Genomic DNA, 143,469 nt, shown 5'->3' on the forward strand with positions numbered 1-143,469 from the left:
TCTCTGAGAGCCTTGAGCTCAGCCTCTGCTCTGTCATCTCTGAGAACCTTGAGCTCAGCCTCTGCTCTCTGTCATCTCTGAGAGCCTTGAGCTCAGCCTCTGCTCCGTCATCTCTGAGAACCTTGAGCTCAGCCTATGCTCTCTGTCATCTCTGAGAGCCTTGAGCTCAGCCTCTGCTCTCTGTCATCTCTGAGAACCTTGAGCTCAGCCTCCGCTCTCTGTCATCTCTGAGAGCCTTGAGCTCAGCCTCCGCTCTCTGTCATCTCTGAGAGCCTTGAGCTCAGCCTCTGCTCTCTGTCATCTCTGAGAGCCTTGAGTTCAGCCTCTGCTCTCCGTCATCTCTGAGAGCCTTGAGCTCAGCCTCTGCTCTCTGTCATCTCTGAGAGCCTTGAGTTCAGCCTCTGCTCTCCGTCATCTCTGAGAGCCTTGAGCTCAGCCTCTGCTCTCTGTCATCTCTCAGAGCCTTGAGCTCAGCCTCTGCTCTGTCATCTCTGAGAGCCTTGAGCTCAGCCTCTGCTCTCCGTCATCTCTGAGAGCCTTGAGCTCAGCCTCTGCTCTCTGTCATGTCTGAGCCTTGAGCTCAGCCTCCGCTCTCTGTCATCTCTGAGAGCCTTGAGCTCAGCCTCTGCTCTCTGTCATGTCTGAGCCTTGAGCTCAGCCTCCGCTCTCTGTCATCTCTGAGAGCCTTGAGCTCAGCCTCTGCTCTGTCATCACTGAGAGCCTTGAGCTCAGCCTCTGCTCTCTGTCGTCTCTGAGCGCCTTGAGCTCAGCCTCTGCTCTCTGTCATGTCTGAGCGCCTTGAGCTCAGCCTCTGCTCTCTGTCATGTCTGAGCCTTGAGCTCAGCCTCCACTCTGTCGTCTCTGAGCGCCTTGAGCTCAGCCTCCACTCTCTGTCGTCTCTGAGCGCCTTGAGCTCAGCCTCTGCTCTCTGTCATCTCCGAGATCCTTGAGCTCAGCCTCTGCTCTCTGTCATCTCGGAGAGCCTCGAGCTCAGCCTCTGCTCTCTGTCGTCTCTGAGAGTCTTGAGCTCAGCCTCTGCTCTCTGTCATCTCTCAGAGCCTTGAGCTCAGCCTCTGCTCTCGGTCATCTCCGAGAGCCTTGAGCTCAGCCTCCGCTCTCTGTCATCTCTGAGAGTCTTGAGCTCAGCCTCTGCTCTCTGTCGTCTCCGAGAGCCTTGAGCTCAGCCTCCGCTCTCTGTCATCTCTGAGAGCTTGAGCTCCGCCTCTGCTCTCTGTCATCTCTGAGAGCCTTGAGCTCAGCCTCTGCTCTCTGTCATCTCTGAGAGCCTTGAGCTCAGCCTCCGCTCTCTGTCATCTCTGAGAGCCTTGAGCTCAGCCTCTGCTCTGTCATCACTGACAGCCTTGAGCTCAGCCTCTGCTCTCTGTCATTTCTGAGAGCCTTGAGCTCAGACTCTGCTCTGTCATCTCTGAGAGCCTTGAGCTCAGCCTCCGCTCCCTGAGAGCCTTGAGCTCAGCCTCTGCTCTCTGTCATCTCTGAGAGGCTTGAGCTCAGCCTCTGCTCTCTGAGAGCCTTGAGCTCAGCCTCTGCTCTCTGTCGTCTCTGAGAGGCTTGAGCTTAGCCTCTGCTCTCCGTCATCTCCGAGAGCCTTGAGCTCAGCCTCTGCTCTCCGTCATCTCTAAGAGCCTTGAGCTCAGCCTCTGCTCTCTGTCATCTCTGAGAGCCTTGAGCTCAGCCTCTGCTCTCTGAGAGCCTTGAGCTCAGCCTCTGCTCTCTGTCATCTCTGAGAGCCTTGAGCTCAGCCTCTGCTCTCTCTCATCTCTGGGAGCCTTGAGCTCAGCCTCTGCTCTCTGTCATCTCTGAGAGCCTTGAGCTCAACCTCTGCTCTCTGTCATCTCTGAGAGCCTTGAGCTCAACCTCTGCTCTCTGTCATCTCTGAGAGCCTTGAGCTCAGCCTCCGCTCTCTGTCATCTCTGAGAACCTTGAGCTCAGCCTCTGCTCTCTGTCATCTCTGAGAGCCTTGAGCTCAGCCTCCGCTCTCTGTCATCTCTGAGAGCCTTGAGCTCAGCCTCTGCTCTCTGAGAGCCTTGAGCTCAGCCTCTGCTCTCTGAGAGCCTTGAGCTCAGCCTCTGCTCTGCGTCATCACTGAGAGCCTTGAGCTCAGCCTCCGCTCTCTGTCATCTCTGAGAGCCTTGAGCTCAGCCTCTGCTCTCTGTCATCTCTGAGAGCCTTGAGCTCAGCCTCCGCTCTCTGTCATCACTGAGAGCCTTGAGCTCAGCCTCCGCTCTCCGTCATCTCTGAGAGCCTTGAGCTCAGCCTCTGCTCTCTGTCATCTCTGAGAGCCCTGAGCTCAGCCTCTGCTCTCTGTCATCTCTGAGAGCCCTGAGCTCAGCCTCTGCTCTCTGTCATCTCTGAGAGCCTTGAGCTCAGCCTCTGCTCTCTGTCATCTCTGAGAGCCTTGAGCTCAGCCTCTGCTCTCTCATCTCTGAGAGCCTTGAGCTCAGCCTCTGCTCTCTGTCATCTCTGAGAGCCTTGAGCTCAGCCTCTGCTCTCTGTCATCTCTGAGAGCCTTGAGCTCAGCCTCTGCTCTCTGTCGTCTCTGAGAGCCTTGAGCTCAGCCTCTGCTCTCTGTCATCTCTGAGAGCCTTGAGCTCAGCCTCCGCTCTGTCATCTCTGAGAGCCTTGAGCTCAGCCTCTGCTCTCTGTCATTTCTGAGAGCCTTGAGCTCAGCCTCTGCTCTGTCATCACTGACAGCCTTGAGCTCAGCCTCCGCTCTCTCATCTCTGAGAGCCTTGCGCTCAGCCTCCGCTCTCTGTCATCTCTGAGAGCCTTGAGCTCTGCCTCTGCTCTCCGCTCTCTGAGAGCCTTGAGCTCAGCCTCTGCTCTCTCATCTCTGAGAGCCTTGAACTCAGCCTCTGCTCTCTGTCATCACTGACAGCCTTGAGCTCAGTCTCTGCTCTCTGTCATCTCTGAGAGCCTTGAGCTCAGCCTCCGCTCTCTGTCATCACTGACAGCCTTGAGCTCAGCCTCCGCTCTCTGTCATCACTGACAGCCTTGAGCTCAGCCTCCGCTCTCTCATCTCTGAGAGCCTTGAGCTCAGTCTCTGCTCTCTGTCATCACTGACAGCCTTGAGCTCAGCCTCTGCTCTCTGTCATCTCTGAGAGCCTTGAGCTCAGCCTCTGCTCTCTCTCATCTCTGGGAGCCTTGAGCTCAGCCTCTGCTCTCTGTCATCTCTGAGAGCCTTGAGCTCAACCTCTGCTCTCTGTCATCTCTGAGAGCCTTGAGCTCAACCTCTGCTCTCTGTCATCTCTGAGAGCCTTGAGCTCAGCCTCCGCTCTCTGTCATCTCTGAGAGCCTTGAGCTCAGCCTCTGCTCTCTGAGAGCCTTGAGCTCAGCCTCTGCTCTCTGAGAGCCTTGAGCTCAGCCTCTGCTCTCCGTCATCACTGAGAGCCTTGAGCTCAGCCTCCGCTCTCTGTCATCTCTGAGAGCCTTGAGCTCAGCCTCTGCTCTCTGTCATCTCTGAGAGCCTTGAGCTCAGCCTCCGCTCTCTGTCATCACTGAGAGCCTTGAGCTCAGCCTCCGCTCTCCGTCATCTCTGAGAGCCTTGAGCTCAGCCTCTGCTCTCTGTCATCTCTGAGAGCCCTGAGCTCAGCCTCTGCTCTCTGTCATCTCTGAGAGCCCTGAGCTCAGCCTCTGCTCTCTGTCATCTCTGAGAGCCTTGAGCTCAGCCTCTGCTCTCTGTCATCTCTGAGAGCCTTGAGCTCAGTCTCTGCTCTCTGTCATCACTGACAGCCTTGAGCTCAGCCTCTGCTCTCTCATCTCTGAGAGCCTTGAGCTCAGCCTCTGCTCTCTGTCATCTCTGAGAGCCTTGAGCTCAGCCTCTGCTCTCTGTCATCTCTGAGAGCCTTGAGCTCAGCCTCTGCTCTCTGTCGTCTCTGAGAGCCTTGAGCTCAGCCTCTGCTCTGTCATCACTGACAGCCTTGAGCTCAGCCTCCGCTCTCTCATCTCTGAGAGCCTTGCGCTCAGCCTCCGCTCTCTGTCATCTCTGAGAGCCTTGAGCTCTGCCTCTGCTCTCCGCTCTCTGAGAGCCTTGAGCTCAGCCTCTGCTCTCTCATCTCTGAGAGCCTTGAACTCAGCCTCTGCTCTCTGTCATCACTGACAGCCTTGAGCTCAGTCTCTGCTCTCTGTCATCTCTGAGAGCCTTGAGCTCAGCCTCCGCTCTCTGTCATCACTGACAGCCTTGAGCTCAGCCTCCGCTCTCTGTCATCACTGACAGCCTTGAGCTCAGCCTCCGCTCTCTCATCTCTGAGAGCCTTGAGCTCAGTCTCTGCTCTCTGTCATCACTGACAGCCTTGAGCTCAGTCTCTGCTCTCTGTCATCTCTGAGAGCCTTGAGCTCAGCCTCCGCTCTCTGTCATCTCTGAGAGCCTTGAGCTCAGCCTCCGCTCTCTGTCATCTCTGAGAGCCTTGAGCTCAGCCTTTGCTCTCTGTCATCTCTGAGAGCCTTGAGCTCAGCCTCCGCTCTCTGTCATCTCTGAGAGCCTTGAGCTCAGCCTCTGCTCTCTGTCATCTCTGAGAGCCTTGAGCTCAGCCTCTCCTCTCTGTCGTCTCTGAGAGCCTTGAGCTCAGCCTCCGCTCTCTGTCTCATCTCTGAGAGCCTTGAGCTCGGCCTCTGCTCTGTCATCTCTGAGAGCCTTGAGCTGAGCCTCTGCTCTGTCGTCTCTGAGAGCCTTGAGCTGAGCCTCTGCTCTCTGTCGTCTGAGAGCCTTGAGCTCAGCCTCCGCTCTCAGTCATCTCTGAGAGCCTTGAGCTCAGCCTCTGCTCTCTGTCATCTCTGAGAGCCTTGAGCTCAGCCTCTGCTCTCTAAGAGCCTTGAGCTCAGCCTCCGCTCTCTGTCATCACTGACAGCCTTGAGCTCAGCCTCCGCTCTCTCATCTCTGAGAGCCTTGAGCTCAGCCTCTGCTCTGTCATCACTGACAGCCTTGAGCTCAGCCTCCGCTCTCTCATCTCTGAGAGCCTTGCGCTCAGCCTCCGCTCTCTGTCATCTCTGAGAGCCTTGAGCTCTGCCTCTGCTCTCCGCTCTCTGAGAGCCTTGAGCTCAGCCTCTGCTCTCTCATCTCTGAGAGCCTTGAACTCAGCCTCTGCTCTCTGTCATCACTGACAGCCTTGAGCTCAGTCTCTGCTCTCTGTCATCTCTGAGAGCCTTGAGCTCAGCCTCCGCTCTCTGTCATCACTGACAGCCTTGAGCTCAGCCTCCGCTCTCTCATCTCTGAGAGCCTTGAGCTCAGTCTCTGCTCTCTGTCATCACTGACAGCCTTGAGCTCAGTCTCTGCTCTCTGTCATCTCTGAGAGCCTTGAGCTCAGCCTCCGCTCTCTGTCATCTCTGAGAGCCTTGAGCTCAGCCTCCGCTCTCTGTCATCTCTGAGAGCCTTGAGCTCAGCCTTTGCTCTCTGTCATCTCTGAGAGCCTTGAGCTCAGCCTCCGCTCTCTGTCATCTCTGAGAGCCTTGAGCTCAGCCTCTGCTCTCTGTCATCTCTGAGAGCCTTGAGCTCAGCCTCTGCTCTCTGTCGTCTCTGAGAGCCTTGAGCTCAGCCTCCGCTCTCTGTCTCATCTCTGAGAGCCTTGAGCTCGGCCTCTGCTCTGTCATCTCTGAGAGCCTTGAGCTGAGCCTCTGCTCTGTCGTCTCTGAGAGCCTTGAGCTGAGCCTCTGCTCTCTGTCGTCTGAGAGCCTTGAGCTCAGCCTCCGCTCTCAGTCATCTCTGAGAGCCTTGAGCTCAGCCTCTGCTCTGTCATCTCTGAGAACCTTGAGCTCAGCCTCTGCTCTCTGTCATCTCTGAGAGCCTTGAGCTCAGCCTCTGCTCTGTCATCTCTGAAAACCTTGAGCTCAGCCTCTGCTCTCTGTCATCTCTGAGAGCCTTGAGCTCAGCCTCTGCTCTCTGTCATTTCTGAGAACCTTGAGCTCAGCCTCTGCTCTCTGTCATCTCTGAGAGCCTTGAGCTCAGCCTCCGCTCTCTGACATCTCTGAGAGCCTTGAGCTCAGCCTCTGTCATCGGAGAGCCTTGAGCTCAGCCTCTGTCATCGGAGAGCCTTGAGCTCAGCCTCTGCTCTCTGTCATCTCTGAGAACCTTGAGCTCAGCCTCTGCTCTCTGTCATCTCTGAGAGCCTTGAGCTCAGCCTCTGCTCTCTCATCTCTGAGAGCCTTGAGCTCAGCCTCTGCTCTGTCATCTCTGAGAACCTTGAGCTCAGCCTCTGCTCTCTGTCATCTCTGAGAGCCTTGAGCTCAGCCTCTGCTCTGTCATCTCTGAGAACCTTGAGCTCAGCCTCTGCTCTCTCATCTCTGAGAGCCTTGCGCTCAGCCTCCGCTCTCTGTCATCTCTGAGAGCCTTGAGCTCTGCCTCTGCTCTCCGCTCTCTGAGAGCCTTGAGCTCAGCCTCTGCTCTCTCATCTCTGAGAGCCTTGAACTCAGCCTCTGCTCTCTGTCATCACTGACAGCCTTGAGCTCAGTCTCTGCTCTCTGTCATCTCTGAGAGCCTTGAGCTCAGCCTCCGCTCTCTGTCATCACTGACAGCCTTGAGCTCAGCCTCCGCTCTCTCATCTCTGAGAGCCTTGAGCTCAGTCTCTGCTCTCTGTCATCACTGACAGCCTTGAGCTCAGTCTCTGCTCTCTGTCATCTCTGAGAGCCTTGAGCTCAGCCTCCGCTCTCTGTCATCTCTGAGAGCCTTGAGCTCAGCCTCCGCTCTCTGTCATCTCTGAGAGCCTTGAGCTCAGCCTTTGCTCTCTGTCATCTCTGAGAGCCTTGAGCTCAGCCTCCGCTCTCTGTCATCTCTGAGAGCCTTGAGCTCAGCCTCTGCTCTCTGTCATCTCTGAGAGCCTTGAGCTCAGCCTCTGCTCTCTGTCGTCTCTGAGAGCCTTGAGCTCAGCCTCCGCTCTCTGTCTCATCTCTGAGAGCCTTGAGCTCGGCCTCTGCTCTGTCATCTCTGAGAGCCTTGAGCTGAGCCTCTGCTCTGTCGTCTCTGAAAGCCTTGAGCTGAGCCTCTGCTCTCTGTCGTCTGAGAGCCTTGAGCTCAGCCTCGGCTCTCCGTCATCTCTGAGAGCCTTGAGCTCAGCCTCTGCTCTCTGTCATCTCTGAGAGCCTTGAGCTCAGACTCTGCTCTCTGTCATCTCTGAGAGCCTTGAGCTCAGCCTCCGCTCTCTGTCATCTCTGAGAGCCTTGAGCTCAGCCTATGCTCTCTGTCATCTCTGAGAGCCTTGAGCTCAGCCTCTGCTCTCTAAGAGCCTTGAGCTCAGCCTCTGCTCTCTCTCATCTCTGAGAGTCTTGAGCTCAGCCTCCGCTCTCTGTCATCTCTGAGAGCCTTGAGCTCAGCCTCTGCTCTCTGTCATCTCTGAGAGCCTTGAGCTCAGCCTTTGCTCTCTGTCATCTCTGAGAGCCTTGAGCTCAGCCTCCGCTCTCTGTCGTCTCTGAGAGCCTTGAGCTCAGCCTCTGCTCTCTGTCGTCTCTGAGAGCCTTGAGCTCAGCCTCTGCTCTCCGTCATCTCTGAGAGCCTTGAGCTCAGCCTTTGCTCTCTGTCATCTCTGAGAGCCTTGAGCTCAGCCTCTGCTCTCTGTCATCTCTGAGAGCCTTGAGCTCAGCCTCTGCTCTCTGTCGTCTCTGAGAGCCTTGAGCTCAGCCTCCGCTCTCCGTCATCTCTGAGAGCCTTGAGCTCAGCCTTTGCTCTCTGTCATCTCTGAGAGCCTTGAGCTCAGCCTCTGCTCTCTGTCATCTCCGTGAGCCTTGAGCTCAGCCTCTGTCATCTCTGAGAGCCTTGAGCTCTGCCTCTGCTCTCTGTCGTCTCTGAGAGCCTTGAGCTCAGCCTCCACTCTCCGTCATCTCCGAGAGCCTTGAGCTCAGCCTCTGTCATCGGAGAGCCTTGAGCTCAGCCTCTGTCATCGGAGAGCCTTGAGCTCAGCCTCTGCTCTCTGAGAGCCTTGAGCTCAGCCTCTGCTCTGTCATCTCTGAGAACCTTGAGCTCAGCCTCTGCTCTCTGTCATCTCTGAGAGCCTTGAGCTCAGCCTCTGCTCTCTGTCATCTCTGAGAACCTTGAGCTCAGCCTCTGCTCTCTGTCATCTCTGAGAGCCTTGAGCTCAGCCTCTGCTCTGTCATCTCTGAAAACCTTGAGCTCAGCCTCTGCTCTCTGTCATCTCTGAGAGCCTTGAGCTCAGCCTCTGCTCTCTGTCATCTCTGAGAACCTTGAGCTCAGCCTCTGCTCTCTGTCATCTCTGAGAGCCTTGAGCTCAGCCTCCGCTCTCTGTCATATCTGAGAGCCTTGAGCTCAGCCTCTGTCATCGGAGAGCCTTGAGCTCAGCCTCTGTCATCGGAGAGCCTTGAGCTCAGCCTCTGCTCTCTGTCATCTCTGAGAACCTTGAGCTCAGCCTCTGCTCTCTGTCATCTCTGAGAGCCTTGAGCTCAGCCTCTGCTCTCTCATCTCTGAGAGCCTTGAGCTCAGCCTCTGCTCTCTGAGAGCCTTGAGCTCAGCCTCTGCTCTGTCATCTCTGAGAACCTTGAGCTCAGCCTCTGCTCTCTGTCATCTCTGAGAGCCTTGAGCTCAGCCTCTGCTCCGTCATCTCTGAGAACCTTGAGCTCAGCCTATGCTCTCTGTCATCTCTGAGAGCCTTGAGCTCAGCCTCTGCTCTCTGTCATCTCTGAGAACCTTGAGCTCAGCCTCTGCTCTCTGTCATCTCTGAGAGCCTTGAGCTCAGCCTCCGCTCTCTGTCATCTCTGAGAGCCTTGAGCTCAGCCTCTGCTCTCTGTCATCTCTGAGAGCCTTGAGTTCAGCCTCTGCTCTCCGTCATCTCTGAGAGCCTTGAGCTCAGCCTCTGCTCTCTGTCATCTCTGAGAGCCTTGAGTTCAGCCTCTGCTCTCCGTCATCTCTGAGAGCCTTGAGCTCAGCCTCTGCTCTCTGTCATCTCTCAGAGCCTTGAGCTCAGCCTCTGCTCTGTCATCTCTGAGAGCCTTGAGCTCAGCCTCTGCTCTCCGTCATCTCTGAGAGCCTTGAGCTCAGCCTCTGCTCTCTGTCATGTCTGAGCCTTGAGCTCAGCCTCCGCTCTCTGTCATCTCTGAGAGCCTTGAGCTCAGCCTCTGCTCTCTGTCATGTCTGAGCCTTGAGCTCAGCCTCCGCTCTCTGTCATCTCTGAGAGCCTTGAGCTCAGCCTCTGCTCTGTCATCACTGAGAGCCTTGAGCTCAGCCTCTGCTCTCTGTCGTCTCTGAGCGCCTTGAGCTCAGCCTCTGCTCTCTGTCATGTCTGAGCGCCTTGAGCTCAGCCTCTGCTCTCTGTCATGTCTGAGCCTTGAGCTCAGCCTCCACTCTGTCGTCTCTGAGCGCCTTGAGCTCAGCCTCCACTCTCTGTCGTCTCTGAGCGCCTTGAGCTCAGCCTCTGCTCTCTGTCATCTCCGAGATCCTTGAGCTCAGCCTCTGCTCTCTGTCATCTCGGAGAGCCTCGAGCTCAGCCTCTGCTCTCTGTCGTCTCTGAGAGTCTTGAGCTCAGCCTCTGCTCTCTGTCATCTCTCAGAGCCTTGAGCTCAGCCTCTGCTCTCGGTCATCTCCGAGAGCCTTGAGCTCAGCCTCCGCTCTCTGTCATCTCTGAGAGTCTTGAGCTCAGCCTCTGCTCTCTGTCGTCTCCGAGAGCCTTGAGCTCAGCCTCCGCTCTCTGTCATCTCTGAGAGCCTTGAGCTCAGCCTCCGCTCTCTGTCATCTCTGAGAGCCTTGAGCTCCGCCTCTGCTCTCTGTCATCTCTGAGAGCCTTGAGCTCAGCCTCTGCTCTCTGTCATCTCTGAGAGCCTTGAGCTCAGCCTCCGCTCTCTGTCATCTCTGAGAGCCTTGAGCTCAGCCTCTGCTCTGTCATCACTGACAGCCTTGAGCTCAGCCTCTGCTCTCTGTCATTTCTGAGAGCCTTGAGCTCAGACTCTGCTCTGTCATCTCTGAGAGCCTTGAGCTCAGCCTCCGCTCTCTGAGAGCCTTGAGCTCAGCCTCTGCTCTCTGTCATCTCTGAGAGGCTTGAGCTCAGCCTCTGCTCTCTGAGAGCCTTGAGCTCAGCCTCTGCTCTCTGTCGTCTCTGAGAGGCTTGAGCTTAGCCTCTGCTCTCCGTCATCTCCGAGAGCCTTGAGCTCAGCCTCTGCTCTCCGTCATCTCTAAGAGCCTTGAGCTCAGCCTCTGCTCTCTGTCATCTCTGAGAGCCTTGAGCTCAGCCTCTGCTCTCTGAGAGCCTTGAGCTCAGCCTCTGCTCTCTGTCATCTCTGAGAGCCTTGAGCTCAGCCTCTGCTCTCTCTCATCTCTGGGAGCCTTGAGCTCAGCCTCTGCTCTCTGTCATCTCTGAGAGCCTTGAGCTCAACCTCTGCTCTCTGTCATCTCTGAGAGCCTTGAGCTCAACCTCTGCTCTCTGTCATCTCTGAGAGCCTTGAGCTCAGCCTCCGCTCTCTGTCATCTCTGAGAGCCTTGAGCTCAGCCTCTGCTCTCTGAGAGCCTTGAGCTCAGCCTCTGCTCTCTGAGAGCCTTGAGCTCAGCCTCTGCTCTCCGTCATCACTGAGAGCCTTGAGCTCAGCCTCCGCTCTCTGTCATCTCTGAGAGCCTTGAGCTCAGCCTCTGCTCTCTGTCATCTCTGAGAGCCTTGAGCTCAGCCTCCGCTCTCTGTCATCACTGAGAGCCTTGAGCTCAGCCTCCGCTCTCCGTCATCTCTGAGAGCCTTGAGCTCAGCCTCTGCTCTCTGTCATCTCTGAGAGCCCTGAGCTCAGCCTCTGCTCTCTGTCATCTCTGAGAGCCCTGAGCTCAGCCTCTGCTCTCTGTCATCTCTGAGAGCCCTGAGCTCAGCCTCTGCTCTCTGTCATCTCTGAGAGCCCTGAGCTCAGCCTCTGCTCTCTGTCATCTCTGAGAGCCTTGAGCTCAGCCTCTGCTCTCTGTCATCTCGGAGAGCCTTGAGCTCAGCCTCTGCTCTCTCATCTCTGAGAGCCTTGAGCTCAGCCTCTGCTCTCTGTCATCTCTGAGAGCCTTGAGCTCAGCCTCTGCTCTCTGTCATCTCTGAGAGCCTTGAGCTCAGCCTCTGCTCTCTGTCGTCTCTGAGAGCCTTGAGCTCAGCCTCTGCTCTGTCATCACTGACAGCCTTGAGCTCAGCCTCCGCTCTCTCATCTCTGAGAGCCTTGCGCTCAGCCTCCGCTCTCTGTCATCTCTGAGAGCCTTGAGCTCTGCCTCTGCTCTCCGCTCTCTGAGAGCCTTGAGCTCAGCCTCTGCTCTCTCATCTCTGAGAGCCTTGAACTCAGCCTCTGCTCTCTGTCATCACTGACAGCCTTGAGCTCAGTCTCTGCTCTCTGTCATCTCTGAGAGCCTTGAGCTCAGCCTCCGCTCTCTGTCATCACTGACAGCCTTGAGCTCAGCCTCCGCTCTCTGTCATCACTGACAGCCTTGAGCTCAGCCTCCGCTCTCTCATCTCTGAGAGCCTTGAGCTCAGTCTCTGCTCTCTGTCATCACTGACAGCCTTGAGCTCAGTCTCTGCTCTCTGTCATCTCTGAGAGCCTTGAGCTCAGCCTCCGCTCTCTGTCATCTCTGAGAGCCTTGAGCTCAGCCTCCGCTCTCTGTCATCTCTGAGAGCCTTGAGCTCAGCCTTTGCTCTCTGTCATCTCTGAGAGCCTTGAGCTCAGCCTCCGCTCTCTGTCATCTCTGAGAGCCTTGAGCTCAGCCTCTGCTCTCTGTCATCTCTGAGAGCCTTGAGCTCAGCCTCTCCTCTCTGTCGTCTCTGAGAGCCTTGAGCTCAGCCTCCGCTCTCTGTCTCATCTCTGAGAGCCTTGAGCTCGGCCTCTGCTCTGTCATCTCTGAGAGCCTTGAGCTGAGCCTCTGCTCTGTCGTCTCTGAGAGCCTTGAGCTGAGCCTCTGCTCTCTGTCGTCTGAGAGCCTTGAGCTCAGCCTCCGCTCTCAGTCATCTCTGAGAGCCTTGAGCTCAGCCTCTGCTCTCTGTCATCTCTGAGAGCCTTGAGCTCAGCCTCTGCTCTCTAAGAGCCTTGAGCTCAGCCTCCGCTCTCTGTCATCACTGACAGCCTTGAGCTCAGCCTCCGCTCTCTCATCTCTGAGAGCCTTGAGCTCAGCCTCTGCTCTGTCATCACTGACAGCCTTGAGCTCAGCCTCCGCTCTCTCATCTCTGAGAGCCTTGCGCTCAGCCTCCGCTCTCTGTCATCTCTGAGAGCCTTGAGCTCTGCCTCTGCTCTCCGCTCTCTGAGAGCCTTGAGCTCAGCCTCTGCTCTCTCATCTCTGAGAGCCTTGAACTCAGCCTCTGCTCTCTGTCATCACTGACAGCCTTGAGCTCAGTCTCTGCTCTCTGTCATCTCTGAGAGCCTTGAGCTCAGCCTCCGCTCTCTGTCATCACTGACAGCCTTGAGCTCAGCCTCCGCTCTCTCATCTCTGAGAGCCTTGAGCTCAGTCTCTGCTCTCTGTCATCACTGACAGCCTTGAGCTCAGTCTCTGCTCTCTGTCATCTCTGAGAGCCTTGAGCTCAGCCTCCGCTCTCTGTCATCTCTGAGAGCCTTGAGCTCAGCCTCCGCTCTCTGTCATCTCTGAGAGCCTTGAGCTCAGCCTTTGCTCTCTGTCATCTCTGAGAGCCTTGAGCTCAGCCTCCGCTCTCTGTCATCTCTGAGAGCCTTGAGCTCAGCCTCTGCTCTCTGTCATCTCTGAGAGCCTTGAGCTCAGCCTCTGCTCTCTGTCGTCTCTGAGAGCCTTGAGCTCAGCCTCCGCTCTCTGTCTCATCTCTGAGAGCCTTGAGCTCGGCCTCTGCTCTGTCATCTCTGAGAGCCTTGAGCTGAGCCTCTGCTCTGTCGTCTCTGAGAGCCTTGAGCTGAGCCTCTGCTCTCTGTCGTCTGAGAGCCTTGAGCTCAGCCTCCGCTCTCAGTCATCTCTGAGAGCCTTGAGCTCAGCCTCTGCTCTCTGTCATCTCTGAGAGCCTTGAGCTCAGCCTCTGCTCTCTGTCATCTCTGAGAGCCTTGAGCTCAGCCTCCGCTCTCTGTCATCTCTGAGAGCCTTGAGCTCAGCCTCTGCTCTCTGTCATCTCTGAGAGCCTTGAGCTCAGCCTCTGCTCTCTAAGAGCCTTGAGCTCTGCCTCTGCTCTCTCTCATCTCTGAGAGTCTTGAGCTCAGCCTCCGCTCTCTGTCATCTCTGAGAGCCTTGAGCTCAGCCTCTGCTCTCTGTCATCTCTGAGAGCCTTTAGCTCAGCCTCCGCTCTCCGTCATCTCTGAGAGCCTTGAGCTCAGCCTCTGCTCTCTGTCATCTCTGAGAGCCTTGAGCTCAGCCTCTGCTCTCTGTCATCTCTGAGAGTCTTGAGCTCAGTCTCTGCTCTCTGTCGTCTCTGAGAGCCTTGAGCTCGGCCTCTGCTCTCTGTCATCTCTGAGAGCCTTGAGCTCAGCCTCCGCTCTCTGTCATCTCCGTGAGCCTTGAGCTCAGCCTCTGTCATCTCTGAGAGCCTTGAGCTCTGCCTCTGCTCTGTCGTCTCTGAGAGCCTTGAGCTCAGCCTCCACTCTCCGTCATCTCCGAGAGCCTTGAGCTCAGCCTCTGTCATCGGAGAGCCTTGAGCTCAGCCTCTGTCATCGGAGAGCCTTGAGCTCAGCCTCTGCTCTCTGTCATCTCTGAGAACCTTGAGCTCAGCCTCTGCTCTCTGTCATCTCTGAGAGCCTTGAGCTCAGCCTCTGCTCTCTCATCTCTGAGAGCCTTGAGCTCAGCCTCTGCTCTCTGAGAGCCTTGAGCTCAGCCTCTGCTCTGTCATCTCTGAGAACCTTGAGCTCAGCCTCTGCTCTCTGTCATCTCTGAGAGCCTTGAGCTCAGCCTCTGCTCTGTCATCTCTGAAAACCTTGAGCTCAGCCTCTGCTCTCTGTCATCTCTGAGAGCCTTGAGCTCAGCCTCTGCTCTCTGTCATTTCTGAGAACCTTGAGCTCAGCCTCTGCTCTCTGTCATCTCTGAGAGCCTTGAGCTCAGCCTCCGCTCTCTGACATCTCTGAGAGCCTTGAGCTCAGCCTCTGTCATCGGAGAGCCTTGAGCTCAGCCTCTGTCATCGGAGAGCCTTGAGCTCAGCCTTTGCTCTCTGTCATCTCTGAGAACCTTGAGCTCAGCCTCTGCTCTCTGTCATCTCTGAGAGCCTTGAGCTCAGCCTCTGCTCTCTCATCTCTGAGAGCCTTGAGCTCAGCCTCTGCTCTGTCATCTCTGAGAACCTTGAGCTCAGCCTCTGCTCTCTGTCATCTCTGAGAGCCTTGAGCTCAGCCTCTGCTCTGTCATCTCTGAGAACCTTGAGCTCAGCCTCTGCTCTCTCATCTCTGAGAGCCTTGCGCTCAGCCTCCGCTCTCTGTCATCTCTGAGAGCCTTGAGCTCTGCCTCTGCTCTCCGCTCTCTGAGAGCCTTGAGCTCAGCCTCTGCTCTCTCATCTCTGAGAGCCTTGAACTCAGCCTCTGCTCTCTGTCATCACTGACAGCCTTGAGCTCAGTCTCTGCTCTCTGTCATCTCTGAGAGCCTTGAGCTCAGCCTCCGCTCTCTGTCATCACTGACAGCCTTGAGCTCAGCCTCCGCTCTCTCATCTCTGAGAGCCTTGAGCTCAGTCTCTGCTCTCTGTCATCACTGACAGCCTTGAGCTCAGTCTCTGCTCTCTATCATCTCTGAGAGCCTTGAGCTCAGCCTCCGCTCTCTGTCATCTCTGAGAGCCTTGAGCTCAGCCTCCGCTCTCTGTCATCTCTGAGAGCCTTGAGCTCAGCCTTTGCTCTCTGTCATCTCTGAGAGCCTTGAGCTCAGCCTCCGCTCTCTGTCATCTCTGAGAGCCTTGAGCTCAGCCTCTGCTCTCTGTCATCTCTGAGAGCCTTGAGCTCAGCCTCTGCTCTCTGTCGTCTCTGAGAGCCTTGAGCTCAGCCTCCGCTCTCTGTCTCATCTCTGAGAGCCTTGAGCTCGGCCTCTGCTCTGTCATCTCTGAGAGCCTTGAGCTGAGCCTCTGCTCTGTCGTCTCTGAGAGCCTTGAGCTGAGCCTCTGCTCTCTGTCGTCTGAGAGCCTTGAGCTCAGCCTCGGCTCTCCGTCATCTCTGAGAGCCTTGAGCTCAGCCTCTGCTCTCTGTCATCTCTGAGAGCCTTGAGCTCAGACTCTGCTCTCTGTCATCTCTGAGAGCCTTGAGCTCAGCCTCCGCTCTCTGTCATCTCTGAGAGCCTTGAGCTCAGCCTATGCTGTCTGTCATCTCTGAGAGCCTTGAGCTCAGCCTCTGCTCTCTAAGAGCCTTGAGCTCAGCCTCTGCTCTCTCTCATCTCTGAGAGTCTTGAGCTCAGCCTCCGCTCTCTCTCATCTCTGAGAGTCTTGAGCTCAGCCTCCGCTCTCTGTCATCTCTGAGAGCCTTGAGCTCAGCCTCTGCTCTCTGTCATCTCTGAGAGCCTTGAGCTCAGCCTCTGCTCTCTCATCTCTGAGAGCCTTGAGCTCAGCCTCTGCTCTCTGAGAGCCTTGAGCTCAGCCTCTGCTCTGTCATCTCTGAGAGCCTTGAGCTCAGCCTCTGCTCTCTGTCGTCTCTGAGAGCCTTGAGCTCAGCCTCTGCTCTCCGTCATCTCTGAGAGCCTTGAGCTCAGCCTTTGCTCTCTGTCATCTCTGAGAGCCTTGAGCTCAGCCTCTGCTCTCTGTCATCTCTGAGAGCCTTGAGCTCAGCCTCTGCTCTCTGTCGTCTCTGAGAGCCTTGAGCTCAGCCTCCGCTCTCCGTCATCTCTGAGAGCCTTGAGCTCATCCTCTGCTCTCTGTCATCTCCGTGAGCCTTGAGCTCAGCCTCTGTCATCTCTGAGAGCCTTGAGCTCTGCCTCTGCTCTCTGTCGTCTCTGAGAGCCTTGAGCTCAGCCTCCACTCTCCGTCATCTCCGAGAGCCTTGAGCTCAGCCTCTGTCATCGGAGAGCCTTGAGCTCAGCCTCTGTCATCGGAGAGCCTTGAGCTCAGCCTCTGCTCTCTGTCATCTCTGAGAACCTTGAGCTCAGCCTCTGCTCTCTGTCATCTCTGAGAGCCTTGAGCTCAGCCTCTGCTCTCTCATCTCTGAGAGCCTTGAGCTCAGCCTCTGCTCTCTGAGAGCCTTGAGCTCAGCCTCTGCTCTGTCATCTCTGAGAACCTTGAGCTCAGCCTCTGCTCTCTGTCATCTCTGAGAGCCTTGAGCTCAGCCTCTGCTCTCTGTCATCTCTGAGAGCCTTGAGCTCAGCCTCTGCTCTCTGTCATCTCTGAGAGCCTTGAGCTCAGCCTCTGCTCTGTCATCTCTGAAAACCTTGAGCTCAGCCTCTGCTCTCTGTCATCTCTGAGAGCCTTGAGCTCAGCCTCTGCTCTCTGTCATCTCTGAGAACCTTGAGCTCAGCCTCTGCTCTCTGTCATCTCTGAGAGCCTTGAGCTCAGCCTCCGCTCTCTGTCATCTCTGAGAGCCTTGAGCTCAGCCTCTGTCATCGGAGAGCCTTGAGCTCAGCCTCTGTCATCGGAGAGCCTTGAGCTCAGCCTCTGCTCTCTGTCATCTCTGAGAACCTTGAGCTCAGCCTCTGCTCTCTGTCATCTCTGAGAGCCTTGAGCTCAGCCTCTGCTCTCTCATCTCTGAGAGCCTTGAGCTCAGCCTCTGCTCTCTGAGAGCCTTGAGCTCAGCCTCTGCTCTGTCATCTCTGAGAACCTTGAGCTCAGCCTCTGCTCTCTGTCATCTCTGAGAGCCTTGAGCTCAGCCTCTGCTCCGTCATCTCTGAGAACCTTGAGCTCAGCCTATGCTCTCTGTCATCTCTGAGAGCCTTGAGCTCAGCCTCTGCTCTCTGTCATCTCTGAGAGCCTTGAGCTCAGCCTCCGCTCTCTGTCATCTCTGAGAGCCTTGAGCTCAGCCTCTGCTCTCTGTCATCTCTGAGAGCCTTGAGTTCAGCCTCTGCTCTTCGTCATCTCTGAGAGCCTTGAGCTCAGCCTCTGCTCTCTGTCATCTCTCAGAGCCTTGAGCTCAGCCTCTGCTCTGTCATCTCTGAGAGCCTTGAGCTCAGCCTCTGCTCTCCGTCATCTCTGAGAGCCTTGAGCTCATCCTCTGCTCTCTGTCATCTCCGTGAGCCTTGAGCTCAGCCTCTGTCATCTCTGAGAGCCTTGAGCTCTGCCTCTGCTCTCTGTCGTCTCTGAGAGCCTTGAGCTCAGCCTCCACTCTCCGTCATCTCCGAGAGCCTTGAGCTCAGCCTCTGTCATCGGAGAGCCTTGAGCTCAGCCTCTGTCATCGGAGAGCCTTGAGCTCAGCCTCTGCTCTCTGTCATCTCTGAGAACCTTGAGCTCAGCCTCTGCTCTCTGTCATCTCTGAGAGCCTTGAGCTCAGCCTCTGCTCTCTCATCTCTGAGAGCCTTGAGCTCAGCCTCTGCTCTCTGAGAGCCTTGAGCTCAGCCTCTGCTCTGTCATCTCTGAGAACCTTGAGCTCAGCCTCTGCTCTCTGTCATCTCTGAGAGCCTTGAGCTCAGCCTCTGCTCTCTGTCATCTCTGAGAGCCTTGAGCTCAGCCTCTGCTCTGTCATCTCTGAAAACCTTGAGCTCACCCTCTGCTCTCTGTCATCTCTGAGAGCCTTGAGCTCAGCCTCTGCTCTCTGTCATCTCTGAGAACCTTGAGCTCAGCCTCTGCTCTCTGTCATCTCTGAGAGCCTTGAGCTCAGCCTCCGCTCTCTGTCATCTCTGAGAGCCTTGAGCTCAGCCTCTGTCATCGGAGAGCCTTAAGCTCAGCCTCTGTCATCGGAGAGCCTTGAGCTCAGCCTCTGCTCTCTGTCATCTCTGAGAACCTTGAGCTCAGCCTCTGCTCTCTGTCATCTCTGAGAGCCTTGAGCTCAGCCTCTGCTCTCTCATCTCTGAGAGCCTTGAGCTCAGCCTCTGCTCTCTGAGAGCCTTGAGCTCAGCCTCTGCTCTGTCATCTCTGAGAACCTTGAGCTCAGCCTCTGCTCTCTGTCATCTCTGAGAGCCTTGAGCTCAGCCTCTGCTCCGTCATCTCTGAGAACCTTGAGCTCAGCCTATGCTCTCTGTCATCTCTGAGAGCCTTGAGCTCAGCCTCTGCTCTCTGTCATCTCTGAGAGCCTTGAGCTCAGCCTCCGCTCTCTGTCATCTCTGAGAGCCTTGAGCTCAGCCTCTGCTCTCTGTCATCTCTGAGAGCCTTGAGTTCAGCCTCTGCTCTTCGTCATCTCTGAGAGCCTTGAGCTCAGCCTCTGCTCTCTGTCATCTCTCAGAGCCTTGAGCTCAGCCTCTGCTCTGTCATCTCTGAGAGCCTTGAGCTCAGCCTCTGCTCTCCGTCATCTCTGAGAGCCTTGAGCTCAGCCTCTGCTCTCTGTCATGTCTGAGCCTTGAGCTCAGCCTCCGCTCTCTGTCATCTCTGAGAGCCTTGAGCTCAGCCTCTGCTCTCTGTCATGTCTGAGCCTTGAGCTCAGCCTCCGCTCTCTGTCATCTCTGAGAGCCTTGAGCTCAGCCTCTGCTCTGTCATCACTGAGAGCCTTGAGCTCAGCCTCTGCTCTCTGTCGTCTCTGAGCGCCTTGAGCTCAGCCTCTGCTCTCTGTCATGTCTGAGCGCCTTGAGCTCAGCCTCTGCTCTCTGTCATCTCTGAGAGCCTTGAGCTCAGCCTCTGCTCTCTGTCATGTCTGAGCCTTGAGCTCAGCCTCCACTCTGTCGTCTCTGAGCGCCTTGAGCTCAGCCTCCACTCTCTGTCATGTCTGAGCCTTGAGCTCAGCCTCCGCTCTCTGTCATCTCTGAGAGCCTTGAGCTCAGCCTCTGCTCTCTGTCATGTCTGAGCCTTGAGCTCAGCCTCCGCTCTCTGTCATCTCTGAGAGCCTTGAGCTCAGCCTCTGCTCTGTCATCACTGAGAGCCTTGAGCTCAGCCTCTGCTCTCTGTCGTCTCTGAGCGCCTTGAGCTCAGCCTCTGCTCTCTGTCATGTCTGAGCGCCTTGAGCTCAGCCTCTGCTCTCCGTCATCTCTGAGAGCCTTGAGCTCAGCCTCTGCTCTCTGTCATGTCTGAGCCTTGAGCTCAGCCTCCGCTCTCTGTCATCTCTGAGAGCCTTGAGCTCAGCCTCTGCTCTCTGTCATGTCTGAGCCTTGAGCTCAGCCTCCGCTCTCTGTCATCTCTGAGAGCCTTGAGCTCAGCCTCTGCTCTGTCATCACTGAGAGCCTTGAGCTCAGCCTCTGCTCTCTGTCGTCTCTGAGCGCCTTGAGCTCAGCCTCTGCTCTCTGTCATCTCTGAGAACCTTGAGCTCAGCCTCTGCTCTCTGTCATCTCTGAGAGCCTTGAGCTCAGCCTCTGCTCTCTGTCATCTCTGAGAGCCTTGAGCTCAGCCTCTGCTCTCTGTCATCTCTGAGAGCCTTGAGCTCAGCCTCTGCTCTGTCATCTCTGAAAACCTTGAGCTCACCCTCTGCTCTCTGTCATCTCTGAGAGCCTTGAGCTCAGCCTCTGCTCTCTGTCATCTCTGAGAACCTTGAGCTCAGCCTCTGCTCTCTGTCATCTCTGAGAGCCTTGAGCTCAGCCTCCGCTCTCTGTCATCTCTGAGAGCCTTGAGCTCAGCCTCTGTCATCGGAGAGCCTTAAGCTCAGCCTCTGTCATCGGAGAGCCTTGAGCTCAGCCTCTGCTCTCTGTCATCTCTGAGAACCTTGAGCTCAGCCTCTGCTCTCTGTCATCTCTGAGAGCCTTGAGCTCAGCCTCTGCTCTCTCATCTCTGAGAGCCTTGAGCTCAGCCTCTGCTCTCTGAGAGCCTTGAGCTCAGCCTCTGCTCTGTCATCTCTGAGAACCTTGAGCTCAGCCTCTGCTCTCTGTCATCTCTGAGAGCCTTGAGCTCAGCCTCTGCTCCGTCATCTCTGAGAACCTTGAGCTCAGCCTATGCTCTCTGTCATCTCTGAGAGCCTTGAGCTCAGCCTCTGCTCTCTGTCATCTCTGAGAGCCTTGAGCTCAGCCTCCGCTCTCTGTCATCTCTGAGAGCCTTGAGCTCAGCCTCTGCTCTCTGTCATCTCTGAGAGCCTTGAGTTCAGCCTCTGCTCTTCGTCATCTCTGAGAGCCTTGAGCTCAGCCTCTGCTCTCTGTCATCTCTCAGAGCCTTGAGCTCAGCCTCTGCTCTGTCATCTCTGAGAGCCTTGAGCTCAGCCTCTGCTCTCCGTCATCTCTGAGAGCCTTGAGCTCAGCCTCTGCTCTCTGTCATGTCTGAGCCTTGAGCTCAGCCTCCGCTCTCTGTCATCTCTGAGAGCCTTGAGCTCAGCCTCTGCTCTCTGTCATGTCTGAGCCTTGAGCTCAGCCTCCGCTCTCTGTCATCTCTGAGAGCCTTGAGCTCAGCCTCTGCTCTGTCATCACTGAGAGCCTTGAGCTCAGCCTCTGCTCTCTGTCGTCTCTGAGCGCCTTGAGCTCAGCCTCTGCTCTCTGTCATGTCTGAGCGCCTTGAGCTCAGCCTCTGCTCTCTGTCATCTCTGAGAGCCTTGAGCTCAGCCTCTGCTCTCTGTCATGTCTGAGCCTTGAGCTCAGCCTCCACTCTGTCGTCTCTGAGCGCCTTGAGCTCAGCCTCCACTCTCTGTCATCTCTGAGCGCCTTGAGCTCAGCCTCTGCTCTCTGTCATCTCCGAGATCCTTGAGCTCAGCCTCTGCTCTCTGTCATCTCGGAGAGCCTCGAGCTCAGCCTCCGCTCTCTGTCATCTCTGAGAGTCTTGAGCTCAGCCTCTGCTCTCTGTCGTCTCCGAGAGCCTTGAGCTCAGCCTCCGCTCTCTGTCATCTCTGAGAGCCTTGAGCTCAGCCTCTGCTCTCTGTCATCTCTGAGAGCCTTGAGCTCAGCCTCTGCTCTCTGTCATCTCTGAGAGCCTTGAGCTCAGCCTCCGCTCTCTGTCATCTCTGAGAGCCTTGAGCTCAGCCTCTGCTCTGTCATCACTGACAGCCTTGAGCTCAGCCTCTGCTCTCTGTCATTTCTGAGAGCCTTGAGCTCAGACTCTGCTCTGTCATCTCTGAGAGCCTTGAGCTCAGCCTCCGCTCTCTGAGAGCCTTGAGCTCAGCCTCTGCTCTGTAATCTCTGAGAACCTTGAGCTCAGCCTCTGCTCTCTGTCATCTCTGAGAGCCTTGAGCTCAGCCTCTGCTCTCTGTCATCTCTGAGAGCCTTGAGCTCAGCCTCTGCTCTGTCATCTCTGAGAGCCTTGAGCTCAGCCTCTGCTCTCTGTCATCTCTGAGAGTCTTGACTCAGTCTCTGCTCTCTGAGAGCCTTGAGCTCAGCCTCTGCTCTCTGAGAGCCTTGAGCTCAGCCTCCGCTCTCTGTCATCTCTGAGATCCTTGAGCTCAACCTCTGCTCTCTGTCATCTCTGAGAGCCTTGAGCTCAGCCTCCGCTCTCTGTCATCTCTGAGAGTCTTGAGCTCAGCCTCTGCTCTCTCATCTCTGAGAGCCTTGAGCTCAGCCTCTGCTCTCTGTCATCTCCGAGAGCCTTGAGTTCAGCCTCTGCTCTCTCTCATCTCTGAGAGCCTTGAGCTCAGCCTCTGCTCTCTGTCTCATCTCTGAGAGCCTTGAGCTCAGCCTCTGCTCTCTGTCATCTCCGAGAGCCTTGAGCTCAGCCTCTGCTCTCTGTCATCTCCGAGAGCCTTGAGCTCAGCCTCTGCTCTCTGTCATCTCTGGGAGCCTTGAGCTCAGCCTCTGCTCTCTGTCATTCATGAGAGCCTTGAGCTCAGCCTCCACTCTGTCATCTCTGAGAGCCTTGAGCTCAGCCTCTGCTCTCTGTCATCTCTGAGAGCCTTGAGCTCAGCCTCCGCTCTCTGTTATCTCTGAGAGCCTTGAGCTCAGCCTCTGCTCTCTGTCATCTCTGAGAGCCTCGAGCTCAGCCTCTGCTCTCTGTCATCTCTAAGAGCCTCGAGCTCAGCCTCTGCTCTCTGTCATCTCTGAGAGCCTTGAGCTCAGTCTCCGCTCTCTGTTATCTCTGAGAGCCTTGAGCTCAGCCTCTGCTCTCTGTCATCTCTGAGAGCCTCGAGCTCAGCCTCTGCTCTCTGTCATCTCTGAGAGCCTTGAGCTCAGCCTCTGCTCTCTGTCATCTCTGAGAGCCTCGAGCTCAGCCTCTGCTCTGTCGTCTCCGAGAGCCTTGACTCAGCCTCTTCTCTCTGTCATCACTGAGAGCCTTGAGCTCAGCCTCCGCTCTCTGAGAGCCTTGAGCTCAGCCTCCGCTCTCTGAGAGCCTTGAGCTCAGCCTCCGCTCTCTCATCTCTGAGAGCCTTGAGCTCAGTCTCCGCTCTCTCATCTCTGAGAGCCTTGAGCTCAGCCTCTGCTCTCTGTCATCTCTGAGAGCCTTGAGCTCAGCCTCTGCTCTCTGGGAGCCTTGAGCTCAGCCTCCGCTCTCTGTCGTCACTGAGAGTCTTGAGCTCAGCCTCTGCTCTCCGCCATCTCTGAGAGCCTTGACTCAGCCTCCGCTCTCTGTCATCTCTGAGAGCCTTGAGCTCAGCCTCCGCTCTCTGTCATCTCTGAGAGCCTTGAGCTCAGCCTCCGCTCCGTCATCTCTGAGAGCCCTGAGCTCAGCCTCTGCTCTCTCATCTCTGAGAGCCTTGAGCTCAGCCTCTGCTCTCTGTCATCTCTGAGAGCCTTGAGCTCAGCCTCTGCTCTCTCATCTCTGAGAGCCTTGAGCTCAGACTCTGCTCTGTCATCTCTGAGAGCCTTGAGCTCAGCCTCTGTTCTCTGAGAGCCTTGAGCTCAGCCTCTGCTCTCTGTCATTTCTGAGAGCCTTGAGCTGAGCCTCCTCTCTATGTCATCTGGGAGCCTTTAGCTGAGCCTCTGCTCTCTGTCATCTCTGAGAGCCTTGAGCTCAGCCTCTGCTCTCTGTCATCTCTGAGAGCCTTGAGCTCAGCCTCTGCTCTCTGAGAGCCTTGAGCTCAGCCTCTGCTCTCTGTCATCTCTGAGAGCCTTGAGCTCAGCGTCTGCTCTCTGTCATCTCTGAGAGCCTTGAGCTCAGCGTCTGCTCTCTGTCATCTCTGAGAGCCTTGAGCTCAGCCTCTGCTCTCTGTCATCTCTGAGAGCCTTGAGCTCAGCCTTTGCTCTCTGTCGTCTCTGAAAGCCTTGAGCTCAGCCTCTGCTCTCTGTCATCTCTGAGAGCCTTGAGCTAAGCCTCTGCTCTCTGTCATCTCTGAGAGCCTTGAGCTCAGCCTCTGCTCTCTGTCATCACTGAGAGCCTTGAGCTCAGCCTCTGCTCTCTGTCGTCTCTGAGCGCCTTGAGCTCAGCCTCTGCTCTCTGTCATGTCTGAGCGCCTTGAGCTCAGCCTCTGCTCTCTGTCATCTCTGAGAGCCTTGAGCTCAGCCTCTGCTCTCTGTCATGTCTGAGCCTTGAGCTCAGCCTCCACTCTGTCGTCTCTGAGCGCCTTGAGCTCAGCCTCCACTCTCTGTCATCTCTGAGCGCCTTGAGCTCAGCCTCTGCTCTCTGTCATCTCCGAGATCCTTGAGCTCAGCCTCTGCTCTCTGTCATCTCGGAGAGCCTCGAGCTCAGCCTCCGCTCTCTGTCATCTCTGAGAGTCTTGAGCTCAGCCTCTGCTCTCTGTCGTCTCCGAGAGCCTTGAGCTCAGCCTCCGCTCTCTGTCATCTCTGAGAGCCTTGAGCTCCGCCTCTGCTCTCTGTCATCTCTGAGAGCCTTGAGCTCAGCCTCTGCTCTCTGTCATCTCTGAGAGCCTTGAGCTCAGCCTCCGCTCTCTGTCATCTCTGAGAGCCTTGAGCTCAGCCTCTGCTCTGTCATCACTGACAGCCTTGAGCTCAGCCTCTGCTCTCTGTCATTTCTGAGAGCCTTGAGCTCAGACTCTGCTCTGTCATCTCTGAGAGCCTTGAGCTCAGCCTCCGCTCTCTGAGAGCCTTGAGCTCAGCCTCTGCTCTGTAATCTCTGAGAACCTTGAGCTCAGCCTCTGCTCTCTGTCATCTCTGAGAGCCTTGAGCTCAGCCTCTGCTCTCTGTCATCTCTGAGAGCCTTGAGCTCAGCCTCTGCTCTGTCATCTCTGAGAGCCTTGAGCTCAGCCTCTGCTCTCTGTCATCTCTGAGAGTCTTGACTCAGTCTCTGCTCTCTGAGAGCCTTGAGCTCAGCCTCTGCTCTCTGAGAGCCTTGAGCTCAGCCTCCGCTCTCTGTCATCTCTGAGATCCTTGAGCTCAACCTCTGCTCTCTGTCATCTCTGAGAGCCTTGAGCTCAGCCTCCGCTCTCTGTCATCTCTGAGAGTCTTGAGCTCAGCCTCTGCTCTCTCATCTCTGAGAGCCTTGAGCTCAGCCTCTGCTCTCTGTCATCTCCGAGAGCCTTGAGTTCAGCCTCTGCTCTCTCTCATCTCTGAGAGCCTTGAGCTCAGCCTCTGCTCTCTGTCTCATCTCTGAGAGCCTTGAGCTCAGCCTCTGCTCTCTGTCATCTCCGAGAGCCTTGAGCTCAGCCTCTGCTCTCTGTCATCTCCGAGAGCCTTGAGCTCAGCCTCTGCTCTCTGTCATCTCTGGGAGCCTTGAGCTCAGCCTCTGCTCTCTGTCATTCATGAGAGCCTTGAGCTCAGCCTCCACTCTGTCATCTCTGAGAGCCTTGAGCTCAGCCTCTGCTCTCTGTCATCTCTGAGAGCCTTGAGCTCAGCCTCCGCTCTCTGTTATCTCTGAGAGCCTTGAGCTCAGCCTCTGCTCTCTGTCATCTCTGAGAGCCTCGAGCTCAGCCTCTGCTCTCTGTCATCTCTAAGAGCCTCGAGCTCAGCCTCTGCTCTCTGTCATCTCTGAGAGCCTTGAGCTCAGTCTCCGCTCTCTGTTATCTCTGAGAGCCTTGAGCTCAGCCTCTGCTCTCTGTCATCTCTGAGAGCCTCGAGCTCAGCCTCTGCTCTCTGTCATCTCTGAGAGCCTTGAGCTCAGCCTCTGCTCTCGGTCATCTCTGAGAGCCTCGAGCTCAGCCTCTGCTCTGTCGTCTCCGAGAGCCTTGACTCAGCCTCTTCTCTCTGTCATCACTGAGAGCCTTGAGCTCAGCCTCCGCTCTCTGAGAGCCTTGAGCTCAGCCTCCGCTCTCTGAGAGCCTTGAGCTCAGTCTCCGCTCTCTCATCTCTGAGAGCCTTGAGCTCAGCCTCTGCTCTCTGTCATCTCTGAGAGCCTTGAGCTCAGCCTCTGCTCTCTGGGAGCCTTGAGCTCAGCCTCCGCTCTCTGTCGTCACTGAGAGTCTTGAGCTCAGCCTCTGCTCTCCGCCATCTCTGAGAGCCTTGACTCAGCCTCCGCTCTCTGTCATCTCTGAGAGCCTTGAGCTCAGCCTCCGCTCTCTGTCATCTCTGAGAGCCTTGAGCTCAGCCTCCGCTCCGTCATCTCTGAGAGCCCTGAGCTCAGCCTCTGCTCTCTCATCTCTGAGAGCCTTGAGCTCAGCCTCTGCTCTCTGTCATCTCTGAGAGCCTTGAGCTCAGCCTCTGCTCTCTCATCTCTGAGAGCCTTGAGCTCAGACTCTGCTCTGTCATCTCTGAGAGCCTTGAGCTCAGCCTCTGTTCTCTGAGAGCCTTGAGCTCAGCCTCTGCTCTCTGTCATTTCTGAGAGCCTTGAGCTGAGCCTCCTCTCTATGTCATCTGGGAGCCTTTAGCTGAGCCTCTGCTCTCTGTCATCTCTGAGAGCCTTGAGCTCAGCCTCTGCTCTCTGTCATCTCCGAGAGCCTTGAGCTCAGCCTCTGCTCTCTGAGAGCCTTGAGCTCAGCCTCTGCTCTCTGTCATCTCTGAGAGCCTTGAGCTCAGCGTCTGCTCTCTGTCATCTCTGAGAGCCTTGAGCTCAGCGTCTGCTCTCTGTCATCTCTGAGAGCCTTGAGCTCAGCCTCTGCTCTCTGTCATCTCTGAGAGCCTTGAGCTCAGCCTTTGCTCTCTGTCGTCTCTGAAAGCCTTGAGCTCAGCCTCTGCTCTCTGTCATCTCTGAGAGCCTTGAGCTAAGCCTCTGCTCTCTGTCATCTCTGAGAGCCTTGAGCTCAGCCTCTGCTCTCTGTCATCTCTGAGAGCCTTGAGCTCAGCCTCTGGTCTCTGTCCTCTCCGAGAGCCTTGAGCTCAGCCTCCGCTCTCTGTCATCTCTGAGAGCCTTGAGCTCAGCCTCCACTCTCTGTCATCTCTGAGAGCCTTGAGCTCAGCCTCCACTCTCTGTCATCTCTGAGAGCCTTGAGCTCAGCCTCTGCTCTCCATCCTCTCTGAGAGCCTTGAGCTCAGCCTCTGCTCTCTGTCATCTCCGAGAGCCTTGAGCTCAGCCTCTGCTCTATGTCATCTCTGAGACCCGTGAGCTCAGCCTCCACTCTCTGTCATCTCTGAGAGCCTTGAGCTCAGCCTCTGCTCTCCATCATCTGAGAGCCTTGAGCTCAGCCTCTGCTCTCTGTCATCTCTGAGAGCCTTGAGCTCAGCCTCTGCTCTCTGTCATCTCTAAGAGCCTTGAGCTCAGCCTCTGCTCTCTGTCATCTCTGAACCTTGAGCTCAGCCTCTGCTCTCTGTCATCTGAGAGCCTTGAGCTCAGCCTCTGCTCTCTCTCATCTCTGAGAGCCTTGAGCTCAGCCTCTGCTCTCTGTCATCTCAGAGCCTTGAGCTCAGCCTCTGCTCTCTCATCTCTGAGAGCCTTGAGCTCAGCCTCTGCTCTCTCATCTCTGAGAGCCTTGAGCTCAGCCTCTGCTCTCTGTCATCTGAGAGCCTTGAGCTCAGCCTCTGCTCTGTCATCTCCGAGAGCCTTGAGCTCAGCCTCCGCTCTCTGTCATCTCTGAGAGCCTTGAGCTCAGCCTCCGCTCTCTGTCATCTCCGAGAGCCTTGAGCTCAGCCTCCGCTCTCTGTCGTCTCTGAGAGTCTTGAGCTCAGCCTCTGCTCTGTCATCTCCGAGAGCCTTGAGCTCAGCCTCCGCTCTCTGTCATCTCTGAGAGCCTTGAGCTTAGCCTCTGCTCTCTCATCTCTGAGAGCCTTGAGCTCAGCCTCCGCTATCTGTCATCTCTGAGAGCCTTGAGCTCAGCCTCTGCTCTCTGTCGTCTCCGAGAGCCTTGAGCTCAGCCTCCGCTCTCTGTCATCTCTGAGAGCCTTGAGCTCAGCCTCTGCTCTCGGTCGTCTCTGAGAGCCTTGAGCTCAGCCTCTGCTCTGTCATCTCTGGGAGCCTTGAGCTCAGCCTCTGTTCTGTCATCTCTGAGTCTTGAGCTCAGCCTCTGCTCTCTGTCATCTCTGAGAGCCTTGAGCTCAGCCTCCACTCTCCGTCATCTCCGAGAGCCTTGAGCTCAGCCTCTGCTCTCTAAGAGCCTTGAGCTCAGCCTCTGCTCTCTGTCGTCTCTGAGAGCCTTGATCTCAGCCTCCGCTCTCCGGTCTCCGCAAGCCTTGATCTCAGCCTCTGCTCTTGCTCTCTGTTCCTTCTCAGGTAGTGAAGGATGTTGGAGTTTGGCCGGATTGAAAGCTCACTAAGGACCATCCAATGAGTAAGGAGTCTGACGGTTGTTTTGGCCTGCTTAGAGTGCTGAGAAAACTCCTACGACTTGCTTCCTGCCCATTTGTACCGAAAGGACGATTGTTCAGGCCTTGAAAGTCTTTCGCCCGGTGTATGGTGATGTACTTTTCCAGGGAGACACAAATCACCTTTGAAAAAGCATCAGGTCATTCCCACGCTGCGGCACACTTTCTGTGTCCCTTCCCGAAGCACGTCTCGGTTTCCTCTCAGCTTTGATATCTTCCCTGACTTAATATAAACGAGCGAATGAAGTTCAAACCTTTCTGTTACATGCATAAAGCCATGACGCGGTCAGGACCTAACTTTTTAAGGATGCTGGTTTCCCAACCATTCTCTACACTCAATCCAATCATTCAGCATTTGTGTAGCGCCGCACTGTCATCCCTGGGGGCATCTAGGCGCCAAGGGTGCCATGAGGGTACGCGGTGAACTTGGCCACACAAGAAGGGCGTACTTGTGCATATTTGAACATCTTTCATCCTTTTATGAGACTTGTTCTGTAAACAATTGAACACTTGGTTATTTAATCTCTCTCAGTATGCCGCAGCTGTTCCACTTCCGGGAAGCCCCTCGGAGCGCCATTTCAAAGCCAGCTTGACAAACAAGAACAACATAACATAATATGCCCAGGGGCATATTTGCCCTCCACGTACCTAAATTGTAAATTGATACTTGTATAGCACACTAGGCACCCGCAAGGGTCTCAAGGCGCTTGTACGAATACCGCTGTGGAACCCATCCTGGCTTTCCCTGTGAGGTGTCCACTCCTGGGCACCCCCAAGGTGGAGGCCAGGCATCCTTAGCGTTGTGGGGGCCGTTGTGGCGATTAAGCAAGCTATTGCCCAGAGTTGCAGAGTGGGACTCCATGATTCTACTAGGCACCGAGGCGAGAATTATCAGGTCCGTGGAATTTTTTGAGCCCAAGACCCGCCGAGGCGGGGAATTGAACCCTGGTCCCGGGATAGACCTCTGCATCAGGGTCTGCCGCTCTATCCATTGAGCCACATTTCTCCACTAATCAGAGAGAAGACGGGGTCTTGTCATCCACACATGACATCAAGATCTTCTCTGGAGCACAGGATACGATGACTGACCTGGAGATACCTTGCCTACTCTGAGGAAGGCTGGAGTGCAGCTGGGGACGTCATCAGCGAAAGGCACAATGAGATGGTGCCAGAGAGTCTTCTCTGTACCTCTCCCTGAGGGATTTAGCAGGAACCCCTAGGGGGGCGCGTCACTGCAAGTGTAACAGTGGAGAAGTGTGGCTCAGGGGTTAGAGGCAGCAGACCCGGAAGCTGAGATCGGTCCTGGACCAGGGTTCAATTCCCCGCCTCGGCGGGTCTTGGGCTAAAAATTCCACGGACTCGATAATTCTCGCCCCGGTGCCTCCTCGACTCACGGGTTCACACTCTGCGACTCTGGGCAATAGCTTGCTTAATCTCCACAACGGCCCCTCGCGGCGGGATGCCTGACTTTCACCTTGTGGTTACCCTGCTATCTCACAGGGGAATACCAGGACGGGTTCCCTAAGCAAGCGCCGGGACACCCACTGCGGGTAGCTGTGCGCTATATAAGCTCAACTACATTTACATTTACATTTACAGTGCGCCATCATCTTCTCTCTCGACACGTGAGCATCTGTGGAGGCATCTGATGTCACTTCTGTGCTAAGTGCTCAGGTGATACTATTCCCATTCAACCCCTTGTCCTCCATCTGACTGAGAATCTCTGGCTGCCTCTCAGTTTTTAATCAGTAAATGACTCTCTCTCTCTGGAGTTAAACACCTCATCCTCTTGCTCTCTACTGCTGTTGCTCCCCCAACACTGACATGAGGAGGTGCCACTGTCACCATCAATTCCTGCCCACTAGCCCGGCGTGCAATTCTACCCTGGACTAGAATAATTCACTCTCTCAAAGGGTAAATGAGGCAGAGGTCAGATTCCTGCTTCTGGACACCAGGGAACAAGTTCTCCTCTCCCTGTACAGTCACCAAATCACTGATCACATTATGGTTTCTGCCACATCCTCTGGTCTGTACTCCGTCAGCGACTCTCCTCCCTCTTACAACATAATACGTTTTGTCAAACACAAAAGGACTGATTCATTTTTTTGTTATTCAAACTACAAGTTAGTACTAAGTTCATGACTGCGGCGACTCAGCAGCTGGGGTGGATCAGTCCATAAACAGAAGTATAGGTAAAACTTGCATCTTGTAGTACATTTTATTTTGTGTTTACATTTTGTAGTACTACAAAAAGAACTAGAAAGAGCAGTTTGTGAATCAAGTCCATGGTCTTTAAAGTGCATAGACTCACCACTACTTCTCCCTAGAGGCGGCAAGATGGCCGTCATAAGAACCATGCAAACTCCTAACTACTACAAGGCAGCGCTTGGCACAGCTCCTGTCTGCCTCTTGCTGCTATCTCTCTGTTGGACTTGGCCCTCTTGGCAGGGTCATCTCTGAACTTTTTGCCTTCCTCCAATATTCTCTCGGACCTGTTTTTGTTGGTTTAATGACTCTGGGCACTTTACCACTGCTGTCCAGTGCTAAAGTGCATATGCTCTCCGTATGAAAATGTAAATGTGATTGATTCCCATGATTGGTTCATTGTATTTACCCCAGTAAAGTGCACCAGGAGTGGCAGGGCTTGTAAATGCCAATACTGCTAGTGGGCCTGCAGCACTGGTTGTACCACCCACAGAAGCATCCCTTTAAAATGTGTCTAAGGTCTGCCATTGCAGAACCTGCGTGCAGTCTGGTACTGTCATGCTGGCTGGGCAAGTGCACACACTTGCCAGCCCCTAAACCTTCCCTTTTCTTCATGTGAGTCACCCCTATGGTAGGCCCAAGGGCAGGGTGCATTGTAAGTGTAAGGTAGGACAAGCCCTGATGTGTGTGGCATATTTTAATAGTGAATTACAGCCATTTTCTCTTTTCACTATTGTAAGGCTACCTGTTCTCATAGGCCAGAACGGGCTGCTGGAATTATTACACTCCATAATCCCAGCAGGCTCAGGGAGCATGATAGAAAGTCAAGTTTAGTATAACTTAACTCAGAATAATATAAATACTTCTTTTAGTAAAGTTTATTTTAAAACCCTGTGTTTGCAAATGCTACTTTTAGAAAGTTAGCATTTGCTTGCCTAACCATTTCAGCCCGCCTCTGCCAGGATGTGTATCTGCTGTCTGGGTTGTGTGAGTGACAGGGCTGGGGATGACAGGTGGTGAATGGAGGGATTTCACCAGAGTGGGTGGTGGGAGTGCCCCTTGACTCTGAATAGGGCTGTGCTCTCCCACCACAATGCTGGCTCCACCTCCTGGGGAGCAACTGATGACTCTGCCCGACACCTAGCCCAGGAAGAGGGAAGACTGTCAAGAAAATGCTCCTGGCTGTACTTGTCATCTCAATGCTGGCTCCACCTCCTGCGGAGCGTCTTCTGTCCCTGCCCCACACACTGAAAGGAGAAGGCAGAGTCTGCACAACAAAGTGCTCCAGTGCTAAAAAGGACTATGCAAAGGCCCCCCTGGCCTGGAAAGACAAAGAAACTGACTATAAATGTAGGAGCCCTGCTCCTAACAAATCAGATCCAGTTTTACCACAACGAACCTCTGCCCAACTAGAAGGACCAAAGAAGAAGCTGAAGGACTGACCTGCAGTGTAGCCTTGCTGAGGAAGGAGAGGAGAAGACCCCAAAAGGACTTTGCTTTGCTGTGCTCTAAACTATCTCCAAGGGCTTGTCTGAGCTTGCCCCCTGAACTGAACCCCAGGACCAGGGTTCATTGTGCCTTGGCTCGTCTGCAACGTGAGCCGTGTGTTTCCTCCCACCGGAGCTGAGATTGTGCCCCCTCCTAGGGCCGTGGCACTCGGGAGCTTGGCCGCCTTTCCGCCCTCTGAGAGCCCCGCTCGTGTAGAGCCGCTCTCTCCTTGTTGGGCTAGGCCGCCTTCTCCTCTGCCACCCCGCCCGCTATTGGAGCGCGCAGAATGCTCTCTTCCCCCCTCCCGCCGGAATCCGGGTCAGGGCGCATCCCTATGCCTCGGAAGGCCGCCCGTACGTGAATCGTACCCGGCCGCCCAGCATTGCCCTCTGACCCGGGAAAGGGGCCGCGCCGCACCTCAAAGGACCCCTCCAGTACGGACCGTATTGGAGGCCCCGGTGCCGCGCCTGCCCTGTGGAAGCCGCCCGCTACAAGAGACCCCAAGGTACGCTCTCCACCACCGGCGCATACTCAGCAAGTACGACGCATCCCCCTGACATAGCCGTGTGGCCCGGAGCGCACCAGACACTTCCCCCACCTTTCAGCACATTCCTTGTCACGGGCTCGGGGCCCGCAACGTTCTTATTTCCCCGTAGGCCCTGTGCGCTTTGATTTGTCCAGTATGCCCCTGCCTGCCAGCATTGTCCGCCGCAGGCGTGAGGCGCGTACCTGGAGTAGAGCTCTCCGTTCGTCCGGGAATGCGAGTCGCACAAGAGTTGTACGAATCGTACCCCACAGCCGATTCGACCGCGCCGTACTCGGCGCACCGCGAGAATCGGCAGGGCCTGTTCTCTCCGCCCGAACGGCGCGTGCCGAATCGCTGCAAAGCAAACAGACCTAACAGATCTTGCCCCAGAACCCCGACATAGTGCTCTGAGAGTGGTGGAACTATTTTTAAAGGTGATTAGAACCCGATGCGAGCAGCCTAAATATTTTTCTGAACCCTAAAGAAACACTTGCCATTTTTAAATCTTGTGGCCCCAATTTTGAACCGTTAAAGAAGGTCTTGTGATAATTTGCCAGCATATATATAATTTTACATACAGTCTACGTATTTTTATAGAAATACCGCCTGGTGTCCATTTGTGGGGGGAATCAGTGGATTTACTGTGTATGACTACAAATGCTTAACTGACTTATCACTCCTGTGTTTGGCCTTGACTGCTCGCGCCGCGCAAACTAAAGGGTGAGCAGGGGTTATTCTTAAGGGGTAGTTCCCTGGCCCTGACTTAGAGGAGAGGGTCCCTGCTTGTCACAAGTCCATACCTGTGCCAACCAGAGACCCTCAATTCTAACACTCTTCCTTTGCCCAAGCTCACTCACTGCTACTGGGCATCCAGAGCCACCCGTCTATTCCCAAACCAACCAGTACTCGCGTCAAGAAGATCCGGCAACCTACTTGGACTCCTCCAAAGGAGCACCCTTGCCTGCAAACTTGGGGTGGAAACTTTCTGCTTGCAAGTCTGCCCTTACTTCCGATGCTGGAGTAGCAATACTGATGACACCCCCATACAACGCACCCCATGCCTGCTAGCCTCTGTATTTCAATGTAAACATGTGACATTATCTATGCATTATGTCTGTACTCGTTAACTAAACGATAGTATCTTTTCTACATGTAACCTTCTATATTTCTTTGTTCCACCATTTACAAATTCATTGCTTTTTTTTAAAGTGCTTTGCTGGAATAAACACAATAAAATACATAAAAACAGTTGTACAGATGGGCAGGCAAGACTTTGAAAATACTTTTTATTCTCATTTTCCTCCCATGAGCTCAGAGTTTGATCAGATCCTTTCATTGGATGGAGCTGTTCCTGGTGAGGAGGTCGAGAGCTTTGATGAGGTGGCCGATGGCACATTGGTTGATGGTCCGACTACAGCTGCCTAGAAGGGTGGAAGCATAGGGGCCTTGTGTTTATCCGACTGCAGGAAGACCTTGAGTTTCGGGCGAGATTCCATCTTTTCCTGAAAGGCCTTCAGATGGGGGAAGCTGTTAAGGCAGTCCGGGGCAACCGCCTGGAGATTTTGGATGACATCCAGAAGATTGTAATCGGCAAAGGAGATCTGTGAAGAGTAAAAGACATCCAAGTTATGAATCGATCACTCAAGGGATAAGAGAGAGTAAGAGGGGATCAGCAAAAGCAACGTTTACAGAGAAGATGGAGAAGAGAAGGAATCCCCCTGTGTGACCAGAGTGAACGACAAGAAGAAAAGCAAAGGAGGTCTGTTTATTTGTTAACATTGCCCTCAAAACAATCCCTGGGTAAGCAACCACTCTGGGGCTCAAGGACGGTGGAGAACATGATCAGAAAGGCCAGGCCTTGTAAGTCAAGCTTGTTGATTTAAAAGGAGACATACGTTCTTGTATATAATTCTTAGTTTGCAGTGAAGTCCCTGTGCACAGTGACTGCTTTACATTCTGAAAATACATTGTACCTGTGACAGATGTACATTTTGAGAATCACAGTCTTTTAAATCGCATATAAAAGGTTTTTTAAATTAATCGGATAGTCTTTTTAAAAGAAAAAAACAGGCCTAAAATGCCCCAAAAATAGTCAGAGGTTACAGATCCCCGCCTTGGTTGAGGCCTGCATAGAAAGGGAACTAGAGTGACTGGAACCGGTGCCTTTATATAGGGTTGGTGCATCACTTCCGGTGAGGTCTCAAGATGTCGCAGATGATGCTGGACAGCGCCTCCTGGTGCTGGTGACTGAATATGAAACAAGTACTTATGCACATGTCAAAACATACAAAGACAAACGTACTCATACAGACTCGTACTCTAAGACTTACACACTTAACCATGGGCAAACACAAGCATAGACGCGTACACAGGCACAAATACACACAGACTCACAGGCACACAGACTCATAGATCCAGACACACCAACAAACACACTGATCCACACGGCACGCACATACAATCACACACGCACATACACACAGACTCACAGATGCAGACACGCAGACGCAGACACACTCACAGATCCAGACACGCCATCAAACAAACACACATAGACCCACAAATGTTCACACACAAATACAGATCCTGACACACAATCAGACAGGCCCACACACACACACAAGTGCATACACGAACGCGTGCACACATGTAATCACGCACACACTAAGATGCAGAGAAGAGAGCCAGGATGAAGTGTGCAGATTGGAGGGGGATAGGCACAACCTCTTCCCACCCTCACCCAGTCCCTATAAATCATTCAAACATCGACCGACTCTCAGGGCTGAGACCCCGGTTGATCCCATAAAAGGAGCAGCAGGAGCATAGACGCGTACACAGGCACAAATACACACAGACTCATAGATCCAGACACACCATCCAACACACTGATCCCCACGGCACGCACATGCAATCCAACACGCACACACTCACAGATCCAGGCACACGCCATCAAACAAACACACATAGACAGACATGTGTACACACAAATACAGATGCAGACACAAAATCAGACAGGCCCACGCACGCACACAAGTGCATACACGAACGAGCGCACACATGTTATCACGCACACACTAAGATGCAGAGAAGAGAGCCAGGATGAAGTGGGCAGATTGGAGGGGGATAGGCACAACCTCTTCCCACCCTCGCCCAGTCCCTATCAGCAGACGCCGAGACTCGAAGCTGGTTCACCAGCTCCAAAGTGGGCAGCTCTGACCGTCACTCCACATAAATTTGAAGCATCAAAACACGAAATTAAAACACACAAAAAAATGATAATGCAGTCTGGACTATTCTTACGTTTTTTAAAGAAATAAAGACAGGACAGCTGTGTTAAAAAAAATAATACAATAGATTTTACACAATCCACTTGGTGTAGCATGCTGCCCACGCGGACAAGCGCTCCAGCGCCCACCTAAGGGTAGTAGGCGCTATTGCAATACTACAATACAATTACACCATCACTTATTTAATCATATGCCTCTAGTCCTGCGACAACCCCAAAACAAGCAGCAATGGCTTGCAGTTGTCTATGAGAGAAGTGACACTCCTATATGAGAAGTGACGTGGAAGATGCTGGTGGGAGTGAGTGGGTGCGCAGGCTGCGGTGTTCAGAGAAGGAGGGGAGCAGCACTCGACTGTTCTGACTGCGGTTTGTTTTGGTTGTGTTGGGAGCAGGCACGTGAATAACGTGGCGCAGCGGACAGTGTAAATGGCCCGAGAACCGATAACACAAGAGCACAGCCGACGCGGGTTCAAGAGGGGCGAGTTGACGGGTACCCCCTCCCTCCGTAATGGCAGCCGCAGAGCCCGGCGGCAGTGCGACTCCCCGCTGCCTCGATAAGTGGTGAACGCCTGTGTGTTTTGTTTCCCTTGAGAATGGAACATTTAAGGGAAATAACACTGCCAACAAACACGGAAGGCGTGCCACCAAATAGCGTTAATGGCTTTGGGAGAGGGGGTGGAGGGTTGCACTTCCGTTCCTGGAGACAGCCCTCCATTATGTGAAAAAGAGTGCATTTATTCACCACATTTAGGGAAAGAAACCATGAGCAGGTCGTATGCCCTGACCTGGAAAGCGTCTAGCGCCTGGAAGGTCTCCGGGCTGCACAGCATACTGGGGTACAACACTCCCTTGTAGGGGAACAGCAGCTCTTCCGGGGCCTTCTCATTCGCTGCAGCAGAGAGTTTTTCGTTAATTTCCACCAATCTCTTAAAGTTTGACATCTTGGTGCAGACTGTGCGAGGCGCTATGCGGAGGAGGGGAGGGCGGCAAGGCGCTGTACGGAGGAGAGGCAGAGAGGCGCAGTGCCAAGGAGGGCTTCGAGGCGCAGTGCCAAGGAGGGCTTCGAGGCGCAGTGCCAAGGAGGGCTTCGAGGCGCAGTGCCAAGGAGGGCTTCGAGGCGCAGTGCCAAGGAGGGCTTCGAGGCGCAGTGCCAAGGAGGGCTTCGAGGCGCAGTGCCAAGGAGGGCTTCGAGGCGCAGTGCCAAGGAGGGCTTCGAGGCGCAGTGCCAAGGAGGGCTTCGAGGCGCAGTGCCAAGGAGGGCTTCGAGGCGCAGTGCCAAGGAGGGCTTCGAGGCGCAGTGCCAAGGAGGGCTTCGAGGCGCAGTGCCAAGGAGGGCTTCGAGGCGCAGTGCCAAGGAGGGCTTCGAGGCGCAGTGCCAAGGAGGGCTTCGAGGCGCAGTGCCAAGGAGGGCTGCGAGGCGCAGTGCCAAGGAGGGCTGCGAGGCGCAGTGCCAAGGAGGGCTGCGAGGCGCAGTGCCAAGGAGGGCTGCGAGGCGCAGTGCCAAGGAGGGCTTCGAGGCGCTGTGTCAAGGAGGGCTGCGAGGCGCAGTGCCAAGGAGGGCTGCGAGGCGCAGTGCCAAGGAGGGCTGCGAGGCGCGGTGCCAAGGAGGGCTGCGAGGCGCGGTGCCAAGGAGGGCTGCGAGGCGCAGTGCCAAGGAGGGCTGCGAGGCGCAGTGCCAAGGAGGGCTGCGAGGCGCAGTGCCAAGGAGGGCTGCGAGGCGCAGTGCCAAGGAGGGCTGCGAGGCGCTGTGTCAAGGAGGGCTGCGAGGCGCTGTGTCAAGGAGGGCTGCGAGGCGCTGTGTCAAGGAGGGCTGCGAGGCGCTGTGTCAAGGAGGGCTGCGAGGCGCTGTGTCAAGGAGGGCTGCGAGGCGCTGTGTCAAGGAGGGCTGCGAGGCGCAGTGTCAAGGAGGGCTGCGAGGCGCTGCGCGGAAGAGGGGAGGGTTGCAAGGCGCTGTGCGGAGGAGGGGAAGGCTGCGGGGTGCTGTGCGGAGGAGGGGAGGGCTGCAAAGCGCTGTGCGGAGGAGGGGAGGGCTGCGAGGCGCTGTGCAAAGGAGGGGAGGGCGGTGAAGCGCTACGTGGGAGAGATAAGCAGAGACGGCTGCTTGTGCGGACTTCGCACCAGGGCTGCATGGTGGTGGGGAGGCGGCCCAATAGAGGTCTCAGCAGGCACTTACCAGCAGCTGCTGCCTTTATCAAGGCCCCCAGGCAAAGCAAACGAGTCCTCGCTCCTGCCCAGTTAGACAGCTCCTTCAATGTGGCTATTCACACTCCCAAGCCACGGACCGGCGAGGCGAACTGAACCAAACCGAACCTTCCTGCTGTCCCCCAGTCCCGTCCCCTCGCATGTACCCGCCCCTCTCCGCCGGCTCCTCAAATAAACACGGCTTTCACGTCAGCTAGCCTGTCACGTGACCCGCAGAGCCACTTCAGAAGGAGAAAAAACCTCAACACCGAGCCCCCGAGCGCTCACCTGAGCTAACAGAACGGGCACGCTATTGCCGGGCCGAGCTTACCTGGTTACCTTAATACAATAAATAAGCACTCTGAAATGTTTCAGTCATTGCGCATTTGAAAGCTCTCACTTATTTTCTTGCGAGCCCAGTCAACATTTTCAGACATCATGTGTTTTCTTTTGAGAAAGTAAAAAACAAGGTGCTTTAAAGGAAAGAACGCACGCCCCAAAAAACGCTAGCCAGTCATACACTGTTTATTTTTGCATCTCGCTTAAAGCGCGATGCAAAAATAAACATGCGGCCTGCTTTCCTTCTGTCGCGACGATTTCTTGACTTTATGGGGCTGTTTGGCCACATAAAGATAAGAATGCTTTTACAGCAGAAGGAAAGCAGGCCACTCTGTCCAAGTGGGACGAACGAAAACGAGAAAAGAATACGTCACCATGACCTCTTTCCCAATGGCTGGCCACCGTTTAGCATAAACGGTGACGCCGGCCAATGGGAAAGAGGGGCCGGGCTTAAAGCCCGCTAGTGAAACATACCCTAAATCATTCAATCTCGCCAGCGAGACTGCGCAGGCTTACGCTAGGCTCAAACTAAAAATAATACTTGGTTAGATTTATTTTGTAGAACCACAGAACTTGGTTTTAGGTAAATACGTTTTGCAATAGAAATACTTTTCAATATCAAAAGTGGACAGTGCAATTTTCAGACTCTCATGTTGACCTATCGGAGGGAAAAAACATTCAGCATCCAGGTAGGTAGCATCGGCTTACAAAATCAGTCTTCGAGAGTTGAACTCCGTATTGAACAAGGTTCAGTTCAGCACCAGCAGCGCACCACCAGCAGAGGGGAGGCCGGGTGCAGCGCTCAAGGTCAAAGTTGGGCCTCCTATACAAATCAATGAGGACTGGGGCAATCGGAAAGAGGCTGCTTACAGGTAAGTAGTGGCAGCTTGCGGGGTCCAGTCTCCAGGGGTTGAAGTCAGCACTGGGCAGGGTCCAAAGCAGGTCCAACACTACACCACCAGAGGCCTAGGGGTGCAGGATGCCAACACAGCGTTGGGTGCCTAACGTTAAGCACCTTTGACCCTGTCACCAGGCAGGTCGCTCCCCTCTCTGCCATGTAGTCCCCTGTGTGACCTGTGAACCCTGCTGCAGCCGCCTCGCCTGTGCCTCCTCTGGTACTGCCTTTGCCTCCCTCCTCTCTGCCCACTCTTTCCTTTTGTACCCCCTTCCTCTGTGCCCTTGCTTTTACCCCCTTCCTCATTGCCCCTCTGTGCCTTTTTATTTTTACTTCCCGCTCGTTTTTGTCCGTTTTCCCCCCCTTGCGCCCCCTTCCTTCGCTGTCCCCTGTTTCCCGCCGCTGCGTCCCTGTGGCCCTGCCCCCCTGTCTCCCATTGGCCCCCCGCTCCCACCTCCCAGCCGCTCCTCCCTCCCACTAACCCTCATATGGAGGCCGCGCAGCGGCCGCGCGCCGCTGGCGTGCCAAAGGCAAGCCCGTCTACGCCCGTCCATGCCTGGACCGCGCCCAGCGCCAGGACCTCTGGCCCCCGCCGGAGCCAGGGCACACGACTGAGATACAACTCCTCCACCCTCAACGCACTCAGCACCGGACGACCACCCGCCTGCTACCGAGCAACCCCGAAGCGAACCCAGGACCCTTCACCTGCCAAGCCTGCAAATTCACCTGCCTCCGAACCTGCAGACCTCCCACCGAACCTAACATCAACAACAACCACCTCAAGTGCATCCTCCTCAACACCCGCTCCATCCACTAGCACGCCGTCGGACTCTGGGACCTCCTCGACCAAACAGCCCCAGACGTCGCCTTCGTCACGGAAGCCTGGATGAACGCCTCCTCAGCCCCAGACATCGCCATAGCCATCCCGGACGGCTACAAGATCACCCGGAAGGACCGCGTCAACCAAACCGGAGGAAGAATCGCCATTATCTACAGGAACACCATCAACATCACGACCAACGACGAAGACACGCTCTCTGCCGCCGAACACCTACACTTCCAAATTCACACCGACCCCAAGACCACCCCTTAGAGGAACACTCATCTACAGAACCCCGGGCACGCGCACACAATTCAGCGAAACGATCGCCGACTTCATCAGCCCGTACGCCCTCGCCTCACCAGAATACATCCTCCTAGGAGACCTGAACTTCCACCTGGAGAAAAACAATGACAGCAACACAACCACCCTGCTCGATAACCTCACCAACCTCGGACTTAAGCAACTGGTGAACACCCCCACCCACCTAGCTGGCCACACGCTCAACCCCATCTTCTCCGCCAGCAACCACGTCTCCTTCAGCCACTCCACCGGGCTACACTGAACCGACCACAGATGCATCCACTTCACCTTCAAAAAGACTACATCCCACCTCCGCACGCGACAAATTCCCCGCAGAAACTGGAGCAAAATCACCACAGACCAGCTCCTCTCATCACTGAGCCAGAACCCGCTAGTCGACACCGCGGACACCAACAACGCGGCCCGCAACCTCACTCAGTGGATCACAACTGCGCTGACGACCTCGCTCCACTGAAGAAACCCCCAGGCGAGTCCCGCAACAGGAAATCCTCATGGTTCACCGACGCCCTCAAAAACTCAAAGAAATCCTGCCGAACCCTCGAAAAAACCTGGCGCCACAATCAGACCACTGAAAACATGACTGCCCTCAGGAACCCCACTCGCGAACACCACCAGCTGATCCGCGGCACCAAAAGGCCATCGTTCAAAGAGCGGCTAGAAAGCAACACCCACAACAGCAAGGAACTCTTCAGCATAGTCAAAGAACTCTCCAAACCCAGTGCCAGAACCAACGACATCACACCATCACAAGACCTCTGCAACTCCCTCGCCACGTTCTTCCACTGCAAAATCACAGGCATACACGACAGCTTCGGACTCCAGACTGCGCCCCCAGCCACCGGACCACCGACCCCCACCACCATCCTCAGCGCCTGGACCCCATCAGCACTGAAGACACCACCCACGTCCTGAACACCATCCACTCGGGCTCCCCCTCTGACCCCGGCCCCCACCACATCTTCAACAAAGCAGACATCATCATCGCACCCCACCTCCGGAACATCCTAAACAACTCCTTCACGTCAGCCACCTTCCCTGAGAGCTGGAAGCACGCAGAAATCAACGCCCTTCTAAAGAAACCCACAGCGGACCCCGAAGACCTCAATAACTTCCGCCCAATCTCTTTTCTTCCCTTCCCGGCTAAAATCGTCGAGAAGACCGTCAATAAACAGCTGACTGCTTTCCTCGAGGCAAACAACTCGCTCAACCCGTCCCAGTCCGGATTTCGAGCCAACCACAGCACTGAGACGCCCTCATCGCAATCACCGACGACATCAGAACCCTGATGGACAACGGAGAAACAACCGTTCTCATCCTCCTACACCTCTTGGCCGCCTTCGACACCGTATGCCACCGCACCCTGATATCCCGCCTCTTCAACACAGGGATCCAAGGAAAGGCCCTGGACTGGATCAACTTGTTCCTCTCCGACAGAACCCAGAGAGTCCGCCTACCTCCTTTCCGCTCATCGGCCACCGAGATCATCTGCAGCGTACCCCAAGGCTCCTCGCTCAGCCCGGCCCTCTTCAATATCTACATGAGCCCCTCGCCGCCATCACACGCAAACACAACATCATCTCCTACGCTGATGACACCCAACTGATACTCTCCCTCACCAAAGACCCAGCCACCGCCAAAACTAACCTCCAAGAAGGAATGAAAGACGTCGCAGAATGGATGAAACTTAGTCGCCTGAAGTTGAACTCAGACAAGACGGAGGTCCTCACCCTCAGACAATCCCCTTCCGCCTGGGACGACTCCTGGTGCCCCACTGCGCTGGGCTCCGCACCAAAACCCACGGACCACGCACGCAACCTGGGATTCATCCTGGACTCCTCCCTCACAATGACTAAGCAAGTCAACGCCATCTCGTCATCTTGCTTCAACACCCTGCGCATGCTCCGTAAAATCTTTCGGTGGATCCCCACCGAAACCAAAAAAAACATCACCCAGGCCCTCGTCACCAGCCGACTGGACTACGGAAACGCCCTATACGCAGGAACCACAGCCAAACTTCAGAAACGACTCCAGCGCATACAGAACACCTCCGCACGACTCATCCTCGACATCCCCCGCCTAAGCCACATATCCGCTCACCAGAGAAACCTGCACTGGCTCCCCGTCAACAAGAGGATCACGTTCAGGCTCCTCACCCACGCACACACAGCACTCCACGACAATGGCCCAAATACCTCAACAACCGCCTCTCGTTCTACACCCCCACCCGCCAGCTACGCTCTGCCAGCCTCGCCCTCGCCACCGTCCAACGGATCCGCAGAACCACCACCGGAGGAAGATCATTCTCCTACCTGGCAGCCAAAACATGAAACTCCCTCCCCGCACACCTTCGACTGGCCAAGGACCATCTCAGAGCGAGAGACAAAATGCTCTCCTTAACGGTATACGTAAGGAAGTTAACCAAGATTTTCCTAGTGTGCGCTCTTCCTTGAACTCTCCTGAATGGATCGCGGTGCACCCTCTGAATATCCATACTCAAATCCATGCCTACAACCTCAGAGTCTTTCAGAATTGTAGCCTTCAGGAGGGACACGACAAAGTTCTTAATATCGTTCCCTTCCAGATCCTTGGGGACATTTAGGATTTTCAGATTATTCTTCCTGGAATGATTTTCCAACTGCTCCATGTCATCTTTCAAATCCTGATTTTGCTTGATCATTTTACTCATTGAAGCAGAAGACGCACTCAGAGCATCCTTTATTTTTGGTAACTCTGCCTCAAGAGCGTCCGTTCTTTGTAAAACTTCCTCTACTTTCTGAGCAAGCGCCTCGCAGGAGGCCTGATTAGCTGCCTGATTGGCTCTGAGGTGGTAAATCTCCTGCTGATGTCATCTCTCAAACTTAACAGGATATCGGCCAACGTCCCAGGGCACTCAGACAAACCTGCAAGTCCAAGTACAGACTGGGCAGATGGTGAGGATGACAAAGGAGCTCCATGCATCTGAGGTTCAGATTGAGACCCACCCTCTTTCACTGAGTTTGTAGTGAGGGCATCTTCCTGAGCAATGCACTGAATCTCTAACGCCGAAAAGCTATTTGACAGTTCCACTGACGGGTGGATAGATACTATGTGGTCCCGCATGGACATGCTCTCCACAATAGTAGAGGGGACAGTAGGAAGCTGGGGGCTCAGTTCACTGACCACTAGGTTTGCGGTAGTAGTGATGGTACTTAAGGTTGTAGTGGCTGAAGCCGCAATATCAGCGGGGGTGGAAATGGTAGTCATATTTAAAGCCACCACCTTCTCCTTTGTGCTATTATTCTGCCCACACACCACAGTACTTGTGGAAATAACTTTATAAAAAGACTTCAAAGAAGGCGTAATTTTAACTTTAGTGCCTCCCCTGGTTTTTTTACGGCCTTTTCCCTTACCTAACGGCGTTCCCTCCGTTGCAGAGGTACCTGTCGTCTGACTAGTGGTAGCCTTTACTACCACTATTGGGGGAGAAACAACCTTTGGTTTAGGGATTACAGCAAGGGTACTCGGGGGCCGATTACGCAGGGTATAGCGACAAACCGTGGGCCCATGGGGGGAGATTTCTTTAACCAAACACAAGTTGCTATCAGCATTACAGCCCACGCATTTCTCCATAAGATGAATAAATTGGTGTACAAGATTTTTTGATGTGTGCAATGCAATAACCTCCTTAACACCCGATACTGGGCGAAAGCATGTGTTACTTGAGGTCACTTTGCCTGGCTCACACACGCACCCCACAATCTCGCTCCCAACTACTACCTCATTTCGCGCTGGGTTGAAGTCCAGTAAATCCTGTGGATCCTGTGAGTTCGCTTCTGCTTGCCGAAATGGATGCAAAAAAGAGGTCGGCGCCGCGCCCAAGGGCAATCGGGGTTGTATCAAAAGAGACCACCACCTCCACACTCTAGCAGCATCAAAGACGTGACTACACCGAACTTCTGGAGCCCCTCTGCCCCCACCGCCCTGCACCATCCGCACACACCGTACCTGAATCGCCTCGGGGGTGTGAACAAGCACAAAATTGAGTCCCAGGGGTGTTTTGAAGCTGAGGACAAAGAACAGAAGAAGTTATTTTATACGCACACACTGCCCATGAAATTGCCACTGAATTGTAGTAGGCGTAAGGAGCAAGTAGGCAAACTCAGCACGGACGTACAGAGGAGCAGGAGAGCCAAAAAACAAAGAGCAGGAGAGCCGTCCTCCACTCTCACAATACCCGAATCACCCCAGGTGCAGGAAACAGGCGCTGGAAACAAAACAGGTGGCAGGGCGTGCGCGGATAAGCACAAACTCAACTTCAGAGGCGCCGCGAAGCGGAGGCCGAGGAACAGAGAGAGCCGCCCTCTGTACACCCCACACTCGGACCGCTGCAGGCGAAAGAAGCAAACAGGTGACCGGGCGGGCAGCAGGAGCAGGCGGGACGGGGGCAGGAGCCGGCGTCGGTTCGAAGCAAGTGAGCCAGGGAAACGATGAAACATAACGATGAAAATAAGCAGAAGCAGGGTAACGCGCCGTTGAGGAGTCCGGTAGAGGTCGGCTCATGGTGGACTCAGGCTCTGGAGTGCTGGGGAACATTGCTGCAACTGGTCGGCGACTTGGCCTCGGTTGGAGGCATCGGTTGTAGAGGTGGAACCAGGATCAGGATTTTGCGGATCTTCAGGTGAAAGACGCCTTGCTTGCAGTTTGTTCCTTTTTAACAGGTCCGCTGTTTTCTGGAGATCTTGATCTTAATTGAAGGCAGGCAGCTCGTCCAGGGCTTTAGAGGACGCTGGGCTGCCGGGCGAGTTGTTTTTTAGCGCAGGATCAACGAGGGCTGCGAACAGGCCAGTAGGGCTAGGGCCAAGTCAGTAGTTCTCTGCAGCCTTCTCTGCTGGTATGGCTCTGTGGTGTCCGGCTTTTCTTAGGTTGTCAGGAACAGAAGTTAAGAGTCAGGGGATGCCACCTAAATACTAGATTTAGGGGTGTTATAAGGGTGTGACAGGTAGTGGCAAAGGTGCCCTTAACTGAGGTGTCTACACCAGGTATTATGCCTGCTTTCTCTGGGAAAGGGACATAGTCCTAGCCCTGATTGGATAAGTCCCATCATCTTCAAAATGGTGGGTCCTGAAAAGTGTACTTTACCTTGCCTCCTTCACCTGAGCTGTGATGTTGGCACCTCCTATTCGTACTAAGTTTTTCTGCCTGTCCTTCCACCAAAAAGGGGTGCAGAAAGGAAGGAGGCTTGCTCCTAACGGGTGAGGCTGAAGTCGTATTACAAAGGAGGTAAGGCCTTTGAAGCTCCCCACCACAGATGGCTCTTTCTGACCAGGGGGAGGTGTGAACACCTCCACCCAGGAAAGGCATTTTTCTTGACCTCTTGAGTGTGCAGGCACTGTCTGGTGGTAACAGGCTGGCTGAGGTGTGTCGGTGACCACACTAAGGGTTGGTAGGTGTCAGGGAACCCCTCCAAGGGGTCCTCTGTGTGCAATATTTAATAATTACACCACTGAATTCAGTGTGGTTTACTATAAAAAGATGTTTGGAACCAAACGTCCCATAGTTCAGTGAACTCATCATATTACTGGAGAGCTTGTAATGACAAGTGTCCAGCCCATGTACTCACTTTGGCTTCCCTGGTCACTTACAATATCCCGGAATCGACAAGAATATTGCAGGGGTATATCTGTTCATACAGATCCACCCTCACAGGGGATATAGTGCAACCTGCCTTACAGCTAAGGCCTTCTAGAGAGATATCCTAACTATACCCCATGCAGTGTCTGTGGCCATGGCACTCGGGGATGTGTGCCATGCTGACTCTTCCGTGTTGTCTGCACCAAGACTTGCAGCCTGCAGTGGCAGTGTGCATGTGCTTGGTGAGGGGTCCCTTAAGGGCTGCAGCACAAATTCTGCCACCCTAAGGATCCTCTTCAGTCATAAGTCCCTTGGTACCCAGGGTACTTTTTACTAGGGGCTTATATGTGAGCTGAAGTGGTACCAATTGTGGAAGCAATAGGTACAGTTTAGGGAAGGAGCTCTGGCACAGGGAACATAGTTGGCAGGGACCCTGTGCACTTCCTGGTGAAATTACATAATTTTCCAGGCAAAACGTCGGGGCTAACCATTTCCTTAAGAGAGAGGGATGTGGCGAAGGCGTGGGGGGCCTCTACCCAGTCAAGGCTGGATGAGTGGAGGAGGGGTATGGACCTATACATGGCTGCAGAGAGGGTCACGTACTAGGCAAGGGGTGCCCTAAGAAGTTTAATAGAGTGTGGGGGAAATGGCGCCGATACCATGGCTTGGATGGAGGACTGTGAACCAAGGAGGGAGGGGTGCTCGGCTGCTTTGGTTGAGAGGTGGATTTAATTGGGTCTGTGCTTTAGTATTCTGGGGTCTTTGGAGAAGCAATGGAAAGCCCGATGGAGAGGAAGATGAAAGTATGATTTTGTGGGAGGGGAGAGGAGGGTGGGGGGGATGAAGGGTGGTGGTTGATGGTCTTTTATGACATGCCAGTTGTGTTTATGCACTGTAAAATGCAAATAAAAATATTTTTTAAAAAATGTTTAAATAAACATGTCCAAAAGAGGCACTTTCATACACAACCTATATTAAAAAATGAAAACCTACAGTAACACAAAAATATATATATATTAAAACACATTAAAATAATTTAAAAACAATATTACTACAACTATATAATTTGAAACAATATTCATAAAAAACATTACTAATTACTAAATATATTTTTGCATCACAATACTTTAGTGTCACAATATTTTTTTCTCATATTTGTAACTAATGATGTTTACAACTCAATATTTTGTCCAAACACCATTTGGGCAAAGGAAGAGGGGAAGGCAAAGAGAATTTATCATCAGGAGATGAAGATTGCAGAGAAGAAATTGTCAATGGGAAAAGAGAGAGATGGAAAGCATTAACAAACAGAGCTACCATCTACTTCCAACCATCTTCCCCTGAGCTCTTTGGTTTCAGGTTCCTTACAGTCAGATGTAAGGTTAGACCATGTACACTATAAGCCAAGTCTGTCTCTGCCGCTGTATGAATCAGTCCTCATCGTGTAGTGTGAAGGCCCAACGCCACCGACCATATACATTACAGAGCACAAAGCCACTAGGTATCTGTTCCCATAATGCATTGTGAGGGACAGAGTCCATGGGCCTGCAGCACTGGAAGTCTCCAACACTATGGTTTTCCAAAGCCTAACCTCTTTTTTACCTGCAGTACATTATCACCCCTCCAGAGGGCAGTCATGCTACTCACCGTGCTGCCAACGAGGAATCCAGAAGAGTTCTGGGAGAGAAGACGCTCAAAAGGCTTCAGCTCATTGGGCAGATTTTCCAAGTACTTCTCCTTGCCAGTTTCCTGTATCGAAATAAACCAAACATTGACAAACCCAATAGGTATGGCTTCTTTATAATGCATGCACATGTAGACGCCCAGTATAGAGGCGTTTAGTCATGTATAATGCCTGCATATATGTGCTGACATATGAACACCGAACAGCAGTCCTGCCTATACAGACAGGCAGAAAACATACAGGTATTCAGCCAATGAGGCATCTGTGCAAAGAAACCAACATGCATACAGGTAATCATGCAACTGAACCAGCAAGCACAGAGACACCATTATACACTGAACAGACATATAGAAAGCCATGTGCAATACCCACCATACATATAGGCACTTATGTACATGGACAAACATACTTTCAGGTAGCCGGGCAGATAGGCCTCCATAAAACAGATACTCCTCTTATACTGACCACAAATGTTACCCATGCATTCAGACCTAAAGATTTACCAGCACACCACTGCATGCAACCACCGATGTGCATACACAAAACGCAGACAAGCATCCACTTATGTGCACACATGCACCGGTGACGTTATACAGAAAAATACACAAGTTATAACAACAAAATCAACAACAAATGTATCAGCACTCATGCACCCTGACCAACAAGCTCAAAGGAACCAATGCAAACAGACGAACAGACATACAGGAGTCCATGTACAAAGGCCACTGGCCATACCGGTACTCCTGCAAAAAGACCAGCAGTCACTCACCTGACATTCTGGCACAATAATAAACAGAATTAGAGACATCCATTACCATGGGTAGTCATTCACATCACTTCTCAGACACTGATTAACAGACTTACCCACACATGGAGACCTAAATACTTACCAGAGCACATTTAACTGCAGCTACCAGTGAGCGTGCACAAAACACAGAGGCATACATGTATGCAGCAACCCACCATGGTACACAAACACGCACAGTCACAAAAATCGCAGCCAATACCAGACATACAAGTCTACGTGGAACACAAGAGGGATGGACCAATAAACTAGTTGAAGAAGGCAGTGACCACCAAACGAAGAGGTAGGAAAACGGATGAACAGTTAGATGCAGAATTTGTGGCAGTGCGATGCATTCTTCTTTGCACGGCAGAGGAAATCCCAATGGAGGTGGGGAAAGAAGTGGGGTGCAGATACTCCTGTCATTCCTTCCCTTCCTTTGAGGAATCACTCATTGGGGATAGTGGTTGAATTCACCATCCTGTCAGTGCAAATATTAGTACCATTGCTGACACCACAGTGTGCTCTGCCTGCCCCTTTAACTAATCAGCAAGTAAACGAAATCAGTTTCAGCAGTTTACTTACTCCAGGTCTAATCAGCTCTGGGCCATTGTATAAAAAAACAAGTAAGAAAGCAGTGCAATCTTTGCAAGCATGAAAACCAACTTAAGAAAGTTTAATCTGCATTAGAAAACACTGCATTTAAAATGTCTAATGTTGATAATTTCACTTTTTTTTTTTTTTTTTTTAGATTTTTCGCATTCATAACACTGAATTTCAGAAGTCAAATGTCCTGCTTTCAAAGCCTAATCAGCAGCATACATGCAGAACTGATAGAGAGGCGGGAGAGAGACACTGCAATCCCTAGAAGCACACTCCTAGTCAGTGTATTCACTCGGAGATAAGCAGCACACAATCCTAGCAGCGTATTCACTCGGAGATAAGCAGCACACAATCCTAGCAGCGTATTCACTCGATCAACAGTGCACACTTCTATTCAGCGTATTCACTCAGATAAGCAGCACACAATCCTAGACAGCGTATTCACTCGATCAACAGTGCGAACTTCTATTCAGCGTATTCACTCAGATAAGCAGCCCACACTCCTGCTCAGCGCATTCACTCGATCAACAGTGCACACTTCTATTCAGCGTATTCACTCAGATAAGCAGCACACAATCCTAGCAGCGTATTCACTCGATCAACAGTGCACACTTCTATTCAGTGTATTCACTCAGATAAGCAGCACACACTCCTGCTCAGCGCATTCACTCGATCAACAGTGCACACTTCTATTCAGCGTATTCACTCAGATAAGCAGCACACACTCCTGCTCAGCGCATTCACTCGGAGAAAAGCAGTGTGCGCTGGTCTTATTGGACCTATCCACGGCATTCGACGCGGTCAACCACAACCTACTTTTATTGCGGATACATAACCTTGGCATCCAGGGCACAGCCCTCAGGTGGCTCACATCCTTCCTCAGTGGTCGATCCCAGAGAGCACAGCTGATGGACCACACGTCTGACTCAGGTAGTCTCTCTTGTGGAGTCCCACAGGGCTCGGCGCTATCTCCCCTCCTCTTTAATGCCTACCTACAGCCCCTGACAGCCGCTCTAAATACCATGGAGTGTCGGGTCTACAACTACGCTGATGATACTGAACTCATCGTCCAGATCGACAGCTCCCCAGCCTCCCACGCAAGAACACAAAACACCCTCAAATTTATCGCCAACTGGATGATGCCAATTCCCTCAAAATCAACACGGATAAGACCAAGGGTTTGGCCATCACCACCGACTCTAATCCCTGGAGCAACCTCTTCTGGCCTCAGGAATTGGGCACCGACCCGGAACCGGCCGTGGTTGTTAAGAGCATAGGCATCAAAGTTGACGCTAAATTATCCATGAACCTGAAGGTGTCTGCAGTAGCGGGAACATGTGCCGGCTTGATGAGACAGCTACAGAAGCTTGCCCCTCTCCTGACTTTTGCCACTCTCAGATTGGTTGTGTCGGCCATGATAGTATCACGTATTGAGTACGGAAACGCCCTGTACATTGGCCTCCCGGAAAAGCTACTTGCCAGACTTGAATGACGCTGCCAGGCTAATATTCAGACTGCCTAGAGGGGCCCATGCCACCCCTCTTCTTCGACAGCTACACTGGCTCCCAGTCAAGCAGAGAACTAAGTTTAAGGGCCTCTGTATCGCGCACAAGACCTTTTACGGCCAAGCCCCCACGTACATCAAAGATGTACACCCCCAACAGGGTGCTTCGATCCTCAGAGGCCTGCCTACTGGCATATCCTCGTTTCAGCCTTATCTCTAAAGGGGTAAGAGCCTTTTCCACCACCATCCCCCCACTCTGGAACAAACTGCCGGAGAAACTGCGCAAGGAGCACGCCCTTCTCCCCTTTAGGAAGAAGTTAAAACCAGTTCTCTTCTCAGAAGCTTGGGGCTCTCCCCAAATCTAATTCTTCAGTTCCCCAGGCCAGGACGTGCCTCTCTCTCTTGACAGCGCTTAAAAGACCTGACTGTGATAATGCGCTCTAAAAGTGCGAAATAAAAAAAAAAAAAAGCACCACACACTTCTAGTCAGCTATTCACTCTGAGATAAGCACCTACTCCGAGTCAGCGTATTCACTCAGAGATAAGCAGCCCATACTCCTAGTCAGTTCATTCACTCAGAGATAAGCAGTGCACACTCCTCTTCAGCGCATTCACTCGGACATCAGCAGTGCACACTCCTAGTCAGCGTATTCACTCAGAGATAAGCAGTGAACACTCCTAGTCAGAGTATTCACTCAGATAAGCAGTGCACATTCCTGGTCAGCGTATTCACTCTGAGAAAAGCAGCTCACGCTCCTAGTCAGTGTATTCACTCAGAGATAAGCAGCACACACTCCTAGTCAGCGCATTCACTCAGAGATAAGCAGCGTACACTCCTAGTCAGCGCATTCACTCAGAGATAAGCAGCGTACACTCCTAGTCAGCGCATTCACTCAGAGATAAGCAGCGTACACTCCTAGTCAGCGCATTCACTCAGAGATAAGCAGCGTACACTCCTAGTCAGCGCATTCACTCAGAGATAAGCAGCGTACACTCCTAGTCAGCGCATTCACTCAGAGATAAGCAGCACACACTCCTAGTCAGCGCATTCACTCAGAGATAAGCAGCGCACACTCGTCAGCACATTCACTCGGAGATAAGCGGCGCACACTCCTCGTCAGCACATTCACTCAGAGATAAGCAGCCCACACTCCTCTTCAGCGCATTCACTCGGAGATAAGCAGTGTACGCTCCTAGTCAGCACATTCACACAGCGATAAGCAGTGCACACTCCTAGTCAGCGTATTCACTCAGAGATAAGCAGTGCACACTCCTAGTCAGCGTATTCACTCAGAGATAAGCAGCGCACATTCCTGGTCAGCGTATTCACTCTGAGAAAAGCAGCTCACGCTCCTAGTCAGTGTATTCACTCAGAGATAAGCAGCACACACTCCTAGTCAGCGCATTCACTCAGAGATAAGCAGCGTACACTCCTAGTCAGCGCATTCACTCAGAGATAAGCAGCGTACACTCCTAGTCAGCGCATTCACTCAGAGATAAGCAGCACACACTCCTAGTCAGCGCATTCACTCAGAGATAAGCAGCGTACACTCCTAGTCAGCGCATTCACTCAGAGATAAGCAGCGTACACTCCTAGTCAGCGCATTCACTCAGAGATAAGCAGCGCACACTCGTCAGCACATTCACTCGGAGATAAGCGGCGCACACTCCTCGTCAGCACATTCACTCAGAGATAAGCAGCCCACACTCCTCTTCAGCGCATTCACTCGGAGATAAGCAGTGTACGCTCCTAGTCAGCACATTCACACAGCGATAAGCAGTGCACACTCCTAGTCAGCGTATTCACTCAGAGATAAGCAGTGCACACTCCTAGTCAGCGTATTCACTCAGAGATAAGCAGCGCACACTCCTAGTCAGCGCATTCACTCAGTGATAAGCAGCGCACACTCCTAGTCAGCGCATTCACTCAGAGATAAGCAGCGCACACTCCTAGTCAGCGCATTCACTCGGAGATAAGCAGCGCATACTCCTAGTCAGCACATTCACTCGGAGATAAGCAGCGCACACTCCTAGTCAGCGCATTCACTCAGAGATAAGCAGCGCATACTCCTAGTCAGCGCATTCACTCAGAGATAAGCAGTGCACAACCTGGTCAGTGTATTCACTCGATCAACAGTGCACACTCCTTTTCAGCGCATTCACTCGGAGATAAGCTGCACACACTCCTCGTCAGCATATTAACTTGGTGATAAGAAATCGCACACTCCTAGTCAGCGTATTCACTCAGAGATAAACAGCGCACACTCCTAGTCAGCGCATTCACTCAGAGATAAGCAGCGCACACTCCTAGTCAGCGCATTCACTCGGAGATCAACAGTGCACACTCCTCTTCAGCGCATTCACTCAGACATAAGCAGTGCACACTCCTTTTCAGCGCGTTCACTCGGAGATCAGCAGTGCACACTCTGCCATGCCCTGAGCCTCAAACCCAGCTCCTTAATCACAAGCTTACAGCTTCTTAACTCTCCCCGTCTCCTCCACCTCCCTGAAGCTCTTCCCCTTAGCTTTGGGTGAGTAACCACCCAAACTAAAATGTTATTCAATCAAATGCACTAACACTACAAAAGGGACAGGAGGTGCCACCCCACCCATGAGGAGCCAGGCCCAGTGCCCTGCACCCTGAGGCTCTAGATTGAAGGATCTCACTAAAGAATGAAGGGGAGAACAAGAGGTCAGGGTCTATAAAGCTGTGAGTACATTAAAGGCAGCCATTCCTCAGAGCAGCAGTACAGACAAAGCGTGGGCTGCCCCAATGTGATTGACTCTGCACCTTATGGAGGATTGATTGGGATGGAAATCAACCCATTAGGCTACCCTTCTTCTAAGGATTGTTGTAGGTTTCTCTCTTGGTGCCAAAAATGTAACCCTAAAAGTAGAGGACCCAGCTCTCTGGCGGCCATCTTGTAGGAAACATAAAAATAAACCTACCCATTCAACGTAAAGACATTTGTAAAACTTCTCTCGCACGTCCTCCGCCCCGTCGTTGGCCATGTCAATGAGCGCGGCTTCCTTGTTGTTCTTCCCGTAGAGATCTGTGAGGAAAGGAGAGGTGTTTAGAAGGGTGGAATGGGGGCGACACGCGCCTTGGGCAGGATCTGTTGGACATTTATATAACTGGGTTGACAATCAGTCTATGCTCGTTCAGCGTCTTACGATCATGGTAGGGTCGATTCGAAACCTTCCCCTTTGGTGACGTCTAATGTACTGAGGGCTTCACTGCTCCAGAGGCACTGAGAATTTAGTTGAACCAAGCATTGTGAGACCTTCACCTCCCTCTCTGTTACATCTACTTCACCTCACTTCTTGCTAACGCATATCAAAAGAAAGGATTCCATAAACCCCGCCGTGAGTCCGTACACCCCCCTCCTTGTATGGTGCTCACCGTGTTTGCGCCCCAGATATCGCAGGATGGCATTGGACTGGAACATGGTAAAATCACCATCAGCAAACATGGGTAACTGACCAAAGAGCTAAACAAAGGAGGAGAAAGAAGAGAGAGTAAATACATTGGGCCCAGCATGGATCTTACAGCCCTAGTGAAAAGATGGCGATAGGTAGAGCATAGATCGATCCTCAGCCGATGAGGGCACTCAATCAAGACCCAGGCGGACACCGATCAGCCCACGGTGAGAGCCTGAGACATTAACCAGGTGCCTGGTTGGAATCTGCACCTTGGAAACCCAATAGATTTCGGTGTGTGCTGTTAGCAATGTGCACCTCACAGAACCACCTGGCCTATGAGGCGAGGAGGCCTTAACAGGCGTAATAGGAACAGAATCCATACTTAGAAATACTTACCGTTGTCTTCTTGAACTCAACCTTTCCATCTTGCCAGTCTTGATAGGAGTAATAGACGTCCTTCCACTCGCAGCCCTGGTCTGCCAGCAGGAACATCATGGCCTCTGTGCGACCTGGAGGGGCAAGCGAGTCAGGAAATTACAAACACTTTACAAATCATCGTATTTGGGCAGACATTATGAGCAGCATGAATACATGGGAGCCTGCAATGCCAGTATAAAAGCCTGCCTCCAAGTTCAAAATTACAATGGAGTTGTCACAGCTGTAGTCACCTGTAATAGCAAAATGATGTAGCTTTTCGACTGTAATAATGTATTACAGTAGAGTAGTGACTCATAAAACCTGTTGCCAGCAGCTAAAGTGTTCGGTAAGTAACAGATCATGACAGCTGCAGTTTAAACAACGAAAAGGAGAACTGGCATTTTGTTCTTCGGGTCTGTTTTATTAAAAAAAAAACAGTGAACAGCAATGGACAGCAAAATTAAGATATTTACGACAACATGCTTATTATCTGCACATAGCTCATTACAGGAAAGAAAGAATCTCTCTGAATGCTACTACTCCCCTTTTAAATCTTATTTACATTCAATTGAATCAAATGTTTTACAATAAATTACTAACTGTGAATGGATGGGTTTCATTTCATAGTACAGATTCAGTTTTATTAGTTCTGTCTGCATGTGTAGATTTACTCATGTATATTTACTCTTACACCTGGTGTAAGTCTACACTTTTCACTGTTCACTATTTCCGATTGTAGATTTACACCTAAGTGTAGACATCAGTCCGGGGGTTGAAGACATCTGAGGCTGAATTTATGAGTGTAAAGTACAGTTACTGCTAGTAAATTTTCACATTTGGGTGGAGATCTCCCACGCTGTGGTGGCGATGACCACCACCATGGTTTAGAACTCCCTGCACTAACATATGGGAAGTGTGTGGCTTTGGGCGCCCTACCTAGCTGTGTCCTACCACCAGGAGACATTCCCAAGGTACATATTACTGGAACTGGACAGCTGATTTTGGGGTACGCCTCCTGGTTCAGGAGCCTGCTCCTGGACCACCAGTAGTCACTGGAAACCTTGGGGTTTCAAAGGTTTTGGGGTCACAATAGTGTTGTACCTGTCTCGGGAACAAGGAGCTGCTGAACGAAGTTGAACTCTTTATCATTTATAAGGTCTATATCCTAAACTTCACTTGGGAAAACCACAGAAATCCAAAATAATACAAGACTCAGAAACTTAGACCGAGATGTAAAAGTGGTCATAAGAGACTCTGAATGTGGTAGACCATAAATCATCGCTCTTACTATGTTATCTGTCGTGTGTGGTACCGGTATAAGTACAATCTTTGCTACTTAAAAACTAAACAAAATCATACATTTACAACAAAATAATTAATGCATTAAGTATTTGGAAAATTGGTACCCCAGGTGGATGTACTGTAACACTTTGTGCTCCTGAGGACAGTAACTTAATTAAGAAAAATCCCAGGGGCGTGGCCAAGAGCCTACACAGCAGACGCTTAACCTGGCATCTCCATCTCCCACCATCTTTTCCTATCCTCATCTTTCCAGATACCCTGGGGAAAGGTAGGCCCTGGATGCACAATAGACTATGAAATAGACTATGGAATCTAGACTGGACATTGCAGCAGGGTGGCCTCCCCCACCTGTGGCACGGGACAACCCCTTTCCCTCTCCCCTCTAGCAGCCAGACTGGAGACCTCGACAAGAAGTGAGTCACTTAGTAAACATGGTCAAAGATGAAAGTAGTGACCAGTCATATAAGATTTGGAACACTGCTCAAGAGCACCCATTGGCACGAGGCTACAGAACCAGATGGGGCCCACCTGGTTCACAACAACAAGCTCATGTCCTCAACGGAATACATACTGCAGGCCATCAGTGACACTAGGTTACCCCTGGAGGAAATCAGAGCAGACATATTGCGGCTGCAACAAGATCTCTGCAACAAGATCTCTGCAACACAGTTGAACAGGTGACTGAGATGAAGATGTATATGTCAGGGGTGGCGCTCAAAAAATTAACGCCATGATCACCTGACTGATGGTGGTAAAAAAACGTCTGGAAGAAAGAGCTGAAGACGCAGAGGGGAGGTTTTGGAGAAATAATATTAGATGAGTAGGCATTCCAGAGGGGGCAGTAGGCACCTGCATGGAACCCTTCACCACAACTTGGCTAATGACCTGGATCCCGCCGGAGGGGTTCTGTCACTGCTTTGTTGTGGAAAGCGAACAGAGCTTTGATGGCCAAACCTCCTCCAGAAGCTAACTCACGACCATTTATTGCTCACCTCGTAGCCTACACCAATAGAGATATTATCCTTAAACAAGAGCGTACAAAGGGCACAACTCAACAAGCGAAGCACAAAATCATGGTGTTTCCTGATAGCATCCATGATGAACGTCAGCGCTAATAGTCCTTCAGCACAGTGAAACAAAAACTCATGGCAAAGCGGGTGGAGTATTTGGAGTTTGCCCCCGGCTAAACTGTGCATTACTTTCACTGGCACAACCTTCTTCTTTGAGACTTCAGAAGAGGCCTGGACTTGGATGGGGAGCCCAAAGTGCTACAACGTAGTCAATCCACCCTTGGCCACAGCCACAAACTTGAGATATCAAAAATACTTGTGACTGCAAAGCAATTGATCTAGGCAGGGGAAGGGGAGGCTCGAGGAGAGCCCTACATGATGAGGCTATGGGACCAAAGACAGTGCAGAGTACCAGCTCTTTATGTCCAACAATCCAATGACTCCATTCCCTGCCCAATTCAGATGTTGAAGGTCTATGGGGAAGCCTCAGTCCTTAGGTAAACTGGGAAAATCTGCATGCATCTCACTTTAGTTAGCAGGGGCTAGGGTTAACCTGCAATAAACTATCATGGGAAGGGTTGACATATTCAAGATGGTCACACTACCAGGCTTTTTATATGCCAATGTAAAACTGTACACAGTTGTTTCAACCACTATAGTCCCTTTTCTGTAATTTCCTACAGGCGAGAGGAAGTCAAGTGTTTCACTTGAAAAATGTGATGGACGATAGTGGACTAGGAAAACCAGAAGATCAGCAACATTACAGGGCCTCCCAGCAGATTCCAATTAAGGACTGGCTTTTGTGAGAGAGAACGGACTCTGCTGTGAGGATGGAATTGGAGCCTTATAACTTGTATACCCTATTATACAGCATACCTGTTGGACTTGGCCCTCTTGGCAGGGTCATCCCTGAACTTTTTGCCTTCCTCCAATATTCTCTCTGACCTGTTTTTGTTGGTTTAATGACTCTGGGCACTTTACCACTGCTGACCAGTGCTAAAGTGCATATGTTCTCCCTGTATAAAGTGTTACTGTGATTGATGTTCATGATTGGTTCATTGGATTTACTGTCAGTCCCCAGTAAAGTGCACCAGGAGTGCCAGGGCTTGTAAATGCCAATACTGCTAGTGGGCCTGCAGCGCTGGTTGCGCCACCCACAGAAGCAGCCTTTTAAAATGTGTCTAGGGTCTGCCACTGCAGAACCTGCGTGCAGTCTGGGACTGTCATGCTGGCTGGGCAAGTGCACACACATACCAGCCCCTAAACCTTCCCTTAACTTCATATTAGTCACCCCTATGGTAGGGCAGGGTAGATTGTAAGTGGAAGGTAGGACATGCTCTGATGTGTGTGGCATGTCCTAATAGTGAATTACAGCCAAATTCGTTTTTCACTATTGTAAGGCTGCCTGTTCTCTTAGGCCAAGATGGGCTGCTGGAATTATTACACTCTATAATCCCAGCAGGCTCAGGGAACATGGTAGAAAGTCAAGTTTAGTATGCCTGAACTCAAAATAATAAAATACTTATTTTAGTAAAGTTTATTTTAATATCCTGTGTTTGCAAATGCTACTTTTAGAAAGCTAGCATTTGCTTGCCTAACCATTTCAGCCCGCCTCTGCTAGGATGTGTATCTGACAGTCTGGGATATGTGAGTGAAAGGGCTGGGGGATGACAGGTGGTGAATGAAAGGATTACACCTTGGTGGGAGGTGGGAGTGCCCCTGGACTCTGAATAGGGCTGTGCTCTGCCACCACAATGCTGGCTCGGCTCCCTGGGGAGCGACTGATGACTCAGCCGACACCTGGCCCAGGAAGGGCGAAGCACTGTCACTGACTGCCCCTGTCCACACAATGCTGGCTCCACCTCCTGTGGAGCGTCTGATGTGCCTGCCCCTCACACTGAAAGCAGAAACCAGAGTACACCCAACAAGTGCTCAGAGACTGAAAGAAGTTATGCAGAGGCCCCCCTGGCCTGTAAGAACAAAGAAAATGCTGTATAAAAGTAGGAGCCCTGCTCCTTGTAAATCAGAATCCTGTTTCCCACAAAGAACCTCTGCCCAACTAGAAGGAGAAGAAGACGCTGGACTTTGTAGACTTGTGCTGAAACTTTCTCCAAGGGATTGTCTGAGCTTGCCCCCCTGATCTGAACCCCAGGACTAGTGGGTTCATGGTGTCTTTGCTCGTTTTGACCTTCGAGCCGTGTGTACCTCCCGCCGGAGTTCAGTCTGCGCCCCCATCGCCCCCTCCTAGGGCTGTGGCACTCAGAAGCTCGCCTGCCCTTTACCCGTGAGAGCCTCGCTCCTTGGAGTTGCTCTCTGCCCCTGGGTCAGGCTGCCTGCTCCTCTGCCCCTGCCTGCCACTGGAGCGCGCTGAGCGCTCACTCGCCCCTCCCGCCGGAATTCCTTTGCGGCCGGTGACCTAAGCCGAGACTGCAGCCTGCACGTGTCACGTGTCCTGCTGTCCCCGCTCGCCGACCCAAAGACTTTACAGGCCGCGCCGCCCCCCCCCCCCTGGTTGGGAGACCCCAGTACCATCTGTACCGGGGTCGTGGGCCGCGCCTGCCTGTGTGTATGCACCTGCCGAATTGTAAAGATCCGAGGATACCCCCAAGAAAGGAATTCAAACCGGGCTCGGGGCCTGCAAAGTTTTATTTCCCCGTCAGCCTGTAACTGTGTACTAAGGCCTTCCCTGTGCCTTGGCCCAAGAGGCTGCTATCATCTCCTCCATGCTCCTCACTGCAGCTGAGAGCCCCCACCTCCGGAAAAGGCCCGGGGTTCCTCGAGGCTCCTCTCATCACCTGCTTGCTGCTCCGCAGCTCAGCCCCCACCTCCGGAAAAGGCCCAGGGTTTCTCGAGGCCCCTCTCTGGTCTTCATTCAACCCGCACCGCGAGATGCGTGAGCATTGGTAGGGCCCGGGGTTTTCTTCCGTGTGGAGCACAGAGGAGTGCTGAGAAGCCCACAGAGGCGCTGGAGCGCCATACCTTCCAGGAACGGGGCTAGAGGCCCCCAATATTGCATAACAAGAACTGTGGCATTATCCTTTCTAAAAGAGTAACTGACCTGCCACAAAAAGAACTATTTTAAGCAAAAGAGACTAAAAGGAAGCAGCTATTAATTCAAAAGAACACTTGTCATTTTTCTATGATCTTGTGGCCTAACAAAAATCGTTATATTGGTCTTGTGATAAGTCTTACCTGCATATATATATTTTTACATAAAGAGAACTTATTTTTATATATCTACAGCCTGGTGTCCATTTGTGGGGGGATTGGTATGTTTACTGTGTGTGTGATTACAAATGCTTAACTAAGAAATGCCTGGAGAATAGCCTTGGCTGCTCACGCCACGCACCTAGAGGGTGAGCAAGGGTAATTCTAAGGGGTCATCCTTCGCCCTGACTTAGAGGAGAGGGGCCATGCTGGTCACAAGTGAATACCTGCGCCAACCAGAGACCCCCAATTCTAAGAATACCCATCCCCCACCCCCAATATGTTGGAAAGAAGCACTAGGACAAATTAAATGGCAAGGGAAGTTGTTGGACCAGGCTTTTTCAGCAGGTTTTTTCGCAGACTATTTTTCTTTTTTGGCCTCCTGTTTCTGGCCTGTTTTTGTTTGTTTTATGACTCGGGGAATTTTACCACTGCTGATCGGTGCTAAAGTACATATGGTCTCCCTTTTAACTGGGTTTACGGATTGGTGTTTCCATGATTGGCTTATTTGATTTACTACTAAGTCCCTAGTACAGTGCACTGTGTGGGGACAGGGCCTGTAAATCAAATGATGCTAGTGGGCTTTGAAGCTCTGTTTTTGCCACCCACACAAGCAGCTTTCAAATGATTCTCAGACCTGCCACTGCAGTGTCTGCTCACAGTTTCTACTGCCATGTCCACCTGGCGAATGTACACACTTGACAGGCCCTAACCTTCCCTCTTATTACATGCCAGTCACCCCTAAGGTAGGCCAAAGGTACCCCTGTGGGCAGGGTGCATTGCATGTGAAAGGTAGGACTTGTACTGGCGTGTGTGACATATCCCGATAGTGAAATACAGTGTATTTTGGTTTTCACTATGGAAATGGTTTTCACTATGGAAAGGCTATCTGTTCCATAGGATAGAAAGGGGACTACTTTGTAACATCTTATAAGTATAACTTTCCATGAGGACAAGATGGAAAGATCTAGTTTAGTATGCCTGAACTCAGAATATAAAAATGCATCCTTTAGCAAAGATGATGTTTATATTCTGTGTTTGAATATACTACTTTTATAAAGTGGGTATATTCTTGTTTAGCCATTCCTTGCGCCTCTGCTGGTTTGTAGATTGACCGTCTGGCTTTGGAGTGACAGGGGTTAGGGATGTGTATTCTCTTCAGACAGTCACGGGGAGGGGGTTGAGGTGTGTCCTGCCTTTCCTGGATGAGTCGTGGATGGGCTGAATAGATCTGGGCTGCATTTAGAGTAGTGGGAGGAGATTTCCCTGCACCTGAATAGGCCTGTCTTGGATAATGCTGTCTCTACCTCCTGCCACGAAGCTGGGCCAGAGAGGACAGAACTAGTTTTGACTAAGAACGGAGGCCCTCTATCACAAGAGACCAAAAAGAAATTGGAGTATGAATATTGAGGCTCAGACTCTAGGGCTTTAGCTTACTTCTGGACTCAAGAGGAACAACTCCCAAGGAGAAAAGCTGGGAAAACTGAAGGAGAAGTACTGCCCCTTTGCTGTGTGCTGCGTATCCTGCTTGAAGATCTACAAGGGCTTGGTGTAGAGCTTACCTCCTGTTCTGAAGTCTCAGGGACACAAAGACTTATTTTCCTCGGTCTCCCTGCACCAGGAACTGCTATTTCAGCTGCCACAGAGGGAAAGAGCAACTCCAATGCTGGGGAGCGACACCACAACTTGCAACGAAGCCGTAGGCACCGCTCATGAAGAGCACGATGCACCGTCCCGCCACCTGCCGCGCCGCACCGTACCGTCCCGTCTCTGGTATTTCTAAACTAGCACACATTTGCGTATCAAACCACATCTAAATATTACAAGAGCTGGCAAACTAGCATGCCCTTAAAATAAAACAATTCTATAGGTACCTGCAGCTCCCGTGCACTACAAGTGTATCAAGAGAAATTAGAGTTCACAATGGGCAAGCTAGATAAAATGGGCATATCCAGGGTCCATAAGTCATTACTACTCAATGTGCTTGTCCCTTTGTGCAGTTGAGAGAAAGATGGGAGCGAGATCTGGTGAGACTTGATGAGGAATGGTCAGAGGAATGAATAACCCCCCATGCACTCTGGCCATCCCCTCATGCCTGGCTTTAATCCAGTTTAATTGCCTCCGTAAGGTAAATGATCATACAGCCAGGTCATCGCAGACGGCCTGTGGTGAATGTCCCAACAGGGCTCCTTTTTACATGTGATCTGGATTTCTACGGCGGTTGCTGACTGACAAAGTGTTGGGGCACCCAGTGGCATTGGACCTAAAACTTGCAATCTTGGACATTATGGGTAGTTGGAAGGGCATCTAAGGAAAACTCGAAGACCTATTGGGAGTGGGATTCCTGGTGGCTAAGCGCAACATTACAACGAAGTGGAGGAGTGAAAGTTTCCCAGCCCTAGCTGAATGGCCCGGAGGCATGGACAACTGAGCAGCAACTGGGAAAAGTCTACAAAGATTGAGGAAACAAGAGAAACTATCAGAGAAGTTGGGTCACTTGGTGTGAATAAGGAGGCCTCAATGCGCTAGATTAGTGGTTTATGCTCAAGCTGGATGTTGCTCTACTGGTTTTTAGCTTTAAGACGTGATGGAGAGATGGCTGGGTTGAAGGGTCACAGATGGTCATTGTCTAACAGTAAGCCACAATTAAAGGGTTGTATGCATGATGCATGCACTGTCATGCACAACACAAATTGCAATAACAATTAACCATTAATAATTCATAAGAATGAGTTATTCAAAGAACAAAGATCCAAGGGATGAATACAAAGCATATTGAAAGAGAATGAAGGCACCCTGAAACCTTTCACGTGACAACTCCTGAGAGCAGTAAGATGACTAACAAACATCCCAGCGATGTCTCCAAACTGTGTAGAAAGAAGAAAGGGACCCTGAAACTTTTCTGCAGACCCTCCTACATATACAAACAGAGGTGCAGTAAGGTTGCAGTGGGCCCTAGTTCAAGGACGGACAATGGGCCCTCTAAGATTGGTACCTCTATCCCAGTACACAGAATCAAACTTCCAGAACCACAATCTATGTTGGGGTGTGATTCCAGCATGTTTGATACCCAACATGAGCAGGATTGATGTAGCCATTATATAGTAAGACATTTTGTATTAACTGATGTCCACTATAGATCTTAAAATGGCTGAACGTACTTACGAAGCCTGGAGAATTGGACTGAAGGGCCTATTATAGGGTTGACTTATAGGTTTTAAGTGCAGTGACCTCAGATAGAAGGAAACCTATATCTGTGGTGAGGGTTGAACGCACCATCTCGCACAGGCTGCAATGGCAGGCCTGTAGTCAGAGTTTAAGTGGACTTCCTGAGTGGCACAATACATGCTGCAGCCCATGGGAGGCCTCTGGGGTACCGAAGCCCTGGGTACCTGAGTACCATATACTAGGGACTTATAAGGGTACACCAGTAGCCAATTGTGAATGTACCAAAAAACTTACCAGAGCCAATTTAGGGGAGTGAACACTGACACCAGGCAAAAAGTGGGTGTAACGATGAAAGCACATCCTACTTTCCTACAGTGGACCAGGACATAACTAACGATTTTCTCAATGACTCTAGAGAGCGGACTGGTACATAGCTGTAGATTTACGCAGTGACCATAGAGAGCGGATCAGACCATAGAGAGCGGATCAGACCATAGAGAGCGGATCAGATACAATTAGAGATTCACTCAATGATCATAGAGAGCGGGCCTACCAAATGTCAGGAGGGACTAGATGATGGAATAACTGTAGCTCTAATGTGGCCACGGAAAGTTGACCAGGACAAGACTGTAGTTCCGCTCCCAAGTAATAGCGGCTAGGCCACGATAGAGCTGTAACTTTACAATCTAGCTATTGAGGGCAGATAGTGGCATAAATACAGGTTTACTCAATGACCAGACCATAGTGGGTAGAGAGCATAATGGTTGTAATTGTACTAAATACCCAAAGAAGGGAAACAATTTCCTAAATTTAGTTCTACTCAATGATAACATAGAACAAACCATGTAAATGCAGACTACAGAGAGCACATAATCGCAAGTCTGTAATTTGATTCTTGGGAAAAAAAAGAGGGCAGCACAGCACCAAATATAGCTAAATGTCTCCTGTCTACAGTATCAGGCCATAGATGCAGTTCTACTGCTTCACAGTAGCAGCATGGTCCTTCCCTGGCATTGAGGGCACAACATGGCAAAGTTTCAGTACTACTTCGGTCTTTGTGAACTTGATAAAGAAAATGTTAGGTTACTTACCACGGATGTCGAAGTAGGTGATGGTGTACTGTGCCACTGCAAGAAAAAAAACAGAGAGTCAGAGTGTGTAACGTACACATTAAAACATACACAGCACAAAAGACTTGCTGGCAGTAACCAGAGGGCCAGCATTGCCCAAGGGTACAGTCTGTAGGCCAGTCTTACCCTGGGGCAGCTCAGCCCAGACGTACACTCAGGAAGGCCAGCCTTAACAGGGGCAGCACTGCCCAAGGGTACACCCTGAAGGCCAGTCTTCACAGGGGCAGCACTGCCCAAGGGCACACCCTGAAGGCCGGTCTTCACAGGGGCAGCACTGCCCAAGAATACACCCTGAAGGCCAGTCTTCACGGGGGCAGCACTGCCCAGGGGCACACACAGAAGGCCAGTCTTCACAGGGGCAGCACTGCCCAAGGGTACACCCTGAAGACCAGTCTTCACAGGGGCAGCACTGCCCAAGGGCACACCCTGAAGGCCAGTCTTCACAGGGGCAGCACTGCCCAAGGGCACACCCTGAAGGCCGGTCTTCACAGGGGCAGCACTGCCCAGGGGCACACACAGAAGGCCAGTCTTCACAGGGGCAGCACTGCCCAAGGGCACACCCTGAAGGCCGGTCTTCACAGGGGCAGCACTGCCCAAGAATACACCCTGAAGGCCAGTCTTCACAGGGGCAGCACTGCCCAAGGGCACACCCTGAAGGCCAGTCTTCACAGGGGCAGCACTGCCCAAGGGCACACCCTGAAGGCCGGTCTTCACAGGGGCAGCACTGCCCAAGAATACACCCTGAAGGCCAGTCTTCACGGGGGCAGCACTGCCCAAGAGAACACCCTGAAGGCCAGCAGAGGGTTCTGGAGCAGCTCTCACAAACACTGGGCACAGAGGCCCTGCACTTAGTTGACGTTGCTCTTGCCAGTGCCTGGCCCACAATGACACAGAGCTACAAACTGTGCGTTTCTAAAAGCATGACAGACACGGGGTCGAAGAAGACCGTTGGCCTAACGGCTAGGGCGCTCGACCTCGGACCTGGGTGATCTGGGTTCGAGTCTCGGTAACGACGCCAAAAACCCCCTGTGATTCTGGGCAAATCACTTAATCTCCCCGTGCCTAAAATGAATGCGTGTCCTCATGTAACGTAACTGGTGCTATGTAAAGCGCTCTGATACCTGATTCAGATCGGGTCTAGTTCGCGCTATATAAAACTCTGCAAAAAAAAAATAAAAAATGAGAACAGTCTGTGCCCTCTGCAACCAGAGAGATCATGTCCCCAATGTTTCTTCTCATCCCTTCCACATGAGCAGCCCACATAAACTGAAGACATAGCTAGGGATTTAATACCAAACCTCTCTCTAGGAAAGAATGCCAGGATCCCCCGCCCCCCTCCCATGTCTCCAGACTGCCAAGTTTCCAAGGTCCAAGCTTGAAGGACTGCTCCCAGTCCTAGTTTTGTTCTTTGAATTCCGGGTCTGTTTTAAAATGCATTGTACAAGACTACAAATCCCAGAATTCACTGAAAACCCTGGACTGGAGAAGCACATCTAGCATGGCCCTGGGAACCTTGTAGGGCTGTGTCTTGTGGCCACCCTTCCCCTGCTGCCCTGTGTCACTTCCGGTCCCCACAGCCCCTTGTCACCAATGGACACCTGGGAGGGCTAGTACCAGAGTGGAGTTTTGAAGCTGAAATCTGCCCTCTGGCCCCAGATACATCATCTTCCAGGACCTGCTTCCTTCTCGCGGATCTGCACGTCAGAGAAGGGACCTGGCAGCCTCCAGCAGTGACAGATCACAGGCCAAGCGGTATTTTGTGAAAGTGTCTGTCACAAAAATTCTACAATTGTTAGGTTTATTGCTGCAATGTTTGTTCTATCACCACAAAATCTGCCAACCCAGGGCACATAATCCAGAGGTAATTTTCAACATCTGCACTTCTGACAGCTGCCACGTGGTGGCAATGTTTGCCTACCTTTGAGGCAAGTATAACCCAAGAGTGTTTAATAATACAGAATTCATTTAAAAGGCTGTAATACTCGCCACCCTAGCCATGCTTATAGTGGCTCTGGCACTGGAAGGGCTGACAGGCACAAGGAATAGTGCACGCTACATTGGCCTCCATAACAGGTCCCTGGAGCTCTCCATTTGTACAAATTAAGCGCTGTGAGTCTGGGAGGCGCTATGTCTGCTGGCTGTACTTCTTCGCCTTTCCACGAGTGATCGCGTGTTTCTGAGCAGAAAGTGACCAAGTCTGGAAACTCTGGACACATTTTTACCGGGAGCAGATTTGTACCCGATAAAAACGAGTCTGGAGAGGGGGCAGGAGTCTGGACAGAGCCCTCCCACGCCCCACAGACCTCTCCAAGAGCCAGACGCCCCACTAACCCCACACCACCGGTCAGGTGACTTGGAACAGGTGTTATGTCTGGAATATGAGAGGACACTCATAGCAAATTATGAACATCTGCTAAAGACACCCACAGTAGAATGTTTGAGGCAACCCAACCTACAGAAATGGCACAGCCAACATTTGTTATCCACCTAATTCTTCTAAGAAGCATTCCATTCCATCATGTTTGCATGTATGCATTTATACATCACAAGCGAAGTTTAGGAGCAAAGGCGAGCTGCAAAATATGTGGGGGCAGGAGGTGATACATCAAGTATTACATTTCATAATATTTAAACAATCCTATATTTTAATTTCACAATATTTAAACAATCCTATATTTTAATTTCACAATATTTAAACAATCATATATTTCAGACCTTCACATTTTTGTAGGCATGGGACGCACACCATCAGCCAAGTACCAAGTCCCTGGCTCAAAATCGAAGCTTAGCCTTTAGATCACATCCCTGGCCCTTCTTAGCTTGTAGAGTCATTACAAAAGGGGGTGTGCCATATGCAAATTACTTTTTTCATCATCCACTTGGTGGCCCCGCCCCTCTGCATGGAAACTTATACATCTTCCTTATCATGGTGGGTTAGGGTGACCAACTGGCATTGGTGCAAATTCAGGGATTCTAAGTGTGCAAATTCAGGACAAAGGTTCAACATTCAGGACAAAAATTCCAGGACAGAAGGTCAAAATTCAGGGCAAAAATTTGGGACAAAAGGTACATTTTACAAACCAATCTGAGGAGGTCGCGCAATAGGATATGAGTAAATTGACAACCAAAATAAGTACAAGTCAAAAAAAGTTTATATTAGGTTGAGACGATCGTGCACTTCACAGTTTTTCAGTATGCGTGCAGTTTTATGCAACTGAGCAACTGAGCACCTGTGCAGGTGTTTTTGTGGGAATTCATTTGATCATAATCTATTTTTTATCATTCTTTTCTCTCTATTCTTTAAATTCATATTTCCCTATTCCCATTCATTATTTTGTTCCTTTTTTTTGCATTTGATTATCTTCTTGTCCTTCCTTTATTGTTAAATCTGTCTTATATCTCATACTCCGTTTCTTTGTTTCCTCACTCCATTTGTGTCATATGTCTTTTTGATTTACCATTTTAATAATTTATCTTTCTGATCCGCTTTTACCAACTTCTGCATCCTTTGGGCCCCTCCCCACGGCTCCATCACAGTGAATATTCTTGTTGTATTTATCATGTCCTTATATGGTCTTGTGCTGACCTGCTAGCCACAGATTAAAGTTAGAAAGGGAGATGAAACGCTTTTATCCGACACAGTACCACCCCCACCCCCCCCCCCCCGCCCCCGCCCTCCTTCTCCGCCCACCACCACTTAGTGGGTGCTTCAATACACCCAGGGTACAAGTGGTAAAAAAAAGAAGTGGGGGGGGACGCTGTCACTGGAAGTGACGTCATGACAGGAAGTGACGTCACGAAAGGTGCCGAGCTGCTTGTCTTAGAGAGGACAAAGAGTGAAGTCCAGCTGTTTGGCAGGGGGGATGGCGTCCCCCCCCCGTAAAATAAGTGGGGGGACGCCGTCCACCCGCGTGGTACCCCGACTCGAGCCCTGAATACACCCTTGGCCCATTGTCATTCTTTATGTGATAATCATCCACAGTCAAAATGACCATGGGCGAAGTCAGGGAGGGGCTGCTGCAGCCTCTAGTGTTGGCAAGAGAAGTGCGAGCTGGCCGACTGTCGCAGGGGAGCAGCATAGCTTGCTGCAATCCCAAAATTACAGACAAAATGCATCCGTAAGAGGAATAATGACGGACAACGGACAAGACAGAAAAATGACGGACAGTCCGTGAAATTTATGGACGGTTGGTCACCCTGTGGTGGGTGTGTTCTGCATGTAACATGCATGTCCTCACCTTGCAGAAAAACATGGTGTCTAGCTTTGTGTCATCAGACTGTGAATCACAATCTTTACTCAGTCTGGGTTAGAAATGTCTTCACATTTCTTGAACTACTTTGAGATTTTGCTCATGGTCTCAGATTTTTGAGTGTCCTAGTAAGGTCTTTTGTCACTCTCATATTTTCCTGTATCTCAGAGTGTGGATGTTAGGGAACAGTGTGTGTGTCTCCAGCCTTGTTTTTTGCCTTTCACCCACTTCTTGTTCAGCCATTAGTGAGTGACTTTGGACTCTTTCTGTGTTTACTTTTATTGGCAGTCCTATCCAAAGTTCTGCCTATTTAGTAAGAATGTGTCTGTTGCCGATTGGGGGACGTGGTGTCTAAGGCTTGATGCGGGTGGAAGTGAAGGCTTCTGGGATATATTCAGCGGCCAGGCCTTGTCGAAGGACCACACTGGAGCACTGGCAGGTCACTTAGAGGTGGCCAGGCCTGCACTGCACCTCTATGAAATTGGATAATCGCGCCTCACTCATGGGCAGCTCTGTGGATTCATGTTATGTTTATTTGTATAGTGCACTAATCACCCATGTGGGTATCCAGGCGCTTGAGCAGGTGGGTAGGTGTGTCCTCTGAGTAATTTGACGAGGCAGATCTTTAGCTTCTTGTGGAGCTCAAGAAGTGAGGAGGAGGCTCTGATGTGTCGTGTAAGGCTGTTCATGTTTCTGTGCGATGTATGAGGTCAAACTACCTCCTGTTCTGCTCTTGTGAATGCGGGGATGTGTGCAAGTGAGAGTAGGTGTCTGTCAGGCTGATGTAAGGGTATGCAGTTGTTGAGGCATGGTGGTCCCGTGTTGTGTATGGCCTTGTACATGTGTTTAAGGAGCTTCTGAGGTGCTCACGGTTTCATACCCGGCGCCGGCAGCAGGGCAGGTCAGCTCAGCATCATGTGACTCTGGGTAATAGCTCACGTAACCTCCAGCACCCTTGGGGGCAAAATGTTCGCGCTTTACAAATGTGGATTATTATTATTAGTGGGTTGCCGTAGTCGATCCTACTAATTTAATTTAATTGTGGGTTTATATAGCGCTAGAATCAACTCCCGGAGGAGTATCTCCGCGCTTCGACCGCTGGGGAACCCGTACTGGCTCACCCTGAGAGATGGTCCCTAATGGGTATCTCTAAGGTGCAACCAAGCATCCCCGGCGGTCTGGGGGGCCAATGTGAAGATGAGGCAAGCTAATGCCCAGAGTTGCCGAGTGTGGTCCCTGACTGGAGTAGGCACCGAGGCGAGAATTATCAAGCCCGCTGACCCTGGTCCACGACTAGTGATGAGTGCTTGTGTGATAGTACATCTGGTGTTCTGTGACAGCCACCTGAAGATTTTTTGATGCACAGGTAGGATGTGGAAGCAGGCACGCTCACTACGTTGACTTGTGCCGTCAGTGACTCCCCTGAAATATCTGTTTTCCCGTCATTGACTACGGAGGAGACCATTAACCTTTTGCGGTCCACAAGGTCTGGATCCCCAATGGACCCCTGTCATCCATCTTCTACCGGAACTATTTGCCTGGCATTTGTCTCTGATTTTTAACCAAATGTTCACCTCTGGTATATTCCCCACCAGTTGGAAACTGGCGTCTGTTCTCCCCCTTCTGAAGAAACCAAATTTAGATGGGGCGGATCCTAACAACTACCGCCCAATCTCCAGACTTCCTTTGCCTGCAAAGATGGTGGAAAAAGCCATGAATGGTGTTATATCCGAATATACTGAGAAGCATGCTTTCCTGGATGCTACTCAGTTTGGCTTTAGAAAGCATCATACTGGCCCTGATCACAACAACCGAATTAACTAGGCAGGCAGTTGATGTAGGAGGCAATGCAACACTTGTGCTGCTTGACCTCTCTGCTGCATTTGATACGGTGGACCATCTAAAATTGTTGGAAGTCCTGAGGGGGATTGATATTAAAGGGAAAGCGTTTGCTTTACTTGAATAATTCCTGTCTGGCTGGGAGCAATTTGTGGCTTTTGAGGAGTTCAAGTCACCAAACTTTACATTGCCATGCGGAGTGCCACAGGGTTCTTCATTGAGCCCTACCCTTTTTAACATCTATGTTGCACCGCTGGCTAGGTTAATCAGGTCCCTGGGTTTCTTGCCTATTCCATATGCCGACAACACCCATATTGTAGTCTCGGTGACAGGCTCGCCTGCTGACACTGATGCACATTTTCACACTTGTCTTCATCAGGTCGGTGAATGGATGGCCACCAATTGCTTGAAACTGAACTCTACTAAGACCGAGGTCTTACTCTTTGGTGACCATACTCATTTTTGGTCCCCTGCTCTGTGGCTTTTGGAGCTGGACCCATTACCGACTCCTATGAATAAGGTGAAAAACGTGGGAGTCACGTTTGACTCACTGCTCTTTCGAAAGCCACGTTAACCAGGTTACATCCCTTTCCTGCTACACATTAAAACTACTGAGAAGGAATCTCCCACTTATTCCAGCTGAGCTGCGGAAACTAGTGGTCTCAGCTCTTGTTCTATCTAGAGCCGATAACTGTAATGAGCTGATCATCAACCTGCAAAAGAAGTGCTTATCCAAACTGCAGATTGTGCAAAACGCTGCTGCACGTCTCTTGCTGAACATTCAAGACATAAATATGTTTCATCTGCGCTCAAAGAATTACACTGGCTGCCAGTGAAGAGACGGGTCGACTTTGAGGCTCTTTGCATTGCTTTTAAGGCTACGCATGACAAACGTTTTTTGAACAGAACCTATAGCCTTGCATTCCTGCTCGCCATCTTCGCTCATCTCGTGCCCATAATCTGATTGTTCCCAGGTTCAAAAAGTGTTCCTTGGGTGGAAGGAGTTTTCTGGTCGATACGACCAAATTGTGGAACTCTCTACCACTTAGGTTGAAACAAGAAACTCACCTATTGGCCTTTGGGAAGGGTTGACGACCTGGCTATTTAATCTTTGATGTGTTTCTGGACTGTCCAGTTGGTCATGATTGATTAGCTAGCGCCTTGACAACTTGGGGTGAATGTTTCGCACTCTATAAATTTCTTTTTCATTTCAAGTAGAACTTGTCATCCAGGATGATGATCCTCAGTTAATGTGACGTCAATAGAAGCCATGATATATGGACACATAATGTCAATACCAGTAAAAATGATTTACGCTATGACAGATGTATGCATAATAATGAGAGTGTTGGTGCAAGTGGAGAATAGAGAGAGTGCGCTCGTCTTGGACCTTAACAGGAACGGAGAACAACGCACCCTTCCCGTAGGAAGCCAGAGCTAGGACCTGGGCTGCACATGAAGATGAGCCAGGGGAAGACTCAGAAGAGAGTCCTCAAACAGAAATCCATTCCCACCCAGTCATTGGGATAGGAGAGGGGCAGACAGAGAACTAAGAAATCAGGACAGCCTAAGAGAAACACAATTAAGACATGGGAAGAGTAGAATGGCACCTTTACACGCGCATAAGGAGAGTAACAAGGATGTCCGCCACTCCCCCTGAATGAACCGGTCATGCAAACTGACCCCTATAGAGATAGTGTCCAGAGAAGGCGGCGAGGCCTTTGCGCAACCATTTTGCCCTCTGCTAGCCTACTGGACCAAAAGGAAGGGCCAGTATGTAAGACCTTGGCCCTAGAAGGGATCCATCGAACTAGAATACATGGCTGCCGCAGAAGAGTGCATCCGGCACAAAGGGGAAGATCCACAATGGAAATGACCCTACATGAAGGAATGTCTGAGAAGATGGGAGCTCTACAACGGGGAGAAACCTAAGGAGATGCTGCAAGCCAAAATATGTTCGCCGTTACAAAAGGGTGTGTCAGGGACTACCTATATGCCATGAACATAGATAAACAAAAAAGGGCTCAGGAACAAATTGCCCACGTTGATGGACGGGGCAGGTAACTGGATCTTATGTTTTGAGATAAACACAGAGGGAATCAACTTAGCTATCGATTACATCAAAAGTTTGCTCAGCAGTCTCATAGGGGAGCAGATTGACATGGTGTTTTCCCTACCCTGTGTCCCCGCAGTCACTCTGATCAACACAAAGAATGATGGGGCCACATTCAGCTCATTTAGATACCAGATACGATGGCCCTGAGAGATGTTACCTGACCGCACAGAAACCAGGAGGAATGATGGCAGAAAGCATGAAGCCTGGGAAGAATGTGACTAATTTCCTAGGTAGATTGAGGGATTAATGAGAACAAGAGACAGGACAGCCATGGACCGACACAGGTCCCCAGGTCGCATTCTTCTACAACATCCTCAAAAAGGGACTACCCACTGAGATACAAACTGGACTCAATTACGTAGTAGGTCTAGACACCACACCCTGGAGAGAAATATAGGCCCAAATATTACATTATTACCTGAAAAGACAGGAGAAGGACAGGGAAAAGCTGGAGCAATTCAAAGAGACACCACCAAATTGGTCCAACAAAAGTTTTAAATGACTGCCCTCGAGAGGGCCGCGGTGGCCGCAAACGTGCAAATGGCACCAGCCTTAAAGGGAGCTCCGCCTCCAGACCAGAGGGCGAATCCACCCAGTCCTAGCAGCAGAGGTTGTGTAAGATGGCTACAGCCAGGTCTCGAAGAGTGCAACGATTGTCACAGAATGGGTCACATGGCCAACCGATACCACCTGAAAGCATATCAGGAGCAGAAAGAAATAGACCCAGAACAGCCCCCACAGAATACCCACCCCCAAAACCAAGCCCAGATCAATGCAAATGAATCGTACAATCAGCCTTAAGGAAATGTTGTTATTAAGATTTCTAGAGCGCACGAATACCAAACAGTGTCTTGGCGCTAGCAGTCCTGACTAATATTTATTGAATAACCAAGTTTTGAGAGCCTTCCTGAAGGCCGTCAGGTAAGAGAGAGTCCTAATGAAACTAGGAAGTCTGTTCCAAAGTTTTGTGTCCCCCACTGTGAAATTTGAGGGGCGATGCCAAGGAGCACTTTATCAATAATGAATAAAGCTTTGAAATGGATACGTCTTTCGACTGGAAGGCAATGAAGATTTTGAAGCTGCTTTCCTATTGATTGAAACTTAGGGATCCCTAACAGCAGCCTTGGAGCAGCATTTTGGATCATCTGAAGCTTCTAAAGCAGCTTCTCAGGCCTGCTAAGTTAGAGCCTGCTGCAATAATCCAGCTTGGAGAGAACTAAAGATGTAACTAAGATCTTTCTACTATTTTCTGGAATAAAAGACAGGATTTTCTTTATCACTTTAAGTAGATAGAATCAGGCAATAGCCCGCCCCACCTCCGCAGCAGGGGCTGTGAGGTTGGAAAAGCACATGGCAACTGCCACAGCAGAGAGGGAGCCCAGCAAAGGACAGGGACAAAGCCACGACAGGGAGGGGTGAGTGTCCGGGGTGGCAATGCCCTTGCACAATCACAGAATACAGACATGCTGTAAGACCAAAACCACCCCCAAAATAACGAATCACCTTCATACCGCTTCCAGACACATTTCCTTACCTGCACTCGCAACCTAGTTTAAGGGCCGCAGTACAATATAGATCGGGAATTCATTGTAGAGTTTGCAATCCGGGTGCCCGGAGGGGCTTGGGACTCCCTCTGCTGCTTACACCGCGGAAGGAGTGGTTGGCTGACCTCACCCCCTGGGGGAAATGCAGTGGGGGGGGGGGGGGGGGCAACAGGCCAATGAGGGTGCAGGGAGGCCCCCAACTGGTGCATAAAGACCAGCACCCAAGTCCAATCATTCAAGTCCAGCTTTAGGCGAGCTACGTAAAACTCACAAGCCCCAGGGTTTCCATCAAATGGAGGACCCATTACTGTTCCAAAACTAGGCCAACATACCAGTGTTGGGAGCCATGTTTCTCACACACCAAGGATAAGGATGTCCTCAAAACTCCGAAGCAAGCACATGGCACCCAGTCCACAGGGAAAATCTATAGAATCCATTAGCATTACGTCATCAGGCTGATCATGATGAGTCCCAACCATACACATAGCTCCAGTCAAAAACACAGCAAACTAGCACAATCCCAGTCACTCCCTGCAAAGCCATACAGGGGCCACAAACAACTCCCTGGCTATCTCCAGTATGCTACGTTGGAAGCAGCATCGCACAAAACCATGGGTGAGCGCCTTACACAACCCGCACAAATAAGCCCAAAAAAAACCAACCTTCCAGAAAGAGGGCGTAACCCAATCAACCAACTCCATTAGGAAGAACATCATTACACGCCATGTGCACAAACCAGAAGGACATGCAAGTGACAACATCGCCATTACCCACAAAACCTCTAAAAATGATCATGCATCCACTTCTCCTCACATTGCACACAGTCCATGCAGGTCTAACGGACACCCCCACATCAATGAAAGAAAAACACACACATACATTTAACAGAAGTAGCCTGCAAAGAAAACTACTCTCCTGCCAGAGCGAGGAGAGGTAAAAACAAAATACTCACAAAATAACAGTAAAACAACTTAAACTTATCCTTCCTTAAAAAGTGCCACCACCTTCTTCCAGTACCCCACTACAAACGTTCAAGCAATGAAGTTATTGTGTACCCCTAAAAAGAAGGCACAGGAATTTTCCAAAAACAACAATGTTGTTTTTCCAACCTAACATTACCCACAGCTCTTATTCAACAGGTCTGCAACTGAGCCATACGATCATCATTGTTACAGCAGCCCGCTGCCCCTTCGACCGAAGCTTCAAAAGGACTCCAACAAGGCCAATCTCTCCAGAGCACAGACTGCACATTGACTTTACGGACATTTTTTGATACTCTTTTTGCACTGTCCAAGGCCAGACACCCCTGGGCGCCCAGACACACATCTACCCTGAAGACAAATCCCAAGACCTACAAATGTTTCCCAAGTTATGTATTTATAAATTCTTGTGCACTCCATTTAGCAGGGGTGCTCTTGCGCCCCTTCAGAGCCAGAAGTCTGTCTAGTTTCATGAAACCTACCTCGACATTTTTGAAATGCTTGCATAGGGACCTCTCTCACCTCAGTTACATTTGCACTGAACCAAAAGCTAGCATTCCACACGCACTGCACAGCGCACTCCTACATAACACCTGGTATCAGCACATGACCGCTGTTGGCACTCAAACCATGAAGAGGTTGTGCTACATAGGTTTACTGATACCATACACCGTAGGTGCACACAGGCTTTACTTATCTCAAGAGATAGCCCTAGAGAAAGCAAACTGTCCCCTCCGCCTGTACCTATGTAGGATTAGGGCCAAGAAACAAACCAATAGAGTAGTGTCCCATAGAGCAGTAGGAAACATCTTCCGATACGAGGCCAATCCCACAGCACTATACATTTCCTAGCGACATTCAAACCAAGCTGAACAGGGTGCACAGAAGAGGCACTATTGTGGAGAACACTGTTTGGCCCGAGACTTCGTAGAAAAGAAGTTCTTGGAGGTAGAAAAACCACTGCACCAATGCATCCGCTCCCGTCTCGGTCTGTGGACCCTGGTTGGCCCTTAAGATATTTGGGGCTGCCTTTTTTGAATGACAAATGGGCCCATGATATGGAATTCCAGTACAGGGCTATTCACCCTGGCGACGCTAGGGAAAATGAGTCCCACAGGAGGGGGTCAAACGCCAGCACAGACGCCCAATGGCAGGAAATCTGGGATACCAAGATTAATAGCTATATATTGTTGGAAAGGAAGGGGTAACTGAACAGAAACTTACACTGTATTCTTTGTGTTTTTGGGGCAAAGGAACCATACCACTTGGTTCAAGTGATAAATGTGAAGCAATACTCTATATACACGACCTGCAATGGGTCGCCTCCACGTTGATGGATATGTTCTGGCAGTGTGGCGAGCTTGCCTATGCGAGCTTGTTCTCGGATGGTGGGGTCACTGCACCCTCATGACCATACACACCCAACCCAGGTCATCCCTGGAGAAGATTTGTCCGAGTTATCCTGACATCCGCTACAGAAGAAAACTCTGTTGCATCAGACTTTAAGAACTGCTGGTCATTTTGGCTGCACTCAGTACCTGACAATTCCAGTAGAATTTTGACTTTTCTGAAACTCAAGTAAACGCAGGAAGGTCCATACCCTTCTTCACCTTGCAATCAAAGGCGAACGCCCGCCGGTTACAGATGTCCAGGTGGGAAATGCTGAAGATGGTCATGGACACAGAGCTCGGCCAAAACGCTATCAAGGAAGAACTAAGAGACATCTGCCTCATGGTGATGCAACATCGGTATGTGCTGGACTTCATGACCGCAATGGAAGGTGGGGTTTGGGCTAAGATTGGTGCTTTCTGTTGTACGTTTATTCCTGGAAATGATCTCAAAAACTGAATTCTTGCTCTTGCCATCCAAGCACTGCATGGTACAAAAGCAGACATGAAGGAGAGAGGTGGCCCTGAGCAGGACTGGTTTCAAAGCAATTTTTCCTGGCTCCCACTTTGGGTGTCCAAACTGTTCATGTCTTTGCTTCCAGTTATAATTTTTGTACCATCGTTGTGCGGTATCGTACAAATGGGGTTATCTCCTGTAAAAACGCAGTCCTCAAAAAAAGGTAGTATGCAAATACCTAGAAAAAGGATAGCAGACATTATAGAAACACACACAGCCTTGAATAATGTAACAGTTATGACATAGGAAAAATTATGTAATTGAAAATTCAACTAGAAGGGGAATTCTAGTATCGTTGAAAGAGATATTAATGTATGGCATATTATATGCACGCATAACGTCAATACCAGTTAAAATAATTTTAATGTATGATATGACAAATGTACGCATCCTAATGAGAATGTCAGTAAATATGACATTAATGACCGCATGTTATATGTACACGTAATAACAAACTTGTATCATTGCTATCGAATTCACCTGAGATGAGCTACCCATCTACCCAGTCAGAAAAATGTGGTCAGACCCAAACCCACTGATTAATAGGTTAGAGGTGGTGTTACACTTAGCCCGAAGACAAACGCGCAAACAAGGAAAACCCTGATCGATCCCATAGATAGGCAGTTACACCATATACAGATCCGAGGAGGTTGGCCCCAATCAAACAAGTTTGGCCAAAGACATACGTTCTAAAATACCATAAAGTCAGATGCCACATGTAGTTAGAAACACCAAGTCAATAAGAACTCAGCATTCACCTCACACTAAGTGATCACATGCTCCCTTTGCTGGACATTGATAATAGAGCTCCCTGAGGGTGCACAGGGCCCCAAGTTGGACCTCTTCTTGGAGGACTGGCTGTTCTACACTGTTCATGATGATCAACAAACCCCCTTCTTCTCTGTGGAGTGGACACAGAGTTATGGGCAGGCTGCACGCTCCTGGGTCATCCCAGAGACCGGTGGTGGCGAGGCTCTTTAATTACTTGATCATATACTACAAGATACTCGCAACAAGGGGCCTTTGCGATCGGAGAGCAGATTTTGCCGACCTCAGGAATTACTATAGAACCATGGTAGACAGACTAGGTAGGGTGAACTGTGTGGACTTAGCTGCTCACCAGCATTCAGAAGGTGAGAAAGCAGGACGGGTCCCGGCATGGTTGCAGTGCTTTGAGACGAGGCAGCGTAGACTGACAGCAAATCGTTCTCTGACAGGTGGGATCCTCATGTCTCAGTTAACCATTACCAAAGCCTTCTTTGATTACTATAGTTCCCTCCATCGGGGGGGATGATGGACTGAATGGAATAATCCTGAGCTGTTGAGATACTTAGATGCACTACCAATCCCCCGCTGGACCCTCTTGATTGTCGGGCATTGGATGCCCCGTTAGTGATTGGGGAGGACCGACTCGCAATAGACCAAACGCCATACAACAAAACTCCAGGCACTGATGATATCCCAGGGGAGTTCTATGCGAAATACAGAGACACGCTTGCCTCTCTGCTTTTACAGTTCTCTCCAGGAGCTGAGGCTGCTGGTGCTCTCCCTCCATTGTTGTGGGAGGCACTCATCATGGTACTCCCCAAGCCCAATAAAGATAATTTGGAGATGCGCTCCTATAGGTCTCTTTCACTACTAAATACTGACTGCAAAGTGTTGGGGGAGGTTATTGCTATTAGCTTCCTACCTCATTGCTATGTCGTGGAAATCGGCTACTGTGCCATTATCATCCCTCTGGTTGGCCGGTATGGCATTTAAGTTTCATGTACCCTCCTTTCACATTCCGTGGGCCACGTGTTTCACCCACCCCTCTCTTTTCCCCCGCTGCCCTCACAGTCTATGTAATATACCACATTCGGGTGGGAACCATATTGGTTGTTCTTTTTAGGTCTCGTGACCTACAATGCGCGTAAGCGCATTGAGGGAGCGAGAATTCAAGTGCTCGAAATCCTCGTCAAACCAAGGGCTTCTTGCGCTGCGGTTTTCTTAGAGTTCACGTGAATCACGTGAGCATACAAGCACGCGCATTCCCGGCCGCACAGCACATCAAAGGGCTTCTCCTCCCCTACTTTCAGTTTCCCAAAGGGCTTCTCCTCCCCTAATTATTCATGGCCGGCCGCAGGCCGGCCGTACTTTCAGTTTGCTGCAGCCACAGTTCATACTTCTCCTTCTCTTATGTCGTTTCTCGCTCCTCCACTATCCTCGATTAAAGCTAAAATCGGCCATCCGCTCTTAACGCTTGTTATTGTTGTCTTCTGTTCGCTTCCCCGCCATGCACGTAGCACGATTAAAGCTAAAATCGGCCGGCCGCTCTTAACGCTTGTTATTGTTGTCTTCCGTTCGCTTCCCCGCCATGCACGTAGCACGATTAAAGCTAAAATCTGATTTCACTCATTGTTCCTTATTGTTGTCTTCCGTTCGCTTCCCCGCCATGCACGTAGCACGATTAAAGCTAAAATCTGATTTCACTCATTGATCCTTATTGTTGTCTTCCGTTCGCTTCCCCGCCATGCACGTAGCACGGTTAAAACTAAAATCTGATTTCACTCATTGTTCCTTTTTTTTGGCCATTTCAACACCCCACCCCTTTAACACTTGGTGTTCACACCCTCCACTTCCTCCTGATTGTCCCGTGCCCAGCGACGGCTCTGCTTTTATATAGCGTGAACTCAACCTGAAGATACTGGAACACTTTACATGAGCAGCAGTTAAATTGCCCAAGGACACAGGAGATGAAATTATTTGCCCAGGATTGCAAGGTGTTGATTCGACGCAGAGACTTCAACCTTAACAGCTCCAGCTGTAGGCCTACAATGCCTCGTTTATGAAGAGGAGAGCCTGTGTACTTAGTTTCTTTTTTGTTGTATGTTCTTTGAGGTAAGCTTGTTTTAAATTGCCATTGGAGTTTTATATAGCGCTAAGTTAACCGGAAGGTACTGCAGCACTTTATGCAATCTCTCTCCTCCATGTCAGGTTTTTTATGTTTGCAGTGTGATATGGCATGAACTCGAGCCAAAGAAACTGGAACGCTTTACATGAGTGCTTATCCCCTCACACCGGGTTGCTCCTTCTCTGTGTACTTCTCTGCCCCCATCACTCTTCTCTTTTTGCAGTTTTATATAGTGGGAACTCAGCTCAAGGGCTTTGGAGCCTTTACATGAGCACTAGTTCGATTCCATAATGACAGATTCATGTTTAGGCACAGGGACGTAATTTATTTTGCCCAGAATCACAAACTGTTGAACAGCGAGAAAGTGGTTTAATCTTGCAGCGCCCATACCACCCAATTCCTCAGCTGCTCCCACCTCCCTTTTACTGCTCCACCTCCAGGGGTTGTCTTCTTAATCTTTACAGCCACCGCTCACTTGCTCTCTTGCACCGCACCCACTCTTCCCCTTCCCCTCTTTCTGCCGGCATTCAGTCACTTATTTTTAACCAAATGCTTTTGTTGGTCTCCTGCACAGAGTGCTTGTTCTAAGTGGAGTATTATCTGCAACTTTAATACCCATCTCAATTGTGCTTGCTTTCAGACAAACATTGCATTTATAGAGCCCTGCGTTTTCTTTTTTTTAATATACCCCGTGCATTAGTCTAGGGCTAAAGTGAGTTGTGGCTTGTTTTACATCACTATCACCCACTTCCACTAATTGCTAAGTGAAATTTGGTGTGAACACATACAATATGGCTCTGGTGCGAGATGTGCGCATGCACACTTTGCAACAATTGACAGGCACATGCATATGATTATATGGAGGGAAACAAAAGTCTAACAGTGAAAGTCAGCATTGCAGCCGTTATTTTCTAAAGTCCTCAGAATGGCAGACTCGGCTGGATACGCGCTCTGCTGTATCAGCTCACTTTACCGGGAAGATGACGGTTTTGGTGGCAAAGGTGTCAAAGGACTGGAAAATGCGACTCAATTTAGGGGACTGCCGTGTGGTGGGCTTTAGGAGGGCGTTGTGGGTGACAGTCAAACTCAATACAGGGACGTACTCAAAATTACATGAGCCACCACATTCCTGTCCCCTTAAACCATTGCCAGCCCCATACTGCTGCTGAATGGAGCTTGTGAGTGCTTTGGGAAGCGCTTTTGTTTGTTTGCTTGAAAGGTAGAAGTGCAATGAATTTCCACCAATTGCAGCGTGCCAATAGGTCTCGCAGTATTTGTTTTTAAGGCCGCACAGCACATCAAAGGGCTTCGCCCAGCGTGCGCTCTGCGGCTTCTCCTCCCCTAATTATTCATGGCTGGCCGGTGGCCGGCCGTACTTTCAGTTTCCCGGCCGCTCTGCATTATCAGGTACGTGTTGGTGACGATTTAAACAGAACGCATGTTTGTACTACTTGCCACAGCTGAAAACAGTTTCATATTTTGCAGCGCTTGTTGCCTGTGTGTCTGTGCCACAGAAGTGTCCGTGTCTTTACCCGTGTGCCTGTGTGTGACACACATGTTTGTTTTTCTTCTACACTTTGAACCTTTGCTTTCAGTGTCCGCATGCTTCACGTGTGATCTTACGCCGCCGGCACCCATCCCTCACTCTTACTCTGCTTCCATGCCCATGATTTACCTATATTACCCTAGGTATATCCCCGGATGTGCAGTGCTTCTCTTGATTCTGTGCTTAACTTGACTTTGTTGAAGAGCACCTAGGTCCGTGGTCGTGCATGCACAGATATACATTGTTAATTTATTATTATTAAATGAAGCTTGAAACACATCGTGCTCCAAGCCTCGCTTTCAGCCCTAAGCCCGCCCACAGCAAAGCCTCGAAGCCATGTGCTACCCCTGCATCTGTGTGGTTTCCCTTCCTGTTTCTGAGTGAGGCCAGGCACAGGCAATCTTCTGCTGTGTTTTCCCACTCTCCCCCATTCCGCCATAGACCTGATGCTATTGGAACGCTTTACACGAGCACCAAGTACATTACAAGAATACATTCATTTTTTTCTTCAGACCCGGAGATATTAAGTGTTTCGCCCAGAATCACAAGATGTTCACAAAGTTTCCCACAGGTGAACTTTGGGGCCCTTCACATCCATTTGAGTTGTGTTGCCAAACAAAGATATCTTGCATCCATCTACCTTGGACGTAAACTTCGCACATTGCTACATAGGAAAGCTTCGATCAACACACTGTTGAAATCATACATGTATGTATTGGCTCGCACACGGACAAAGTAACAACACCATAATGTCAAGCTAGCAGAAGCTGCATGCCATACGGACACTAGCTAACATCACAGACTTTGGTGTTTAAAAAACTGGGGAGGGTCTGAAGCCCCCACTCCTGGGAGTAAGCTGAAAGCAGGTCATTCGGAGTTCCCCTATTAAGTATCCCTATGCCTGCATGTGCGATGTATATGGGGAGTCCCTTAACGTTTTATTTGTCTGCAACTCTGTCTCTCAGACTGCCCGACAGTGTGACGAGGATGGAGAGGTGAGGGGTTGGGGAGGCTTGTTTCGGCCTGTTTGTAGGCTCAACATCACAAGTTAAGTAAAGAACCACTTCCCGGCTCTTTTGCAGAGCCTGTCTTATATTACTGTAAAAATGGTCTGCATGCTTCACTTCATTTTTACGTTTGGCTCTTTTGTGGACAAACCCACTCCTGAAACAAGCACTGGCGTTGCCAATAGGTCTCGCAGTAGGAAAGTTTGACCTATTGCAAATAACAATGCCTTTTATTTTTGTTTTCTTTTTAAAAAATTAAAGGGCTTTGTCATTTACAAAACCAATAGCTCCAACTTTCCTACTGCGAGACCTATTGGCAACGCCAGTGCTTGTTTATATGATGTTTATTTGTGGAGTATCATTGACATTTTGCAGGGGTTCGCGCAATGCTGACAGAGGATAATATTACTCCAAATGATGTATTGCTCATGCGATTCTGTCCCCCCATGAGGTCCCACTTGTGGGTGTGTGGACTGTTTTTGTACCAAAATAAAATGTAACTTGGGGGGGGGAAAGTGCATCTCTTAAGGCTATGATGGCAATCTGTAGTTCTTATTCACAGAAGGCCCAGCTAAGTGGCACTTACACTGTACTATGTTAATGCCAAATAACAGGACATGTCCTGTAGCCTCCAGTTGACCTGTGCTTGCCAACATCTACTAGCCCCCGGACTCTTCAGTCACACGCATCTCCATGTTTGAATGTTGCAATGGAAGGTTCCTCTTATTTTGAAGTACTGCTACAACTTCGTATTGAAAAGTATGGGAGGTCGACAAAACTGACAGAAACTGGACTTTTTCTACAAACGAGCATAAGAACACTCCAAACATAGACATGGCTTCGCTGATTAAATACACCTCCTGTCACACAACCCTTTTATCCCTCTGTCAACCATCCCCCTACCTGTTTGCCACTCCCTTTGAGCCATCCCCGCGCAGAGCAGGAATATCGACAGAGAAATATCGAGACATAAATATTGCCGCAAAAATATTGTGGGAAAGAAAGACAACAAAAATATAGTTGACAAGAATATCGACTGACCAGTAGGAAATATCAATTTCAAATATATTGACGTCTTAAATATTGATTACAAAAATATATTTGACAAAAATATTGATATATTAATAATGGTATGTATTTTAGTATTAACGAGAAATGTTTGTCATTTTATTATATGTTTTACAATGTTACTAATTATTAATTTATTTTAAGTTTAATTTTGTGTTTTTTGTTCCGTAGCGGTTTGTGGGTTTATCGGGGAATAGGGTGTGTAGTAATTTAATTATATAGATTTAAATAATTCTTTATTGTAGTTAATATTCATTTTTTTTATTGAACTTTGCATTTTTAGTCTGTAGCAGGTTTATAGGGGAATAGGTTGGGAAGTAATTTAATTATATAAAATGTATTGAATTAATGTGTTAATTGATTTATTATTAATTGTTTGATAATTAGTTATTAATTTGTAAGTATCAATTGTAATTGTGTCATTAATTTTAGGTGTGTGTTGTGGATATTATAGTGTTAATATGTAATTATTTGTTATTATCTGTGTTAAGAATATTTACATTTATATATTATTTATGTGAATATTGGAAATTAAATTCAATAACAAATTTTGATATTTTTGTTTTTTATTGTAGTGGGATCCAGCTCTTTCCCTACTGTTGCACTCACTGGAGTGGGAAAAGTAATTTTTACCCCTCCGCTGTCCAGCGCTTTTCCTACTGTTGCACTCACTGGAGTGGGAAGAGTAACTTTTACCCCTCCGCTATCCAGCGCTTTACCTACTGGTGCACTCATTGGAGTGGTAATAGTAATTTTTACCCCTCCGCTATACAACGCTTTTCGTACTGTTGCACTTACTGAAGTGGGAATAGTAATTTTTACCCCCTTGCTATCCAATGTTTTCACTATTATTGTGTTTATTTTATTATTAAATGTATGTTTTATTCTTGTTTTAATAGTTCAATGTGTTAATTAAATATAGAATGTTTTATTTAATTTTAAATTGTGTATATTTTATTTTTTACAATTTAAAATGTATTTAAGTAAATATATGTACACATTTTTTGTGTTTATATTAATTACATTAAGTTAATTTGTTATAATTAGTAAAAATATATTACATGTAATTTATTTTGTTAATATTCATATCATTTAATTAATTTTATTTAAGTTATGTAATTTTTAAAGTGATATTTTGTACTTCAATATTTTTTACATCAATATTTTTGTGTCGACATTATTGTACTTACCTGTTTATGTGTAGGGAGTCGATAATTAAGTTCTCAATATGTTTACTTCAATATTTTTTTTATTCGATGTTTTTAATATCGATATTTTCAACATGGATCCAGCCATCCCATCATCAATTACTTCCCTCTATTGCCACCAATACTGCATAGTCCACATCCCTCACTCACTCCTACCTCAGTCTGTCCCTCTCTGGGCAACCAACATCGTGTCCCTTCACTCAGGACACCATCCCTCGTCACCACTCTCTGATCCTGTCTTGGCACCAATACCATTTTAAATGTATTTGTCCCCTCCAGCAAGACATCCCTTCTTGTACCCTCTCCTATGTCACTCAACTCCACCTTCACCTGCCTGGCATCCACTCCTCCCACCAATCCCTAACCTCACCTTTGTCCACCATGTGTCCCATGTTCTTTCCAGTCACCTCCACACTGCATTTCCCACTTGTCACACGTCACCTTTCACACCGGTCAACCATCAGCTATAATACACTGGTTGCACCGATTACCTTCTCCCACCTGGGGCCCTTCCCTCGAGTGCCCCTTGAGCTTATGCCATGAATTAACAGCTCCCTCCTATTTAAAGACATTGTCTTCTGTCCCAACTACACTCTATTAACAGTCCTGTAGCATCTATCTAATGTCACTTGATACCGGTCGACTTCTATCAATCAAACTGCCACGTTGTCCCACTAGTCCTTCTATGCACCGCCCTCCAATCTCACCCTCTTCCAAGAGCCACATACTCAAACTATCCATACTGATCTTCGCCCGTCATAATTCCCTCTTATTTTCTGTTCTCTCGCCCAGTCACACTAAACTAGGTTTCCCTTATGTCAGTATGCCTGCTTTAAGGACCTCATGAAAATTACTGAGGTAACTACTCATACAGATTTCTAGTAATCTGCAGGCGGCAAATTCGAATCCTTTCAACGCAAACTAAGTCTTCCATCCTTCTGAGGTTTTTGTAAATGAAGCATGATGAAAAGAGTGTAGCAGTAACAACTGTCACCTACAACTTTTAAAACATAAATATTGTATTAAAAAAAGTTATCGCCATCTTCCCTATCACCACCTTAAGTCTTCACTTACTTTCACCCAACTAAATCTGTGCATAATCATCCACAATAATCCCATTTTACTCATGTTTGGCACCTACATTACATAATGTTATCTGGGGCCCGATTTACAAAATGGAATAACAGTTGCAAACCCTCAGATTTGGTAAGTGTGAGGGTTTGTAACCTATAAAACACAGTTTGCAATTTACTAAAATCAACTAAACAATCCAAAAAGTTTTACAAATTAAGTGGGATAAGTAAATCTAACGCGGAAGGGTATGCCGATGTGGGTCACTTGCTCGTTGTGCCAATGGATTTAAGCTAGACTGGTTGATATAGGGTGATGCACTGAAACCGGTCCCGGGATGCTTGTTTCCTGTCCAGGGAGAACCTGTCCTGGTAATTTGGGGTGGACTGACTGATTTGCATATGGCTGGGTCCATACTGGGGTGGCATAGTGAGCAAAAAAAAGATGGGTAAACGATGGGTTAAACACAGATCTCTTGAGTGTGGCTGAGTGTTTGAAGTTTCTGCATCCCTCCATCATCTTGATGTGCTTGCTGTGTCAACAACCTGTGAACCTGTGCAAATGTCCCTGTGCTGACAAAATAAGTGTAAGGTCTGTGGTTTTGAAGTGCTCATATGTCTTCAGGAAAGGTTTGCTTTGTGCCATACAAAACTGCACCAAAAATGTAAAAAGTTTATGGTTGTTATCGGAGCTCTAATAACACGTGGTAGCAATGAAAGGCCAGGCGTTCATTTAGATGGGAACACATATACCAGTATCGTGCAAAATCGCTTAGCGTGAAATCAAGAAACTGGGATTAATCCTGGCAAAGAATTATTTCTCTTTTGTCTCTTCTCTCCGTTCCTTATCACATAGGATGGTTTAGGATGTGCACTGTAGAAAAACCTCCAAAATTCGATTTAATTAGGTATGTTACGCAGTGCAGAATACGAATCTAGGCCACAGATTGTGTGCATATGGGGCGGGCTCGCCTCAGATATAGAGACAGGTATTGAGAGTCTGCCGTTTATTGCAGTATTATCCTTCTACCTGTGTTTGGGACTCGTGTGTAACATGCACACGTCACTTTGTCTTGTAACACACTATTTCTACCTCTTACATTTGTTTGTTTTCGATACTTGCACAAGTGCCACCAGTGCCTATGTAACGTTTGTTCTTGTGTTTGAGGGCCCTCCATATATTGCAGTATCATACCTCTACTTGTACTTTGTTTTCTTTTGTAACCTGCGCAGACGTCACTTTTTCCTCCTGTAATGCACCGTTTGCTCCTCTTGTATTTTGTTTGCTCACATTTGTCACTTTTGCCTCATTTAATGTAACGTTTGCTTTTGTATTTTGTTCATTTGTAATGTTCTCTTGTATCAGTTCTGTTCCTATTGTGAAGCCTCTGACACCTTCGGGTGAAGTCCGCGCTCTAAAAAAAACGCATAAATAAATAATAATAATAATAATAATAAACATGTTCCTCGGTGCGTCTCTTGCAATAAAGGCTTTTCAATACAGGGACATCCTCTGATGTGACGTAAAAGGCTTTCGCACGTCTTAGGTCCATATCCTATGATAGGTTTGCCGCGTGCTTTGCAAACACACCCCAGTGCCAGGGCTCGTGCACCTCCCTCCGTGGGCCCCGCCTCTCCCCCCTCACTGGCAGCGCCTCGTGGAGCGGTCCGTGTGCGAGGCGCTATGCGAAGCCCCGCGCCCACGGGTGTGGGGGCCTTTAAGGACGCCATAAGAAGGCGCCATGGTTCACCGCACACCAGAGGCGCCCTCCCGCCTCCAAGCACTGCAGGGGGGGGGGCTCAGAGGGCCAACGCCCCCCACACCCCAAAAAACACCCCAAAAAATGGAGCCGCGCTTCCTTCCCCTCTCCACTACTGACGCAATAGCGAGTTTACGCACTTCCGTCTGGTCGCAGCAGCACTTCCGGAGACACCTCGCTCGCGGGCCCTATGTCACTGCACTTCCGGTCCGCTTCACACTGCACTTCCGGTCCGCACTGCACTTCCGCTTCAATGCTCAGGCACCAGCGCTTTGAAGGGCTCACGGCTACGGTACTTCCGCTTCCGCTTCGATGTTAAAGCAGTACGTTCGGATAGAAGACACAGAAAAGGGACTACAACAAGGCCGCAGGGCACCGGCCATCAAGCATTGGCAATGACAACCGCTGTGCCAACTTATAGAATGCGCCACCAACACCCCTGTGCAGGGGGGGCACCCCATCTGTAGAAGCCTGTATTTTTCTAACGAGCCAAGTATTGTAGAAGCAGGAAAGGCTGCACACATTTTCAATTTTTTTTTACGTTCAGTCGATTTTTAAAAAGCATATTTCATCACAAGTAAATACAATACAAAAAATAACACCAATTGTTTTGAATATTAATACTAAGAAAGTCAATATGAATGAGAAATGTCCTGGCTGGAAACTTTTGGTTCTAAGGACGCGGAATAAGTCTAGTCCCTGGAAAATAGCGACAGCAGCATGGCCGCTCGTTATAGGTCCCTAGCCGTAAGCCAGAAACTGCTGATCCAAATGCATTGGTCCGGGCGGGGCAGAGTGCGGAGGCCAGTGAAAAGAGGGGGTCAGGGTGGTTGGAAGTGGAACAGAGCCGGAGGCCGCCAAATCCCTGCCAGGGGCCGCCACGAAAATATGTATCCATCCTCAGAGGATTATTATATTAAGGATATATATTGGCGTGGCGGCCCCTGGGGTTTGGTGACCCTGTGCAGGTGCACAGCTTGCACATGTCTAAGGCCGCCCCTGGAAGGAGAGGGGAGTCCGTAGTGTCCATCATGGCTCTGGGTGAGAGTAGAGTGCTGGTTGAGCTCCCCCCCCCCTGTGTCAAGCCTGGCAGCTGGCAATGCGCACCAGGTCTCACGTGCACCATCCGGAGACAACAGTAGGCCCGACCTCAGACACCACAAGATGGCTTGATCAAGGGTCCCGTTTGCCTTGCATAAATAGGGTGGCGAATTGCATCAAACCTAAGGAAAACACCCACCAACCACTAAAAGGAACCCAAAGTTAGCATAAAAAAAGTCTCTAGAGAAAGGGTGGTGTCGAGATATCTGGAGGAATAAAGGAGGGGCATGCTGCATGCCGCATGCTGAGAACAAAGAAAAATACACACACATGTTCTTGGGGCACATTATAACCACTAATGCTTAACAGCGACACGCCCCCTCCTTGCACAGTCCTGCGCCCATGCAGGGGCGTAACAAAGGCCCCCGCAGCCCACGCGGTGCGGGGGGGCCTCGAGGTCCAGGGGGCCCCCTGAGCTCATTGCAGACTGGCTCGAAATATGAGCTTAAACTACGGACGCACCCACGGCCCAGACATGACAAAATAAATAACTTTCAATTCTGCGCAGATGTCTCCGGGTCTGCGGCTGCGCGTTTTTCACGCTTAGGGTGGCGCGCAATTGAAAGTGCGCGTCTGGTGAGGCCAGAGATTACCGAGAGGGACTGCGTGGGCGCAGGTCATCATTTAATTATTTATAGCCTCTGGCTAGCTTTGCATTCTTGCCCTGTCTTCTCTTCTGATGATCGCAGGGATGCATCGTGGGGCAGGCGGCCGGGAATACATCAATACAAGTAAAAGTTCATATAGTCAAGTCAAGTCAAAGAATTTATATAGCGCGCTACATACCCATAGGGTCTCAAGGCGCTTGAAGAAGGGTGGGGAGTTACTTGTGCAAAAGCGATCGAGGATTGGGGCACAAATAATCAAAAACGCTCACAAATAGGTAATGGCGCCGGCACAATCAGGCACAATATATAGGCCGCGATTCCGATCGTTCTGCTGAGTGGAGACGAAGACCATGATGATTTCTCCAGTGCGAGGGTGTGGCACCTATCCTGGCTGCACCGGCGGTTTCTTTCAGCTCCTGCCCCCGGTAAAGCTTTATATTTTCCAGTCTAAGCTTTTTCCTCGGGGCACTGTTCCCCTTTTACGGTCTGTTAGCATTTGTTGTGTCTTCCTTTCCTCCATAAATTTTCATACAACAATAAAAATGCCACATAGATCGATCGGAACGTTGCCTAGTGGAAATTCTGGCTGATTATCAAGTAGAGCAGAGAGTTAATATGCCGACTGCAAAGCATGTGTTGAATGCAGGTCAGGAGAGCATATAATGTAAATATAGTGCTTTGTTGGAGACATCCATTTGTTTACTTGCAGTGTTTAAGTTAAAATCCCAGGGAGCTATTAACAGTCGTAGAAGACCTGCAAGGTATAGATTAGAGTGCTATGATTCCCCCCCAGCCTTTCATTATTAGAATATTGCAAAAAGGGTTCATTTTGGTAATAAAAAAAAAACATCTGTTCTTATTATTAAAGAGAACTGCCTAACCTTGGTGTTACGTTTAAATTCTGAGTTTGTGCCAGACCAAGCACTCTTAAACTATCAGTATGGATGACATGTGGCTCTTACCCCTTGTAGTCCTCTATCTTCTATCCTATGTAACATTCCTATACATTGATTTACACATTTTGATTGTTTCTGTGTAATGTATGTGTGATGTAGAGTGCTCTGAAACCCTACACTGGTATGAGTAGCACTATAAACCTAATTAAATGCATCTCAGCAAAAGGGTGGCTATGGAGACTGGAGGGGCACTGTTAAAGCATGGTAGCGAGGGAGTCCGTGGCGGAGTTTGTCATTGGGGGCGTCAACAAACAAACAAGATGGCCCGGGATAGAATAATATACATACAGGTGACAGCAAGTGGAGTGCTCTTCTGCAATGGCCAAAGTCATGCAACTAAATTGAATTATCTCCTGTCTTGGTGACCACTGTTGATTAAGCGTTCCTCCAATATTAGCAGGCTTGAGAGCAGCAATTGGCGCCCTGGCTGACTGTAACCTATGTGCTCCTCAGCCTCACTCTCCTGAGCCTTGCCCGATGCCGAGTGTCCTTGCCCACTGACCGATCAGATTACAGGGGCACTAGGTTAGTTCCCTTCCATTTCTGGTCCTTTTTTTTGCAGGTACGTTTTAAGCTCTTCTTAAGACTTTCTCGTTGCTCAAATGGGTGTCATTTCTCATAATTGTATGTTTCCCTCGTCTTCATTGCTTAATTTTTCTCGCGAGGAAGTGTCACTCACAGTTGTTGAATGTCACTCATAACTACATTGAAATTATGAAAATGTCACACATAACAGTTTGAAACCTTGGCAGGTATGGGTGGTTGCATCTTGCACACTGTCGTGTGGCTGCAATAAATCAAAATTAAAAAATTGTGGGAGATTCTCATTTCGTCACACGCTCCTTTCAGCACCGCAACCCACATTGCTTTCCGTTTGTTTTTAGGTCTCACCTAGCGAACGCAGCGCATGCGCTGCATCACCTTGGCGAGCCTATTGTTGTCGGTTTGGTACGCGAAGGGAGACAAACCTTGTGCGCGCACGGACAGGCGAGGTGCACGCGCATGGCGTCTCCTTTCTGCCTCACATGCTCCCACTGCACGCTCATATGCTATACAAGGCAGACACGCTCTTGTTTTCCATTGCAACATGCAGGCGTATGGACCGGAGATATGCATGCACACTTTAACGTGGAGACAGCTTGTTAGTGTAATTGTTGGCGTTTTGCTTTCTGGATTTGATCTGAAGCACTATACACTGAGGTTTCTCGCTCTGTTGTGCATGGAGTATTCGTTTAGTTTTCGCAACATGCTCTGAATGTTCCTCGTTCACCCTGTGCTAACACATATCCCCTGGCCTGCCCGTGCACAGGTACACCTCTTGGTGCCTGATATATTCGCGCCTGTCTTGAATGCACACACCTCCGCCATGAGGCGGGGAGACAGTAGCACCCAAGATGAGCCAAAATCCAGGATGTGGCCATTTTTGTGGGGTTCTTTTGCTCTATTCGTAGCCTGCCTGTTCATCTCCAAGCAGGCCCTCCCCTGTCTCTGCCCCCACTGTGAACTATTTACACAAAAATGCAATTGAAGAGTTTGTTATTTTTGTGTCTTTTCAAACAGCATCCAAGGATTCTCGTGCAGCGGGGGGCCAGCTCCAAATAAGCCTTTCTTCCTAACTCACTGACCACACCAAGGCCCCTTTTGTGATCTGCTTTTCAAAGCATAAGCCACGACAACACAATTTGCATTACTTTAGATGTCTGCTAGCTGCAGGACATGTAATTGGTGCACGCAAGTTAAACGACTAAAAACCTATGCTCAATGAAACCCCATTAGCATCCAAGATTAATAATCTCGAATGGTTCGCCCAAATGAGCTTTTCTATACTGTGGGAGCTATAATTCAGGAAACCAATTAGAAAGGCAGCCTTTTTCTATTCTGACCCTCCAGGATTTCGCGGTTTGAAGCAAAATCGGCCCTTTTTATTAAAAATGCTGCACTTTTTACAAAAGTGCCTGCGAAATCGGCACTGCATGGACTGCGGCTCCCTTTAGGTGTTAGTGAAGGAGCTGCAGCTTGGAAACTGGGATTATGATGGAGTCTCAAACTGACAGACTGCGCCACGATGGAAGTGGGCCACAATCATCGTTGTTCATCGAAGAGCCAGCTCAGGTCATGAGTGTAGTGTATATGTTCACACACCTGAAGTAGAAATGCTAGTACCAGTAGAATCATTGTAGTCTGGCTTATTTCTTCTGAAGGTCAAAAGAGCCAAATCCGAAAATGATGGCAATGCATGAGACAAGTCATACTACTTTTGGACCTTCAACAACAAATCAGCACTTTAACTTGGGTCCGCCTTTAAAAATGTGAATAACCAAAAAGTAGTGAAATTGCAAACCCATGACACATATTGCTCAGTGGAAAAAAATTGACTTCTTATATGCCTGTGGATTTTTCAGATTCTTACAGATCTTGGACAGTTTGCAAAATTTTCCTAGCTTTTTTTTCTTCAAATGTTGGATTTTTTTTCATATCTCTGGCTGAATTTGGTGGCACAAAGGAGGCCTGTAGAAACATCAGAAATGAAGGAGGAGTAACTGGGGACAAGAACTAAGAAGGTGGGGCCACCGCTGCTGCTCAAAACATAGACCATGATACTGCAGGCAGCGACTGAACCAATAATTATTTTTAATGGCAGCTCGACTGAGTTGCAGGCTGGTCTGAGCAGGTGACACCTATATTGTAAGCTTTTGCGTGGAAACCTCCAGTCACCCAGCGAGGTCTACCACCTTTAAATAACTGAACGTATCTGCTAAATATAAAAAAAAAAAAAATAGATGGCTAATGAAAGGTTATGAGATTTAAAATCCAGTGACCTCTTAATGTTGACACAGAAAGACTGCCGAAAGATGTGTGCACAAGGGGACGTGTAAGGTAGATGGAGACCTTCTCATCAGGACCCACAAATAATATTTTAAGAGACATGGGCACGAGGTGAAAAAGACCCTACGTTCTTACATTGACTTCATTCCAGGCGGCTCGAGATGATTCCACTCAGAGTGTCACTTCATTTACCTTGTTAAATTTAAAATCCTACCGAGACCATAAGGGAGAACCGGTGTCCCAACTAGTAACTTTGAGTTTTTAATGCAGCACTCAGCAGAGGGAGGGGTGGTAAGAGCCAATGTGCGGCACGTCTTAACGTATCCCTTCAAGAGACAGGCTAGCAATATTAAAAGACAGGCCCAATAAGGAAGCTGGCGGGAAGAATACAGTACACATACTTACTTTGATGGTATTCTTTATTGCCCAGCTCTGGGGTCAGTGTTTCAAGTGACCCATGAGCGGAGCATGGAGCAAAATTCATTCCAACCGCAAGCTCCAAAGGCGGTCTGAGGCAGACGGTAGCTGGGGCTGTTGCTGCTGCCCATGTAATGTCTGACGTGACAAATCTCACCATCAATAAGTACAGTAGATTCATGAAATCCGGCACAGCGCCCCACACAAGGTGTCTTGGGAGGGGGCGGGAGGTTCAGGTTGCTGCAACATCAAAGAGCTAGGTAAGTAGAATTGTGTATGGAAAGTAACACAGCTGCTACATAACCACCCCAATAACGTTCACAAATATAAATAAAATGCTTGGAGTAAAAATATGAAGTTACTAATATTTACAATGGATTCGTGATAAAAACATATTTCTAAATATCCCGGATAGCCGAGTAACAAAGGTGCAAAGAACACAGAAACTAGCCGGAGATGAGTTTAGATATCAATGGGGGTGCCGGGACTGGAATCGGGGACTCCCGCTCTCACCTGAAGGTAACGCAGCCAGATAACCGGAAATTGCATGGGGGAGGGGGGGGGGGGAGAGATGAAACTGGGGACTGCAATGTGCTGACTGGTGCCAAATGCGGTTTTTAAAAATGTTTCTTGGTGGGCCCGCAGCGTGCCCAGTGTGTGGCGGTCCCTGGGGGGCATTGCTTTTGGGGCATTTATTCATTAACATATTTATGTCCTATATGTAGCCTTGAAGCCAAAGTGTCTACATTGTAAATAAACCAAATATACAGAGCTTCATGCTGTTAAATGACTCAAAAAACTAAGATATCTGTGTTTGTTGTAGGAAAAATGGCCAAATAAAATTGCCGCAAAATTTCCATATTTGTGCCGCTAAATTTCCATTTTTGTGCCGCTAAATTTGCTAATCCATGCCGCTATATCCTGGGGGGTCTGTCTACTGCTTTATTTCAGTGTATTAAAATTAGTCATTAATCAGATATTTTTTTTTACACGTGCCTATTTTATACTGTTTAATTTGGCAGTTCAGAAAATCAATAGACGCATTGCGTTTCAGCGGCAAAACACCCTAATCCCAAATGATTTGTCCGAAGTTAAAATGAAGCACTTAGGATGTATTGTTTGATGTAAACACTGGCTCAAATAAAATGGCGTCTGAGGACTTGTTCTCCAATCTACAGCACCTATTTGTGTTGGCCTGCTCTGGACGGACTTGAATCCAGTGTGATAAAACACATCCTCCGTAGGCTGACACAAAAATGAAAACAAACTCGCAGCGTATACATTGACGGAACAGCGTGTGCTGGTACACTAAACATTTACCGTAAAACAAATTCAAAGAGCCATGGAGTTCTGCAAGGCCAAATGAATGGGCGCTATATAAATAGCCACATTATAAAATAACATTACAGCGGTGGGCATTTGCTCTAAGTTGCTTAAGAGCTGCTTAGCCACTCAGTCTTCAAACATGTGTATTTTAGAATACATCGAATAGTAAACATTTTCTGCTTTAAGTTTCACAAAATATGTTTGTACTCTTTAACCCCTTGGTTGCTCATGACGAGCTCAGCTCGTCATGAGCTACGGCGCTCCGGTGCTCATGACGAACTGAGCTCGTCATGACCTCGCCCGTTCCATGGAACGCTCGCACGCTGGGCTGATTCCCCTGCTGTGCTGAACATTCCATGGGAACGGGTGTGACCATGACGAGCTCAGCTCGTCATGAGCACCGGAGCGCCGTAGCTCATGACGAGCCGTCATGAGCACCGGGGCGCTTTACGCGCCCCCCCGCCCCCCGGCACAGCGGGGGAATGTGCCCCGCAGCAAAGGGGTTAAGTTAAGTATGGCCGTAAGGGATGGATACATTTTCCCACAATTTTTCAGTCACACTAGCATACAAGCATTTGCAATGCAACAGGTCTCGAGAGCATATGCACTTTAGCACTGATCAGCAGTGGTAAAGTGCCCAGAGTCATAAACCCAACAAAAACAGGTCAGGCAAAATACAGGAGGAGGGCAACAAGTTCAGGGATGACCCTGCAAAAAGGGCCAAGTCAAACATGTATGTACTATGTGGGCTCTGGAGATCAGCCCTCGGGCTTGCTGCGTCTGCTTAGAGACTTTGTTTTCTGTTCAACTGCCTCTATTTAACTGTCTTGATAGAAAATGACCAGCAGAGGTCAGTGAAATACCAGAATCACTTTAGCATTTCTCTAGATTACAGTCCATAGAAATTGTTTTCCATGAGCACCCGTAGATAATAATATTTTTTTTTAAATCTTGTATTTTCAGTGATATGACCACCAAAGGCCCTGATTTTATATTAAAAACAGAGCTTTGGGCTATACCATTTCCTGTTGAAAGGCAATATTTCTCTCCGTGTGGACCCATACCTGGTGTGTCACGCAGTGTGGTGCGGACGTTCCCTCCATGTTAAAGAACAGTAGATGTTTCAGCACCCAGGCTAATGTGCTGCATAGCTAAATACATATAAGGTCCCCAAGGCAAGACCGATTGCATTGCAAAAGCTTGTTTCAATAGAGTATTAGTTTGCCAAAATGGAGAGAGGCAATTTATCCTACAGTGAATAGGAGGCTCTGGTTTTCTGAAACAGATTAAATTCTTCCATTAAACATGATGTTCTGATTCAAGGACTAACATATCTAAGACTATGGAAGCTTCCAAGCAAAAAATTGTAGCACAAAACACCAACCCTTTGAACAGCATGGGGACTAAAAAGACTTTAAAATGTGCTTCTGATCAGGGAATGAAGTCTACGGACTCTATGAACATCATTCCTCACCGAGAGGTTAGCAATTTCACTAATAAACTACATCTTCCTACTCACGTGATACAGTTGCGTGATACGGATGAGGCCTTCGGTGACTTTGATAATGGCTACGATAAAGAGGACCAGAGAATATTGTCCTGCAAGGGCCTCCGGAGAAGAAGCATAACATGTCTCTAAATGGATTCTACGGGTCAGCCTATGTTCGATCCAGCTCTAACTTGTTACCCAAATTCTCCTGAATGTGTTCTTAAGATCATATTGCCCCATATGTGTCACATAAGCTGAGACAGCCTATTGATAAGGTGTATCGGTGTAGACTCCGGTCAGAACGTCCACACCCTTCCTTGCCTAATATTTTAGCTTCCACCCCTGGAATTGATCCCAACATATTACTGTTCTTTACAAAGTTTGGTAAGAATTTAAAAAAAAAAAAAAAAAGAGTGGACAACGCATGGACTAATTCTCAAGATAGACTCTTGGACCCAACTAGTCCAATGACTAGACTACTGGACATAGCAGTAGAAACAAGACCAAGAGCACACAAGTTGATGCTTCCTCTATGTCTAATTGGGCTCAAAGTGTGGTATATCTTTTCGGTAACGCACAAGCAGCCATTGCAGAGGAGCAGAGTAAAATTTTACTCTTAAGATGACCCCAAATTTGGAAATCAGTCGCTACAGAAAAGAGTTAGTAAGCAAATGGCCAGGGGCGTTTCTTAGTCAATGAGATTCGGGGGTGCGAATCACAAATTTCTCTACTAAAAAACAGTATGCCGAAGTTTGGAGGAATAGCGGAGGTGTGAGATACACTGTTCCCATAAGGAACAAGTTCAGTGTTTATTTAATTTAGGTGGGCCTCCGTCTAAGATCCTTTAAAAAAAAAAAATACGTTGAAACCTATTAGTCAAAAGAAGACAAGAAAAAACAACAAAGGCATTAAAGACCCGACTGAGGGCTCCCAGACCCAAATCTGAAGCAATGAATGCATTTATTTGGGGAGGGGGTGTTTCACACCCCAAATACGCCCCCTAAAGCTACGCCCCTGCAAGTAGCATCCTTTTTAGGTCTCGCCTGTCGATGCGCATGCGCATCGAGCAAGCGAGACTATAGGGGCTCAACGACTCTTTAGCCACACTGCAAGGAATCGTGGCGATTCCTTGCAGTGCCCGTGACTTTTAAGCTCAATGCGCATGTGCATTGAGCTTAAAAGCGCGTGCACAGCCGCCCGCATTCCTCCGACACCTTTGAAGTGAAGCTTAGCTTCACTTCAAAGGCCCGGCTTCTTCACACCCACATGCCGCTCTGCCCCGCTCCGCCCCCTCCCCTGAGTCATCCTGCCTGCCCTCGACGTTCCCCCCGCCCCCTCCCGCCACGCAATGCCGAAAGCTTGTTATTTTTGTTGCTTTCCCTTTGCTCGACTAATAGCACGGCGTCTGTGAAGCAGACGCCATACTTCATGTTTTGGACGGCATTTATATTACGGCCGCCTTATCTTTCCTTTCCATCGCTGCCTCTATATTTCTGGCTTTCTCCCTCCCTCCTTGCGATAGGAGCCCTCCTCCCACCCTCCGAGCACAAACGCAGTTTACACAACCATTCATTGACATGTGAGGTGACATTGTAATTGAAAACAATTTAGAATATGCATTTTCATGCCTATGTAGGCAATATCAGCGTCATCTACCACAAAAGAAGAGTTATTTGAGAGAAAAAGTGTGCAGTTTAAAAAAATATATATTAGCGTGTTGCAATAGTTTATTTTTACTTCAACGTATTACGGCCGCCTTATCTTTCCTTTCCATCGCTGCCTCTATATTTCTGGCTTTCTCCCTCCCTCCTTGCGATAGGAGCCCTCCTCCCACCCTCCAAGCACAAACGCAGTTTACACAACCATTCATTGACATGTGAGGTGACATTGTAATTGAAAACAATTTAGAATATGCATTTTCATGCCTATGTAGGCAATATCAGCGTCATCTACCACAAAAGAAGAGTTATTTGAGCGAAAAAGTGTGCAGTTTAAAAAAATATATATTAGCGTGTTGCAATAGTTTATTTTTACTTCAACGTATTAACTAGAAGCAGGGCCTGGTTTTATATAAAATAGCCGGGCGCCAAGTCTCTGCTGTGCTACCTCAGTGCTGCGGCTATCCTGCCGGGTGATCACTGTGTTTTAAAAAAATCCTAATGGGTAAACTATAGATTTCACGTAAATCTGTTACTGGTGTAGCATCGCGCTACTGAAGGACAAGCTAGTGCACTTTCGAAAACACATGCACCAACCAGTTTAGAGTTGTTTGGGATTTTGCAAACAGAACAAGTAATGACCCCGCCAGCCAAACTTCGACCAGAGTATGGATGTCATTCTTTCGGGCTGTGTGCTTATTCTTTTGTGCTGCTTTTTAGACTTGCGGACTTTCAAGACCTATTGATGATTTCATTTTACACCGCCTTATTTGTAATGGGAAGGATGGTGCGCAAAGCCTGTTTGTCAAATCCTGCATTACTCTACGTGCTTGCGTGTGAGGGCCCAGAACAGAGAAAGGGTGCATGCTTCGGATGGCGAGTTTCCCTACTCCGTTACCCTGCTAATGAATCCATTTTGTCCTCGGAGGGTTTCGGACGGGGCAGAGGTCAGTGGCGGTGTCGGGGCCTTATAACACGAGCCCGGTCACAAGCTCCTCTCCTCTCTTAGCCTCTGCTCGGAGGTCGTCTGATAAACTCCCCACCCGCGCACCCCTGTCACTTGACCTCTGTTAACAGCCTGGTGCGAAACGACCACCTTCCTGGTTTAGAGACAAATCCCGTCTCGCCCCGTGCGTCCGACCTTCGTCGTGTTAACAAAGGTGCACAAAGCCCAGCGCCGCAGCGTTGAGTTTTAAGATCGCTAAAAAGTCAGAACGCATCTGCTAGTCGCCCTGGCCGCCCACCTCAATCAGTTTTCAACAAGGAGTAGTTTAGTGTGTGGACGTATTCAAACACAGCCTGCCCTCTCATAAAAGTATTGTGCATTATTTGTGAAACATATCACATGGGGCTACTTACTGGCACTATCTGCAGTTCGACACAAGATTTAATCACACCAGAGGAAGTAAATGAGGTGCCGCTCCAAATTCCATGAGCAGGTTTCAAAAGAAGCTCTCAGATTGCAGCTTGGCTCATTAGCACAATAAACCTGCAGATAAAACTGTTCAGCTTCTTTTGAAACATGCTCGTGCAGAAAAGAGTGGGGATAATTATTTGTTTTATCTCTGTGCGCAGAGTGACGTCTTTCAGCTTCACCATTTCAAGAGATAAACAAGCGCTCAGTTTCATCTGTGTATGACCTGCCGGGATCTAGGCAGAATCCTAGCATGTCGTCCTAAACATTCATCTTTCCAATGTTGGTACATTGCTCAGGGCTCTCCACTGAATAAGAGAAATATTGAATAAATATGTTTTATGTGAAGAACTTTGGATTACACGATAGTAATGTAGTTGAGCTCCTCCTGTGTGGCAGCATATATCCCGGTTGGTGCAGACTGACTGTCGTCATCTGTGCATGCCATGCAGCACCTCTCAGGTTTTCCCCATCTGACTCTCTCCCTCACACACATGTTTGCACCGCCCCCTGTGACGTCACGTCTCACTCTGCAGACCTGCATGGCCAGGCTCCTTTGCTCTTTAAAACTTGTCCTTGCTGAAGTTGCATCTGCCAACACCTGCTGAAAGGGGGTGCGCACTCCGAGCAAAGGTATCACTTCATCGCCACTGTTTGCAGCAAATGGACACTTTTTTAAAAATCCAACCCTGCTCTCTAGAGATGTGGCCTAACGACCAGAGCTGCCATCTAAGTCACGTAAATACAAAACATGTTGCATTCCAAATGCTATAGGTGTCACATTCGCGAAAGTTATAACTATTGGCATTGTAAATGACAAAGCTATCAATTTAGCAATTTTAAAAACCAAGAAATAAATAAAATATTTGTCATTTACAAGACCAATAGCTCCAACTTTTCTAATGCGAGACCTATTGCATTTCCAATGCTTGTTGATGATGCATCGATCAAACAACTGAGCAAGGATGTGGCTATCTTTGCATCCATTGACCAGGCACAACTTTCCATGTGAAATATGTGGATCTAGGGTTTTTGGAAAGGCCGTGAAAGGCAGAAGCTGCTTTACCGGCCGAAGTCCCTGAAGAGGATATTATTACTGAACCAGGAGGCTCTTACACTCTCCTACAGGAATTCACGCCACAATTTTACCCTCAAAGGAATAGAGGCTTCAGACACTGTGGTTCCTGGACTAGAGGATCACAAAATCCAGGTCAGTCTTTGTCCTTCGATCCATCCTCCAGTAGGTCGTCTAATGCCCTCCTGCCTGCATTCAAGCAATCACAACCGATCCTTGGGGTCTACAAACCATTCAGGGTTATTATACAAATCTTTATCATCAACCAATGTAAACCTTTTTACCACACCCTCTGTCATTCGCCAAAGACTTGCAGCTATTAGTGTCTCTGAAGGTTAAGTTCTCTTCTTCTAAAGCAAGTTACACAGATAACTGATAAGGAACCAACATTGGTGACTTGGGCCCAGATGTAGGTAAAATAGATTTACCGATTTTTAATTACCGAATCCTACCGATTCGGTAATTAAAAATCGGTAAATCTAAGGGGTGGATATGTAGGAACATCCAGATGTTCCTTTTACCGGATCGGTAAATATCTGTATTTACCGATTCGGTAAATACCGACCGGTAATGCCCCATTCATTCCTATGGGCTTTGAAGCCCATAGGAATGAATGGGGCATTACCGGTCGGTATTTACCGATTCGGTAAATACCGATTTTGACAAGGGTGCAGGGGGTGTCACTTTGACACCCTCTAGCACCCCCAAAAAAGATTCGGGGGCCATGTGGCAGGCATACCTGCCCTAAGGGCAGGTCTGCCTGTCATATGGCACAGGTGTGCATGCACACATGTGCATGCACACCGGAATCGGTTTTTTACCATGAAGTTGGATTTCATGGTAAAATACCGATTCTGTAAGGCTTGTGGGACTCAGAAGAGTCCCACCTACATCTCATTGTTACCGAATCGGTAAAAATACCGATTCGTTATTTTACAGATTCGGTAAATTTACCGATCGGTAAATTTACCGAATCTGTAAAATATGTGGCCCTACATACCATTTTGTGAATCTCGGTCGGTAACGGCCGAAAATACCGATTTTCGGCCGTTACCGACCGACCTACATCCGGCCCTAAGCCCCCATGACTGCACGTCTATCCAAAATCAGTGGCTCCAATGAAAAACACAACGTTGAATGGATACACATTCACTGGTGCCAACGTGCTATGCACCGAGCCACTTTAGGTGCGAATCGACCGCACTTCACAAAGTAAAGAGTGGTTTTAACGTCCAAAGAGAAAAAAGCGCTCAAGCACTCGCAGTCCAGTTTCCACAGGTAGATCTCTTCTGGGTAAGACTCTGTTGAAATGATTAGATCCAGTCCACAAGATTCGGATTCTCCCTCATCGTTTTTTTATCTTCAAAAGCAAATTTACGTATTGTAATGCCCAAAACACCGCGGCAGACACGTGTTTTGTCCTCCTGGACGGCCCATACAGCCTTGCAAACTATAGACCGGTGGGCTTACCAGGGTCGCGCCATACTTTCCCCAGATTACACTAAAGTAATATACTAGTTGGGGACTTTACTCTAAGGTTTGTCCATTACTGGGACAACCTTCGCACTGAGGCTTCACATAGCTGGAATTGCTTTCTAATGCAGAAAATTGGAAGAGACTGTAGGAACTCTTTGGACTCGCTTTCTATAGCCTTGAAAAAGTCCAGGAGGATGAAACACATGTTGGCTGCGGTGTTTTGGACATCTATTTGGATTGCACAAGTTCCTTTCGAGCCGTCGCTCTGCTCATTTTCAAGCACACACTCGTGCTTGTGGCGGCATCCACCTTGCGGGAGCGAGCAGCGGCGCGCATGCTAATTGGCCTCTGCTCGCTCCCGCAAGGCGGATGCCGCCACAAGCACGAGTGTGCTTGAAAACAGCTGGTGCTTGGTTCCAGTGTTTATTTTGCGTGCACGTTTCGGTAGCATTCTCAGGGCGTCTCTTCTATTCTGTGCACTTCCCCCACCCCTCCTACTTGTTCTATTTTAGGCACAACCGCCAGAGTGGACGCAGAGACGACATCGCTCTCATTAACCGCTCCGACTTCACCATTTATTGTACTCTCGTTCCAACCTCTCTCTGCGAGGCTTTAACTTTTAACATCATCCTCTCTCCTTCTCAAACATTCAAAGGGCTAGTTATTTACCGGCCTCTTAAGCCTCGAGCCGTCTTTGCTCAGCATTTTAGCAGCCTTCTTGAGGCTGGCAAATTGCAAAAGAACTGCAGGGTCATTGGAGATTTAAATTTTCATTTAGATAACCCCAATGACAAGGATACAGCACACCTTCTTTCTAATATGTCCTCACTTGGACGCAAACAAATGGTCACGACCCCTTCACACTCTGCCGGACACATTTTGGACGGCATTTTTTCTAACAATCCCTATCTAGGAAATGTTAGAACCTTTCCTATTGCTTGGTTGGATCGTCACGTCGTTCTTTTTGACATCTACCACTCATAGGTCCTCTCCAAACCTCGACACAGCTGTTTCTACAACTCCTGACTTAAAATAGCCCCATAAATAAAACAAGCATTGGCATAGCCAATAGGTCTCGCTTTTGGGACTTTATAAGTATTTAGGTATGCAGCACAATATCCTTGGTGCAACAACATCGACTGTTGCATGGCTACACGCTTATAAGGTCCCAAAGGCGAGACCGATTGACTATGCCAATGCTTGTTTGATCATGCCACAGTGCTGTGACTCGAGGAAATGAAATAAACAACTTAGAATCTGAGAAAACAGCTGCTCAAGACAGTTATTATTACCTGTTCTACTTGTTGCAGCCCAGAAACCAGACGTACACGAACAGAGAAACTGTAATGACCTCAGCCCTGACCAGAGAACCATCATCGTGTGTGATGTGTACAGCATCTTCAGTCAACACAGCATGTGTACAGTTCACTCCCAACACGCCTGACACATGTAAGTACAGTTGAACCACATGTATTCAGGGTATGAGAAGAACCTCAGTTACTGGGGAATTATCATATTTTTAAACAAGCATTTGCAATGCAATCGGTCTCGCATTACTGAAAGTTTGAGGTATTGACGTTGCAAATAATAATGCAACGTCAATAGCTCAAACTTTCAGTAATGCGAGACCTATTGCATTGCAAATGCTTCTTTTTGTTAGGCACGGGGAGCTTAAGCGACTTGCTAATAATCACAGCATGTTCAGCGTCATTGCCAAGAATACAACCTGGTTCCCCAGATTTGAGGTCGACCGCCCTAGCCGTTAGACCACATCCTCTTCCTGAGCGTGCCAACCCCACGCCTATGATGAGCAGCCACTGCAGCCTAAGCGTGTTGTGTTGTGTCTATTTGTGTAGCGCCCTAAACACATATGTGAGGGCGTCCAGGCGCTTGAGCGGGTGAGTATCCCCTCAGAGTGACTGAAGAGCAGGTCCTCACATTCCTGCGGAACTCAAGAGGTGAGAAGGAAGCTCTGATGTGTGTGGACTCCAGCCACTGCTCCTCGCCCCAGCCCTTCCCTCACACTACCACCCTCACACCGTGACCCCGGTGCATGTGCATGCTGGGGCAGCCACTGCTGCTCACCCCATCCCTTCCCTCACACTCCCACCCTCACACCGTGACCCCGGTGCACGTGCATGCCAAGGCAGCCACTGCTGCTCACCCAAGCCCTTCCCTCACACCACTACCCTCACACCGTGACCTCAGTGCACGTGCATGCAGGGGCAGCCACTGCTGCTCAGCCCAGCCCTTCCCTCACACCATGACCCTCACACGGTGACCCCGGTGCACGTGCATGCAGGGGCAGCCACTGCTGCTCACCCCAGCCCTTCCCTCACACTACCACCCTCACACGGTGACCCCGGTGCACGTGCATGCCGGGGCAGCCACTGCTGCTCACCCAGCCCTTCCCTCACACTACCACCCTCACACGGTGACCCCGGTGCACGTGCATGCAGGGGCAGCCACTGCTCCTCGCCCCAGCCCTTCCCTCACACTACCACCCTCACACGGTGACCCCGGTGCACGTGCATGCAGGGGCCGCCACTGCTGCTCACCCCAGCCCTTCCCTCACACACCCACCCTCACACGGTGACCCCGGTGCACGTGCATGCAGGGGCAGCCGCTGCTGCTCATCCCAGCCCTTCTTCACACTACCACCCTCACACCGTGACCCCGGTGCATGTGCATGCTGGGGCAGCCACTGCTGCTCACCCAAGCCCTTCCCTCACACTACCACCCTCACACGGTGACCCCGGTGCACGTGCATGCAGGGGCAGCCACTGCTGCTCGCCCCAGCCCTTCCCTCACACTACCACCCTCACACCGTGACCCCGGTGCACGTGCATGCAGGGGCAGCCACTGCTGCTCACCCCAGCCCTTCCCTCACACTACCACCCTCACACGGTGACCCCGGTGCACGTGCATGCTGGGTCAGCCACTGCTCCTCACCCCAGCCCTTCCCTCACACTCCCACCCTCACACGGTGACCCCGGTGCACGTGCATGCAGGGGCAGCCGCTGCTGCTCACCCCAGCCCTTCTCTCACACTACCACCCTCACACAGTGACCCCGGTGCACGTGCATGCCGGGGCAGCCACTGCTGCTCACCGCAGCCCTTCCCTCACACTACCACCCTCACACGGTGACCCCGGTGCACGTGCATGCAGGGGCAGCCACTGCTGCTCACCCAAGCCCTTCCCTCACACTACCATCCTCACACGGTGACCCCGGTGCACGTGCATGCCGGGGAGGCCACTGCTGCTCACCCCAGCCCTTCCCTCACACTACCACCCTCACACGGTGACCCCGGTGCACGTGCATGCAGGGGCAGCCACTGCTGCTCACCCCAGCCCTTCCCTCACACTACCATCCTCACACGGTGACCCCGGTGCACGTGCATGCCGGGGAGGCCACTGCTGCTCACCCCAGCCCTTCCCTCACACTACCACCCTCACACGGTGACCCCGGTGCACGTGCATGTTGGGGCAGCCACTGCTGCTCACCCCAGCCCTTCCCTCACACTACCACCCTCACACCGTGACCCCGGTGCACGTGCATGCAGGGGCAGCCACTGCTGCTCACCCCAGCCCTTCCCTCACACTACCACCCTCACACGGTGACCCCGGTGCACGTGCATGCTGGGGCAGCCACTGCTGCTTACCCAAGCCCTTCCCTCACACTACCACCCTCACACGGTGACCCCGGTGCACGTGCATGCAGGGGCAGCCACTGCTGCTCACCCCAGCCCTTCCCTCACACTACCACCCTCACACGGTGACCCCGGTGCACGTGCATGCAGGGGCAGCCACTGCTGCTCACCCCAGCCCTTCCCTCACACTACCACCCTCACACGGGGACCCCGGTGCACGTGCATGCAGGGGCAGCCACTGCTGCTCACCCCAGCCCTTCCCTCACACTACCACCCTCACACGGTGACCCCGGTGCACGTGCATGCAGGGGCAGCCACTGCTGCTCACCCCAGCCCTTCCCTCACACTACCACCCTCACATGGTGACCCCGGTGCACGTGCATGCAGGGGCAGCCACTGCTGCTCACCCCAGCCCTTCCCTCACACTACCACCCTCACATGGTGACCCCGGTGCACGTGCATGCAGGGGCAGCCACTGCTCCTCACCCCGCCCTTTCCTCACACTACGACCCTCACACGGTGACCCCGGTGCACGTGCATGCAGGGGCCGCCACTGCTGCTCACCCCATCCCTTCCCTCACACTCCCACCCTCACACCGTGACCCCGGTGCACGTGCATGCCGGGGCAGCCACTGCTGCTCACCCCAGCCCTTCCCTCACACCACTACCCTCACACCGTGACCTCAGTGCACGTGCATGCAGGGGCAGCCACTGCTGCTCAGCCCAGCCCTTCCCTCACACCATGACCCTCACACGGTGACTCCGGTGCACGTGCATGCAGGGGCAGCCACTGCTGCTCACCCCAGCCCTTCCCTCACACTACCACCCTCACACGGTGACCCCGGTGCACGTGCATGCCGGGGCAGCCACTGCTGCTCACCCAGCCCTTCCCTCACACTACCACCCTCACACGGTGACCCCGGTGCACGTGCATGCAGGGGCAGCCACTGCTCCTCGCCCCAGCCCTTCCCTCACACTACCACCCTCACACGGTGACCCCGGTGCACGTGCATGCAGGGGCCGCCACTGCTGCTCACCCCAGCCCTTCCCTCACACACCCACCCTCACACGGTGACCCCGGTGCACGTGCATGCAGGGGCAGCCGCTGCTGCTCATCCCAGCCCTTCTTCACACTACCACCCTCACACCGTGACCCCGGTGCATGTGCATGCTGGGGCAGCCACTGCTGCTCACCCAAGCCCTTCCCTCACACTACCACCCTCACACGGTGACCCCGGTGCACGTGCATGCAGGGGCAGCCACTGCTGCTCGCCCCAGCCCTTCCCTCACACTACCACCCTCACACCGTGACCCCGGTGCACGTGCATGCAGGGGCAGCCACTGCTGCTCACCCCAGCCCTTCCCTCACACTACCACCCTCACACGGTGACCCCGGTGCACGTGCATGCTGGGTCAGCCACTGCTCCTCACCCCAGCCCTTCCCTCACACTCCCACCCTCACACGGTGACCCCGGTGCACGTGCATGCAGGGGCAGCCGCTGCTGCTCACCCCAGCCCTTCTCTCACACTACCACCCTCACACAGTGACCCCGGTGCACGTGCATGCCGGGGCAGCCACTGCTGCTCACCGCAGCCCTTCCCTCACACTACCACCCTCACACGGTGACCCCGGTGCACGTGCATGCAGGGGCAGCCACTGCTGCTCACCCAAGCCCTTCCCTCACACTACCATCCTCACACGGTGACCCCGGTGCACGTGCATGCCGGGGAGGCCACTGCTGCTCACCCCAGCCCTTCCCTCACACTACCACCCTCACACGGTGACCCCGGTGCACGTGCATGCAGGGGCAGCCACTGCTGCTCACCCCAGCCCTTCCCTCACACTACCATCCTCACACAGTGACCCCGGTGCACGTGCATGCCGGGGAGGCCACTGCTGCTCACCCCAGCCCTTCCCTCACACTACCACCCTCACACGGTGACCCCGGTGCACGTGCATGTTGGGGCAGCCACTGCTGCTCACCCCAGCCCTTCCCTCACACTACCACCCTCACACCGTGACCCCGGTGCACGTGCATGCAGGGGCAGCCACTGCTGCTCACCCCAGCCCTTCCCTCACACTACCACCCTCACACGGTGACCCCGGTGCACGTGCATGCTGGGGCAGCCACTGCTGCTTACCCAAGCCCTTCCCTCACACTACCACCCTCACACGGTGACCCCGGTGCACGTGCATGCAGGGGCAGCCACTGCTGCTCACCCCAGCCCTTCCCTCACACTACCACCCTCACACGGTGACCCCGGTGCACGTGCATGCAGGGGCAGCCACTGCTGCTCACCCCAGCCCTTCCCTCACACTACCACCCTCACACGGGGACCCCGGTGCACGTGCATGCAGGGGCAGCCACTGCTGCTCACCCCAGCCCTTCCCTCACACTACCACCCTCACACGGTGACCCCGGTGCACGTGCATGCAGGGGCAGCCACTGCTGCTCACCCCAGCCCTTCCCTCACACTACCACCCTCACATGGTGACCCCGGTGCACGTGCATGCAGGGGCAGCCACTGCTGCTCACCCCAGCCCTTCCCTCACACTACCACCCTCACATGGTGACCCCGGTGCACGTGCATGCAGGGGCAGCCACTGCTCCTCACCCCGCCCTTTCCTCACACTACGACCCTCACACGGTGACCCCGGTGCACGTGCATGCAGGGGCCGCCACTGCTGCTCACCCCAGCCCTTCCCTCACACTCCCACCCTCACACCCTGACCACGGTGCACGTGCATGCAGGGGCAGCCACTGCTGCTCACCCCAGCCCTTCCCTCACACCACTACCCTCACACCGTGACCCCGGTGCAGGTGCATGCAGGGGCCACCACTGCTGCTCACCCCAGTCCTTCCCTCACACTACGACCCTCACACCGTGACCCCGGTGCACGTGCATGCAGGGGCCGCCACTGCTGCTCACCCCAGCCCTTCTCTCACACTACCACCCTCACACGGTGACCCCGGTGCACGTGCATGCAGGGGCCGCCACTGCTGCTCACCCCAGCCCTTCCCTCACACTACGACCCTCACACGGTGACCCCGGTGCACGTGCATGCTGGGGCAGCCACTGCTGCTCACCCCAGCCCTTCCCTCACACTACCACCCTCACACGGTGACCCCCGTGCACGTGCATGCAGGGTCCGCCACTGCTGCTCACCCCAGCCCTTCCCTCACACTACGACCCTCACACGGTGACCCCCGTGCACGTGCATGCAGGGTCCGCCACTGCTGCTCACCCCAGCCCTTCCCTCACACGGTGACCCCGGTGCACATGCATGCAGGGGCAGCCACTGCTGCTCACCCCAGCCCTTCCCTCACACTACCACCCTCACACGGTGACCCCTGTGCACGTGCATGCAGGGGCGGCCACTGCTGCTCACCCCAGCCCTTCCCTCACACTACCACCCTCACACAGTGACCCCGGTGCACGTGCATGCAGGGTCAGCCACTGCTCCTCACCCCAGCCCTTCCCTCACACTACCACCCTCACACGGTGACCCCGGTGCACGTGCATGCAGGGTCAGCCACTGCTCCTCACCCCAGCCCTTCCCTCACACTCCCACCCTCACACGGTGACCCCGGTGCACGTGTATGCCGGGGCAGCCACTGCTGCTCACCCCAGCCCTCCCCTCACACTACCACCCTCACACCGTGACCCCGGTGCACGTGCATGCCGGGGCAGCCACTGCTCCTCACCCCAGCCCTTCCCTCACACTACCACCCTCACACAGTGACCCCAGTGCACGTGCATGCCGGGGCAGCCACTGCTGCTCACCCCAGCCCTTCCCTCACACTACCATCCTCACACGGTGACCCCGGTGCACGTGCATGCAGGGGCCGCCACTGCTCCTCATCCCAGCCCTTCCCTCACACTACCACCCTCACACAGTGACCCCGGTGCACGTGCATGCAGGGGCCACCACTGCTGCTCACCCCAGCCCTTCTCTCACACTACCACCCTCACACGGTGACCCCGGTGCACGTGCATGCAGGGGCAGCCACTGCTGCTCACCCCAGCCCTTCTCTCACACTACCACCCTCACACGGTGACCCGGGTGCACGTGCATGCAGGGGCAGCCACTGCTCCTCACCCCAGCCCTTCCCTCACACTACCACCCTCACACGGTGACCCCGGTGCACGTGCATGCAGGGGCCGCCACTGCTGCTTACCCAAGCCCTTCCCTCACACTACCACCCTCACACGGTGACCCCGGTGCACGTGCATGCAGGGGCCGCCACTGCTGCTCACCCCAGCCCTTCCCTCACACTACCACCCTCACACGGTGACCCCGGTGCACGTGCATGCAGGGGCCGCCACTGCTGCTCACCCCAGCCCTTCCCTCACACTACCACCCTCACACCATGACCCCGGTGCACGTGCATGCAGGGGCAGCCACTGCTGCTCACCCCAGCCCTTCCCTCACACTGTGACCCCGGTGCACGTGCATGCAGGGGCCGCCACTGCTGCTCACCCCAGCCCTTCCCTCACACTACCACCCTCACACGGTGACCCCGGTGCACGTGTATGCAGGGGCAGCCACTGCTGCTCACCCCAGCTCTTCCCTCACACTACCACCCTCACACGGTGACCCCGGTGCACGTGCATGCAGGGTCCGCCACTGCTGCTCACCCCAGCCCTTCCCTCACACTACCACCCTCACACGGTGACCCCGGTGCACGTGCATGCAGGGGCAGCCACTGCTGCTCACCCCAGCCCTTCCCTCACACGGTGACCCCGGTGCACGTGCATGCAGGGACAGCCACTGCTGCTCACCCCAGCCCTTCCCTCACACTACCACCCTCACACGGTGACCCCGATGCACGTGCATGCAGGGGCGGCCACTGCTGCTCACCCCAGCCCTTCCCTCACACTACCACCCTCACATGGTGACCCCGGTGCACGTGCATGCAGGGGCCGCCACTGCTGCTCACCCCAGCCCGTCCCTCACACTACCACCCTCACACCGTGACCCCGGTGCACGTGCATGCCGGAGCAGCCACTGCTGCTCACCCCAGCCCTTCCCTCACACCATGACCCTCACACTGTGACCCCAGTGCACGTGCATGCAGGGGCCGCCACTGCTGCTCACCCCATCCCTTCCCTCACACTCCCACCCTCACACGGTGACCCCGGTGCACGTGCATGCAGGGGCCACCACTGCTCCTCATCCCAGCCCTTCCCTCACACTACCACCCTCACACGGTGACCCCGGTGCACGTGCATGCCGGGGCAGCCACTGCTGCTCACCCCAGCCCTTCCCTCACACTACCACCCTCACACGGTGACCCCGGTGCACATGCATGCAGGGGCAGCCACTGCGGCTCACCCCAGCCCTTCCCTCACACTACCACCCTCACACGGTGACCCCGGTGCACGTGCATGCCGGGGCAGCCACTGCTGCTCACCCCAGCCCTTCCCTCACACTACCACCCTCACACGGTGACCCCGGTGCACGTGCATGCCGGGGCAGCCACTGCTGCTCACCCCAGCCCTTCCCTCACACCATGACCCTCACACTGTGACCCCAGTGCACGTGCATGCAGGGGCAGCCACTGCTGCTCGCCCCAGCCCTTCCCTCACACTACCACCCTCACACGGTGACCCCGGTGCACGTGCATGCAGGGGCAGCCACTGCTGCTCACCCCAGCCCTTCCCTCACACTGTGACCCCGGTGCACGTGCATGCAGGGGCAGCCACTGCTGCTCACCCCAGCCCTTCCCTCACACCATGACCCTCACACTGTGACCCCAGTGCACGTGCATGCCGGAGCAGCCACTGCTGCTCACCCCAGCCCTTCCCTCACACCATGACCCTCACACTGTGACCCCAGTGCACGTGCATGCCGGAGCAGCCACTGCTGCTCACCCCAGCCCTTCCCTCACACTACCACCCTCACACGGTGACCCCGGTGCACGTGCATGCAGGGGCAGCCACTGCTGCTCACCCCAGCCCTTCCCTCACACTGTGACCCCGGTGCACGTGCATGCAGGGGCCGCCACTGCTGCTCACCCCAGCCCTTCCCTCACACTACCACCCTCACACGGTGACCCCGGTGCACGTGCATGCAGGGGCCGCCACTGCTGCTCACCCCAGCCCTTCCCTCACACTACCACCCTCACACCGTGACCCCGGTGCACGTGCATGCCGGGGCAGCCACTGCTCCTCGCCCCAGACCTTCCCTCACACTACCACCCTCACACGGTGACCCCGGTGCACGTGCATGCAGGGGCCGCCACTGCTGCTCACCCCAGCCCTTCCCTCACACTACCACCCTCACACGGTGACCCCAGTGCACGTGCATGCAGGGGCAGCCACTGCTGCTCACCCCAGCCCTTCCCTCACACTACGACCCTCACACGGTGACCCCGGTGCACGTGCATGCAGGGGCCGCCACTGCTCCTCATCCCAGCCCTTCCCTCACACTACCACCCTCACACAGTGACCCCAGTGCACGTGCATGCAGGGGCAGCCACTGCTGCTCACCCCAGCCCTTCCCTCACACTACCACCCTCACACCGTGACCCCGGTGCATGTGCATGCAGGGACAGCCACTGCTGCTCACCCCAGCCCTTCCCTCACACTACCACCCTCACACGGGGACCCCGGTGCACGTGCATGCAGGGGCAGCCACTGCTGCTCACCCCGCCCTTCCCTCACACTACCACCCTCACACGGGGACCCCGGTGCACGTGCATGCCGGGGCAGCCACTGCTCCTCGCCCCAGACCTTCCCTCACACTACCACCCTCACACGGTGACCCCTGTGCACATGCATGCAGGGGCGGCCACTGCTGCTCACCCCAGCCCTTCCCTCACACTACCACCCTCACACCGTGACCCCGGTGCACGTGCATGCAGGGGCAGCCACTGCTGCTCACCCCAGCCCTTCCCTCACACTACCACCCTCACACGGTGACCCCGGTGCACGTGCATGCCGGGGAGGCCACTGCTGCTCACCCCAGCCCTTCCCTCACACTACCACCCTCACACGGTGACCCCGGTGCACGTGCATGCAGGGGCCGCCACTGCTGCTCACCCCAGCCCTTCCCTCACACTACCACCCTCACACGGTGACCCCGGTGCACGTGCATGCAGGGGCAGCCACTGCTGCTCACCCCAGCCCTTCCCTCACACGGTGACCCCGGTGCACGTGCATGCAGGGACAGCCACTGCTGCTCACCCCAGCCCTTCCCTCACACTACCACCCTCACACGGTGACCCCGATGCACGTGCATGCAGGGGCGGCCACTGCTGCTCACCCCAGCCCTTCCCTCACACTACCACCCTCACATGGTGACCCCGGTGCACGTGCATGCAGGGGCCGCCACTGCTGCTCACCCCAGCCCGTCCCTCACACTACCACCCTCACACCGTGACCCCGGTGCACGTGCATGCCGGAGCAGCCACTGCTGCTCACCCCAGCCCTTCCCTCACACCATGACCCTCACACTGTGACCCCAGTGCACGTGCATGCAGGGGCCGCCACTGCTGCTCACCCCATCCCTTCCCTCACACTCCCACCCTCACACGGTGACCCCGGTGCACGTGCATGCAGGGGCCACCACTGCTCCTCATCCCAGCCCTTCCCTCACACTACCACCCTCACACGGTGACCCCGGTGCACGTGCATGCCGGGGCAGCCACTGCTGCTCACCCCAGCCCTTCCCTCACACTACCACCCTCACACGGTGACCCCGGTGCACATGCATGCAGGGGCAGCCACTGCGGCTCACCCCAGCCCTTCCCTCACACTACCACCCTCACACGGTGACCCCGGTGCACGTGCATGCCGGGGCAGCCACTGCTGCTCACCCCAGCCCTTCCCTCACACTACCACCCTCACACGGTGACCCCGGTGCACGTGCATGCCGGGGCAGCCACTGCTGCTCACCCCAGCCCTTCCCTCACACCATGACCCTCACACTGTGACCCCAGTGCACGTGCATGCAGGGGCAGCCACTGCTGCTCGCCCCAGCCCTTCCCTCACACTACCACCCTCACACGGTGACCCCGGTGCACGTGCATGCAGGGGCAGCCACTGCTGCTCACCCCAGCCCTTCCCTCACACTGTGACCCCGGTGCACGTGCATGCAGGGGCAGCCACTGCTGCTCACCCCAGCCCTTCCCTCACACCATGACCCTCACACTGTGACCCCAGTGCACGTGCATGCCGGAGCAGCCACTGCTGCTCACCCCAGCCCTTCCCTCACACCATGACCCTCACACTGTGACCCCAGTGCACGTGCATGCCGGAGCAGCCACTGCTGCTCACCCCAGCCCTTCCCTCACACTACCACCCTCACACGGTGACCCCGGTGCACGTGCATGCAGGGGCAGCCACTGCTGCTCACCCCAGCCCTTCCCTCACACTGTGACCCCGGTGCACGTGCATGCAGGGGCCGCCACTGCTGCTCACCCCAGCCCTTCCCTCACACTACCACCCTCACACGGTGACCCCGGTGCACGTGCATGCAGGGGCCGCCACTGCTGCTCACCCCAGCCCTTCCCTCACACTACCACCCTCACACCGTGACCCCGGTGCACGTGCATGCCGGGGCAGCCACTGCTCCTCGCCCCAGACCTTCCCTCACACTACCACCCGCACACGGTGACCCCGGTGCACGTGCATGCAGGGGCCGCCACTGCTGCTCACCCCAGCCCTTCCCTCACACTACCACCCTCACACGGTGACCCCAGTGCACGTGCATGCAGGGGCAGCCACTGCTGCTCACCCCAGCCCTTCCCTCACACTACGACCCTCACACGGTGACCCCGGTGCACGTGCATGCAGGGGCCGCCACTGCTCCTCATCCCAGCCCTTCCCTCACACTACCACCCTCACACAGTGACCCCAGTGCACGTGCATGCAGGGGCAGCCACTGCTGCTCACCCCAGCCCTTCCCTCACACTACCACCCTCACACCGTGACCCCGGTGCATGTGCATGCAGGGACAGCCACTGCTGCTCACCCCAGCCCTTCCCTCACACTACCACCCTCACACGGGGACCCCGGTGCACGTGCATGCAGGGGCAGCCACTGCTGCTCACCCCGCCCTTCCCTCACACTACCACCCTCACACGGGGACCCCGGTGCACGTGCATGCCGGGGCAGCCACTGCTCCTCGCCCCAGACCTTCCCTCACACTACCACCCTCACACGGTGACCCCTGTGCACGTGCATGCAGGGGCGGCCACTGCTGCTCACCCCAGCCCTTCCCTCACACTACCACCCTCACACCGTGACCCCGGTGCACGTGCATGCCGGGGCAGCCACTGCTCCTCGCCCCAGACCTTCCCTCACACTACCACCCTCACACGGTGACCCCGGTGCACGTGCATGCAGGGGCCGCCACTGCTGCTCACCCCAGCCCTTCCCTCACACTACCACCCTCACACGGTGACCCCAGTGCACGTGCATGCAGGGGCAGCCACTGCTGCTCACTCGAGCCCTTCCCTCACACTACCACCCTCACACCGTGACCCCGGTGCACGTGCATGCAGGGGCAGCCGCTGCTGCTCACCCCAGCCCTTCCCTCACACTACCACCCTCACACCGTGACCCCGGTGCACGTGCATGCAGGGGCAGCCACTGCTGCTCACCCCAGCCCTTCCCTCACACTACCACCCTCACACGGTGACCCCCGTGCACGTGCATGCCGGGGCAGCCACTGCTCCTCGCCCCAGACCTTCCCTCACACTACCACCCTTACATGGTGACCCCGGTGCACGTGCATGCTGGGGCAGCCACTGCTGCTCACCCCAGCCCTTCCCTCACACTACCACCCTCACACGGTGACCCCGGTGCACGTGCATGCAGGGGCCGCCACTGCTCCTCACCCCAGCCCTTCCCTCACACTCCCACCCTCACACGGTGACCCCGGTGCACGTGCATGCCTGGTGGTGCTCGAACAGAAAACTTTTCAGAAAACATGCACTGGCAAAGCCAATGGCTCAACTGCAAAGTTAGACTGGTTAGATTTGCCAATGCATGTTTGTTTAAAACTGTTTCTTGTTCATCAAAAGCATTGGCAAACCCAACGGTTCTGCATTCCAAAGGCGAGGGGTGAGGCTAATGGTTTTGCCAACGCCTCTTAGCAGTTACTTCTGTTTGCTTCAATGATTCCTTACGATGAATGCAAAGAGCCCCCGGGGGCACCGAGAGCTCTGTGCATCGAGTGGATAGAATCAGTGCCGCTGAATGCGTCTTTGTTTGTTTTAAATTGTTTATACAGGAAAACACCGACGGACTCAGTGACGCCCGAGGGAAGGGACGGGAAGGTAAGGAGGGGGGGGTGGAATGTGGGGGGGAGGGAAGGTGTGTGTGTGAGGGGCGGGGGGGGGGCACTTACTTGTCTCTCCTGGTTGAGCAGCGCCTCCCCGACCCGTCCAGTCCCTGCAGTCTGAGAGTGAGTGCAGCGCCTAGACTCGGAGCCAAACTTTATCTGCTCTGGGAGCTGCTGAGTCACGCGGAGAGGGAGGGGGTCAGAGGAGGGGGCGGGACCGGAAGATACAGGAAGAGAGAGAGAGGAGAGTGGGAAAGCGGGAGAGAGAAGGAGGGAGAGAGAGAGTGAACTCTCTCTTCCAATCCCCTTCACACTCTCTCCTCCTGGCTCCCTCTCTCCCTCCCCCTCCTCTCGCTCACTCCCTCGCCCTCTTTCTCTTCCTCTCTCTCCTACTGACTCCTTCCTTCTTCTCTTTCTCTCTCCTGCCCACTCCCTCTCCCACTCTCTCGCTCTCTCCCCTGCTGGGTCTTTCTTCCTTATCTCTCTCTCTTTCTCCCTCCCTCACTTTCTCTCTATCTCTCTCCTCCTGACTCTCTCTCTCTCACTCTCTCTCTCCTGCTGGAGGACACCACAGCTCCTTTTTCCTTCTCTCTCTCTCTCTCCCTCCCTCTCCCTCCCCCCCTCTCTCTCCCTCCCCCTCCTCTCTCTCTCCCTCCCTCCCTCTTTTATTTATTTATTTATTTTATTTTATTTTCTATTTCTGTTTTATATGGCGCTAGCCTGACCGGAGGGTATCGGAGCGCTTCACATCGGTTACATAACAGAGTAAAAGATAGCAGCGCAAAGTACAGTGAGGCGAGACAGTTCAGCAATAAGAGTCACTGTGCCGACGCGGTAGAAGGTCCATATCAAGATCCGGACTGACATCGAATCCGGGGAGCGAAGTGTGAATCTCAAGCCTCCGGCTGCTCCTATCTGTTCGTCAGGGATCGGTCAAGGAAAAGGATTTTAAGTTGACTTTTGAATTTAGCAAAGGACGGAATAGTTCTGATGTGAGGGGGAATAGAGTTCCAGATTTTAGGCGCTTTGCCGGCGAAGGACCTGACGGCGGATTCTGTTTTCGTGATTTTTGCGGGATGAGAAGTAAGGTGTTGGAGCTTCTGAGGGTCCTGTTCTGGCCAGCTTTTTCGAGTTTGGCCGCCAGATATTCGGGTTTGCCTGTGTGAAGGGCTTTGTGGGTGAGGCAGGCTGTTCTGAAGTTCGCCCGCAGTTCTATAGGAAGCCATTTGAGTTCTTCGAGAGCAGGAGAGATATGATCAAGTTTCTTTACTCCAGCGACCATTCTGGCAGCCGCATTGAGAGTTGTTTTCAGGGGAGCAAGTTGTGTTTTAGCTATTCCGGAAAGGACTGCGTTTCCATAGTACAGCCTTGACAGCACCAATGCTTGGGTGGCTTGCTTAAGATCTTTGGGCGGGATAAAAGGTTTGATTTTGTTCAAAAGCTTAAAGTTGAGGAAGGCGCTCTTTGCCGAGATCTTAATGTGCTTGGTCATGTCCAGTTTTGAGTCTAGTGTAATGCCTAAAGATTTAACAGAATCAGCCAGGGTGAGGTTCCCGTTGGCTTTTATCCACTCGACCATATGTGGATTTTCTTCTTTGTTCGAAATGAGGAGGAGTTCGGTTTTGTCCAGGTTTAGTTTTAAGTGATTATTGGACAGCCACAGTTGCACTTCTCTTAGTGACTCGTTAAGTCTTTGAGGGAAACATCCTTTACAACGCAACTTTTACCACGCAGTGCCTTTACGACGCAACTTTTACACCGCAAACCATTACAACGCATTGCGCTGGGGGGCGCTCTAGGATAGGGAATAGATTTCATTTACTATCCAACACCTTCCCTACTATCCATGAGGACTGGAGTTGGAATAGTAAATTAAACTATTCACTATCCAGCGCCCCAAAGCACTATGCGTTGTAAAGGCATGCGTTGTAAAAACAGCGTTGTAAAGGCATGCGATGTAAAAGCATGCGTTGTAATGTCATACATCCAGTCTTTGAATGTCTTTGACCGAAGAGATTTCCAAGTAAATTTGAGTATCGTCAGCATATAAGTGGAAGGGGATGTTAGCTTTCCTGAGGAGGGTGGTGAGGGGTTCCATGTAGATGGTGAAGAGTTGAGGGGAGAGCACTGATCCTTGGGGCACCCCCCTGTTGACGGGGTGGAGGTAGGACTCAAAGCTTTTGATTTTGATTCTCTGGAAGCGGTTGTGGAGGAATGAGGAGAACCATTTGAGGACCACCTCGTCTAGACCAGCCCTCTCTTCGAGGGCCTTGAGGAGCAGTTTGTGATCTACTGTGTCGAATGCTGCCGATAGATCTAGGAGAATAAGTAGGCAGCATTGGTCTGAGTCCAGTGATTTGTGAATGTCATCTATTATGTTAAGGATTGCGGTGTCAGTGCTGCAACCTTTCCTGAATCCCGACTGATGGGAGTCGAGAAGGTTGGTGTTGTCCAGGTGTTGGGTTAGTTGTTGGAGTACACATTTTTCTAAGATTTTGGAGAGAAGAGGAAGGTTGGAGACGGATCTGAAGTTGTTTAAGTCATTTATGTCTAGGCCTGTTTTTTTTAGCAGTGGGGTGACTTGTCCCACTTTCAGGCAATCCGGGACGATACCAGTTTTAAGAGAGCTATTAATAATCCTGCACCAGAGAGGGGCTTGGGAGAGATTCAGCTTTTTGGTGAGTTGAGCAGGTAGGGGGTCTAGGGCGTGTGGTGAGGGTTTGGAGGTGGAGATGAGTTTAACTATCTCTTCTTCTGGGATGGACTGGAAAAGAGATCGGGGTTTAGAGTTAAGAGAGGGAGCGCTACCAAACACCTCACCCTGGCTGCTATAGGGAAGTGAGGCGTGATTGGTGTCGAGGGATCGTTCGATCTTGTAGATCTTTTCATTGAAAAACTTGGCGAAGTTACCGCACCGTTCTTTGGAAGCCGGCCCTAGGGACGTATCAGGTTTGGAGATTTGGCGTCTGATGATAATAAAGAGCTCCTTGGGTCTGTTTTTTGCGCTATCAAGTGCGGAGCGGAAATACACGGATTTTTTATTCTTGATATGTCTGTTGTAATTCTCCCGGACTGTTCTAAGTTGATCGCGAGTGGTGCTGGTCATGGTCCTCCACCGTCTTTCTGTAGCTCTTAGTAGTCTCCTTTCATCGTTGATGTCTGAGTCGAACCATGATCTGGATGGAATAGGAGGACTTTTTTTTATTTCAGGGGAGCAAGTTGGGCAAGCAAGGTTACCATGTTCGCGTTGTAGAGCGAGATGAGCTCAGTTGTGGGGAGCTCCGTGTCACTAGGTAGGAGCAGATTTAGCCTCTCTTCCATGACATCCAGGGGAATCTGGGAGAGATTTCTGGACCATTTGGGGGGGGGGTCATGGACCGGAGGCAGGGATAAAAGTCTTTGGTTGATGTGGAATAGGATCAAGTGGTGATCTGACCAGTCCACTGGAAGAATATTGTCGATCGTAATTGCATCCTGGTGGGCGATGATGGCATCCAGGGTGGCACCTTTGTTGTGCTTTTCTTCTGAACATTGTTGTGAAAGATTATTGTCACAGAGGAGGTTGTTGAGAGGTTGAATTAGAGAGTTGTTGGTCTCATTCCAACGTAGGTTGAGATCACCCAGGATTAGGACGTTAGTGTCTTTGAGTGCACACTGGGCAATCAGGTCGGATAAGTATTCCCCAAATGTGGGGGTGTTGCCTGGAGGGTGATAGAGAAGGTGACAGGCTAAAGGGCTGTTGTCTTTAGTCTTAATGTTCACAGAAAGACAATCAAACGAGCTGTACTTTCAGGAGTCAGTTACAGTGATGTCTACGTCGTCTCTGTGGATGATGGCTATACCTCCCCCTCGTTGATCTATCCTATCTTTGTTGACGATGGAGTAGCCAGGAGGCACAAGCATATCTAAACAGGGGGGCGGTCTCTTTAAGCCAAGTCTCGGTGATGAACGCAATGTCGAGGTCATGGGAGAGGATGGTTTCTGCTAGTTCCGTTGCATGTTTGGGACCTGATCTACAGTTAATTAGTAGACAGATAGTGGATAGACTCTTTTTGCTGGGGTACTTTCCTGGTGGGGCCTTAGGTATGGACGGGAGGGAGGGCAGGGGTCTTTTAGCTTTAGGGGGGGTATTCTCTTCTGAAGCCTGTGATCACTTGTATTTTGGATTCAAGTGAGGCTGTGGGAGGAGAGTCGTAAGTGGCTGCTAGGTTCTCTGCTTCTTCCTCGGACATTGCTGCTTTGGTCCTGGAGGGTCTATGCGTCTGGGACGCTGCAACCATACTTAGGAGACTCGATAGCCTGGACATGGGGGGTTTGGTTCTAGTGCGGGTCTGTAACGTGGACTCCACGACGGTTTTATTGAGCCTTGGGGGCCGGATAACGAGGACGGAAAATGGATCGCAATGGCATTTTGGGAGGTTGGAATTGGTCGCAGGCGAGGCCCTTGTAAGAGATTGCTCGGGCATTCGAGAGAGGGTCTTTAACGGGATCTCCACAACCGTTTTATTGGGCCTCGGGGGCCGGAGATTGATGGCGGTACAGGGCTCGGACTGGGAATTTAGAAGGTTAGAGTTGGTTGGAGGATTAGCCTTAAAATAAAATAAAATAAAATAGGGGCTTGCTCGGACATACGAGCCTTGTCTAGGTTCGTTATAATTTCGTCAAGGTCTCTGAATATTATTAGTTTTATTTATGGGATTTGATATAGCGCGGACTTTACCCGAAGGTGTCAGAGCGCTTCACAATAGGAACAGTAATGATACATGAGGAGAAAATTACAAGTGAACAAATTACAAAAGCAAACGTTAAGTTACATGAATCAAAAGTGACAATAGTGGGCAACCAAAATACATGAGGTAGCAGTCGGTACATTACAGGAGGAAAAAGTGATATGTGTGCAGGTTACAAAAGTGTACAAAGTACAAGTAGAGGTATAATACTGCAATAAATGGCAGACACTCCAGCACAAGAACAAACGTTACGTAGGCAATGGTGGCACTTGTGCAAGTATCTAAAGCAAAAAAAAAAAAAAAAAAAAAAACGGATTTTCTAATAAGATCAGTCGGTGCAACATGTTTTCCGGGGGAGGAGGCATGTCATTGTGGGTCGGGACAGCCCTTGAGGTGGTGGGAAAGATCGAATTGTGAGGTCTAATACTGGTTGGGTCGCCTAGATAGCCGCTGTTCATGACCCTCTGTGGGAGGTCGGGTTGCGAGCTCTTCCTCAGAGGTTCAGTAGGAGAGGGGAGGGGGTAGGAAGGCCGTGTTCGAGTGAAGGTGAAGGGATGTAGGGGCGGCTGAGTCTGAGGGGGTGTAGGGATAAGAGGAGCCATGGGTGATTGATGGTCACGATTAGTAGGAACGGAGGAGAGAGAAGGGCTCCTAGCTGGGAGGCTGAAGGGTCTCACCGGGAGGATGGGAGTAGGTATTTGTAACCTCTGGTGGGGACGGGAGTCCGGGGACGGTGGTTGAGACTGAGCAGATCGAAGAGAGTGGAGATGGGCGGAACGGAGAGCAGGGAAGAGGGAGTCGAAAGCCTCGAGGTTCTCATTGTTAGCCTGTATCAACACTGTGCCGTTTGAGTAAATGGTCACTGTTGTGTTCTCATTTCTAGTCGCCTGGTTCGGAAGAGAGGTCGTAAATTTACAGCTATGTGTGGTGGTCGTCGTTTTGGATATGTGAAGTTGTAATCTAAGTGTAGTGCTCCAATTGCCCGGTCTATCCGTGTGGAAGATGAGATCCATCTTCACCTGCCCTGTGAAAGAGCAGTGGTAGGTGTCTACAAAAAGTGTTTCTGGGTGTTGTCTGATAAGACTATGTTTGAGGTTTCTCCTTGCTTTGGTGGAGAGCTTGGGGGGGAGCTAATTTCAAAGGCGTTCACGCCTTGCGGTTTCGTGTGGGTCGGCATGGGAGCATCGACAGGGATTGGGGTACCACGTAGCGTTGATGGGTTACGTGAGATTGGAATGCAGGTGCGGTCCATTGCAGCTATGGGAGACGAGGGACTGCTGGGCCGGGGGCCGCAGAGTAGTGGAGAATGCAATAGGCGGCGTGGGTTCACATATCCACCATAGGAGTCAGAGGGATCTCAAAGGACTAGTCCGAGGAGAGGAGGGAGCCCAGCGAATAAATTGGGGGAGAAGTTGCTGCGAAAGGAAGGAGGGGGTGAGGGTTGGTGGGGTTATCCTCAGTGAGAAAAGCTATTGAGGGAACTCACTGTGTGGCTTTGTTATCACGTTGGGGGGTTACATCATCGCGGATGCTTCAGTATCTTATTCGGTGTGTATTTATTGGGACGACAGGGCGGCCAACTTAGAGTGGGCAAAGCATTCGAAGCACTAGTGTGTGGTCCGCCATGTTGTGTTGAGGCGGGGGATCCTCTTAGATAGAATAGAGAGACGGTTTGATTATTTTTAGTTTATATCCCTGGCAACAGAAAGCTGTGTTGAGATGAAGGGGACAATCATTGTACCTGTGGGCGAGGCGAGGCGGTGGGTACTTCGATCCCGTCTTGGTCCCGAAGGCCCTCTCTCTCCTTCTCGCCTCCTGGCTCCCTCTGTCCCTCCCTCTCTCCTCTCTCTCTCTCTCTCTCCTCTCTCTCTCTCCCTCTCTCCCTCTCTCTCTCTCTCTCCCTCTCTCTCTCTCCTTCTCTCCTTCTGGCTCCCTCTGTCCCTCCTTCTCTCCCTCCCGCTCCTCTCTCTCTCTCCCTCTCTCTCTCTCTCTCTCTCTCTCTCCCTCTCTCTCCCTCTCCCTCTCTCTCCCTCTCTCTCTCTCTCTCTCTCTCTCTCTCTCTCTCTCTCTCTCTCTCTCTCTCTCTCCCTCTCCCTCTCTCTCCCTCTCCCTCTCCTCTCTCTCTCTCTCTCTCTCTCTCTCTCTCTCTCTCTTCCGGTCCCTCTCTCTCCCTCTCCCTCTCTCTCCCTCTCTCTCTCTCTCTCTCTCTCCCCTCTCTCTCTCTCTCTCTCTCTCTCTCTCTCTCTCTCTTCCGGTCCCTCTCTCTCCCTCTCTCTCTCTCTCTCCCCTCTCTCTCTCTCTCTCTCTCTCTCTCTCTCTCTCTCTTCCTCCCTCTCTCTCTCTCTCCCTCTCTCCTCTCTCTCTCCTCTCTCTCTCTCTTCCGGTCCCTCTCTCTCCCTCTCTCTCCTCTCTCTCTCTCTCTCTCTCTCTCTCCCTCCCTCACTCTCCGTCTCCCCTCCTGGCTCCCTCTGTCCCTCCCTTCCCCCCCCCCTCTCTGCATTACTCAGCAGCTCCCAGAACAGATAAAGTCTGGCACGTAGTCTAGGCGCTGCACTCGCTCTCAGACTGCAGGGGCTGGACGGGTCCGAGAGTCGCTGGTCAACCAGGAGAGACAAGTAATTGCACCCCCCCCCTTCCGTCAGGCGGGGGTGCCTCAGGGAATGAGATGTTACTGGCAGGGTCAGTATTTTACTGTCCAGACAAGTACAAAAATATTGGGAAAGTTATCAAACTAATAAAACAGTTGAATTAATCCTTGAAGCAATCAAAAGCAGAATTGCAATGTTAAAGAAGCATTGGCAAAGCCTGTAGGTCTCGCCGTTTCTCTTTTTCACTTCACTATTGCCTTTGCCAATGCTTTTTTTTTGGGGGGATGATGCTGTTCAGGATCGACAAACAATTTGGCTATCATTCTGGGCAATAAAAGAGGGGTGCTGATCCATACGCTTCATGCGTCATCCATGCGTCATGGCGGTACTGCAGCCCCGCGTGAAGATGTGAACACATGAATGGCCACTCCTTGCAGCGGCGGCCGCTTACAATTTAAACGGATGGGCAGATCTTTATGACCCACTTACAGGCACTGTGAGAAACCAGCTCAGCTCTCGACTGTGATACGTTATAAACAGTGTTTATAATAGGCCACGACTGAGACCGCTGAAGACTGAACCAAGGCGCGGCGAGGGGGTATGAAAGGCTGGAGTCCGAGGCTCCAAGGCAGCAAGGCGTCTCTGAGCCCCTCCCTGAACTAATCCCCATGCTGCTCTCATGCTGCTGATAATGTAAGGCAGCATGAGAGCAGCGCCAGGATTGGCTGGAGCGGGCGGACTCGACGCTCCTCAAGGCACTGGGGGCCGGTGCCTGCTCTCCACCCCGCTGTCTACGACAGCTGAGTGGCGAGGCTTAAAATGTGCAAGACAGCCAGCCAAAGTGACATGCGCACTGTAAACTGGAGCAGCAACACGGCTCCCTGCTGCCAATCAGCAGAGATGGCCCCGCCCCGCTCTGCCTCTCGGCTCAGCTCAACTGAAAAATAAAATGGTATTGAAATCTCCTCATGACAGCTTTGTTTTTCATGCTTTCTCTACTGTGAGCGGGAGGGGCGATGCTCCCCTGCTCCATTCGAGGAACGCCGCTGCACACCTACAAGTGAATACAGCATTACACAGTGGTCATTTAATTGTTTAGAATTACGTTTCCATCCTTGGAGCGGTAAATTAAGGAATAAATAGAGCTTGAAAGTAGGTTTTCATAAAGGAGCGGCCCAGTAGCAAATTTTATTTACCCAGCCCACTTTAATAAAAATAAATTATATTAAAAACAAATAAACCCAGGGGGGGCGTGGCTGACGGCCGATCATGGCGGCAGCATAGAGGACGAGCTCCGTAGTTAGAGCGGCCTCTACGTATATCCGTACATCTATCTGTGCAACTCAAGGGCTCCAGCAGAGGGACCTGACGCCCAGGACCGGGCGGGACCGACGGCAGCAACCCCGGTTGAAATCCGACACCGGGTGACGAAGTAATTATTAAACGCCCCTGTGGCCTACGCAGCAACAACAATCCGGGGTCTGCCCTCTCTAGAGACCCCGACCGGAAGTAACACTGCCTTGGGCAAGACTCGCCGGAAGCCATCGGCGCTTACTGGAAGAGGAGGCGGTGCCACACAAATGGCTGAATGCGTTGACCGGAACAGCCGGTGAGAGCAGAATACAATGTGAGGGTGAGGCGACAGTACCGCCGCAGTAAAGGACGACCGAATTGCGAACTGAGACGCAAGGGAGGTGCTACTAGGGGAAAACACGAGCCGCCATTCTGACGCTGGGCGGCCGACCCAGGGGACGAGCAGCGCCTCGTGAAAGTGGTGGAGGGCAAAGAGACACGAACGAAAAGTGGGCGCGGAAACCGAGAGGGCTGTCGCTGATCTGAAAAAGCCCCCGGCGCCGGCCCTGGCTGCCCGCTCGAACCCTACAAGACCTCCGAGACCGTGACCATCTAAACTCAAGAAGGAAACCGGAGGATTGCTACCCGACCGGGACCCGCGATTAATGGTCTGATATTGCCCGCTCGGGAAACGTGCATACCTAGCAGCACTGAGGAGCGACAGAGGATTCAGACGGCAAGCTGAAGATTAGACCAAGGTGCCATAGAGACCTAAGGTCACCGGGATCCCCAAGCGATACAAAGCGCCAACCCGACGCATGACCACAGAAGAAACTCGGAGAGGTGACGGCCGCCTCAGAAACATACGCAAACCACTTCCTGGGGAATAAGCGGTCACACCCCTGACTCTAATAGTGGCTGAAACTCTGATTACATACTGCCCCCCGCTCTGGTCCCTGTATCAATCGCCGCAAGAAGACCTGCCGTACCCGGCTAGAATAAGGAAGAATTATTGGGTCTTCGGGGTTGGGTTGTGCAGATGCCTGAGCGGTGCTTGAACCAGTGGACATTGATAAACACAGGCCTCCCACATTTTGGACCAGCAGTGGAACAAGAGCACTGAGAGGCTGCTATTAAAAGTGGCGCAGAGGAGACAATCAGCGCCAAGGGTGGCAAAATACTCGGAGCTGGGAATAAAGATCGACGGTTGCGGACTGCCAGTGCGCCGGGAATCACAGCGGTGACATTCTAAGACTGGCCAGAGGTTGAGCATAGAAGGGGCAAAGGACCCGGAGTGAGAGGCTATAACGCCTGCCGAGCGACAACTAAATGTGCAGTGAGTGCGACTTCATACCAAGCTGCGCAAGGGAGTGATTGGTGGCGTCCTGATCCACACAAAAGACTGGTTGTGGTCCTTCCAGTACCCTCTTACACACTGCCACAAGGGAGAGCCGCCCACGACAACGAGAGGAGTAAGACACTGAGGTGGCGAGTATGGCGGGAAAGGGCTCAAACAGTGGCACATTGATAAATATGCCTGTGACAAAGGCACCTCTTCCCCAACGGAGGGCAGAACGCCAGCCGGTAAACCCACGGATGGAGCATGTGGGGGAAAAAAGGCGACATTGGATGACGTCATGCGGGCTTTGACGCAAGTACAAGCAACAGTGGGCTCAATCTCTACGGAAATCACTCTAATCAGGGCAGACTTCCACAAAATGTCCGAGAAGGTGAGCTCAATGGAGGTGGTTATGAAGTTGTTGGTAGAGGACGTGTCGGACTGCAGACGGCAATGGAACGGATGTCGGCAGAGAACAAAACGTTGCGCGAAAGGCTGGATGATCAGGAAGGGCGCTCAAGGAGAAACAACATCAGAATTCTTGGGGTTCCGGAATCTGAAGGTGTTAGAGCTACGGACCTATACGTAGAAGAGCTGATCAAAACGGAACTTCAACCCAAGCTCCTGTCCACCTTCTTTTCAGTTGAGAGAGCACACCGAGTCCCGGGGGGTCAGCCAAAACTGGGCGCAGCCCCACGACCTATCCTGGCCCGGCTGTTCAACTATCGAGACAGAGAGGCTATATTGCAGGCGGCGCGGGTGTCCCCTCCTGTAAAGATCCAAAACTCCACACTGGCCTTTTTTCCGGACTACACGGCGGAGGTTGCTCGCCGCAGAAAGACGTTCTTAGATGTGAAAAAGGAACTGAGGGCGAGAGAGATTCAGTATTCGATGCTGTTCCCAGCAATGTTGAGAATAGTAGCTGTCAACAAGACCTGGTTCTTCGACACTCCTGAAATTGCCCAGGACTGGCTGGAAGGATGGAGACCGGCCACTCAGCCTCGGCATACGAATAGGATGCATAGAACTCAGGGCACAGGGAGTCATCCGAACTCTCAAGCTTCAGTGAATGCGATGGAGGAACACTCGCCAGAAAAAGACGGAATGGGCGATGATGCCGAATCGGAACAATAGTCACCCGGTGCTTACAAGTCATTCAAACAGTTATGTTGGCTGCCTAACGAACTGCTGCTGGACACTGGGTTGAGGGCATCCGAGGAGAGTAAGAGAGGCCGCTGACTCCAGAGAGTCCTACACCCCAACGAGCAAGTATTTTAAGTGGGGGAAGGGATAGGCACTCTGCTAAGTTGGGGAGGCGGGCGGTTCCAAGTCTGTGTAGCAGGGGGGCAGGGAGGGGGGGAATTCAGGGAGGGATTGTTCACTGTTTTTTTAATTGTTTGACTCGTAATGATTGGATAGGGCGCGTAGGCACTGACACACTGGTAAGCACACGACAGGCGTGAATGCACCAATCCACAACGCCAGCATGTCCTCCGATCCAAGAAAGAAATGGCGCACAATACACAGGCTGATACCCTGGATGGGGGACCTCGCACGGGGCCGGTAGCGCCACTGCAGTTAATGTCATGAAATGTGCAGGGGCTGGGTGACAAGATCAAGCGGGGACTGGTTCTGCAGCATATTAGAAGGATGGGTCCTGCTTTAATTCTCCTTCAAGAGACACACTTGGTGGGCACGGCTAGTAAGGCACTAGACAGAAGGGGATATCACATGATAGTAATTTAAACAAAGGAGGGAGGTAGAGCTATTAGTTGGATTTATACTCCACTATCATAAGTAAATAAACAAAAGAAATCCAACATCAAGGGAAGGAAGGAGTGATCAATGGATATTGAAGCACTCAGTGTTTGTTAAAATACCCCTCACACACCAAAAGGCCCCTTGGTGTCATGCTTCATCATTGGGGTCTTCGCACCCCTCTATCGGGATGCGGCGTGCTGCGACCTACGGATACGCGGGAGCACTATAGAGTTGGCTATGTGTGGTGTACAGTGTGTGGGGTATGTGACTAAAGTGAGTAGGGAAAAGTGGTGAAGGAAATTAAAAAGTACCTGGCACTAGAGTGAAAAAATTTTTTATTCCGAACTCTGGCTGGTACTAGTAAAAACAAGTGCAGGGCGAGATCAACCTGTTATATTAATGAACAGGATCTCTGGTGTGCTGTGTTGTCGACATGTTTCGGAGACAAGCTCCTTCTTCAGGACAGGGGCACAAACTCCCTTCCCTACTCACGTCTTCTTCTACAAAAAAAGTGTAATATTTACAAAAAAGTGAAATTTTGTAGGAATAGGCTAAGTGTGCCTACAGCGGTCTGCTACAAGTACAATGACCTGTAGAAAGACAAAAACCAAAAAACTAATGGTTACCCATGTAGCGGGTAGTTGCAAGGCGCAGTCGCCTGGAACCACACCATGTGCTTTTTAATAAGCTAGTAAAAAAGGACTCACAACACAAACAACATAAAACACATAAAACTAGGATTTTTACTGTCAGGTATACTCATACTTGTGAAGCCTGGTTGGTGGGCTTCATGAACAGCGCGTTGGGGTGTAGCTTCAATGGCTATCTGTGGTAGAGGATAATGCATTTGTAAATAGCCGTCTATTCCCACTTACTTCTAAAGATAAAGGTCGATTTCATATGGGATGTTGTCTTGGATGATATACTCACAAGGTCCGGACACTTTGATCACCGCCTTACCCCTCTCGCTGCTCCGCTGGTATGGAGTCATGCGAAAGACATGGGTATTTATACTCTGTTTTGTTAATTGGTTTCGTTAATTGGGCGGAAACCGGAGTGTCTCCATGTATGGGTATTCCGCATGGTAGCCATACAGGGCGCTCGTATGTTGCTGCCGTGTTAACATGAGAATCGCGTCTGTCTGGTCTTGTCAGTGCCGCTTGACGCCGCTACTTCCTCGCGCATGCGCAGTTCTTCGTTCCTTCGCGCATGCGCACAGCCTGCAAGCGCTCCGATTCTTGTATGGGAAGCGCTGAGGACTTAGTGTCTTTGAGAAGTGCCAATTATCTTCAGAATGGTACTGTATGTGGTCACAAGGCTTAGTACAGCGGGTGAGAAAAACAGCAGGAGCAGTATTGTTCCCTCGATGGTTTTCAATAGGACATTACTTGAAAAAACTTCGTGGTCCTTTTTTTTGAGAATAATGGAATATTTAACTGTGTGATCTGTGGCATAGGTGTTATTATGATGTTCATGCTGACAGTTGGCTCCATGGCACATCATCATTGAGCCCATTAATATGTGTGCCCAGACGGAACACCCATCTTTGTTCCTTTTGAAAAAGGCCAGCATCAGTGGGTAATTGTTCGATTATTGTCCATCTCAAATCATTAACGCAATGTTGCATTGTGAGAAAATGTGTGGCCATTTTCGTTGTGCTTTTCTTGCATCGTACGTTACTTTTGTGTTCATTTAGACGCGTTTTTATGGCTCGTGTTGTCATTCCCACATATTCAAGGTGGCATGGGCACTTGATGAGGTAGATAACGTTTTTTGAGTTGCAGTTCGTAAATCTACGCTGCTCCCATGTTGATCCATTGCTGAAGGTGAGTTTTTTACTTTTTTCCGTTAAGTGACAGCTGCTACAGTTCCCACAGGGAAAGTGGCCTTGGATCCCTATTGATAGTTGCGGGGACACAGTAGTAGGTTTCGGTCTGGTGTGTACCAAAATGTCTCTTAGGTTGCGTCCTCTGCGGTGGGCAAACATCGGTTTGTCTAGATCCAGATCACCACTCGTTAGTATTCTCCAGTGTTTGTTCACTATCTTGGATACTTCATTCGACATGGTGTTGTAGGTTGTCACACAGATTGGTCTTTTATTTTCAGTGGGTTCCCTTGTTCGTTCCTCCAGTAATGACTCTCTGTTGTTATTTCTTGCCCTCTTTAGCGCTTTGTTGATGATCCTGTTTGGGTATTCTCGTTGTTTGAGTTTGTCTTTGAGGTCAACCGCTTGTTCCTTGAAAATAGACACATCTGTGCAGTTACGCCTTAAGCGTAAGAACTGCCCGTAGGGCAGGTTTTCCCGTAGATGCCGAGGGTGAAAGCTATCGTACCTCAGTAGGCAATTTCTGGAAGTAGGTTTAAAATGGGTAGTCGTTTTTAGTATGCCTGCATCTGCATAGATGTTGAGATCTAGGAAAACCATTGTTTGGTCAGAAATTGTGCTCGTGAATTTCAAGAATGTGTTTTGGGTATTTAACCAAATCACAAAGGTTTCCGCTGACTGGCGGTCGCCTTGCCATATGACCAGGATGTCATCAATGTACCTTCTCCAACATTTTATATTTGACCTGTACGGGTTCTGTTCGTGGAGTATCTTACTGGTCTCTAGGTGGTGCACATAGAGACCAGCCAGGCTGGGAGCAAAGGTGCTTCCCATGCTGGTCCCATGGCATTGTTGGTAAATAGTTGTTTTATATTGGAAAAAGTTTTTTTGCAGAGCCAGTGAGATACATTCCAGAACTAAGCCTCGTGGTGTTTGGTAATTCCATTTGGTGGTGAAGAGTACTTCTTCGATGATCATCAACGTCTCATCGTGGGGCAGGCTGGTGTATAGACTTTCCACGTCAAGGGACATTAGTAGTTGGGTATGTGGGTCAAAGGTCATTTCCTGAAGAAGTTGTAATACTGCCTTGGTATCCTTAAGGTACGTGTTTGTAGACTGCACCAAAGGTCTCAAGAATGCGTCCGCAAACTTTGACAGTGGTTCTAGGATGGAACCAATGCCTGAGACTATTGGTCTCCCCGGAGGTTTTCTGAAGTCCTTGTGTATCTTTGGGATACTGTAAAAGTAGGGGATGCGGGGTTTCTTTTGCTCAAGGAATTCGCCTTCCTTTTTGCTCAGCCAATTGTGTGTTAGACCCTCCTCAATCATACTTCCGATTTTTATCCTGAGTTGTTCCGTTGGATCCTGTTGTAGAACCATATAGTTGCGTCTGTCCGACAGGAGGCGCATGCATTCAGTGTCATAGTCCTCAGCGGACTGTAACACTATTGCTCCCCCCTTGTCCGCTGGTTTTATGACTATGCTGGTGTCTCCAGATAGACTCTTTAAGGCAAGTTGTTCCTCCTTTGTTGTATTATGAAAGACTTGTGTGGATGACACATCTAATTTGTTGACGTCCGTCATGACAGCCTTTTCAAAGGCGAGTAGTTCGATTGGGAGTGCTGGGTCCGGAGGTGTGAAGGTCGATTTAGGTCTCAGACCAGTGTCTGTTGATGTAGTTATTGTTGGTTTGTCACTGAAAAAGACCTGTAGTTTCAATTTTCGTACAAATTCTTTCATTTCGACATTTACTTTGAAGATGTCCGGTTTCTGTGTTGGTACAAAACCCAGTCCTTTATTTAGTACCTGTCTTTGGATACTCGTGAGTGGTTTAGAGGTGAGATTCACCACTAGGTCCCTCTCTGGTTGCTGGTTGATGCCTGGTTCGGTAGGGAGCCCGTCATGCTCCTGGTTTGTCTGGGGTTCCCTTGGTCTGTTGACTCCCATGTGACGTTGTTGCCCTTCCGGTTCCTTCCCCGTGTTCCTGGACGGGAGCCTAAAAAAGGCTGTGGATCATAAAAACCCCCATTGTAGTCTTGGTTCCATTGTGGGAAACTTTGTATATCCGGTTGATGGTTGAACTGGAAAGGTTGGAAAGGGGGGGGTTGGGGTGGTCCCATGAATTGCGGATACTGGGGCGGGTATCCCCTCCATCCTCTTTGTCTTGGGAACTGCTGTCGTCTTTGTCTCCATCCGCCTCTATTCGGGCGGTTCCTTCTGCCACCGCTGGAATTCGAACTGGCGGAGATACATAGTCAGCCTTGGTGTATGGGTACGTTCGAAGTCAAACTAAAAACATACATGTCGACAGAAGACCTAAAGACTAGACTGGATGAATTGAACCAACAAATGACGGAATTTGAATTCACCTTGAAACAAAACAAACTCAATAAATTGAGTAAGGACAAAGATAAATTTACACCGGAAGGAACGTACCCATACACCAAGGCTGACTATGTATCCACGCGAAATGACACAGATAGTGATGGGTCGGACGGCAGCTCCGCCAGTTCGAATTCCAGCGGTGGCAGAAGGAACCGCCCGAATAGAGGCGGATGGAGACAAAGACGACAGCAGTTCCCAAGACAAAGAGGATGGAGGGGATACCCGCCCCAGTATCCGCAATTCATGGGACCACCCCAACCCCCCCCTTTCCAACCTTTCCAGTTCAACCATCAACCGGATATACAAAGTTTCCCACAATGGAACCAAGACTACAATGGGGGTTTTTATGATCCACAGCCTTTTTTAGGCTCCCGTCCAGGAACACGGGGAAGGAACCGGAAGGGCAACAACGTCACATGGGAGTCAACAGACCAAGGGAACCCCAGACAAACCAGGAGCATGACGGGCTCCCTACCGAACCAGGCATCAACCAGCAACCAGAGAGGGACCTAGTGGTGAATCTCACCTCTAAACCACTCACGAGTATCCAAAGACAGGTACTAAATAAAGGACTGGGTTTTGTACCAACACAGAAACCGGACATCTTCAAAGTAAATGTCGAAATGAAAGAATTTGTACGAAAATTGAAACTACAGGTCTTTTTCAGTGACAAACCAACAATAACTACATCAACAGACACTGGTCTGAGACCTAAATCGACCTTCACACCTCCGGACCCAGCACTCCCAATCGAACTACTCGCCTTTGAAAAGGCTGTCATGACGGACGTCAACAAATTAGATGTGTCATCCACACAAGTCTTTCATAATACAACAAAGGAGGAACAACTTGCCTTAAAGAGTCTATCTGGAGACACCAGCATAGTCATAAAACCAGCGGACAAGGGGGGAGCAATAGTGTTACAGTCCGCTGAGGACTATGACACTGAATGCATGCGCCTCCTGTCGGACAGACGCAACTATATGGTTCTACAACAGGATCCAACGGAACAACTCAGGATAAAAATCGGAAGTATGATTGAGGAGGGTCTAACACACAATTGGCTGAGCAAAAAGGAAGGCGAATTCCTTGAGCAAAAGAAACCCCGCATCCCCTACTTTTACAGTATCCCAAAGATACACAAGGACTTCAGAAAACCTCCGGGGAGACCAATAGTCTCAGGCATTGGTTCCATCCTAGAACCACTGTCAAAGTTTGCGGACGCATTCTTGAGACCTTTGGTGCAGTCTACAAACACGTACCTTAAGGATACCAAGGCAGTATTACAACTTCTTCAGGAAATGACCTTTGACCCACATACCCAACTACTAATGTCCCTTGACGTGGAAAGTCTATACACCAGCCTGCCCCACGATGAGACGTTGATGATCATCGAAGAAGTACTCTTCACCACCAAATGGAATTACCAAACACCACGAGGCTTAGTTCTGGAATGTATCTCACTGGCTCTGCAAAAAAACTTTTTCCAATATAAAACAACTATTTACCAACAATGCCATGGGACCAGCATGGGAAGCACCTTTGCTCCCAGCCTGGCTGGTCTCTATGTGCACCACCTAGAGACCAGTAAGATACTCCACGAACAGAACCCGTACAGGTCAAATATAAAATGTTGGAGAAGGTACATTGATGACATCCTGGTCATATGGCAAGGCGACCGCCAGTCAGCGGAAACCTTTGTGATTTGGTTAAATACCCAAAACACATTCTTGAAATTCACGAGCACAATTTCTGACCAAACAATGGTTTTCCTAGATCTCAACATCTATGCAGATGCAGGCATACTAAAAACGACTACCCATTTTAAACCTACTTCCAGAAATTGCCTACTGAGGTACGATAGCTTTCACCCTCGGCATCTACGGGAAAACCTGCCCTACGGGCAGTTCTTATGCTTAAGGCGTAACTGCACAGATGTGTCTATTTTCAAGGAACAAGCGGTTGACCTCAAAGACAAACTCAAACAACGAGAATACCCAAACAGGATCATCAACAAAGCGCTAAAGAGGGCAAGAAATAACAACAGAGAGTCATTACTGGAGGAACGAACAAGGGAACCCACTGAAAATAAAAGACCAATCTGTGTGACAACCTACAACACCATGTCGAATGAAGTATCCAAGATAGTGAACAAACACTGGAGAATACTAACGAGTGGTGATCTGGATCTAGACAAACCGATGTTTGCCCACCGCAGAGGACGCAACCTAAGAGACATTTTGGTACACACCAGACCGAAACCTACTACTGTGTCCCCGCAACTATCAATAGGGATCCAAGGCCACTTTCCCTGTGGGAACTGTAGCAGCTGTCACTTAACGGAAAAAAGTAAAAAACTCACCTTCAGCAATGGATCAACATGGGAGCAGCGTAGATTTACGAACTGCAACTCAAAAAACGTTATCTACCTCATCAAGTGCCCATGCCGCCTTGAATATGTGGGAATGACAACACGAGCCATAAAAACGCGTCTAAATGAACACAAAAGTAACGTACGATGCAAGAAAAGCACAACGAAAATGGCCACACATTTTCTCACAATGCAACATTGCGTTAATGATTTGAGATGGACAATAATCGAACAATTACCCACTGATGCTGGCCTTTTTCAAAAGGAACAAAGATGGGTGTTCCGTCTGGGCACACATATTAATGGGCTCAATGATGATGTGCCATGGAGCCAACTGTCAGCATGAACATCATAATAACACCTATGCCACAGATCACACAGTTAAATATTCCATTATTCTCAAAAAAAAGGACCACGAAGTTTTTTCAAGTAATGTCCTATTGAAAACCATCGAGGGAACAATACTGCTCCTGCTGTTTTTCTCACCCGCTGTACTAAGCCTTGTGACCACATACAGTACCATTCTGAAGATAATTGGCACTTCTCAAAGACACTAAGTCCTCAGCGCTTCCCATACAAGAATCGGAGCGCTTGCAGGCTGTGCGCATGCGCGAAGGAACGAAGAACTGCGCATGCGCGAGGAAGTAGCGGCGTCAAGCGGCACTGACAAGACCAGACAGACGCGATTCTCATGTTAACACGGCAGCAACATACGAGCGCCCTGTATGGCTACCATGCGGAATACCCATACATGGAGACACTCCGGTTTCCGCCCAATTAACGAAACCAATTAACAAAACAGAGTATAAATACCCATGTCTTTCGCATGACTCCATACCAGCGGAGCAGCGAGAGGGGTAAGGCGGTGATCAAAGTGTCCGGACCTTGTGAGTATATCATCCAAGACAACATCCCATATGAAATCAACCTTTATCTTTAGAAGTAAGTGGGAATAGACGGCTATTTACAAATGCATTATCCTCTACCACAGATAGCCATTGAAGCTACACCCCAACGCGCTGTTCATGAAGCCCACCAACCAGGCTTCACAAGTATGAGTATACCTGACAGTAAAAATCCTAGTTTTATGTGTTTTATGTTGTTTGTGTTGTGAGTCCTTTTTTACTAGCTTATTAAAAAGCACATGGTGTGGTTCCAGGCGACTGCGCCTTGCAACTACCCGCTACATGGGTAACCATTAGTTTTTTGGTTTTTGTCTTTCTACAGGTCATTGTACTTGTAGCAGACCGCTGTAGGCACACTTAGCCTATTCCTACAAAATTTCACTTTTTTGTAAATATTACACTTTTTTTGTAGAAGAAGACGTGAGTAGGGAAGGGAGTTTGTGCCCCTGTCCTGAAGAAGGAGCTTGTCTCCGAAACATGTCGACAACACAGCACACCAGAGATCCTGTTCATTAATATAACAGGTTGATCTCGCCCTGCACTTGTTTTTACTAGTACCAGCCAGAGTTCGGAATAAAATTTTTTTTCACTCTAGTGCCAGGTATTTTTTAATTTCCTTCACCACTTTTCCCTACTCACTTTAGTCACATACCCCACACACTGTACACCACACATAGCCAACTCTATAGTGCTCCCGCGTATCCGTAGGTCGCAGCACGCCGCATCCCGATAGAGGGGTGCGAAGACCCCAATGATGAAGCATGACACCAAGGGGCCTTTTGGTGTGTGAGGGGTATTTTAACAAACACTGAGTGCTTCAATATCCATTGATCACTCCTTCCTTCCCTTGATGTTGGATTTCTTTTGTTTATTTATATATCACATGATAGCGCATTCGGACTTTACCACAGGGTCACGCGGGACGGGGATACTGATGCGAAAGTCGTCCCCGTTCATACTGCAGGCTACCAAAACAGACGACCAAGGCCGATTTGCGGCGGCGCATGGACAATGGGAGGGCAAACCACTAACCATAGTGTCTTTCTACATTCCACCTGCACTTCATGCAGTCGCCCTTCCTGACCTAGGGGAATTCCTCTTGGAACTCCCAGAGGGCGAACTTATTATAGGAGGGGACTTCAATGCAGTAGCGCATAACACAGGATTGCCTGATTGTTGAGCACCTCCTGAGGCGGAAGCCGGGAGGCTGTTGCATGAGATTGTACATTTAGCACTGTGTAACTTTTAATCTCGTTTTTTAAAGTGTATTTGCAGCCAAAATCGGCGTTTTTACGTATTGCACAGTAATGGTAGCAAAATAGCTTGATTTGATAAGCATTAGTCGACTACCTGCTCCCCCTCCTTACAGCAGCCCAGGACCACTCCCAGCCGAGTATTGACGCTGTGGAGTCGGTCCCGAGCATTAAATTAGCGGCGGCCATCTTGGGTGTGGGGTAGGATCGAGTGCGCTCTAGTCGCGCTTAAAAGGGGTCCCAGAACACCTAGCAATTGATTGCCTGATTGTTGAGCACCTCCTGAGGCGGAAGCCGGGAGGCTGTTGCATGAGATTGTACATTTAGCACTGTGTAACTTTTAATCTCGTTTTTTAAAGTGTATTTGCAGCCAAAATCGGCGTTTTTACGTATTGCACAGTAATGGTAGCAAAATAGCTTGATTTGATAAGCATTAGTCGACTACCTGCTCCCCCTCCTTACAGCAGCCCAGGACCACTCCCAGCCGAGTATTGACGCTGTGGAGTTGGTCCCGAGCATTAAATTAGCGGCGGCCATCTTGGGTGTGGGGTAGAATCGAGTGCGCTCTAGTTGCACATAAAAGGGGATGGTCATGCCTTCGCGCAGCGAACGCACACAGCGGACGCGCCTGACCCGCGCCGGAGTCGCACCAGAGTCAGGCCCGTCTACGCCCGTCCACGTCCGGCCGGGTCCAGGGGCCATAATCCCTGGCCCAGGTCCTCAGTATTCCAGAGAAACCTTACTTGCACTAAATACTAACTCCAGTCTCTTATGCCCGCACATATTGAATACATTGAAACAGGAAGGATTGCTGAAATATACAGCTAAGCCACTTACTAACAAGACTAATTTGAAGAGGGAACTTGGTAAAGTAACCTCACAGAGCATTGCTCTACTTAATACACGTTCCCTCCAAAAACATAATCTGGAAGTGTTCTCTCTGCTCCAAGAAGACAACTTAGATGTCTTGGGGGTTACGGAAACCTGGTTAGAAGACTCGTCCATGCCCGACTTGGTAGCAGCACTACCCCCCAACTTCAGTGCCACTATTCACAACAGGAAAGATGGTAGAAAGGGGGGGGGGAGTCGCCCTTCTATATAAAAAATCTTTTAAATCCGAGATCATCTGTGCAGAAAGTCTGGAAGGTGCGGATATTCTGGGAGTCAAGCTCTGCTCCACCACCAACTGCTTGGTGATACTCCTCGTTTACCGCCCCCCAAGGACTTCCCCAGCTTTCATGGAACCTTTTCTGGGTCTGGTTCATGACCTACGAACTAGGTATGAGGGTCTCATGATTATGGGAGATTTCAACCTCCACTGGGAGGAATCCCCCAAAGACGCTATGTCAAAACAGCTAGATGAAGCATTGACTTCGGTAGACCAAATCCAGAGGGTGACTGGTCCTACTCATGAGAAAGGTCATACTCTAGACCTGATCTGGACGTCAGTCCCGATGTTAGGCCCCATTACTATATCTCCCTGCATATGGTCGGATCATCACCTGCTGCAGGGTAGAATAGTATTTCCAGGACAAAGCGCACCGCACACCGCTGAGTGGCAGGTCGTGAGAAGGTGGAACACAATCAACACTGACACACTTATCTCCACTCTAGAGAGACTACCACCTCACCTTAATAGACAACCAGAGGATGACACTGAGACAGCCAGTCTCAAACTATCACGAAAACTGGAAAGCGTCATTGAGGTGGTGGCTCCTGCACGAAGGGTTAAAATTGGAGATAAGGAGAAAAGTGCACCATGGTTCAATGAGGCACTAAGGCAATTGAAACGCTCCCTGCGTCGGTCAGAGAGAGCCTGGCGCAAGGGGTATGATTCTGACAGTCAAACCTTATATGCCAAAGAGTTAAGTACATATAAACAAGCTATTAGGGCTAGGAAAGCTGAATTTTATGAAGACAGAATTGCAACCTCTCCTAATCCCCAGAAAGAAATCTTTAAGGTTCTGTCTGAATTGAGGAAAAAGAAGGAACAGCCCCCCTCCTTCTCACAAGAAGACTGCCAAAAATTTCAGTCTTTCTTTACAACTAAGATTGTTGATCTTCTGTCCGAAATTAAGATGACCCCCAGATTGGACTGTCCCGATACTCCGACCAAAACGACCCAAACAGTCACCCAGACCCTTACCTCAATACCCTTACTCACTAAGGAAACTATTAGAACAGTGATGGGCCGAGTTAAATCAGGTTCACCGGCGGACCCGTGTCCCCCAAGGGTCTTTAAACAAGCATGGTTAGGGCTAGAGGACGACATACTATCAGTCCTGAATAGCTCGCTCATAACTGGACAGGTTCCATCCAACTTCAAGGAGGCTCGTCTGATTCCCCTCCTGAAAAAGGCAGGGGCTGATACCAAGATCCTGAAAAATTACAGGCCCATTTCACAGTTACCGTTCCTAGCAAAAATCCTGGAACAACACGTATTGCCCACTCTCTCTCAACATCTAGAAAATAACTCTCTACTAGAGCCCAACCAGGCTGGTTTCAGGGCCCACCATAGCACGGAATTGGTCATGCTTTCCGTGCTGGACGACCTGAGACTTAAAGCGGACAGGAAAAACCCATGTGCCCTGGTTCTGCTAGACCTCTCCGCGGCATTCGATACGGTCAAGCATGACCTATTGTTGTTGCGGATGTGGGACCTTGGTATTCAGGGCACCGCCCATGCCTGGCTGACATCCTTCCTGGAGTCACGGGTCCAGAGAGTGCAATTGGCTAACCTGGTATCGGAGGCAGTAGGTATCACATGCGGAGTCCCTCAGGGCTCGGCATTATCACCTTTATTGTTCAATGCCTACCTGCAACCTCTCATCTCAACATTAAATCAGATGGACTGCAGTATATACAACTATGCCGACGATACGCAGATTATTATTCAAATCGACAACTGTCCAATGGCATACCAGAGAATGCAGAACATTCTAAAATTCACCGTGAACTGGATGACGACCAACTCATTAAAAATAAATCCCGATAAGACCGAGGTGTTGGCGATCACTACGGCATCGAGCCCCTGGAACGACCTCCTCTGGCCTACCGAATTAGGGCCATCCCCAATACCAGCTGAAGCAGTAAAAAGCTTGGGCCTGATTATCGATGCAAACCTCACCATGTCTGCCCAAGTCTCAGCTGTAGTGGGTACTTGTGTGGGGCTAATGAGGCAATTGCGCAAACTATCCCCTATCCTGACGGTAGACACGCTTAGAAGAGCAGTATCAGCACTGATCCTGGCACGCCTGGATTACGGCAACGTTCTGTATGACAATATCCCTCAAAAATTGTCGAGCAGACTGCAGATAGTCATGAACGACGCCGCCAGACTGATCTTCAACAAACCTAGAAGGACTCAGGCTACTCCCCTCCTCCATAAACTCCATTGGCTGCCGGTGAAACAACGGGCCAAATTCAAGGGCCTATGCATAACGCATAAAGCACTGTACGGACAAGCCCCAAAATATATCAAGAAACGTTTAGTTCCATACGCCCCAAGCAGGAATTTACGATCAGCAGACGCTGCTCTACTGATTTGTCCGCGTTTTAAGCTATCCTCCTTTGGAGGGCGCACGTTTTCCCATACAATTCCCAGTGCATGGAACAAACTGCCAGAGAGCCTGCGCAAAGAAACAAACCTCTTATCTTTCAGAAAAAAGCTAAAAACGGTGCTGTTTCAGGAGGCCTGGGGTAATGCCTAACTCTCTCCCCTCTAGTATGGTGCTCACTCTCTGCAAAGCGCTTAGAGACCCCTGGGTGATAAGGCGCTATAGAAATCTAACATACAATACAATACAATACAACACACTAGACAGATTCCTGATCGGGACACAGACACCTGGTCCCTCCAGATTCAATGAATTCCTGGAAGCGCAAGGGCTGGTGGATGTGTGGCGACAGTTGTACCCTGAGGACCAACAGTACACTTATTACTCCACTGCCCATAATAGTCTGTCTCGGATCGACTATTTTCTCGCCCTGGGCGACGGCCTCCTCACCATAAGTGACATACAGATTAGACCTAGGGGCATATCAGACCGCTCTCCGTTAATACTGACCTTGACCTGCTCGGAAAGGACCCGCAAAAGAATTTATCCAATTTATCCAGGATATCTCAAAATACCGTCCATCCGTAAGGAACTGAAAAAGGCGACCCGATATTACTTCATTGAAAACGCGGCCTCGGTGGTGTCCCCCACGATCCTATGGGAGGCATATAAGACGGTTCTGAGAGGGCAGGCAATTACGGCCATAGCGGGACACAAGTGCACATAGAAAAGGGAACTACTAGAATTGGAATCTGAACTTAACACGGCAAACACGGCCCACATGGCGAACCCGACAGAAGACACACTACACACGCTTCAACTCTGCCAACGGCTTCATGACGACCACCTTAGACGATGGACAGTTGAGAACATTGAGGCGACAGCGCATAGGGTTTATGATATTGGGGATAAAGCGAGTAAACTCCTGGCCTGGCTAGAAAAAAAAAAAGGAAGTAGTAGGAATATACTGCAGCTACGGGATTCCGCCGGGATGCTGCACACGCGCCCATCAATGATAGTAGATGCCTTGGCCGACCACTTCCAAAAGGTGTACACCCCGGAAGTTGAAGTAACAGCGGGGGCGGCAATAGCATCACTCCAAGATGTACCGACTCCGACACTATCGCAAGAAGCAACAGATGAGCTAGAAGCTGACTTATCACCAGAGGAGATACAGTTGGCTATAAATGCACTTCATTCCGGCAAAGCGTTGGGCCCCAACGGGATCCCTATTGAGTGGTACAAGGCAGTGTCAGAAACACTGAGTAAACCACTAATGGCCATGTACACAGAAAGCCTTGAGAGGGAGATCCTGCCTCTCGATCAGCGCATGGCGACCATTGTGGCAATCCCGAAACCGGGCTAGTCGCCCACTGAGTGTGCATCATATCGCCCAATCTCTCTTCTCAACGCCGAGGCCAAAATTCTAGCGAAATTACTGGCTACCAGACTGATCCCTCACCTCATGCAACTGATCCACCCGGATCAATCGGGCTTTATGCCGCATAGAAACACGGCATTAAACCTCCGACGAGTGCACAGAGCGATGGCGCGAGCCCCACTGTTAACGGAACCGGCGGCCATTCTGTCATTAGATGCCAAGATGGCGTTCGACATGGTGGAATGGAGGTATCTCTTCGCGGTGCTGGCCCATATGGGCTTCGGCCCCAAATTTATTTCCTGGATAAGGCTTATATACGCGAGCCCGATGGCACGCATGGTGGCGAACGGCCACATCTCCCGTGAGATACCGTTGGCTAGAGGGACGAGGCAGGGATGCCCGCTCTCACCCCTACTATTCGCCCTAGTTCTGGAACCACTGGCCGTCGTCATTAGAACTTCCCCGTTACTAAGAGGAATACGCTGGAGAGACAACTGGGAAGACAGAGTCTCCCTTTATGCTGATGACATGCTAATTTATTTAACGGACCCGGAGAGAGGTGTTCCGGTGCTCTTGACACTGTGTGATACCCACGGAAAGACTTCCGGATACACAATTAATTGGGCAAAGTCGGTCATCTACGAACTGAAGGGTCCCTCTCCAACTCTTCACAGCGGCTGCCCATTAGCAGTGGCAGACACCTCATTAAAGTACCTAGGGATTCACATCACCCGCGACGCCACGGTCTTTTCGGAGCTGAATTTGCTACCGCCGCTCACGCGACTGAGAGCTGACGTGCGACACTGGAAGGCTCTTCCTCTGACACTATTGGGGCGGGCAGTGCTGTTTAAAATTATGGCGCTGCCACGTCTTCTTTATGTATTGGAAAATACACCAACCCTGGTGTCTCCCTCCTATTTCCAAAAAGTGACGGCAGCAGTAACGGGCTTGCTGTGGGGTGACCGCCCAGCCCGTATAGCACATTTGAAGCTCAACCGAGGCTGGTACGACGGCGGGATAGCCCTGCTAATATACAACTGTACTAATGGGCGGCGCACCTTAAAGTCCTTAACCAATGGCTGCATGCCCCACAGGACAACCCGGCATATCTTGCGGACAGAGCGCAATTGGGTACGCACAGTCTACTAGCCCCGTTGTACCACAAGGGACTTGTAACGAAACTAATGGGCCCGACGAAACACACAGTGGAATTATGGCACAAAGCACAGGCGAGACTCAAGTGGGAGGGTGTAATAACAAAACTCACACCTTTGTGGGACACTAGGGCACTGGGTCAATTGAGACACAGTGAGGGATTGACTCAATGGGATAATATAGGAATCTCCACGGTTGGAGACATATGGACGAAAGAGGGAGTGGTCCCCTTCTCACGACTACAGCAACAGTACAACCTAGGTCCTAACGAAACTTACCGTTATATTCAAGTACGACATGCACTGATGTCGGCGATTGAAGCAGGTACAGAGGTCCCGAGGTCCCGGAGTCCTCCCCGCTGGAGGATCGCCTGCTCACTGATTACATGTCGGCGAGCGCCACGTCACTCACATACCGAAAACTGCTTAATAACCTGCCAGACCCCTTACTTAGCGATACAAAAGGGGATGATGGACGGAGCGTTTGAACAAATCAAATACTCACCCCCAGTCAACTGATCTGGGTTTAATCCATCACCATTCTTTAGCCCACTCTGCCACCCCAGTTCAGACATGGCTATATGCAAATCAGTCTGACCCTGTGCCTCATGGGAACAGTCCAGCCCGAACTGCCAAGCCATGTCTTCCCTGGACCGGAAACAAGCATCCTGGGACCGGTTTCGGATTCATAATCCTCATCAGCCAGGCTATCTTGAATCCAGTGGCCAAGTGAGCAAGGGACTCACGTCTGAGCATACCCTGCCACACTTATGGCGGCCAAAGTGGTACAAAAGGGGATGATGGACGGAGCGTTTGAACAAATCAAACACTCACCCCCAGTCAACTGATCTGGGTTTAATCCATCACCATTCTTTAGCCCACTCTGCCACCCCAGTTCAGACATGGCCATATATTGAACCGCATTAGACCCCTTACTTAGGCTTAAGGAGCAATGGGAGGGTGAGTTAGGTGCTATGGATGAGACGGACTGGAATGCTGCGATGGCATCCCCGAAGGAAGGGGTGTCTCAGCGCGATTCCGGCTGGTGCAGTTCAAGATATTGCACCGGGTCTATTTCAGGAGGACCACATTACACAAAATACACAGAGCTGACCACCTGTACTGTCTCAGGGGCTGTGGGATGGAAGGAACATTGCTACATACACTCTGGGAGTGTCCGATTATTGCTGAATACTGGCGGCAAGTAATGCGTACCATTTCCTAGACTCTAGAGATATCCCTTACACACGTGTGTGCCTGCTGAATGTGTGGGGGCAGAATGATTTGACGCGCATGGGGCAACAATGGGCCATAGTGGGTATTATGACTGCCAAACGAGATATAGCACAGAAGTGGGGGGCGGCAGATGCGCCTAATCTGGTGCAGTGGTGCAGGAACATGGATATGCTTCTAGTGATTGAACGAGCAGTGTATAAAATGAGAGCCAACCCTAGCAAGGGGAATAAGATCTGGCTGCCTTGGAACAGCTACCGAGGAGATCTGTGTGAACCACTACCAGAGGAAGATACTGATAGTACAGATGACGAAGAGGACATAGACTGAATGACCCAAGCAATGATTAACAACAATGGCAATGAGATGTAACAGGGACTGGCAGGGGATTCAACCAGTTATTCTAAGGGGCCCGAGGACGGGGAAGAGACGCGATGAGCGCAAGGGCTAACCTGCCGAGGTGTGAAACTAGATACATTTTTGTGAAATTGAATGTAGCCTGCCAACCAGATGAGTCGCATGTTGAGTTTTGGTTATAAAATATAAAAGTAAGACGGATTCCAATTTTTCAAGAGTAATTATTATATTTTCTGCCGCAATGTCAGTAAAGTGCTGCCGGACCAAAGGTTGTCGGCTGAATAGCTGTGTATCTATTGTTGCGAACTATCGCTATGTATGGCAGCCGGCCTCAGGGTTGTAGGCAAAATGATGTGTATATTTGGCAGATGTCAATAAAGTCTTATAAAAAAAAAAAAAACTTAAACAATTTTTTTTAGAGTTATAATATAGAGTGAACTAGACCCGAGACATTGAGTATCAGAGCTTTACATGAGCACCAGTTTTGTTACAGATGAAAACATTCATTTTTGTTAGGCACGGGGAGAATAAGGGATTTGCCCAAAATCACAGGATGTTGAGCATAGTTGCCAAGACTTGAACCCGGTTCCCCAGGTCAGAGGTCGACCGCTCTAGCCGTA

General features: G+C 51.1%; 1 protein-coding gene across 4 annotated transcripts; it reads right to left on the reverse strand.

Annotated features, from left to right (window-relative positions):
- Positions 1-32,822: 32,822 nt before the first annotated feature.
- Positions 32,823-114,866, reverse strand: LOC144811934 (glutathione S-transferase P 1-like). 4 transcript variants are annotated; one of them, XM_078673908.1, is made up of 8 exons: positions 114,784-114,843; positions 92,323-92,574; positions 63,202-63,237; positions 53,403-53,515; positions 52,987-53,074; positions 52,533-52,636; positions 46,656-46,757; positions 32,823-33,154 (listed from the first exon to the last, which is right to left on the reverse strand). In XM_078673908.1, exons 2-8 carry the CDS (start codon positions 92,513-92,515, stop codon positions 32,975-32,977), a joined length of 816 nt encoding a protein of 271 aa, XP_078530034.1. In that variant the 5' UTR covers positions 92,516-92,574; positions 114,784-114,843; the 3' UTR covers positions 32,823-32,974. The 4 variants fall into 4 exon arrangements, with proteins under 4 accessions (XP_078530034.1, XP_078530044.1, XP_078530052.1 ...); XM_078673918.1 differs by lacking the exon at positions 92,323-92,574 and having other exon boundaries at positions 114,784-114,866; XM_078673926.1 differs by lacking the exons at positions 92,323-92,574; positions 114,784-114,843 and adding an exon at positions 86,567-86,698.
- Between the last annotated feature and the right edge of the window lie 28,603 nt (positions 114,867-143,469).

Source organism: Lissotriton helveticus, chromosome 1_1, assembly GCF_964261635.1.
Source record: "Lissotriton helveticus chromosome 1_1, aLisHel1.1, whole genome shotgun sequence".
In the NCBI taxonomy this organism is placed as follows: Eukaryota; Metazoa; Chordata; class Amphibia; order Caudata; family Salamandridae; genus Lissotriton; species Lissotriton helveticus.

Coding starts and splice junctions, on each gene's coding strand:
- LOC144811934 (XM_078673908.1), bottom strand. CDS start 92,515: ATGAATCTACTGTACTTATTGATGGTGAGATTTGTCACGTCAGACATT. Junction 53,075..53,402: donor TTGAGTTCAAGAAGACAACG/GTAAGTATTTCT, acceptor TCCTTTGTTTAG/CTCTTTGGTCAGTTACCCAT. Junction 33,155..46,655: donor GATTCCTCGTTGGCAGCACG/GTGAGTAGCATG, acceptor TACTCTTCACAG/ATCTCCTTTGCCGATTACAA.